This window comes from Dipteris shenzhenensis, chromosome 2 (assembly GCF_047967505.1).
Source record: "Dipteris shenzhenensis isolate YYH24624 ecotype China chromosome 2, Dip_SZ_1.0, whole genome shotgun sequence".
In the NCBI taxonomy this organism is placed as follows: Eukaryota; Viridiplantae; Streptophyta; class Polypodiopsida; order Gleicheniales; family Dipteridaceae; genus Dipteris; species Dipteris shenzhenensis.
In genome coordinates this window covers 7,362,664-7,478,591 of record NC_141597.1, presented here as the reverse complement: position 1 = coordinate 7,478,591, position 115,928 = coordinate 7,362,664, and the positions used below count along the sequence as shown (strand labels likewise).

At 45.0% G+C, this 115,928-nt stretch overlaps 1 protein-coding gene and 1 pseudogene across 1 annotated transcript; one reads left to right on the top strand and one right to left on the bottom strand.

The window, feature by feature from the left end:
• Nucleotides 1-34,070: 34,070 nt before the first annotated feature.
• Nucleotides 34,071-113,220, bottom strand: LOC147904290 (uncharacterized). The gene is made up of 14 exons (XM_087385230.1): nt 112,981-113,220; nt 112,416-112,862; nt 102,554-102,848; nt 102,312-102,436; nt 82,700-82,879; nt 82,340-82,588; nt 81,885-82,137; nt 81,649-81,753; nt 81,454-81,526; nt 68,968-69,217; nt 68,323-68,879; nt 67,704-67,812; nt 67,399-67,593; nt 34,071-35,288 (listed from the first exon to the last, which is right to left on the bottom strand). Exons 1-14 carry the CDS (start codon nt 113,218-113,220, stop codon nt 35,025-35,027), a joined length of 3,342 nt encoding a protein of 1,113 aa, XP_087241356.1. The 3' UTR covers nt 34,071-35,024.
• On the top strand, nt 73,580-75,367 carry LOC147904291 (uncharacterized; annotated as a pseudogene).
• Nucleotides 113,221-115,928: the final 2,708 nt, after the last annotated feature.

Genomic DNA, 115,928 nt, shown 5'->3' with positions numbered 1-115,928 from the left:
AACCTACTGCTTTAAGGTTAATGCAGCGACTTTGAAGTGGTTGCGTTAGAACTTAGGAGTCGTTGCTATAAATGACCTGCCGCATTAATCACCCGTTGTGTTATCCTTGGTTGCAACCTAAATAATATTCTGTCATGAAATATTATCCTTTGATCTTTCATCTCATGTGGCATCTAACTGTCGATTTGGAAACTTATTTGCATTGAGAACTACTTGCATCAAAAGAGAGAAATGTTGTAAGAATTCTAGCTATAGCAACATCGATAATATTAGAGTCCAAGAGAATCGACTAAGTACTTTATTATATCGAATAAATAATCATTGGGACCGTGTTGATAACATAGGACATCATCAATTGAGTGCTGGTTTTCAACACTAGGTGCGAGATCTGGGTCTGTAGTTGCAGTGAGAATTACAACTTCATCATCAGATTGAGTTGTCGTTTCAACATTTGGCTCAAAGTGACAAGGGTGTATAGAACTATCATCATACAAGATGCGTAATGGGATCGATACATTTTCATTGCTACATTGCATACATATCTTTTCGGTTGCAGATGACCACACTTGAATTGGTCTTTGAAGAAACTTTGAAAGCCATGCAATGATAAATCTATCTCCCCAAATACCACCGCGTGATATTGGAATGCTCATTCGTGTAAGGTATTTGTTGTGCATTTTAACTCCATGTTGTTCACGTATGAAGCTCAAATCCAAATATGTATTGAGATAGTTTATTGCATGCTGGTCATTGTTGTGCAAGTTCGAAACAGAATTCCAAAGCAAATAGGACTAGCGCTCTGTCTCTAATGAAACATTTAATGAAAGAGAACGGACACATTCATTGAATGATGCTCAAATCCCATGTGCCATCTGAGCAAACCCTTCTGGGAATATCACAAAGCAAATAGGACTAGCGCACACTTACTAATGAAACATTTAATGAAAAAGAATAGGTGGAATGCATAGAAGCAGAGTACAATGAAAACATTCCGCAACTCAATGACAAAGTCTTTGCTAAGCACGCCCTCTTCTCCTTCTCCTTCTATTCCTTCTGCTTCTTATTGAAGCTTTAAACAAAACACACACATTCTCTCTCTCTCTCTCTCTCTCTCTCTCTCTCTCTCTTATAAACTAACACTACCTCTCCCACACTCAGTGACAAGAAAATGCTTCCAAGCTGCTTTATGCTTAAGCTTTAAGACCCACACTCAGTGTCTCTCTCTCTCTCTCTCTCTCATGCTCAATGATCATAGTATACTTCCAATTTCCCTCCTTCCATAGTCTCTTCATGATGCGCCTTCTTTGATTGCTCTTCTCCTAAGTCTCCTCCCAACAGCCAGCAAATTAGCTCGAAGCTGCCCCTAAAGTCTTTAGGCGGTCATCGGGCCAATCTTGCTAGTGAAAAGAAGCCCCGTGTTCCCAAAAAATAGTGTAATACCAACAAGATGAAGACCTCATGCAGCTTGCACATAAAACGACTATGGCCCTACAAAATGACATCTTCTCTCCAGGTGCCCTATCAGATCGCCGCTCCGGTTCCTCTTCCAAATTTCCCCAACCTTGCTCTACCCGTAGTGTGGTAGCGCCTCTACCTTCAATCACCCCACAAGACATTCTTGTCTTGCCAGGCAATAAAAATGCCCCTCCTCCACCACCGTGGCATAGAGGGTAAATGTGAGTGCTTCCTCCCTCTGCTATCTCGTGGTCTGTCCTTCTCCAAGTCCAAGTGAGCCTCCCGAAAGAGCGCCAGAACCAACTGCCAGAGGGTCATCACCGCCTCCTCCCTATTGATCCCAATAGATGGAGAGGAAAGAAAAGGAGTAGTAAGCATGCTTTGCCAACTTGGAAAAGCTGCAAATAAACAGCTTGTAGCAAGAACTACATATTTTTTGCACATATGAAGAGATGGATTGAGATAACTTCAATCGGTTCCTTGCAAATGTGCTAAACATACTTGGTGTTAATGCTGATGTAGTCGAATGGATTGGTGTGAAAACTATATGCCCACATGAAACAAAAATCAGAAATCAAAAATCATGAGCCTCATGGTCATGCTCTTAGACTTTGACTCGTAGCAATGCAGAGTGTTGTATAGACGACGTGGTACATAGGTTTATTTTTTGTCTTGGGTCGGTATCGATAGTTACACTTCAATGCCAAAATTTGGGTCCAACCTTTGAAAGAGGGGGGATGTTCTAAGAAACGCTAAGCCCCTAAAGTCTTTAGGCAGTGAGTGGGCCAGTCTTGTTAGTGAAAAGAAGCCTCGTGTTCCCAAAAAATAGTGTAATACCAGCAAGATGAAGACCTCATGTAGCTCGCACATAAAACGACTATGGCCCTACGAAATGACTTCGTCTCTCAGGTCCAAGTCTTATTAGTGAGAAGAAGCCTCATGTTCCCCAAAAAACCGTGTAATACCAGCAGGATGGAGACCTCATGTAGCTCGCACATGCTAAGTGCAGAGATAATCTCCTTCGTGCACATCGTTTATTAAAGCTGCCCATGCATTGTGTGCATCTTCTCAGTAGGTAGTGATGAGCTTTGCAACTAGAGTACAACCAATGGCATTCTTTCCAAGGAATACCATGCTACACGTAGCTGAGTTGCCGAGGAAGTCGATTGATCGAAGGTTTTCTTCGGTGTCAAGCTCGATGTGTGAATCAAGGAGGTGATCCATTGTGGCCATGGATGATCAACGCTTGAAGAGATGAAGAAATTAGCGATGTTGATTACTGCCACCTAAGATCTAATTAGCATCAGTGCCTGTGGTTCTTTACAGTGCTGGGAAATCACGATTATATGGGAGATGCTCTTTCTCAACTCAACAATGAGATTGTAAAACATGACCCTCGATGGATTTGTAGGCGAGATGCTCTTCCAGGATCGGAAAGGACCTCCGAAGTTGCAGTTCAGGGGAGGCCACTAGCGCATCAAATCAAAGACCATGGATATCACGAAGAGAGTTCAATCAGATGGGCGGTGTGCCAAACATTCACCAAATCTTTGGCGCTTTCAGGTCTGTATATATAGATCGACCTAGAGATGCAAGTGAAGGAAATCTAACTTCAAGATTGTGGCAATTCAAAGCCAAATTAACTCGATCGCAAACTAAAAGCAATGAATATGGTAGCTTGTGAATCACCGTAGCAATAACTACATCAATGGAGAACTAATGCGAGCTATGGCCAAGTAATGCGATGAAGCAGAGCTAAAGTAGGCTTGGGATGGATGAATCGCGTATAAGCAAGAATTGCGATAGCTTATACGGGGGTGTTATAGGATGATGAACAAATACCTTGAAGAAAGCGCTGATGACAGTTCCATGACTCTAACAGCGGAGGATGAGATGTGAGGGAAGATCATATCTGTATTAGCCCATAGCTATCATCATTGATTCTTTAATGAGCCGAGCTTCTGCAAAGAAAGATCGGGAGCTTTCGAATTCCATGACCACTCGAGTCTCGCACTCTCCCACTGAGAGCCCAACCACAGAGCCATAAGACTAAGAGGAGAGCTCCTTCTGGTCGTATCTGTTGGAAAGCTGAAAGGAAAGCAAAGAGTGGACACAAACTCAGAATACTTGCATTACTTGCATTATGGAATGAAGAAGAGTGAGGTCCTTAAGTAGGCACCTCATACATGCTCACTGACATCACTGATGACTTCAGAGCTCCACAATCATCTCCTCAATCTGCTCCTAGATTCTCTCAATCATCCTATGTGGCTCTTCCATCACCTAACTGTGCTTGTGGGCACCTAACTGTGCCTCTAGCACTCACACATAGAAACATAAGGTGTGCCTAAGGCATACACCTTGAGATATCCCAACAAACCCCCCCTCAAGGGAATGCCTCAGGCTATGTCAAGAATACATCTAGTCTCATAGTTTCTCATGCCATCTCATGGTGGTCAAGGATTAATCTATGGCTAGGTTTTCATGCTAGCAAGGGTTCCCTTGGGTGTAAGGTAAACAAAAAGGGATACAAAAAGACCTTCCAATGGTTATCTCCCCTGCATGTACATGCACACAATGTCTGCAGGAGGTACCATGGAGCAAAACATACACATGGCCTACATCATAAGGTGACCAGAGGTGTTTACAAAACACAATAGTTTATTTCATTCATTTTGGAGGACTATCCAAGCTTAGTACCTCGACACAAAAAGAGAGATCTGGAGCATACATAGAGATGATTTAAAATGCATAATCTTCATGGGATGCCTCATCTTGTGGAGGCAAAATATCCATGTCAAGGCAAGGTCTTACCACATGGGCAATGTCTAGTGCCTTATAAGATGGTACTATGATAGAACAAGTGGATCTGAAAATCATATCCTTCAAGAGAACAATTATCTTGTCATCTCCATAGTTGTGTAGAGAAGCATATCTTAGGTATCTGACCTTCATCTTTTTCTTATACTTGGAGTCAAATAAAAGTGCCATGAGAGGGTAGATCTCTGGCTTTGTAGTTGCTTCCTTTTTGGCAACCATTGTTTTGGCAATCTTCAACAAGGAAGTCAGGTTGACATTTTCATCCTTTGTAGCATAACAAGACATTGCTTTATGTTTTGGCTTTTCACATATTTTGCATAAGCAAGCCATGAGAGGGTCTAACCCAGGTATTGGGCAGTGTCTTCTCTCTTACAAGGCTTAGAATAACAACTGAAATGCTTTAAAATATAAGCATTTAATGTAGCAAAGTCTTGTGACCAAATTTCAAACAATGATGCTTCTTGTTACATGCTTCATAGAAGTGGCTAAAATGAATACTTTCCAATCAAAACCAGGTCTAGCAATTCAAAACAAAACTGAAGCCACACTTGTACTAAAGTTATTGAAAGTTTCAAAAAAACCAGAAATGCTAGAGTAGCATTTTATGTAGCATCATCTTCAAAAACTTGTCCAAAACTGTCAAAACTAAAAGGCTGAACTTCAAGGGCTTGTAGCTCACTCTTCAAAGCAAGGAAAAGAGGGCTTTCTAAAGCAAAAGAAAGCTCATATACCAGAGAGAGTCCAGCACAGAGGTTGGACGAAATGGTGCGCACTTTTGCCCGGGAGAGTTGCTATAGGCTGAAACTAAGTTTTGACGATTTCTCCCTCGTTACTGAACCAAATGACCTGAAAAATGGCTCAAAATCTTCATCTTGAGGTCGCCCATCTACTCCTAAGAGGGCTCAGGCAATGGTAGAGCAGGCAGGGAGTATTGAGCAACAGAAGAAATTCGCTATTTGGAGAATGGCAGCCACCACAGACGTTTTTTCTTCAATTGCTTGTAGGTGGAAGTTCGCCCATACTAGAGGAGTTTCCAGCTCAGAGGGTTTGGGCAATGGTCGTTTGTAGGTGGAGAACCAAGCTCTCAAAGATTTTGGAAAGAAAGAGGAAAATGGAGAAGAAGAAGATGAAGAAGAAGATGATGATGTGGCAGAAATGGGCTCAAGGGGGATCAAAGGGCTCTGATACCATGTTGGAAAGCTAAAAGGAAAGTAAAGAGTGGACACAAACTCAGAATACTTGCATTACTTGCATTATGGAATGAAGAAGAGTGAGGTCCTTAAGTAGGCACCTCATACATGCTCACTGACATCACTGATGACTTCAAAGCTCCACAATCATCTCCTCAATCTGCTCCTCGATTCTCTCAATCATCCTATGTGGCTCTTCCACCACCTAACTATGCTTGTGGGCACCTAACTGTGCCTTTAGCACTCACACATAGAAACATAAGGTGTGCCTAAGGCATACACCTTGAGATATCCCAACAGTATCCTTGCCTAGAATATGACTTACTTCCCAGGAGCACCGCCGCTTCTCTGTTCACCTCCAAAGTGAGAGCCTCATATTGAGGACTTACATAGTGTATAACGACATGATCATAACTGAACTCCTACTCTATATCTTAGCAGGAGATGGAGTCGAATCAATGCATGAATGTGATGGATGTTCATCACTGGAATCAAACTATGTTGATGTCAATGGGAGTGCCTCCTGCTGAGGCATATCATCAAAATATACCTCATGCTAAGGGCTTACCGTTGAATGTGCACAATCAGAAACTATGGGCTGATGTCACCATGCTAACATGTAGAAATTGTGTGTCCAATCTCTCGAGACCAATGATGCTCGCATCTGCATTATAAACTAGTACTTACCCTGTGGCAATGAATGGTAGAAGTAGGTTCTCTTTCCACTCACGGATCTCATCCGAAGTCATGACGAGTGTATTATCAACTTCATGCTGGAGGCAGCCTGGTGCCCAGTGCAAGAGGCTTACCCGTATTATGGCGAGAGTGTCTACCCATGAGAACACTATGTGAGCTGCCGCTAGGGGCTTATGCTAAACAATCAAAACCAAGTCATGGTGGAAGAATTACGTGTGTGCCAAAGATCAAGCCTGTAATGAATGAATGACAACTGTGTGTTGGGAGTAGCCAAGAGGCTGTACAAGGCTGATGGATATGTGTAGGGAGCAAATGCCATAAAATAGTCAACAAATATGACTGTACATGGGTGGCATGTGTGTGCAATAAGAATGCCAATCCTGAATGATAACTCTGCCAATAGTCACAAAATGTGATAAACTACTAAATGTCAAGAGATTGAGCTGGTGTCAGATGTGTGAATGTGTACAACTGATGATAGACCCATTGGGACTGATACCGATGGGAACTAATTGGGTGATATGGCAATGGCTTACTTGGCTTGGTGGAGTTTAATCTCCTCTATGGCTATGCTCGTCTACAACTAGACTACAAGTCAAAGCATAAAATGCACCAAATGAATTAAATCTTGATTCATTTTTAAGTGATGGGTGGCTTCAATGGATCAAGAGGTGGTTTTGATTATGAGGATTGGATGATGTTTACCTATACATAAGCTAGAATGTAGATTATGAGGTACTTAACACGTAGAGCATGATCTGTCGATCATTTTTTCTTTTTGGATCACCTCAAAATTCCTTCTGGATCAAAAGTTATGGCCATTTGAAATTTGTGCCAAAACTTTGAGGGCAAAATGATGATGTGGCATGTGCTGATGTGGCAGTGAGAGGTCACATGCAGATTTAAAAAATGTGCCTGTGTGGCACAGTGTGCTAAGAAGACACATGCAGATAAGGTGCCACGTGGCACAAGCTGTTGTAGGAGCTTTTTGGCCGTGTATATTGAGGCTGGATCGCCGGTTTGGAGCTAGCTACCAGGTGGCTGAGCATCGTTGCTTTGCCTTCGTCGTGTTCTGTGTTTGTGGCTGCGCGCTTCCATCGAGGGTAAGTTGTTGTCTGCGTTGCGTGGAGCTTTGCTTGCCACTGCAGTTGTAGATGCATTGTATTGGAGCGTCTACATTTGCTGCTTGTTGGGTTGTAGCGCTGGGGCTGGCCGTGTCACTGCTTGTATCCAGTGCATCTTACTTGCAGATAGTTGAGGCTGTCGGCTATTGTGAGCCTCTTGTGAAGCAGCTGGAGATTCCGTTGGTCAGCTGGCCGAAGGGCTTGTTAGTCGTTGTGGATGGCGCTATCCCTCGCTTGTTGCATTTCTTCTCAATGTAGGCATCGCGTATGCGAATTGAGCCCGTCTCTTCTGACACGAGGCAACCAAACAGGGTAGTAACCTGCACATATACAAGCTCGCCTATCTTGGATAAGTCGAGCATGCGGCTTATAGATATGAAAATCGGCAAGCCGAGGTCGTTTGTTGAAGAGGTGCTCTATAAAGTAGACACCAGCAAGGCCTGTTGTATACATACATTTGACTGCAGGAATGAAGAATCTGGTCAATAAATTTCTAAATACGCCCCTGAGTTGTTGCGCGGTCTGATGGAGCGACTGTTGCTGCAGCCTTTGATAGTCGTTGTAGCTTGTCTCGTTGCAGCTCTTGCTTGTGTCGCCAGGGTCGAGATGGTCGCTGCAGGTGCTGGGAATTCAAAGAAATCGTCCGGTTCGTATGGACTTCTGAGGACGATTTCTTTGGACAAAACCTAACCAAAGGAAAACTATTATAAAATGAACCTCCAAACCCCTGAAAGAACATCTAAGATTGAACCTCTCTCATCGGTAAACACATATAGAGCAAAACGGTCATATCTCAAGCTCTATGAGGCGGAACTGAACGGAGAGGAGCATGTGCTCTTCAAGAAGAGTTAGAGTATAAATGAAGATGCCTCATGAACAAGGGCTTGCACCTTGATGGAACAAGGGCTTACATTCTCTAACAGAAGATCTCACAATGCTTGGAGATGGAGATGAGGATGCCTCGTAGGGAGAGTTTAGTGCCTTAACAAGATGCAAGGCCTTATCAATCATCAAGGGAGTAGGGGCACCATTAGCTCTGGTACCATCATAAACATGAATATATACATGAGAACCCCTTAGGGTTAGGGCTAGCATTTGCCCCTAATGCCCTTAAGGTATGGTGCAATTTACACCATCCTCAATGCTAGGAGTATATCTCCACCTCACTCAAGTTAGCCTATCAAGAGATTTTTGACTGTGGATCCCTTCCACTTTCCTTGAGCAAAGGTTGGATCTGTCTGATTCCGAAGGGAGGTGATAGGACCGATATTCGTTAGTGGAGGCCGTTCGCCCTTCTTGACAGGGCATACAAGATCTTGGCCAAGGTCTTTAGCTTGCGTCTGAGACCCCATTTACAAGACATCATTCATGAGACGCAGACCAATTTTGTCTAGGAGTGTAGCATATTGAATAATATCTTCACTTTCTAGAGGCAATGGGCTGGTCTAGGATAGAGTCTCAGCCTCTAGCCATTCTTCTTCTTGACTTTGAGAAGGCATATGATAGGTGGAGTGGTCCTTCTTAGAGGGTACAATGCAGAGATTCGGCTTCTTGGAGAGATGGATCAAAGTGGTTTCAACTCTGTATGTGGGTACCTCTAGCCAAGTGATTATTGGGGGCCACACTAGAGAGGCCTTTCCTCTTTCCCATTCAGTGTGGCAAGGCTGTCCTTTGACTCCGTACTATTCCTCTTTGTAGCGGAGGCCCTACGGTAGTTGCTGCATTCCCAGGCACTTGGCCTTTCAAGGATGAGGCTTCCGATCTGAAAGGAGGAGGAGCTCCTAGACTCTAAGTTTGCAGATGACACAACCCTCTATGTGGACGGCTTAGCATCCACTCTAAAGAGCATCAGAGGAGCCATGTCCATTTAGTTCAAGCTTTTGAAGCTCACATAAATTGGACCAAATCTTTTGGTTTCTTCACAGGTTTTAAGGAGATCTAGGAGGTTCAAGATGGGGAGCTGATTTTGGCTTTCGATGGATCCCAAGAGGGGAAACAGCAAGGTACCTGGGTTGCCAGGTTGACATAGACATCTCAATAGAGCAACGATTTAGCCCAGTCCTAGAGAGTGTTTGGCGTAAGCTATTGTATTGGAGCTCCACCAAACTCTCACTTGTAGATCGGGCGCTAGTGGTTAACTAGGTACTTATTGCCATAGCATTGCCTCCTACTGGTGCTTCCACTGAGGCTACATGAGGCAACTATCGTGCTTGGTGGGGAACCTTCTATGGTTAGGATCATATGAAATGCGCAACACTAGAGTTAGGGTGACCTGGTAGACTATGATTTTGCTGCAGGCGTAGGGTGGATTGGGAATTATTGATCCGGAGATGCATAGCAGAGGCCTTTTGGGCAAGCTGATAGGGAGAGGCCTCACTCTAGGAGCAAAACCCTAAAAGCTCCTCTTTTAGGGTGGCCTTCTTGGAAACACTCTAGGCACTAGAGGCCCATGGTGGCAACAATCCCTCAATCTCCACCATCTAGAACCTACTCCTTAGAGATGAGCGAGGGCTAGTCTACGGGCCTCCACATCTTTGGGAAGCTGCCTCCACACCCCAAAGGAACTAGCTGGTCCACTATCCCACTTTGCCCATCCGATGCGATTTCGATGACCGAGCATGCGCCCTTCCAAATCCCTAACCTTTGGGTGCCATATGAGCAACTTTCTCTCAAACTCCTCCCTACATGATGGCCTAGCCCAAATGAGTCCACCTGCCAATCTCTGCCATACTCTGCAAATACTCCTCATCAATGGAGAACCCTTCCCTATCACAGGAGCCTCGGAGAAGATCCACCTATAGGATGAGGCGGCGATCCTGCACTCACGGTGGGTAGATTATGGAGTCCATGGATTGTTGGGGCCTCAACCCCAACATGGGAAAAGCCCTTATATGACCCTCAAAACTGCAAGACAAAGAGAGACATGAGAGAAGAATGAATAATAAGTGCTTGATTCCATTGCAAGTAACGGAAGGGCATATATACGAGGCTCATACCCCTTCGTGGCCCAAACCCTCGCCCCTTGTCACCATGTTGGGGCCTCAGTCCCAATACGGAAAAAGCCCTTATATGACCCTAAAACTACAAGATAGAGAGAGACATGAGAGAATAATGAATAATGTGCTTGATTCCATTGCATGTAACAGAAGGGCATATATTAGAGGCTCATACCCTTCGTGGCTCAAACCGACATCCCTTGGCACCACCGCCCATACATGGACCCCCCACTTCTAGTCAAGTCAGTTCTCATGGGCAGGGGTACCTCTCAAAATACACTTCTTTCATGAGTCTCTTGGATTTTTCCAGTCTCGATTTTATAGTGTGGGACTTGGAGGCTCGGTGCAAGCTGAGTCAGAGATGGAGGAGGCAGACTTGGAGGCTCTGGAGTGGTAGAGGGTCAGGATAGTGGGCTACTTGTTCAAGACTCAGTACGTTAACCCCACCATAGTCTTATCGACCCCGGAGGGATCAGTGTGGCGTTTATGGATTTGGTAGGGCAGACCCTTATGTGACATTCAGTGGGATCCACAAGAGTGGTTTTGGCCAACTCGCATAGGACATTCGGTAGAGGAGGTCTCCTTCTTTTCCTACACGACCCATATAGGGTGTCTTCTACATCTTGAGGCAACAGCATGGTCCCCCTCCAAGGAACGCCACTGGCTAGAGCAGCATGTCCTGAGAGAGGTGATTTCCCACTTCTAGCCTTGCCTTTGGACAAGCTTGCACCCGTGCAAGATCTCATATTTCTTCTGGCTAGTGGCTCACGGTGATCTTCCCATTGGCCCATGGCTGGAGCAGATGTGGGTGGATGGCATACATGCATTGGCTGTGTGGACAGAGTTCTAGAGATGATTCCCCATTGCCTATGGGGTTGCCCGATCGCACAACGGATTTGGTTGGCATCCCTCAGGATTGTGGCTTGCACATAGAGGATGAGTAGGAACTTCACTTGGGGGATGGCAACCAGGCTCACAGAAGGAGGACACGCCTTCGTGATCGACCCTATCTCACTGGCATACATGATACATGGACAACATATCTTCCCAAGTTTAGGTTCATGATGCACTCCAGCCTTCCCATTCATGACCACCACCAATACCGAAAGACAGTGTATGCGAGACAGTATCAAGCATTACTACTTGGAACATTTGGGTCGCTTAGTGCAGTCGGGTGATGGGAGGCCAGCAGGTTTCTTCAATAGCTACCCTAGTTGCCATCTGGTAGATATCATCTTCAATTTTCATGCCATTTGGGAGCGCAATTGTTAACAGATTGGTTAACAATGTGCCACCACTGGTTAGTGATGCCATTTGATTGGATAGTGGAAAGTCCATAGAGCTAGGATTGTGCCTGGCAGTCAAATAGGTCCAAGATGGTTGTAAAAGGATGAGGAAAGAGACTGATGTAAAGATATTAGGGTTGGCCCTCCTTTCAAAAGGTGGCATGTATAAAAGGCCAAATGGTGGACTTTGGTGTTCACTTGTTGGTTGCACACATTGGAATACAAGCGCTCCTCCTCCTCTTTGGAGTTGTCTCTTGTTTTCTCATAGTGCCTTTCGTGAATGCCATGTCTTCTTTTCTTCTTCCCTTCTTCTTCTCCTCTTCCTCCTCTCCCTTCTCCACTCCCCCCTCCTCTCGCTCTTCTTCTCCCTACGGATTCACAATTGCAACAAGCCGGGACTCAAGCCGAGACTCGCTAGAGGATGGCATTTACGTGCATTGCTCTCAACCCAGAGTAGCTTGGAGGGGTACTCCCTTGGCGTTCCTACAAGATCCCCACAACACATCAGTCATCACTGGAGACTACACGTTTTGGCACCACTCTTGGGGAGTTTTGAAGTGCGCTTTTGCATAGCATTTTCTTCTCCCATTACCCACCCATTGCCCATTGCTGAGTATTGTAGAGGGAAAAAAATTGTGTATAGGAAGGTGTGAGTGAAAGAGAGGTGTTGAAAGTCATGAAGTGATTTTGGTGTTTTTTAGTGTTCAAAGTTTGTAGAAAGGTAGATCGGGTGCTTACTAAGGTGTGTATGAAACTAGCCCTCTAGAAAGCATAAGGGCTTTATGAATATTTTATAGTTCCCTGGTTGAATAATGTAGTGGCTATCGTATGATCTTTCAAAAAAATAGATCCTTTGTAGGAATGTTCTTTGATGACATCATAGCATTCACTAAGGATGAAAAGTAGTGAGAGCATTTGAGAATCATGTTGAGCTATTGAAGAAACACTGGATGTTTGAACTATTTAAGAAACTATAGTTGTTTGAGCTACTGACGAAACACTAGCTTTTCCTTTCAGAGATACAATTTTAGGGGTACTTTGTCTTCAAAGAAGAGGTCAAAACTGATCCTAGTAAGTTAAAGGTGATCATTCATGGTGTTATGCTCATATTATAGGAGGCTTATACATCATTTCACTCATAAAGCACTCCTTGGCATGACTTCATTAAGAAAAGAAAAGATTTTACATGGAGAGATTGAGAAAAGTTAGTTTTTGAGCAATTAAAGAATGCTATAATGTTGTCCCCCTATGCTTCATTGATCTTTATTATAGAATACATCAATATAGCATGATTCCTAGTCTAACTCTACCTCCTCATTCAAGGAACAACATCCTCAACACTCTCACTTGTAATGCCATCTCTCATGAAAGTTATATTAATCTCCTTTGTGCAAGGACTTTGCAAAGAAGTAGGTATGTTTTGAGATATAATGTCTTATGTTCTCATGCATCAATTTCTAGACAGCTCAAACAAATGCTAGCGTCGCTAAAAGACTCAAAATGGCCAAAATACATGCATAAATTCAAAACTCCATAGATGGTTTCAGCACTATCATTGGAAAGGGCAGGTCTAGAACTATGTACAAGGCATGATTCAAGGATTTTCTAGTTGCTACAATTTAAAGGACATACAAAATCTTGAGGTGGCTGGAGAGGGAATTGCAACTACTTCACCGTCATCTTTCACACTAAGGGGTTTCTGCCCCATGAGGTGCACTAGATTTTCCTTGGCGTATGTGCAATTAGGAGACTTTTGTATGGTGGCTTAGAGGCTTCTGTTCTACAAGTTTACAGAGAAAGGCATCTTGAAAGATTATTTGCAAGTAAATAAATTTCAAGGCATTGTTATCTGTAGAAAGATACGGATAGAAAATTGTTGTTTTGCTAATCCCATTCTATAGTTCATGGTTGGACAAGGATATAAAGAGGATACAAATCACCATATGCTTTGATTGAGCGCTTTGCTTTTGAGATATCCATCCTCTCAAGGCCTATGATGTTGGGCGATATTTGAAAACATATTTTCATGTAATCCTCCTTGATGGCACCAAATTTCCTCCCTTCAATGTTTCTTGCAATGTTGAGGGAATATTTGAACGACTTTTGGAAGACTTTGTGATATCAAGTTGAGCAATGTCCTTCTCAAAAAAAGATGGAAAGAAATTTGTAGCCACCTTTCCCATATTTTGGTCTAGAATGTTTCTATTCATGATAATCTAAAAGAATTATGCAAGGTTTGTAATTTTGGTTTTACACCCCACATGTACCATTCAAGTATGAAAAAGTCAACACACATGAATAGGACCCCGAGCAACATCATTTTCAAAGAATTATTAAAGAAACAAGCTCAAAACATGCATGAATTATTCCCATGCTAATTGTAGTTTCCATAATTTCTTTGATGGATTAAGGAGGCTTTTGGGATCTCAAGTAGACATTGAACAGTGTTATGGCATGCAATAATTGGAGCTAGTCATGACTGGTAGATCACTTTACAAGACAACAAGAATCTAGTTGCATGGGCCCATCCATATTTTGGCATCAAATTCTAGGCTTGCATTGATAGTATATCTAGACCTTGGAAGAAAACTATGACCCCAAAGAGTTGAAGAGTTTGGATAATCTAGTGAAAATGTGAATACCAAGCCTTACTGATTTGACACCACTCTTGTAACATCTACTTCTAATGCATTGTAATAGAAAACACAAGATAATGCTTCAATTTCAAGGCTACTAGAAGCTCCAAATTCCCTGCATCCTTGACATGTCCTGGATTCAAGATCCTATCAATGTATCTATCCCATTTGTCAAACTCATCATCACATTTTCCCCCCCAGAAAAAGGTAAATTCCATTAATGCTTGAGAACACCATGTAAACAGCTTCCAAAAGGAGTTGTTGATGAAATAACAAAGAAAAAACAAGTTGCTATGTATAATAAGGCCACCTTTTTTTGAATCTCATAGCTCATCACTTAGATAGATTCCAAAATAGGAGCTAGCAACCAAGATGGAAGTTTATGCATCTAGCGAATACTCCTCAAGGGAAGGCTGTAGAAGACTCATGCCAGCCATGCCTAGCAAAAGCACTCTCACCTTTCGAGAGTCGCTCTCAAACTTGGAGTACACTGTGTAGTCTCCAGTGGTATCACGTGTCATGGGGATCTTGTAGGAATGCTGATGGAGTACTCCTCCAAGCTACTCTAAGATGAGAGCAATGCATGCAAATACAGTCCACTAGTGTCACTCTAGCGAGTCCTGGAATATTGTTAACAAATTGGTTAACATGCCCCCCTTATTGTTTTTTATCAAGCTCTTTGGATCCTGCGAAAGGCATGGCTGCTGTCCAGAGCGTTGTCTATGAAGATCATCTTTGGTGTGCACCCGTGTGAACTTTTGCCATTTGTAGTGCTTCATATGTCTTCAATGGATCCTGAGTTAGTCAAGAGAGCGAGCGGGTAAAAGTGAGCAAGAATTTATTAAAGCGCTTGGAAAGTCAAGCATGCAAATAAAAATCTTAGTGTCCCATAAAATAATTGTTTGAAATAGAAAATATTCAAAAGGGGGATTATGTGTCATTTCTTGAAATTGAGTAGTGCAAAGTTAAGGACTATTTTAAAATGACCCCATTTGGGTTTGGAAATTACCCGTGGGGTCATTTATAAACATGTAACATAGCACTTTAGCGCACTGAGGGGTATTTTTTTAATGGGATTATTTACATGCCGTTTATGTGCATGAGGGATTTTTTAAAATAGCAACTTAACGTAATTGATATATGTAGATTTATGAAGGGATGTCACAATTTTAAGATTCAAGCAGTAAACATGTACAGGGGTTTAACCAATTACACGAGAAAATGTAAAAATGAAAGAATAGGGGTGATTTTTAACACATTCTTCCTTACACATGCTTTATGGATTTATGAAGGGTGACCTCCGAGCACAATTAAAAGGTAGAGGATGTTCAATTTGGCTTTTTTTTTTGCCAAAATAGATAGTGTCTTCTTGCTCCCTACTATGGGAAACCTGCTTTCAATTTGGTGTGCAAAATTGGACAAAATTTCATAAATTTCATATTCTGATGAATGCAAATTTTTAGATGGTGCAAAAAGGAATGATATGCATCTAAAACAAACCTTATCATTTGATTTGATATGAAGCATTATGCCATTTGGATATGATAATCAAAAGATGTAGGGATGTCAAAAACTCACTTTTTGAGCTAAACAACCAAATTTTGACAACTTGCAAAGATACAGGGATGTGAAAATGTCATCTTTTGGGCCAAAATAGGGAGCGCATTAATGAGCTTCTAGTTTTGGCCCAAAAGATGAAATTTTTACATCCCCATATCTTTTGATTTACAAGTCCACCAAATGGTGTCATGTCACATATCAAATCAAATGGCAAGGCATGACTTAGATGATTATCATGCCTTTTTGCACCATCTAGTAAAATTTCATGCACCAAAATATGAATTTGTGGTGGTCAATTTGTTGCACTGGTTGGATTAGTGGGATATAAGAGTGAATAATTGGGGAGGGATGTCTTTTCTGTAACAAAGAAACATGAGTTTTGTTCCAAGAGTGAATAGATTTTAAAAAGCTAAGCATTTACATATGCATGGAATGTAGACTAATCCATTCAAGGAGTCCTTGGAAGCGCCCCACTTGTGTGGAAGGCTACATTGATTACCTCAGTTACTATGGCGGAAAGAGAGAACTTGATTGCACTAGGGTTTGTCTTTGATACTAATGATGACTTGGCAATTAAACATACCAACTCTCTTATGGGTGATGTGAAATTAGTGTTAGTGGCTTTAAAGTTATATGCATATTTAACCTTCTAACCTTGAGAAAACATATGGACATTTGAATAAAGTATATATTTTTTGCTACTCAAATAGAGGATCTATAAAAATTTTATTGTTTTGTATCGCTTGCTTTTTTTGGCTCGCTCGTTTTTTGTCGCTCGCGTTTTGGTAACCCTCATGGATCCTTTGTCATGGAATTATTAGTCGGAGGATGGATATTCATCTGGTGGCACCAAATTCCACTGTAATTGGCATCGCATGACATGAGTTATTGCAAGGCTAGACGTTGTATGGATGGATCGGCGGGCTGAGTACTTATGACCTTTCAAAGGAAGAAAAAGAAAAAGAAGAATCTAAGGTGTAAGTTGGTAGGAAGAATGTGTTAGTAGGGGTCGATGTAAGATCCTAGTGGTGTTAGTGTTAGCAGACTAAGTAAAGTGCATTCTCATGCTCTTCCTTAAGTCCCATATTTGATTTGTGTGGGACTTCTATTGGATTCTCATTAGACTATGTCTTTGACTTGCCATGTTTGTAAGTCTAAAGTTTTGTGTGACGTTTTTACTTGCTTCTCTATTTTAAAGTTCTTTCAAAATCCATTTTATGGATTATATTTCATTGAGGGATTTGTTTGGAAGTATTTGAGCCCAATAATATTGTGGCACCATTTGGAGATTTATTTGCCTGTCATCAAATCAAGAGGAGTCTGATAATACACCATACAAACTCCTAAAATGAGGACTATCGCTAAAGAGGTGTATAACATTTGGGTATTAGGAAAGTCCTCTAAATTAAAACTGATATTACATTGGGAGGCTCAAATGGATAAGTGGGTACTAGTGTTAAGCGTTAAAAAAAAGAAGAATAAGAAGAAATAAAAAGAGGAGGGAGAGTTAGGGTTAGCTAATGAAGGGTGGGGTTAGTAAATGAAAGTAAAAATAAATCTTTGAGGATCACAAGAAACTCATCCAAACCCCTTTTTATGGCATTAGATTCACCCTGCAATCAAAATCATCCTATAGAGCTTTTGGTGTAGGATCACTTGTTCTTTCGTATGTGGAGAAGTGCCTTTGGATACCGGAGGTTGAGTGTCTTTAACTATCCCTAGGCCTTGATGAAATTATTAGGGTCGTGTACCCTTTGTTGGTGAAGATCTTCTTTCCATGATAGCAACATTTTGTTAAGGTCTTTGGTATCTTCTATTGTAGCAAGTTCTTGTGGATCTACTCCATTTTTAGGAGTAAGTTCTTGTGGATCAACTACTATGGAGTTGGACTGAATGTCGTAATGAAGGAGTGATTTTGTATTTCCTCATGGGAAAACCCATCAAGGCCTTGAACTATCGTTGCCTTGCCCTTTTTGGACCATGCAATAGGTTCTATGTTACTATTTGCTTTTTAGGAGTAGGTTCTTGTGTAGCTACTGCCAGTGAATGCTTCGTTGTTGGTGTTATAGACTAAAAACATTTAGGTCTCTCCTCTGATTTTTGTGTCTCTAGAGAGGTAAATTTGACCATGATACAAGCACGAGAATGTGGGCTGTTGTGTTGATGATGCTTAGGGATCTACATTGCCGTTGTAAGATCCTTGAGCTTGCAACAGTTCCTACCTGATCCTATTTTTCTAGTGCCTTTGTTAATTACATCCTCTAGCCTTGTTCAACTTTCATTCTCTCACCATAATAAAGTGATATATGTCCTTTGAAGTTGGAGTGTAGTGTCTCAAAGATCTTCTATTTTTGTTGAGTCCAAGTTGCTTCTAAGAAAGTTGCCAATGAAAATAATTCATCATTATCATTGGAAGGTTCTTTTGTAACTTTCATTGTCTTTGGCATGGTTGGTGTGACATGTGTAGTTGTCACAAAGCTTGATGTTGGATTTTTAATTAAGAAAGTTTCTTTTGTAACTCCCAAAGTAGATTCCATTCTTTTCATGGCAGGTTCTTGTGTTACTCTCTCTTTTTTGGAGATAGGTTCTTATGTAGTTGCCATTTGCCTTGAAGATGATGCAGTGAATTAAATGGATTTTGGATAGACTAGTGATTGAGTAGGCTCTTGTGTGAGTCTCTCTCTTTTTGAGACAGGTTCTTGTGTAACTACCTAATATGAGGTATAGGATGATCTTTGTGTGTGATCCTCCTTTATTGGTGTTTTTCCCTTGTCCTTGCAAAAGCAGGCTCTTGTGGTTCTACTCTCCAATCTTTGCCTTGATTTTTCATAGTTGGTAGGCTTGTTGATGTACCCAAATATAAATGTTTCCAAGGTAATATCCATGGGCTTGTAGTAACCATGTGGGAACCCAACAGTATTGTACCTTCCTTGTTGGATGGGGTTGTTTTGTTCTTCGATGCCAAGGTTTGTTGTTTACATACTGGGGTGGCTTTTGATGTTGAGGTTTTGTCAGAACCCAAATATATGATTCACCTTCAAAGCACTCTTAGGCCTCTACTAGATTTCTTCAGACCCACACTTGCTTAGTTGCTCTTCTTCTTCATTTTCTGTGTAGGTAAGATGCTTGCCGAGGTTGAGAAGTGGAAGTGGATGTTGATGTTGATGCTTGAATGCTAAGCCGGTTGGTAGTTCTTGGCACGCATCTTGATGGGTTGATTCGTCACCAAATAACCCTTTGTGTCTTAGATCCAGCTTCTACCAAGAATTGTGGCTTCCGTTAAGGTAGTGGTAGAAGAATTGTGGCTTTTGTTAAGGTAGCTGCAAGAGTTACAAAAAAATTGCAAGGCACAACATGATTGTCCATGGAAACATTCAGCATTAAAGAAACACTTACCTTAATTGAGGTACCTCCTATGGATTGAATTTCAAATCATAGACTTCAAGGAGTACTTGGCCGAGATGTCCCACAAGATGATGTTGTTGCTTGCTTGACCATTTGCCAAGGCCAATATCTAGCATGCTAAATTTGTCGATGTCAGCTCTACCCAAAGTTGAGATGGGGTTATATCTAAGTCCTTAGTATCAATGGAATTATCAATTGCAGGTTCAACTTGATTAGGTAGTACCACTGTTATAGTGTTAAAAGGTGTAATAGTAGTAGAGTTATCATTGTGAAGGTGCATAAATTGAGTTCCTTTAGTAATTGGTGGATCTATTGTGGCAGCCAATCTATGTATCTAATTTCAAACTCTGGTAAAGGAGCACACCCAGAGTCTTCATGACTCTTTGTATTGTCCTCTTCCTTATAAGCATTGAATACATTTACTGATGATGTCGACCTATTCGTGGGTCATATTCCACTAATAGATTCCCCAATATGGGGTGAGCCGTCCAAGTTTGGAGATCCACCCTCATGACTTGCTCATCTTTACGTAGATCTATTCTATGTGAGCTCCAGTCATGGACCAACATTAGGAAAAAAGGGAGCTCATTTTGGGGCCTTTTAGAAGAGAGAGAAAATAGGCTCTCAACCAATCAGGAGTGGGCCAACGTAACGTTGAAAATTCAACAAAAGAAGATGAAAATAAGAAAAAGAAATAGTACTATATGTTCGTAGAAGCATGTCACATTAATGAGGTGATCTAATTTGAATCTTTTAAAAATTTATTTTTTGTACAGAATTTGGTGACTCTGACACCGCAGACGCGTCCGGAACGGCCCAAAACCCCAAAAACAGCACTGGAAACGCTAGAATCGGACATCCGGAGGCCCGGAAACGGCCAAAAAAGGCCGAAAAGTGGGATTTGCAGCAAAACGCGATCTGGCACCGAGTCTTGAAGATCCGCCTGATGTTGAAGACAATGAGATCCTTCTGATCCCAAAGCAGATTATCTTCCATAACTTCCCGCTGCACCGTGTAATTTAACAGAAACATCTTTACTCCATAGACCATGGTGAGACCTTCCTTTCAGTGGTAGTGTAGTTAACCTTGGCCTCGTTTAGTTACCACTAATTATTACCCATGGCATATAATATAAAATATTACAAATTGTGGCACATGGCCATTACACAGACTCGGTGCCAGATCGCGTTTTGCTGCAAATCCCACTTTTCGGCCTTTTTTGGCCGTTTCCGGGCCTCCGGATGTCCGATTCCAGTTGAAAGGTGCCAGATCGCGTTTTGCTGCAAATCCCACTTTTCGGCCTTTTTTGGCCGTTTCCGGGCCTCCGGATGTCTGATTCTAGCGTTTCCAGTGCCGTTTTTGGGATTTTGGGCCGTTCCGGACGCGTCTGCGGTGTCAGAGTCACCAAATTCTGCACAGAAAAGTGTTGCTCTTATATGAACATTGAATGTAAAGCATGTGAAAGAATATATTTATTCCTTTTCACACTGACATTTCTCACGCAAGTATCCATATTTTCTTGCTTTTGTAGAGAGAGAAAAGAGAAAATAGTGAATTTCTTACAGGGCCCCAAAATGAGCTCCCTTTTTTCCTAATGTCCTACAGTTTGCATGAAAGGTCTACCCAGTATGATGTCATAGCCATTGTTGGGAAAGTCCATTACAACAAACCACACTCAGTAGGTCAGACCAAAGGTCTTAATCTTGATATCCCTTAGAACTCCTATTAGTTGGTCTATTTCACCACCATCAGCCAATTTGACTACAAGGTTTGTGCTATCCCTTTTAGGTCATCCCCACTTGACCCATCATTGCTTTTAGTGACTATGCTTACACCAGCTCCTCCATTTTAAGGGGTCCAAGCTTGGCATTATACTGTAATGCCAACATACCTTTTTCTAAATGTTTAGTCACAATATGCCTATCATGCCATGCTTTCCTCTTGCACTAAATCACCTGCTATGACCAGGTTGCTTGGAGGCATAGTTCATCGAGGTGGCTTAGCTGATGCAATCATCCCCTGATTGCATCTAAGTGATGTTCAATTTCCACTCAAAGACTAGGAATAATAAATTCCAAGGGAACTACAACTTCCAATCCATAAGCCATACAGAAATGTGTGAGATTAACTGTGACCTTATAAACCCAAAGCACAGCATGAAGTTTAGCATCTCAATCACTCTTATGAGATTACACTACCTTATTAATATTAATCTGAGTGTCTCATTGGTTGATTCAGCTTCAGCATTACCGCGAGCATAATAAGCGGTTGAAACTGTATGCATAATCTTGAATTCGCCCTTCAGCACAACTGCATAACTTCATTTAGAAAATGTGAGCCTTGATCACTGTTGACAAGTTGTATGGGGCATCCATATCTGCAAATAATATTTTCACTAACAAACTTGGCAGTAGAGGGACCCGAGTGAGCTTCGTGTAAAACTATAGCTCGCTCACGTGGCAGAACCCATGGATGGAGAACATCATCATCACACTAATGGTAGAGATGTCCACCAATTAAAGTTAATTTCCAAGCCATAAAGGCTAATTGCATGTGCTTGTCTCATGGCATACTCTTTGGAAATGTGCCATTAGATAAACAATCCATCAACTCAGCATACTCTTGCTCATAATAATCAATTTGAAAGAGCTCAACATCTAGAATTTTAGTAATGACTCCTTGAGTATCTTCCGGTGGAGATAGTCTAGACAAATAGGTAGCTCCTACATGAGTCTTTCCCAACTTATGAATAATCTTAAAATGGAACTCTTGTAAAAGAAGGATTCAATGCATAAGGCATCCCTGAATGACAATCTTGCTAGTCAAGGCTATCTTGTACGAAGTTAGCCATGACTCCATAATCATATGTGGCTCTCTTTGAATCAATGCATTCCACATGACAATGTCCTCCATATGACCATAATGCATTGTACTTTTTGTACTACAAAAGAAAATCATTAAAACAATAAGGATGCATTTTATAGCTATTGTGTTACAGGAGCATGACTATTGATTCAAAGAAAATGGTTTTTCATGTTTGCTATTTTATGAAGTTGTTTGGGGAAGTACTATGTTGTGTGAGTCATCCCAAATGAACTCTCTTGCCTTTTCTCTTGAGGGGAAGTAGGTTCCCTTGGACTTTCCTTGGCCTCTTGTGTGCCTTGGGCATCATTGAGGGGAAAGCTAGCCAATTGTGCTAGTTGTATAAGTGGTGCTACTTAGTGGTACTTGCCTTTGCTCCTTTGTGGTTGATTTTGACATCATCTCCTTTCCTATTGAGTCTTGTTCAATTGGCCTTGGTGCGTAGTTGATTGGATCACTAGGTCTACTTATTCCATCATCAATTTGTGTTTGAGAACACATAAGTGTGCTTCTAGCTTGCAATGAGCTTGCCCACATGCACATGCTTGGAGCTAGGACAGTGAGTTGTTGTAGAGATTGTTTCCCCAATCTACCATGTGGAGGTCCTTGTAATGCCCTCGAGATGTTTTCTGTGCTTTTTTTCAAATTGATATACTCATATAAAAATTCAAAGAATGGCTTCCTTTAGTTGAAGTAGCCCAACTACAAGTAGGAATCTCCCCTTTGAGTTGTCGAGATTGGCTCGTGTAAGGGAGTTTGAAGACCTTCTCAATAAGGTTCTTGTTGATCACCACCTCCTTCCTATCAACAATGATTGATGAGCCCTATAATCGTAGCTGATTATAATCATCTTTTCTTCTATGGTGCTAAAATATTCTTCCCATGGGAGCTGCACAAACTTCTACAACTGAATTTTGTTGAGGAGATGCTAGCTCTTTAGCATCCAATCTATCAAGTGTGGTGGCCCTACCAGAGATGCTAGCTGTCATGGTCTCTTTTTGAGTTAGACATAGCCCTGCAAGCACTTTTCAAGCTTAAATTAGGTCCAACAAAACATGATTTGAATCAAACTCACATAGGCCCCACTCTTAGACTATGTGGTGTGAACGTATGCTAACTTTTAAGCATCGTGAAAGCTTTTCACCCTCTATCGTTTCACTTCAAACTTTTCATCTTTTTGTGTGAGTTTTAAAATAAAAGTACAAATTTAATAATAGGAAAAGGTTAAGCATACCCCGACAAGCGCTTCCAAGCTTAAACTAGGTCACACTTTCCCCTCCAGCTAGGAGGTTTCCCCCCCTAGGGTTAGGGTATCATTGTAAAAGACATATATTCTCTTTTAGTCTTTCTTGACGACACACAATTCACCAATATAGTGTGTTTCCTTTGTGTGTTTTCAATATTTGGTATCATAGCATAAGTTCTTGACCTTCCTACTATGATGTGTTCGATCCTGACCTTGGTGCTACGTGTATAATCCCATGGTTGGCCATCCCCAAGGGGGATTACCTTAAGAGTGTTTGCTTGCATAGCATATGTTCATGTGCCTCTGTAGATGAGGGGCAAATTGTGATCACATAGCAAAATGCATATTTGTTGGCTGTAGCAATGACAGTTAAGGGTTATGATCTTTACAATCCTCACACTTGAGGAATTTTGCCAGGTCTTTGCCGAAAACTCAGATTAGCCCATGACTGCGTTTGAAAGATAGCTTTCTACAGGCTCACAAGAAGTGTTTTGGTCTGCTCCTACTGCCAATAGATAGCACAGCATGCTGAAAAACAGCATTTATAGCTTGCACAACAGACTTTAGATACTCCATGTCATGGTCATGAGATGTGGAAGATATTGTCAAAGAGAGACCACAGCTATACAAGAAGCCATTCTATGGATAGGCACAAGGCAAAGCTTAGTTGCTAAAAGGCTATCCTCAACAAACGATGGATTATGTTGAAAATTTTGCCCCCCACTTCCAAGATGACCGCTATTAGGTGCATTGTCTCATTGGCTACTCATCATGGCTTTAAAATATATTAGTTGGACATTAAAACAGCCTTTCTTGAAATGGGGACTTGCATGAGGAAATCTATGTGAGTCAACCTATTGATGTCAGGAAAATGAAGTATGCAAGCTGTAGAAGGCACTTTATGGGCTCAAACAAGATCCACGGGCTTGGTATGAGAAGATTCATACTTTGTCCCACCAAGGGTCTAAATAACAGTTCAATTGAAGGGGAATGGTTGATAGTCATTTTATGTGGATGGCATGCTGCTCATAGGCACCAATAAGGACAAAATTACAGAATTCAAGACTGAACTTGAGGCCTCATTGGAGATGTTAGATTTGGGGCTGTTGCATTATTACTTGGGAATTCAATTCTTGCAGTCAGAAGAGGGCGTCATCATGAAACAATCCAAGTATATACATGCTATTACACAGTTTCAGAATGCAAAATCGTAAGCCAATTTCAACTCCAGTTGAACCTGGTCTTAAGCTGTCAATGTATGACAACAGTGAGCCTTTTGAATCCACTCTATACAACCAGGCTGTTGACTAGCTCATTTACCTATGCAACACACATCCTAACATTCACAGGTGATTAGACATATCACAGCTCGGAGGCCACTCACTGGAATTCAGTTAAACACATTTTCAGATATTTACAGCATCTAGATCTATGATGGTAGACAACCCACCAGCGGAAACTGCTTCTTTCTAGGCAGCTCATACACATCTTGGTTGAGCAAGAAACAACCCACCGTGGCCACCTCTTTATGTGAGGATGAGTACATGGAAGCCTTAACAACTGCAATTGAGTGTGTATGGCTCAGAGGATTAATGGCAGATCTTCATGGGGCTTTGCAGCCATCCACTACTATTCTCGCTAGTAGTTAAGAGTGTTAGGAGACATCAGCCACCCACCTTCAAGGAACCTCACTCCACCAACTCTATTAAGTCTAGGAGAAAGTGGGCATTTGGAATAGATACATTGATACACGTGCATTCTTGAGAGTCTGAATCATTGAACCTGCTTGGGTTACCCACTCAGAGAGGAAAATATCTTCCCAAGCAAATCATATTTGTGGCCAATCCTCCCCCGCAACAAGCAGCATTGAATTCCTCAAGGCTTTGTGTGTTGATACAAGTCACAAATCTCCTCTAAGGAAGCCCCACCTTGCCTCTAACAATACCCACAAATGTTTCCACTTTACCAGATCTATTGTGCAACACCCAGCTTCTGCACAAGTTCAGCATCGCAAGTAATCCCCCCTCAGCCTAGATGACGTTGGACCAACAGATTGAATCCTCTAGGGTGAAATCCTCTCTCAAGCCACCCTTAACCTTCGATGACAGCTTGCTGAAGAATACACCCCAGCTCTAAAAGACTTTGAGCTAGGTCTGAGCCTTTGACCTTGAAATAGAATCTTCTCTTCCAGCCTCCAAATTTCCATCGACCAGGTCCTCATCCCTATGGCCTGGTAAAAAAACCACCTAATACAGGATCCGTGTCCGAGAACATTTTGATGACCCACCTAGTACGCAGGGCTAGTGTATTTGCAATTACAACAATCAAAGTAGGCATTGAACGAGTATCACGCAATGCCACAACGTCAATTACTTAGAAAAGGATTCATATAACTCCCCTTTCAACAAATAGAGCTTGTAATGAGGGATGCTTTATTTTCCTTACAGTATTAAGGATTACGATTGGCTAGCATGTGGAGCTGCCTTCATATTCCAAAGACAATGCGATGGAGAAGAACTCTTGTACTTTCATTAAAGGGAACTTATAAAAGAATTTATACAACTCATCTGTCTCTCCTTTCTGCAATAGGTGTCTCTCTCACCTCAAGCCTAAGGCTGTTCTAAGATGGCCCCTCTAGAATATTTCATGTTCCACTAAAAGCCATCTGCACCCGTAAGGCTAAGAAGAGCTCTTCGTTATCCAAGATCTCTCCATTCTAACTACCCAATTGTTGATCCTCCCCACCCCAATTTAACTATCTACACCTTTACGACTGCTCCGAATAGGCTGTCCACCCTTCGCTTACCATAGGTTAACTTGATTTGCCTCTTCCTTGACCTCTGACCAAACTGGTATAGGTCTTCGGTTCCCCGTGGCCCATCCCTGTGGATAGCAAGAATTCATAAAGGCAAAAGAGTGAGAGATCACAGACTTTAAGGCCAACCTAGGAGTCCCCTCACACACAACAAAAGCTAAGTGTTCCACATCATATGAATGAATACATGTACATAACAGCACTGCTGGAGCTGAGTTAAGCTGCAAGCGCCATGGTTAGGAAAGATTCCCTTGTATTTATGCAAATGCCATGTTCTCAATGTATAACCCTCTCGAGGACATGGCTTATCTTTAAACTCTTGGGATTAATGATGGGGAAAAAAGTGACCTCAGTCACATTTGGTCAGATATAGAAACCCTAATATGTTGATAGTGATTCCTTTGGCTTGTGACTAATTTTCACCAGAGTATCCTCTAAATTGTACGTTGTGAGTAAAATTTCGAACTGAAAACGAGAACGATTTCTTGATGAGATGCTCGCACACCCTTTCTAAGAGGAAGTCGCATTTGACTACCAACCCACTTGCTTTATCCACATGGACACAATGGCATGATGAGATGGCTCGGATGACAAGGAAGAAATTGGTCTAGCTTCAAATTCTTAACAAAAAGAAAAGCAGCAAATGAAAGAAGACAAAGTCCAAACACCTCTCAATTGTGGTACCTTAGAGCACACCTCTGCTTACTTATTCAACAAGATGGTGAATGATAATGGCGGGGATGATACTAAAGATTCCAAGAAGATGAATCAAAGACTTTGGAGGCCATGAGTACATCTTCAGATCACGTTGACTTTGAAAGCCATCACGACATGTATTTGGAGACCACTTGCTTTATCCACATGGAAACAATGGCATGATGAGATGGCTCGGATGGCAAGGAAGAAATTGGTCTGGCTTCACAAAAACAAAAGCAGAAAATGAAAGGAGACAAAGTCCAAACACCTCACAATTTTGGTACCCATCAAGGAATTTGGAGGCCATGAGTTCATTTTCATACGCTACTAGATAATGCTGACTTTGAAAGCCATCACAACACGTATTTGGAGACCACCAAGCTGTGCTAACTTCCGAGGTGATAAGTACACACAGACTCAGCTAGGAACATGAAGTCCATGGTGATCAACAAGGGCATGACATCAGAGGCCAGTAAGTCCATCCAAGATTTGGAAGCCCAACGTCATTGGACTTGGGAACTGTCATGTATGATGTGCACGGATTCGTATCTGAGGTGTAATGGGGTACACAAGACTAGCTCAGGTAGCCTAGGGAGGCTTAGGGCTAGGCAGGCTTGATTCTCGGGTTGAGTGGCAAGGGTACGAACTAGATAGGGGTCTCCACAATTTTTGATGCATTGGGTCCGAGTCTATATAAGGGGCCCAGAGGTTCAATTCTCAGTGAGCCGATGGGAGCAAGTCTCGTTCCCAGGTGCTAGGTCTGATCCTGGATTGAGTCGCGGACGCGCGCCTGCATCTTAGCATAGCCCAAGGCCCAGTAGCAGATCCAAGGCCTCTAGGCGCCACCTGGTGGTATGGGACACCAAGCTGGTCGGGATCTTGGTTGGGAGTTCGTGCCAATAGCTCAGCTCGTGGCTCAGAGGGGGCATCTCTTTATTTAGGATCGCATCCCGTAGATGTCATGGTTGGGTGGTGAGCAGCATGATCAGATTCCTCACGTCTGGTGTGTTCTTGTGTTTTCTTGCAGATCAGAGATTTCAGGAATGCTGGGGTCGTGTCAGTTGGTATCAGAGCCAACTCCTGAGGTAGGAATCTCTGTTACGAGTAAATTTGAACGTGATTTTCTCCAGGTATGCCTCAAATTCGAAATTCATGTACATGTCCTGCAAGTGCTTGGTTGGTTCATCGTTTGAAGGTTGTGGTTGCCTGGATTGGGAAAGAAGGAAGGAGAGAGAGTGAATTCGTTGCTAGATGTGAAGGACTATGAGAGAGACGGTGTAGTTAGGAGGGAGCGGTGAGGATCTTGGGGTCAGAGGAGAGGTGCAAGAGGAGCTGCTGGCAAGCGTAGGGCTTAGGCGAAACCCAAGGGATCTCGTGTATGGACTGGCTGTGTAGAGATCGTGATGGTGCTAGGAAAGGGAGTGCGGAGAGGTGCGCAGTAGGCTGGAGCAGGGTCACGATAGGGCCGAGCTGTTGGGGGGGGGGGGGGCATGAAAGCTAAAAAAAGCACCACCCCTCCAAGTTAGGAGGGTGGGCTTTCTTAGAAAGCTGAGCTTTCTAAAAGCTTGGGCCACCCACCTTATAGCCTGGCAAAACCACAGCCTTGTCCTAGTTCGTGACTGCGCATATGTGAAGACCTCTCCACGCCCCTCTCACGGATTGCGTCATCTGGTACGGATTGCTATAGACGACCGTACGGCACAACCACAGGATCGGGGGGAACAGGGTTCCGTGATTCATCAGTTTGGCTGATCGTCAGCTTCGTCTCAACCTCCCTTCTCCTCAGCCAGCTTTGCTCTTCCTTCGCTATCTCCTACTCTAAGCTTCCACTCCGTTTCAGTCTCCTGGCTCTGAGCCCACCTGTTGTTTCTCTTCTCTAGTCTACTCTCTTCATCAGATCCAATTTCAGTTATGGCTGATTCAATAGACCCCGGGCTCGCTATGGGTGATCAAGATATGAACTACCACGCAGAGGATGACCAGGGCCTCTACGATGATTTGATTATGAAGACTACCTTCAGTGAATTCACCACTGCTCTTGATGAAAAGTTTGAGCAGGTTAATGTGAATCAAACGGGGTTGACACAGCAACTCCAAGGGATTTACACTTCAATCTCGCTTTTGACTAGCATTGTTTAACCGCTCACGCATGTGGATGCTTTGGCTTTAGTGTTGGGTCCTAATATCACTCCAGATCCTTATCCCGGAGATCATAAATCTAGAACCAAGGAGGTGGTTGACACTTGGTTGCAAAAGTGGCAAGTACACTTCCAGTTTCACCCTTACCCCGATGAAAAGAAGATGCAATTGACAGTAGGGTATATGGCAGCAGGGTATATGCCAGTAGCTTAACTCGTGGCTCGGAGGGGACATCTCCTGATTCGGGCTCGCATCCCATAGACGTCATGGTTGGGTGGTGAGCAGCCTGCTTAGATTCCTCACGTTTGGTGTGTTCTTGTGTTTGCTTGCAGATCAACCCAGCCGATTTCTTGGAATGACGCATTGAACAAGCCTTTTGAAACCTTGAAGCTAACTATCAAGGAGGCTCCTGTTCTTCACATCTACAAGATTATCTGAATATGGGCTATCTTCGCCCAAGTAAATCACCATGGGGTGCACCTATCCTCTTAAGAAAGAAGAAAGATGGTTCGTGGAGAATGTGTGTAGATTATAAACGATTGAATAAAGTGACAATTAAGAATCGATACCCTCTTCCTCGTTTCAATGACTTGATAGACTGTTTGGATGGAGCGAAGTACTTCACTAAGATTGATTTGCGTACGAGTTATCACCAATTCCGTATCTATGCTCTACACATAGATAGAACCGCATTCCGAGCTAGGTATGGCTACTACGAGTTTCTCGTATTACTTTTGGTTAGACCAATGCTCGTGCTACCTTCCAACAAATGATGAACGATTTGTTCCGAGATTATTTCAGCAAATTCGTTGTCGTGTTCTTAGATGACATCTTGGTATATAGCCGTCACATTGTACACCTCCGGATTGTCTTAGTTATTCTAAGATAGCATAAGCTCTATGCCAAGATGAGTAAATGTGACTTCTTTATGAAGGAGATCATTTACTTAGTACACAAGATTTCTTCTGAAGGTATTAGCATTGATCTTGATCGTATCCAGAAGGTTTTGGAATGGCCCATCCCTCAGACAATGAAACAACTTCGTTCTTTCCTAGGATTTACGGTTTTTCTACTGAAGTCTGTGCGTGATTATTCGAACATCACGGCACCCTTGACCAACATATTGAAAGGTCGTGGACGTAGATCTACCCAGTCGATTTCTTAGAATGATGCATTGAACAAGCATTTTGAAACCTTGAAGCTAACTATCAAGGAAGCCCCTGTTCTTGCATTGCCTGATCCTACCCGGCCTTATGTTTTAGAGGCCGATGCGAGTGATTTTGCGATTAGGGCAGCTTTATTTCAAGAGGACAGACCTGTAACTTTTGAGAGTAAAAAGCTAGACGACACCCAATATCGTTGGCCCATACTCGAAAAAGAACTATATGCACTTGTGTATGCTCTAAAAGTTTGGAGACACTACTTGTATGGTTCGAAGTTTCTTGTATTGACAGATCATCACTCAATCAAGTAGGTGTATGATGGTGAATTGAGGGGACGAAAGGCTAGATGGGCAGAGTTATTGCAAGACTTTGATTTTGAAATACGTTATCGAAAGGGTTCGATGAATAGTGTGGCGGATGCCTTAAGTCGAAGTTTGTAAATGCTATGTCATTTACGAAAATATCCTCATATCTATTTGAATCCTCGAGGGGGCTTTGCACAACAACTGATAGTCATTTCAGTTCTTATTGGCAGAAGGTCTAGGTGGGAGCTCCATGGTTGACAAGGACTCGGGGATTGTGCCACCTACAATATAGGCGGAGGGAGGTCAGTGGATGATTAAGAATGGCTTGCTGTTCCAGAATGGAAAGATCTGTGTGCTAGATGTTTCGGATCTTCGATACAAGATTCTTTGGGAGTGTCATGATGCTCCTAGTGCTGGACATCCAGGTATACATCAGACTTTGTCTTTTGTGAAACATACCTTTTATTAGCCTAAGATGCGTACATTTATTGAAAACTATGTGGTGGGTTTCCGGGTTTGTCAGGTTACTAAGGCAAAACACCTTAGAAGCGCAGGTTTCTTATAGCCATTGCAGATCCCGAGTAATAAATGGGAAAGTATTTCCATGGATTTCATTACCGGTTTGCTTAGAATGCACAAGGGTCATGACTCCATTTGGGTCATAGTTGACCATTTGACAAAGATGGCTAGATTCTTACCTACTAGATCGACCATATCAGCTGTTTAGTTGACTCACGAGTTTGTGGACCAATTGTTTAAGCTATATGGTTTGCCTTCCGACATAGTCGGTGACAGGGACAGATTTTATGCTAATAGACATCGTTCACCCAAAGAGTACTCTAAAGGGATGATGGTATATTTACATATTCCCAAGGAATCCAAGAGCCTAAGTACCGAAATTATCCCCCAGATACTATGGTCCCTTCAAGATTATTAAAAGAATTGGACCAGTTACATATAAACTAGAATTGCCTCCTGATGTTAAAGTACATCCAGTGTTTCATGTCAGTAGACTGAAAGAGTTGCTAGGTGCGGATGATCAACTTGTTTCTCCACAAGAAATAGTAGAAGTTACAGATTTAACTTTTATTCCACACGAACCTGAGAGTATTCTTGAATTTCGTGAAAGACAGATTCGTGATAGAACTATCATGGAATACAAGATCAAGTGGAAGGATCGTGTTGAGGAGGATGCAACATAGGGGACATTACCTAACCTCTAGAGGACATTCCCGGGTTTTTTAGCGAACTCAGGAGTGAGTTCTTAGAGAAGGGGAAGTATGTCATGTGCATGGATTGGTATCTGACGTGTATTGGGGTACACAAGACTAGCTCAGATAGCTTGGGGAGGCTTAGGGCTAGGCAGGCTTGATTCTCGGGTTGAGTGGCAAGGGTACGAACCACAGATAGGGGTCTCCGTAATTTTTGGCGCATTGGGTCCGAGTCTATATAAGGGGCCCAGAGGTTCAGTTCTCAGTGAGCTAATGGGAGCAATTCTCGTTCCCAAGTGCTAGGTATGATCTTGGATTTAGGCGCGGACGCGCGCCTACATCTTAGTGCAGCCCAAGGCCTAGCAGCAGATCCGAGGCCTCTAGGCGCCACTTGGTGGTATGGGACACCAGGCTGGTCGGAATCTTGGTTGGGAGTTTGTGCCAGTAGCTCAGCTCGTGGCTCGAAGGGGTGGCTCAGAGGGGACATCTCCTGATTCGGGATCACATCACGTAGATTTCATGGTTGGGTGGTGAGCAGCCTGCTCAGATTCCTCACGTTTGGTGTGTTCTTGTGTTTGCTTGCAGATCAGAGGCTTCAAGAGTGCTAGGGTCGTGTTAGGAACCCATCATGGAGCCCCACAAAGTCCAAGTGCATCAATTGATGAAGTCTTGATAACAAGAGAATGTGACAACTACCAAATTAGACGTCCTGATTCCAATAAGAGAAATCTTCAATGCTTGAGAGAGAGACTGAGTGCGTCAAGGTAGAGGGAAGAAAGGAGAGGAAATTTTCACAAGAGTTAGTAAGACGGGGAATAGGAGTGACAAGAGAAGAGGCTATAATTGCAGGCTTTCTTGGTGTATTTGGGGACTTTCCCAAGGAGTGATGTCTATACAGTGTGGAGTGATGTCTATGCCCTTGTTTGTTCTGCTTGGACGTTTTCCTACACATCACATGTGGTTGCACCACAATAACATGCAAGTAGGTGAATGCAACAAGGAAGATGCAGGTAGGGAACTTGTCACTCTAGTGGCTATTGGACTCCTAGGAATACTTTCATAAGAGTATTATCCCCTGTCCTAGAGATGTCCTAGACAGACTTCAAACAATTTTGTGAAGAAGTGGTGGGGGACTTGGCAACCAAATACATTTTATACAGATGCTGGTCAAGTATTGAAATTTAGCTTTAGAAATTGACGAGTGGCAAAGGTGGTGACCAAATCTAGAAGTTTCATGGGTTCTCTAGACAAGACATTGAGCGTGAACTTGGTTGGTCATCGTTAGACTCAAGGGCAAAACAGTAAGAATAGATCACACTAGAGAATATGTCAACTATGGATATATATTGTTAAGAACATACGGGAGGATGGGCTGATGTCATATTATTGCCCACAAAATTGGGGAGGTACACCCCAATGGTGGAGAATTTGCCCACATTTCCAATAAGCATAGCACAAGCTGTCACAATTGTGATGTAAGCTGAGAGAACTGGCATCAATCCCTACATATATCCTGCATGAAAGGCAGTGAACTTCAGCCTGTGTGTAAAACACAATTTTTTGAATATATAAGCGCAATTGTCTTCTCTAGTTCATGATCTTGACTGTGTACTAACTCCATTACCATCTGCAATGATAGCTAACTTCTTCTGGGCTGCACTATTGTTGTCCATTTTTCTCTTTCAGGTCTTAAGACTGCATTCCTATTGTTAACTAAATGCTTCAGCCTGCAGTTCTACACTACTGTGCTGGCATGCTGAGTGATTAAACTGCAGACTTGCATCTTTTAGCTTCTTACTTTTTTCCCTTTTTTTCTGTTACTATATTTGTCAGCTGGCCATTCATACCCATGCACTCCAACTCTTGGTAATCTAGCTACATCCAATGAATTTTTTTTCTATGAGCTTTCTCACCCTGTGGTACCGTTTCTATTGAGAAGGAAACGACTGTTAATTCTCCCTGCCTGCAGATAGCTCAATTTATGATCTACTAAAGAACTTGTACAAAAGAAGAGATGCTAATACTATTGCAGCAAGTCACATATTTGAACACAGAAAAATATAATAATGGAAAATGATTCCACTAAACATGGATACAGTGCTAAATCATAAACCTGAGATAGAAATGACAGCTTTCAGGGAAAATTGTGTAAAAATATACATAACTCTTCATTCAAAATTCGAGGATAGTAAACATGGGAGGGGAAATCCGTTATCAAGTGAGAATTTCCAAAGCTCATTACCAAAGTATAAGACTCATTCTATATCAAGCATTCAAGCTAAGAATTCACAACCCCCCACATGAAGAATTACATGACCTTTCTTTATGGAAAGAAAAATCTCCCACTTCTTACAAAGAGGTCTCATATATTATGGATTATTATTGTAAAAGAATTTGAGAGATAAATCCTGAAGCACCACATACATGCAGCTCATATCAGAGAAATAGTTTTCTTTTATCATGTATGGATTTTCTGACAAGTAGGCAGATAAATTGCATTCATCAATTCAAATTTCTAGAACTCCCTGTACTTGAAGGGAGACGACTCAAGGAGCATAAACACCATACACTGTTGCAGTGCCACCGGTTGGGTAATATTTTACATCACAACAGAATAATCTAAAGAAGTTTGTGCGATACATTTTCTGAGGCGGCCTTGCTAAAGCCATCAGTCTTCATTCACTCATGAAGCTCAGATAATATTCACGCTTCAGCGTGCTAAGGCAGTAAGAAATATTCAAGCTTTGATCCACTGTGCATCTGTTTGTGCCTTCCCTTCTCAGTCCAACCATCAACTCCTTTGCTAGCACTTGCACAGTAAATCCTGCCAATGGTTCTGGTGCCATGAAACACATGACAACTTCATCCTTCAGCTCTCAAAAATATTTCCCTGAATTATTACTGTTTCATGTTCATGAGCATGTATACTTTTGTCAAAAAAATATCACCAAAAGAATAGTAGATTACCAACGCCTCATACAAACACCATCTGTTACATCAACAATACTGTGGTGTAGCATTGCCCAAGGGTGCTGCATTGGGTTAGAAGTAAGACCATGGTCATTGTTTAGTGGCTTTAGGGTGCTCCTAAGGCCTAGTAGTGCCTAGTTAGGACAGCTAGCTCAGTTAGTACGAGTCCTAGGTCATAAGTGCACACTGTGTCCTGAGTGGACAAGGTGACCATTCTGCTTAGGGGTGCTATCTGGTACTCCTATAGGTTCAAGTCGTGTCCACCCTGGAGAACTGCCGTGGTTGGGTGGTGAGGTGATCCTGACATGCTATAGTCTAATCAGATCCCTACACGTGTGTAGGTCCTCTAGAGGATGGCAATAGTTCTGGAGGGTTGGCTGTATATGTGGTTTCTCATTTCCATCCAGACCGGAAAGCTTTCAAGTTGCATCTTCTTTAAAAGTAAGTTATCATGATGCCGTAGGTATTCTGAAAGAAGGATACCCACTATGCAATCCTGTTGCCATATTCTGCAATAATTCTCGCAGCTTTTTGGCATTTAAAGGCTTGCTGATGTAAAAATCCATGCCAGCAGCAATACAGCGATCCCCATCTCCTGACATTGCATGGGCAGTCATGGCCACGATTGGTGTTCTGTGACCTTTAGCAGAATCTTTCTCTAGTTCTCTTATCTTGGCTGTTGCTTCTAGCCCATCACAAATGGGCATTTGAACCTGAAAAGCACAAACTGACGACGTTTAGCTTTTGAACACATTGACCAGTAAAACAAAACCTCTCATTCGCTTCAAAAGCCATCATTTTTCCATATCATCATGTATAAGAAAACTAGTAGAGGTTAGCACAACCAATTGGAGATGTAACATTGGAATAGCTGAAAAGACCTCTACATTATAGTTAAGTTGAAAATCACAAACTGAAACCAACCATCCAAGATCCACACTATTCAGCCCTCCCTATTATAGCTTGTTTAACCATACGCCACATAGTGATCCCAACAGTTCAATTACACATACATAAATCTAGAATGCTGACCATACAACTCTTTTCTCTCCTTTCTTGTTACACCTTGGGATCCCTTCCCTCCCTCCCTTTCCTTACCTTCCCTCCTGTCCCGTCCCTTCCCTCCCCTCCCCTTCCCTCCTCTCCCTTCCATTCCGTTTCCCTTCCTTCCCCTCCCTCTCCCTTCCATTCCACTCCCCTCCCCCTCCACTCCCCTCTCCTCCCTCCCTTCCCTTCTGTTCTGCTCCCCTCCCTTCCGTTCCTCTTGTCTCCTCTCCTCCCCTCCCCTTACCCTCTCCTCCTTCCCTCTCCGCGGCGGAGGCAGACTCAACCCCCTTACCCTACCCTCTCCTCCCTCCCCTCCCCTACCTTCTTCCACACTCCCCCCCTCCCCCCACCTTCCCTACCTGCCTCCCGCACCTCCCTCCGGCCACACAGTGCACCCCCTCCCCTCCCTCCCCTGCGGCTACTACCGGAGCCCCTCCCTGCCCCTACCCTCCCCTTCCTCCCCCTTCCCTCCCTCCCTCCCCCGTGGCTGCGCCCTCCCCCCCAAAAGAGTTTTAATAAAATTTCTTTCTTTTTACTCTCACCTCTTCTCTTTTTTTGGACTTATCATTCCGTTCTAGCACCTTCTTCTTTCCTTAATCAAGCAGGCAATTCCTTTCTCTCACAATCCTCTTTTCTTTCTCTCTTTTACTACTTTCTTTTTATTCATATAATCCCTTTTCACACACTCCCTTTCTCCGTTCCTAGCAATGAGTGATTTGGCACAACAACATGCACAATTGCTCATTGTGAAGTAAATTGTGGCATCAAAGGCTTAGACACCTGAATTTTCCAATCTCTCTAGTTCACGTAAAAGAGCAATCTGGTTCATGGCTAACCCAGGATCAAGAGATGGGAGTTCTATGAAGGATTTGTACATGGTGAGCAACACAAAGAACCAAGGCACATGGCCTACTAGACTTGGTTCACACTAGTGTTACAAGATATCTCCTAGACGCACCATCATTCGGAAGAAGTAAATATCTTGTTGCTTTCATTGATGACTACACTAGGAAAGTGTTTATCTACTTTAAAAACAAGAGATCCAAAACCTTTGAAATATTCAAAGCCTTCAAAGAAATGGCAGAAGCTCAAGCACGAAGAAACCTTGAACGGAATGACAATGGTAGAGAATAGCTCAAATGTTGAAGAAGTGATAATGGTAGAGAATACCTAGAAGATTTGTAGAGTTCTACAAGGGCAATGGCACCTTGAGACAGACTATATAGTAGACATTCCAAAATAGTGAGTGGGCACAAGAATGGGTGGCTGATATATGTATTTGTTCCTTCTTCACTCCCTTGGGTTTTGACAACGTGCTGAAGTTCCTTTCACCTTTCTTTGCACTCCACACAGCCTTTTCTGTAGGTGGCAGCAACCTTCTTTCCGTATTTTCTGGTGGTGCCTTCCATGGCAGTCATGGCGCCTTCTTGTGTACTCACAGTGGCTTCCAATGCATCACACTTAGAGCAGAGATACATCATCTCACACAAGTGGTGTGCATATTGGAGAAGAAGCTGTTGCTCGAGCTCCAACTCTCGAGCTCCAACTTTTCTTGGTCACACTAAGCCAAAGTACTGGAGGAACTGGAACATGCCTCCTGTGAGAGGGAGAGAGTGTTTTTGAGCTGAACCCTGTCAGTCTTTTGCTGCAGGTCTGTATTCTGTCTACAATGAAGCTTTGTCATGCTTGTGATCTACTAGTTCTATTGCCAAAGCTGTTTTTTCTTGGGATGTCTTTGTCGTGCTTGCCTTGCTCCTGTTTCAGCACAGACCTTTGTTTCTCGATGCTGCCCTCTCTTCCTAAAACCAGTCCTGTTGATTTTGCATATTTTGTCTCATGTCAAGGACCCGTTTCTCTACCTCCTTGATGCAAGTAAGTTTGGGGTAATTGATGACCGGTGGATGAAAATAATGCAATGGCTAACTGACTGGAACTATCATCATGGAGATGACCCACCAAATGCAGAGAGTGCTTCACCCGCGCATACCTGTCCCAAAACCGAAGGCGACGTAAAACCAGACGGATGGTGAAAGACAGCTATCACCACTCTTAAACGACGGGATTTATGCTCTCAAAAGCTCTCCCTCACTCCCTCTCTCTAAAGATGCACTAGGGCCCAGGACAAATCGTCGGGCTGGACCCCCCCGAAGGTCTTTATTTATCCAAGAAAATCCGTTACAGAAGTTCAGCGTAGAGCTATCTCGTAAATCTCCACCTTACAAAACGTGAATAATCCCTTTTCTTACAAGAGCTTCAAGCTCCATTCAAATTGGCAACATGCCACTTGTCTAAAATCTAGACTAAATCCTATTACATGCCACTAAGGGCCATTCTAGAGTCTTCAAAGCTCTCGGTCACACGAACCGCCTCCTAGATGCTTGTCAGGCTCCCATTACGCTTAGGAAAAATAATCCTTCCTAGTACCTGCAACAATTAATTAAAGCGCACCACCATGGTACCCATTAATTGTTAGCGCTTTGCATGCAAATAACACACTGTGGACTAATCCTAGTCACGGTGGGCGTCCCCATTGAACACATGTGCACATCTAAACAAATATATATATACAAATAAATATATATATATTCTCTGGTTGACCGGAGTCAACACTCTTGATTATGATTAAAGACCTTTGACCAAAGGTCAAGGCGCCTTAATTATAGCCAAGTCTCTCCAACCGAAGTTGGCACATCTTGGTTAACCGGGGTTAACCCTCTTGGCGCATGCCAAGTCTTGTTGACCGAAGTCAACACTCTCTGACCGCAGTCAGGTTTACTTGACTAGAGTCAAGTATCTTTGACCGTAGTCAATCCTTTGACCATTAAAATAACTCTTTGAGCATAATTAACACATATAAAACTCTTTAATTATGATCAAATAAATGGTCAACTGTACTTTGACTTAGGATATTTACATTGTGGTGACATCCCCTCGGCTTCTATTCAGTTGACCTCAACTGAAAAGCTTCCCTGTAAACATCCAAAAGCTGTGGATAATCGGATAACATATCTTTGTCCATCCATAATGCCGTATAATTCTTGAATTTTACAAGATACCTGTAAAACTCCTTACCCTGAGGGCCTTTACGTACGATATGGTACACAATTTGCTCTGGCTGAAGGACTTCCTCCAGCTCATCCACTTCTGGTGGATCTTCTGATACTGGTTCTGTAGGCTCTGGTCCTTGAAATTTCTTTAGAAGACTCACATGGAATGCATTGTGAATCCTCCAATGCTCTGGCAATGCTAATCTGTATGCAACCTCATTTATTCTTTCTGTAACCCTGAAAGGGCCATAGTATCTAGGAGATAACTTTGCATACACTTTTTGTTTGCCTTTAAACTTGCGGAGCCTAGCTTTTTCAAACCTCAAAAGTACCCAGTCCCCTTCCTTGAGATCTAACTGTCTCCTATGCTTATCTGCAGCTCTTTTATGTTTCTCTTGAGACCTTTCAATTGCTGTCCAGACTTGGCTGTAAGCTGTCTGGAGGTCTCTGACAAACTGATCAGCTGCAAATATTTCATCTTTAGTCCTCAATATAGGTGGCAAAATCACGTTCCCATATATGACTTCAAAAGGGGCTTTCCCTGTAGAGCTATGTACTGTATTACTGTAAGCAAACTCTACTAACAGTAGGTACTTTTCCCAGTCTGAACTTTGGTCACCCACGTAGCATTTCAGCATATCCAAAATGGTAGAATTTGCTACTTCACTTTGACCATCTGTCTGGGGATGGAAAGAAGAAGAAAGATTCAGATTCGTCCCCATGTTATCAAATAAAGCTCTCCAGAATAGACTGGTCATTCTGGGATCTCGATCACTAACAATGGACTTAGGCATACCATGATGTTTAAAAATTTGTGCCATGAACAGCTTAGCCATATGATCTGCCTTTATGGTTTTGCGAACAGGAATGAAATGAGCTTGCTTGCTGAATCTATCTATGATAGTCCGAATCCCATCATTCCCTGACTTTGATCTCGGCAAATCAAAAATAAAGTCCATTGTAATACTTTCCCATGGTGCCTGAGGCACGGGAAGAGGCATAAGTAGGCCAGGTGCCTTCCGTCTATCATACTTCATTTTCTGACACATAAGGCATTCAGTAACAAACTGATGTATATCTTTCCGCATTCCTGGCCAAAAGAAATACCTCTCTAGTGCTAGAGTTGTTGCTGTAATTCCTCTATGTCCAGCATAGGGAGGTGCATGGCATTCCCCCAAAATCTTTTTCCTCATCTCCTGGGTGATGCATAGGCAATCATCTTTCATTAAATACCCATCTTTCAGGGAATAGTGACAAGTGGATTGCCCCTCTTGCATTTGCTGTAAAATTTCACCAAAATCAGAATCATGAGCATATTGTTCCCTCATGCCTTCCAGGTCCTGATGATAAGCAATAGTTACATTATTGACCTGGGGTCTTCGGGACAAGGCATCTGCCACTCTGTTCCGAATTCCTGGAGTATGGACAATTTGAAAATGATACATTGACAGCATGTTTGCCCATTTCATATGCTTCTCGGAAAGCTTGGTCTGAGTCAAAAAGTATCTCAGACTTTGGTTATCTATTTTGACAGTAAAATCTGCACCCAAAAGATAGTGTTTCCATGTATGGATGGCATGAATTACAGCCAATAACTCTTTCTCATAGATTCCTAAATATCTTTCCGCATCCCGAAGTCGCCTGCTTTCATAGGCTACTACATGACCATTCTGATGCAATGCAGCCCCAACACATTCTCCACAAGCATCGCAATCCACATCAAAAGACTGATAAAGATCCGGGACTACCAGAATAGGCTCTGTAGTCAACTTCTCCTTGAGTGTATTGAATGCTTTCTTCTGTGATAATCCCCATGTGAAGGCTGCATTTTTCTTAGTGAGGTCATGTAATGGAGCTGCGATATCAGCAAAATGTCTGATAAACCTTCTGTAGTAAGAACACAGGCCTAAGAAGCTTCGAACTTCATGCACAGTTTTCAGCTCTGGCCATTCCTGAATGGCACGGATTTTCGCTGGATCCATTTGTATCCCATTCTTGGATATTATATGCCCCAGATAGTGGATTTCTTCCAAGAAGAACTCACTTTTCTTGCTGTTTGCATAAAATAGAGCTGATGATTTCTCAGATCTTGAAACACTATAGCAAGATGTTCTCTGTGGTCTTCCTCTATCTTAGAAAAAACTAAGATATCATCAAAGAAAGTACCCGTAAAATGCCGGTACTTCCGGAAGATGCGATCCATCATTCTATTGAATGTGGCTGGAGCATTTGTCAACCCAAAAGGCATCACTAAGTATTCATACAACCCGAATGTAGTGCGGAATGCTGTCTTGTGCACATCCTGAGGCTGTATCCTCACTTGGTGGTAGCCACTCTTTAAGTCTATCCTGCTGAAAACTGAAGCTCCATTTAACTGATCCAGGACATCATCAATACGCGGAATAGGGAATCTATTCTTGATGGTCATTTTGTTCAGTGCGCGATAATCGACGCACATACGGAATGAACCATCTTTCTTCTGTACTAACAGTCTGTACTAACAGAGTACAGGGGAACAAAAAGGAGACGAGCTGAGCTGAATCAACCCTTTGGACAGCAAGTCCTGTACCTGAGCCATAATCTCCTCTCTTTGAGTCGCACTGACTCTATAAGGGGGTCTGTTTGGTGGCTCACTACCAGGAATTAACTCTATCTGATGATCTTCTGGTCTCTCTGGGGGTAACTCCCCTGGCAACTTCACTTCCTTGCGGTGAAACCAAGGCATCCCCAAAACTACATCATAATGTTTCAGTGGAGAAATGAAGAAGTCTTCCTGATCCACATAACTCTGAACATGAAGACGGAGCTTCCCTATCAAGGGAGTAACTGGCACAGGATTTCCACAAAACATTTGATCGGCATCCAAAGCCCTGCCTAACTCTTCCGTCTTTATTCCCAGCCTCAGGGCTAGATCCTCTGATATGAAATTATCAGTAGCCCCTGGATCAAATAAAAATAGCGCTTGCTGGTCTCTAACTTTGCCCCATGATAGCAGCAATTCTCGTTCTTCTGGGTTCAAAGTATGACCCAGTATATCAGGAATTCCCCCCGCCATTGGCTTTTGCGGTCCTCGTGGCTTCTCTGCCTCTTTTCCCTTCAATGTTGCAGGCTTTTCTGGGCACTGGGCAGCCACATGCCCCTCTTTACCACACCTGAAGCATTTCCCATCTCTATGGAATTCCGCTATCTGTTCAGGGGTGAATAGAGATTTGCCCTTATAAGTCTTTGAAAACTGAGTACCCCTCGGCTTCTGAGGCTGAACCCTTTCTTTTCAGCCTTGGGGTATTCTTTCTTTTCTGATTTTGGAAAATCAGTTTTCTTTTTATCAGCACGTCCTGCATGCAAGGATGGCACTGTAGATGGATCTTGTAGCGGCACAAGACTCGCTACTGAAGCTGAATGCATAAGATCTTGAATATTCTTTGCCCCCAAAGCATTCACTACTGCCTGAATTCTTGGAGTGAGACCTGCTCTGTACTTCCTCATTTGGGTGCCTTTGGAGATCTTTTTGAAAGGTGCAACCTGCAAATAAGCATCCCAAAACTTTTGGTTGTACCCATCCACTGTATCTCCTGCATCCATGTGCAAGCTGTCCCAGTCTTGAAGAACATGGTCTCTAAACTGTTTAGGCATAAACTGTTGGTAGAAGGCTTTCTTGAAGTCCTTCCACTTCCTTGGGGCTGACCCATCTGTGGTCTGTGCACTCCACCATGCACTAGCCGTTGCTGTCAAGTGTAAACTGACCATTCTTAACTTGGAGGATTCTGAAAATTTTTCTGTACCGAATGCAGCATCAAACTGTCTGATAAACTGCAATGCTTTGTCTGTATGACCATACTATCCATTGTAGGTCATAAACTTGACAGATTTTCCTCCCTCTTTAAATTCCTTGGTCTCTTTGGAAGACTTTCTCTTCCTAGACTTCTCGTGTTTCCTTCTTTTCCTGGATGGTTTATCTGATAAGGAAGAAGAAGACACAGAAGTCGAACTCGAGGTAGACGGTGATGGACTAGGAGATCGGTGATGATGCCTCGATCTCTTTTTACTATGGGACCGTCTCCTATGAGATCTATGAGATCTCTCTCTCTCAGGCTGTACACGAGAGTGTGCCTCTGGCATTGGCACGTCATATACTGGATTAGGCATAGCTTCTTCTTGAAACAAATGCTGAGCCCTGGGATCCCTTTTGAGATTTTCCAGCTCTTGTATACGAGTGCGTACCATCTGTTCAAATTCTTGTTAAGTTTGCGGCACATTTCTCTGTCCTGGATGCACATCCCTATCTTGTGAATCCCACTGGATAGGTGATTGATCCATATTCTGAGATCTGCAGATTTCTCACACCGTGCAGGTAACTGATGCACACTACCTTTGCTTTTCCAACAGAAAAAGTACCTCAACAAGAGGTGTTTTGCATTCACAATCTATGCCAGTACTGGCTATCAGTTCAAGGCATATACCCACACAGTTACCAAAGCATCAACAACTATATTGCCCTTTTTTGGCTGCTGCAGATGGCTTCAAAAGGCATCTGTTTTTCCCTCTTTTTACTGCTCAAAGGCATGCATACTCTTTTTCTGCAAATCTCTGATTCCTCTGTTTTTCTGCTGTTTTCTGACAGTAGAGATCTACTTTCTCTGTTTTCTTTGCTTTCTCTGTTTTTCTGCTGCTTCTCTTACAGTAAAAGTCTGACAAGCAGGTGAAAATTGCTAGCAGAAACAGTCTCTGCAACTGTTCCTTTTTTTTTTTTAAAGAACAGTAACCAGATAGAGTAACTGGCTAGTTACTCTAACCAGACTGACTGGTTCTGGTCTGGTTAGTTTGCAACTGGGCCAACTGGACTGGTCACAATCTGGTTGCAGTGACCAGACTGGTCTGGTTGGGTCAACTAACTGGACCTCTAACCAGTCCACTACCAAGGTTGAGTTAGATTAACCCCTGGTTAGCCATGTCAGCATCCATGTCACCTGTCAGAATGCCAGGTCATCTCACACGTGCATGCCACGTCAGCAATTGCGCTGTCTGCCACGTGTACTGCCACATCAGCTGCTGAGCTGTCTGCCACGTGTCAGTGCCACATCATCAACCCCACCGCTCCATCCGCCACATCAGCGCCTGCACGTGCGGACGCCACGTCACCTGTGTGCCACGTGTCTGCCTAGGTGGCACCCTGGCCACGTCAGCAACAGCCAAAGGTTTCAAACCTTGGCTATGCAGTGGTCGTCGCGCGTCGCGCCTTCTGGAGATTCTGTAACGGGACCTTGTACGTGCGCCTAACCATCAGGCCTCCACCTTCGATTTCTTCAAGCAACGAACGATGAAAACACCCGTTCGGTGCAGGCATCTCTCAAGCATAACTTTGAGCGTCAAAACCACTGGTCCTTCGTTATCTCCCGCGAACCTGGCTGGCCTTACATGAGCACAGCTTACGCATCCTTTCCCGAGGCAATAGGTAGCTTGATACCCGTCGATGATCTCCCGTAAGATTACGTGAATCCCGTCAATAGCCGAACTAAGGAAATCATTTCTGATCACTTTGCGCCACAAATTTGCCCTCTTACGCTGACCTTCAGCCCTTCATCCAACGACCCATATTACCAAGCTCTTCCCTGGCGGGATCGTCACAGCCTGAAAAAACTGTGAACCTTTGCTCTGATACCAATAAAACCAGACGGATGGTGAAAGACAGCTATCACCACTCTTAAACGACGGGATTTATGCTCTCAAAAGCTCTCCCTCACTCCCTCTCTCTGAAGATGCACTAGGGCCCAGGACAAATCGTCGGGCTGGACCCCCCCGAAGGTCTTTATTTATCCAAGAAAATCCGTTACAGAAGTTCAGCGTAGAGCTATCTCGTAAATCTCCACCTTACAAAACGTGAATAATCCCTTTTCTTACAAGAGCTTCAAGCTCCATTCAAATTGGCAACATGCCACTTGTCTAAAATCTAGACTAAATCCTATTACATGCCACTAAGGGCCATTCTGGAGTCTTCAAAGCTCTCGGTCACACGAACCGTCTCCTAGATGCTTGTCAGGCTCCCATTACGCTTAGGAAAAATAATCCTTCCTAGTACCTGCAACAATTAATTAAAGCGCACCACCATGGTACCCATTAATTGTTAGCGCTTTGCATGCAAATAACACACTGTGGACTAATCCTAGTCACGGTGGGCGTCCCCACTGAACACATGTGCACATCTAAACAAATATATATATACAAATAAATATATATATATTCTCTAGTTGACCGGAGTCAACACTCTTGATTATAATTAAAGAGCTTTGACCAAAGGTCAAGGCGCCTTAATTATAGCCAAGTCTCTCCAACCGAAGTTGGCACATCTTGGTTAACCGGGGTTAACCCTCTTGGCGCATGCCAAGTCTTGTTGACCGAAGTCAACACTCTCTGACCGCAGTCAGGTTTACTTGACTAGAGTCAAGTATCTTTGACCGTAGTCAATCCTTTGACCATTAAAATAACTCTTTGACCATAATTAACACATATAAAACTCTTTAATTATGATCAAATAAATGGTCAACTGTACTTTGACTTAGGATATTTACATTGTGGTGACACGACGAGCATTTTGGACCACCTGTCCCAAGACACTGAATGCTGCCATCTCTTCCCTCTCCTCCTTATCATCCTATGCATGGCCCAAATACCTCCACCATCATTTGCTAACCGCAAGGAGATAGCAAGATCCAACATAGACACATCTTCCTCATATGGCACCTACAGGACGTGGGTTATGACCAGGAGATCATTTGGGCTGTCATGGCAATTTACGAGAGAGTTTCTGGCAGAGTTCGGGCAGGATCCGGGTGGACAGACGAGATCATGAGTACCATCGGGGTCAAACAAGGGTGTCCTTTGTCGCCTACCTTGTTTGGCCTCTACATTGACGAGCTTGAGACAGTGATGCAGACACAGGGGTGTGTAGGTTGCTCTCTGGCGGGTACGCTGATCCAGATTTTGCTCTATGCAGATGACGTGGCTCTCTTATCTTCCTCAGCAGAGGGGCTTCAGAGACACCTAGTTCACATTTGCGGGGTCATCTGTTGAGATAGTTCCATCATACACTTATCTTGGGCTTATCTTCTCCGGACCGAGCTTCACTATGAGACCCGCGATGCAGGCACATGCTCGACCACCTTGAGGGCCAACAGACAATCTCTATCACTAGAGAGGATCTGCTGGGGGGGGAAGGATGTGACGCCAAAAATTGATATTTTTAATTTGGCATTGGTATTGTTTTTCTCTATGTTTGTTGATAAGAGTTTGAGTATTAAGTGATAGCCTAGCGGCTCTCACTTATTTCTATTTTCTAAGATATTGTATGGGATTGAGAGGATGAGTGGAATGGATCATTGTAAATACCATAGGTATGAATTATAAATACCTTGATATGGGGTGAGAGTTATAGGTGTATGGGATATTATGGATTTTTTAGAAAATAGGAAGAGTGAGTCATATAAAGAGGTGGGATCATGTCCATGTGTTTCAATAATATAAGAGAGGCCACATGCCAAGTGTGTGGAAGGCATGTGGAGGAGTGTGCAGTCAAGAAGAATCCTTTTAGAATTCCCATGTGGAATAAGGAGGATGTGGGCATATGAAAAAGAGAGGTTCTCGATGGGCTCCATGTGGGCTTGAGTAGAGGGTATGCCTCATTGGCCAGGCTAGAGAGGCAGTGCTTCCGCTCACACTTTCAGGATCCACGCACCAAGGGGTTGCTTTTTGACTCCTTGGCTCGCCCAGCGGGGATGTACGGCAACCCTTGTTGGGGGCCACTAGATGTTGCATTTTAGGTCATCACATATCTGTATCGAGTTAGGGAATATGGGGATTATACCTCGGGGCGTAGCAGGCTACCATGGATAGCTCTATTCTCTTCTATGGCACTTGCAGCAGGAGGAGATTAGAGGTGCTGGTATGCACGTACAGAGAGATGGTTTGAGCAACTGGAGCTCCACATGGATAGACTACCTCCCTTTCAGTATAGCATGGATGCTCCGTTCTCTCCCCTCTTATCACACGAGGTCAACCAGGTTATCCGTGACGATCTACTACAGCTACACACTTTTTGGACCTGGTTGGAACCGAGTGAACTCCCAATGAAGCTTAGCTTTTACAGAGATCACTTCTTACATATCACAACGGAGGGTTTCATTGACCCACCAGGATACACACAAATTCACCTATCACTCGATGAGGATCTCTCTTGGGCAATTCCGGGTCTCTTCACACAGACTTCGCATCGAGAGTGGCAGAGCAGAGCGACTACCCAAGGAGCGGCGCATATGCACACTATGTGACATACAGGAGGTTGAGACAGAGGAGCATTTCATCTTCAGGAGTCCTGTGTACTATGAGATCCGAGGACGTTTCCACTGCCTCTTCAGGGATAGTTATGGGATTGTAGCCCGTTTCCTCTCCTACCCAGACCAGCGGTGTTTGGCAGGTTTCATTCATGAGGCACTTAGACACCGCGAGAGGATACTCCAAGCACGGAGACAGGAGCAGACCTCTTCCTCGGTTGATCCCTCTCAGAGCTCTATCACGGAGTTCTTTCAGCTAGATCACATGGACCCAATGAGACGAGGCCTCGACATGACCGTGACCCGGAGCCCGTGACCCGATAGCTCAGACAGAGGGTCGACATACAGATCACACTTGGAGACATCCCCTCCTTGTTTAGAGTCGGAGCCCGACCGATGGGGGTCACAGTAGCCCTGGTTAGACGCAGAGCTACGACCAGGAGACGTGCCAGGACCGCACCTCTGAGTGGCCGACAGCACTCTATTGCCGACTTCATGCCTCCACTGCCTCATCCATCCTGATATCTTGCTGTTGCTGGGGATGATGATGATATTGATGATGATGCTGAGATTGATATATAGTCGACCATCGACATGACTATGTTGTACTTAGGACTTAGTACTGCCATTCTGCATTTTTTGGTATGGACGCTCGTTTAGTAGCTCCACTACCACAGCTTGTTGTATCAGGATTTTCACAATCTCATAGACCCATCGCTCTTCCGAAGTCTTTAATAAACTTTCTTTCTTTCTTTCTGTTGTGCACATGATGGGTGGTGAAGGAAAAGGAAACAAGGGAGATCCTGTAGAAACAAGTGTGATGGGATCAAGAGAGGGGTGAAAGGAGTGGTGGTGACAAGAGAGGGGGTGGAAGGAGTTGGAGACGGAAGTGACACTGGGAGGGAGGGAATGTGTCCGCCTAATGCTGGAGTAGATGGGGAATTGCAAGTGGACTGGACATTTGTAGAGATAGAAGTTGAGAATGGAATAAAGATAGAAGCTGATATATAAATATAAATATATATATATATATATATATATATAGAGAGAGAGAGAGAGAGAGAGAGAGCATAAATGTTCAGATGTGGGCTCCGAAACAACACCAGAGATTCCCGTTGCCCTCCCACTCCCTTCTATTGTCCTTCCCGCCTCCCCCCCTCCACCTCCTCCTCCCCGCCTTCTCCAACTCCTCCTCCCCGCCTTCTCCACCCCCTCCTCCCCGCCATCCCCCACCGCCTCCCTGCCTCTTTTCTATCTCCCTCCCCGCCTTCTCCCTCCTTCCTTCAGCCCGTCTTCTTCCGCCCCCCCCACCTCATCTATGTCTCCTTATATATATATATATATATATATATATACATATATATACATATATATATATATATATAGAGAGAGAGAGAGAGAGAGAGAGCATAAATGTTCAGATGTGGTCTCCGAAACAACACCAGAGATTCCCGTTGCCCTCCCACTCCCTTCTATTGTCCTTCCCGCCTCCCCCCCTCCACCTCCTCCTCCCCGCCTTCTCCAACTCCTCCTCCCCGCCTTCTCCACCCCCTCCTCCCCGCCATCCCCCACCGCCTCCCTGCCTCTTTTCTATCTCCCTCCCCGCCTTCTCCCTCCTTCCTTCAGCCCGTCTTCTTCCGCCCCCCCCCCCCCCCCCCACCTCATCTCTGTCTCCTCCTTCACCATCTCTCCGCCTCATCCCGCCCCCCCCTCTTCGCCTCCTTCCCTACGGTTTTTTCCCTCTTCTTCCTTTGCAACGGGAGCTTTTGTGCTTGTTCGGAGAGAAAATCTTGGTGGTGACCCTTGGTCTGGCCAGAGGGGCTCTATGGCAGCACCACCTCGAATCCCACAGCTAATAAGGTCCTTCTTTCTCCAACCAACAAGCAACAGGTACATCAAGCAGTTCAATCCCACCACGACAAGGCGATCATGAGCAGAATTGTGGACCTCACACCCACAAGGAGACAGGTGCGAGAGTGGTGGATCCAAGCGAGCTTGGCACTAGAGGGCAACCACACTCAGGAGGTCACCATCTACAGAAGAAGCGTCTTCCTCATCCAGTTGAGCTCCCCCACTACTGCCTTGGCATTGTAGAGCAGAACCCCATCCTCCTTCACCCGCACCTAGTGTACCTCTTCCCTTGGTACCATGGCTTTACAGTGGAGGACATGGACACGACACACCATGTTTCCCGTTTTCCGGTTACGCCCCACTTCTCGGGGCTCCCAAAGGAATATAGAGCCATCCTCCCCTCCATTGGTCAAGCGTTTAGCACTGTGCTGGAGTCCCTGCCAGATTCAGCCGCATCAGTGGTAGCAGATAACGGGGTCCCCAAGATCAGACTAGTCGTTGATCCTCCTTAAGACCCTTGAGGGGGATACACTTCGTCAGTGAGTGGAGATTTTTGGGTTACCACGCCCGTGTCTTCATTTGCAAGCAGATGGGTCATCTAGCTAGAGATTGCCCTCGTGGCCAAGATCGGGCTCCTCCCCCCAACCCCCGCAGAGCAGGTAGAGTCAGCAGGCTAGGGCCCACCACCATAGAGCAGGCAGAGTCAACAGGCCAGGTCCCACCACCCCTCCAAACAGGAGCAGCACGAGTCTTAGACCCCCTCGCTGACACCTTCAGAAGGGCACTGGACCCAGGTTAAAAAGCAAAAGAAACCAAGAAAACTAGCTCGAAAGCGCCGAAGGCAGCGGGCTAGACACAAGGAGAGAGAGAGAGAGAGAGTAGTTCGGGAGGTACTTGCGGAAGGAGCAGCAGCAGGAGCCCATACATGGAGAAACCCCCCCCCCCCAGGCAGCAAGGGCCACTGCTCAGCCAGTTGATCATCTCGTGAAGGAGGTCCATCCAACTTCCGCATTCACCCTTGCATCAGCAGCAAGCCCCAGGAGCTCCTGATGCTACGATGGCAGAAGCTACCCCGAGGTTAGCCTGACAAATGTTCAAGAGGAGTGGATTCAGAGCCTCGACGAGCCTGATCAGCAAGGTGGGCCTGTGGTCTCCCCTACTCCCCCTCGCCCCCCTCCCCCCGTAGATCCTCTCCCTCTCCTCTCCCTCCCCTTCCTCTTGAGCTCCCCGCACCCCCTCCTCCCCCCCTCGCCTCTCCTGCTATGGTCATCCTCACCACCCGTCACCCTCCCTCCGCCTCCCGCCCTTCGCCCCCCCCCCCTTCCCCAACATAGCATCAAATACCACTAGGGACCACTTCTCCAACCCTGTGGAGGCGAACTGGAATCTCCAAATTGGGTGTGTCTAAGATCCCACGACGCTGATCAAATTCCCTTTTTGGGGCTGTAAGATCACAAGCGTTACCTCCAAGGGTAGAGGGTAAGAGTCCCGAATCTCTAGATAGTTCCAGGGCCCCAATCTCCAAAAGTATCGCGGCAAGGGACGCCCAGGCTGAAGTTTGGGAGCTGCTGACCGGAGGACGAGCCCCTTCCCTCTGGCTCCCCCCCCGAATGGCGAGATGGGATGAGATGTTGCGACGAGGAAGCGGAAGGGGGCACTGTCTTACCGTTGCCCAATGGCAGGGGAGTTGAGGCACGTCCTAAGGAGGGGGGGGGAGGCTAAAGAACTTGCTGAGGAGATTTCATGCATGACGGACGAGTGGATGGGGCCACAGGGACTGGACCTTTGGCACGCCCATGGTGCTAAGGTCAATTTTCAGCTATGCTTCACGCGGGAGAAGCCGATGTGTGGTTTGGCAGTAGGGTTATCAGATTGCCGCTTGAGGCAAAGATTGGTCAGGCATCCTACTGGCCACCCCAGTCGTGTGCTGATTTGTTCGATGTGGAAGTCTCCTTCATGATGAAGTGGGCATGGAAGATTGGCATTGAGCCGGTGTCCACCCTAGTACGCCGACATACAGACACGGACTACTTGCCCTCCAAACCCCCGACAAAGTCACAAAAGGCAGTCTTTCTGAAACCTGCACCCACCCATAGGAGAGCCTTGTTTTCTACATCCCCGTCCTCATGAGCTGGACCATAGTGAGTTGGGACGTGCATGGGCTCCATGACCATGCTTGTACTCAACCGCCACAGTACCTGATCCTTCGGTAAGAGCTACAGAGGGCAGTGGTAGGGCAGGCAGTGGACATACTTTTGATTTAGGAGCATATGTTCTTAGCATCAGACATTAGACGGAGACACCATCTCCTTTTGGAGAGAGGCCCGAAGGTGTGGTCCCATGCCGTGGGACGCAGTGGAGGGGTCTGCATCTCGGTCTCACAAACAATGGCTCCAGAGGTCTATGATCAAGACGAGCTTATCCCAAAACGAGCAATTTGGATGGGAGTGAGGATGGGAGAGTCCAGAATCGGGATCCTGAATGTGTATGCCCCAGTGTGTAGACAACATCGTCTGGCCTTTTGGAGGAGGCTGACAGAGTGTCTTCTGGATGTTGACTCTTGGATTGTTGGAGACTTCAACAACCTGGAGTTTGGGGAGGACAAGCAGGGAGGTGCCTCATTCTCTAAGATGCCAGTAGCAGAGCGGAGCACCTAGGACCAATTAATTTTCATGATCAGTCGCAGAGACCCATGGCAAGAGCCAGAGTTCAGCAGGATACCTAAAAGCCTCCTCTTCTCTTTCGGCCAAAGGAGACATGATGGGCTACTTCAGAGGCTGGACCGTTTCTACGTTGGGGATTGGGCACTGCATAGAGGCGGCTCTACCGAGATTATGGCAGGCACCACGATGTCAGACCACTCTCTAGCAGTACTCCACCTAGAGCAGCCCCGCCAAGGTCTTCCCCAGAAGGAGGTCCGCATTCCAGAGGACCTCCTATAGGATGAGGAGATTCAACAAGTTATGGCAGAGATTTGGCAGCAGTTAGAGTCAGCACCTTGTGAGGACTGGGCTTCATGGGTGGTTGATGTGATCCAGAGGAGCAGTGAGGAGTTGCAAGCTCAGCCCTTAGACAAAGGAGGGCTCTTCAGGAGCACGAGCGGGCACTATGGAGAGACCTCACCTCCATAGAGAGGCTCAAGGAGCAGAACCCAGCATCCCAGTGGCTTAGTGGCAGATTTGAGAGCACGCGCCTAGAGCTTCAGGACACAGAGTTCGATGGGCTGAGTTCTCCTATCACTCCTCTCGGGCCCGGTGGGTACAACAGGGGGACATGATGACAAAGCAGTTCTTTCATACCACTAGAGCACTGACCAGGAGGTCAACCGGCTCATTCGAGCGGATCTGCTCCAGCTCCACACCTGGCGGACATGGTTTCTTCACTCCGAGCTTCCTGTGAAGCTCGACTTCTACCGCCGACACTGCCTCCAGATCTCACAGGAGGGCTTCATCACACCTCCGGGTTACACACAGCTTCATCTACCACATGCGCTTCGGATCTCCCTCGGTCAGTTTAGGGTTATTATGCCATTCGAGGCCGGTACCACTGCCTCTTTCGCGACGGATTCGGCCCCCTCCCACACATGCTGCAGTTCTCGGATCAGCGATGCCTAGCCGCTTTCTTACATGAGATGACTCGCCACTGAGATACCTCTCTCCGAGCATGGCAACACGTGCAGCACACACAGCGTGAGGACACTCAGCGGCCCATCACTGATTTCTTCCAGTCACAGGATACCTCTCCTCAGTCTAGCCGACGACACGGATGTGAGCGAGAGCCAGAGCCACGACAGCTGCGCCAGCGGACAGACTCACACATCCGGGTCCATGACATCTCATCCACTGGGGTTACCGTTGCCCTCATCCACAGGGCCACCCGCCACCCCCGACGACCGAGCTCGACTAGGCCGCGTGACGTCAGAGGCCAATCATCTATCGCAGGGTTTTTTTCGGCCTCCCATTTGACAGCCCCTCTATGATTGGTCTTTGACGATCACCACCTGCACGCTCATTGTATCAGTTTTCTTTAGTCTCATAGACCTTCACGGTCTCCCGAAGACTTTAATAAACTTTCTTTCTTTCTTTCTTCTTTTTCTCTCGCTTGGTCCGCCAGGCTGTCCCCTCGCTCCCTTTCTCTTCTTGTTTGTGGCAGAGGCTTTGGGATACTACCTGAGATCACAAGTGGTGGGCCTCACAGGTAGACTCTGTGTTTGCAAATGACACGGCCTTGTACGTAGAGGGCACCACAGCGAGCTTGGATAGAGTCAGGAGATCCCTGGCTATCTACTGTGAGGCCTCGGGTGCGAGGATCAACTGGACAAAATCCATAGATTTCTTCATAGGCTTTGAGGAGACATAGGCTTTGAGGAGACACAAGAGATTTGAGAGTGGGGGGGGGGACTTTGGCTTCCACTAGATACCACGAGGCCACACAGCGAGATACCTCGGATGCTAGGTGGGTATTGATATTATAGCAGAGTAGCAGATTGTCCCGATCCTCGAGAGAGTGCGACACAAGCTTCTTTGCTAGAGCTCGGCCAAACTTGCCCTAGCGGTCCGTGCCTTAGTGGCAAACCGGGTCCTTGCCATGGCCTGGTATATCACCTCCTGGTAGTGCTTCCACAGAGGGTACATTGGGCAGCTCCAATGGTTGGTTCAAAACTTCCTTTGGGCATGCTCGGACGGCACACAGAATACTAGAGCCCGAGTCACTTGGCAGACAGTGATCATGCCGCAGACATTGGGAGGCTTGGGTATCATTGATCTGGAGATGCAGAGCAGAGCCCTCTTGGGCAAGTTGGTGGTACACGGCCTCACCTCGGGCGCAGAGCCTTGGAAGCTCCTCTCCTAGCAAGAGCTTCTCAGGAACACCCCACGTACTCGGGGGCAATGGCAGCATTCACACAGATGGATCTTCTTAGAGGCCCCCCTCACGGGGAAGGAGTCCTTGATGAGGAGCTTCCATAGGGTCTGGCAGAGATTGGCAAGGGGCCTCATTCGTCCTCAGCCCCGTTGCAGAGAAAAGTTAGAGCATCAGCCCCTCGTCTGGCACCCGAAGATCAAGGATCAAGATGGGCATATGCTCGGGCAGCGGACTCACATTGGTTGCACACAGTGGGACAGTGAACCACCGGCCGGCTCGTTTGGCAAATGGAGCAGATTGCCCATGAAGGAAGAGGTGAGGCTTGGCGTCTTAGCGCGTTTGCGAGGGGCAGGGCAGCGGATGAGGAAGATTGACCTAGCCATCTTTGAGTCCTAGTGGGAGGGACTCCGCATGTGGATGGACAGTAGATGGTTGGGTCAGTTCTCTCGGACTAGGGCCCCCTTGAGAATGATAATGAGTGAGGCAGCACATTCTCCTTCGGAGGATAGCATTTGGGAGGGGTAGTAGCTAGTATCACGGCGTGCGACCCCCTGACCTGTTGTCTGTATGATTCCGTGCGGCGCGTCAACTATCGCCCCTCCCAAAAATAAAAAATAAAAAAATATGTTCGTACAATTCCGTACAGCTGTCCGTACTGCGCGTTAGAACCTGTCCATACAATTGTATGGATTTCCATACTGTCTGTACAGGTGTACGGATTTCCGTATAGTTTTTTTATTTTCATACTTTTTCGTACTTCGGCATCCGTACAATTCTGTACCGTCCGGAGCAAACATTGTAGCAGATCTGCAATTTTTTGGTGACATTTGGGGCTTTTGCATTCGGGCTACGATTCTGCAGGCAAATTGCAGATTTGCAGAGAATTTGGGGCTTTCTTGAATTTGCCTCATTTTTAGCTCAGTTTTGCTATACAAATTGGGGCTTTTGGGTCTATTGCAGGCAGATTGCACCATACTTTCAGATTATTATTTTTTTCCAAGAAAGAGACTTCTATTAAGTAAGAGAAAAAACCCGCAAGAGCAAGCTCAAAGCGGAATACATCATGAAATCATGAGGATAAATAAAAAACCCGCTCAGAGTGAGGTGGAAAACAACCAAGGTTGAGGCTGAAAGTGCCACCTCAACCCTGTAGTAGTCTCAGAGAAGAAAGGAGAATCCTTCCATTCCCTGAAGAAAGAAGCCCTCCTAGCTGAGGCTGCACGGGAGTCTCCCTGCATACCCGTCCATACGGCCATCAAAGTATGTACCATACTTTCAGATTTGAAGTGAATTTGGCAAGAAATTGCCGGCCATTTGATCACATTTGCAAATTACAGCTTATTTTGGGGCTTTCTCAGATTTGGACAGCAAGTCCTATTTTTTGTAGTTCCAAGCCTTGAGGCTATCTTTTGGGTCACTTTGTCAGTGCTTTTTGACTTGTCCCATTTGCAATGGCTAGCAACAATCATGATTTATTTGGCATTCTTCGTGAAGATGATAAGTTGGATGGCATCAACTATCCGATGTGGTCTTCTCTCATAAAACACATTCTTGTTGCAAGGCATTTTTGGAACATTGTTTCTGGGGTTGATATGAGGCCAGCCAATGCTACAGTGGCTGCCCCTACTGCTGGTCCCTCTGCAAAAGGTACTCCTCCTGATGCTTTATCCTCTAGCACCCCTGTTGCTGCTCCTCCAACTCAAGAACAAACAAGATGGGATGCAAGAGATGCAAATGCACATTCTTGTATTGCTTTATCATGCACAAGAATCATTATTCCACACATCCGGTCATGCAGGACAGCAAAGGATGCTTGGGACAAATTGGCTTCTCTTTATCAGATTCGCAACGAGGCACATGTTGCATATTTAAGAAGGCAATTGCAGGAAGTCAGCATGAATGAAGGTGACTCTATGGATGCATACTTGACAAAGGTCAAGGACCTCATGGAACAACTTGCCAATATTGATGAGGTGGTGCCAAATTCTCAGCTTGTCAGTACCACATTGAATGGGCTGCTAGATACATATCAAGGGTTTGCTACAACCCTTTGACTAGTGGCCATGGGTAATCCACACCACTACTCCTTTGATCAGCTAGTCACTTTGCTTTTGCAGGAAGAGTAAAGTCGTGCTAATAGGCAAGCTACTATTCCTGATCATGCATTTGCTTCACAGCAGACAGGAAAAGGCAAGACTTCCAAGCCTATGGGCAAGCCTAAATATGCGCCTAACTGTGGAATTCCTCCAATGCATCTCAAAATACAGCAGAAGTCAAAGAAGAAAAGATGCAACTATTGTCGCAAGCCAAGGCATGAAATTGCAGAATGCAGGAAGCGCATTGCTTCGAAGAAAAAGAAAGCAGGATTGACAGTCAATGCCTCACATGCAATTGAATCCCACGAGCCAACAGATGTCTCACATGCACATGCTCTCCAGGATGATTGGGCATGGGCTGTCCATTGCTCCTTTGATCCCTCCAAAGTTGATGCATTCTTTACTGCTAATGATGCTCAGTCTTGGTATTTTGATAGTGGTGCTTCCAAGCACGTCACATCTTGCAGAAAGTTGTTTCATTCCTTAGCTAATGCACCTCGAGAGGGGGCTGTCACAAGTGCTAATAATGCTTCCTATGCTGTAAAAGGAAATGGAGATGTGTAGCTCACATCCATTTCAAGCCATCCTGTCAATTTGACAAATGTTCTTTTTGTGCCTAGAATTGAAGTCAACTTGATTTCAATTTCAGCAATTGCCACTTCAGGTTTCAAAGTGATATTTGATGGATATAGATGCTTAGTATATGATCTTCGTGGATGACAATGCCATAGTTCTCACTGGCACTTTGCAAAAGGGGATTTATCACCTTGATCATCGCTCAGCTGCACTTTCTATTGAAGCATTTGCTATTTCGGATTCACAGCTTGCTGAAACTCATCTTTGGCATGAGAGAATCGGTCATCTCAATTATAGAGCTCTTGCAAACTTACATTCACAGGGCATGGCAAATGATGTAGCTCAAACTCACACAGTTTCCAAACATGTGTGTGAGGGTTGTCTTTTGGGTAAGATGCATCAGTTTCCTTTTCAAAAGAATTGTCCAAAATTCTCACAAAGGAAATTGCAGCTAGTGCACAGTGATGTCTGTGGCACAATGAGGACAAATGCCATTGGGGGGTACAAATATTTCATGACTCTAATTGATGACTTCACAAGATATTGCTAGGTATATGCTTTAAAAGACAAATCTGAAGTGTTCTCATCCTTTCAGAGGTGGCTGAATATGGTTGAGAATGAATCAGGATGCAAGCTTGTTCCCTCAACACAGATAGGGGGGGAGAGTATATGTTGAAGGAGTTTGATGCATTTTTGCTAGGTTGCAGGAAACGTCCAAAAATGTATGGAAACGCCATTTCCATACATTTCCCAGTACATGGCGTTTCCGAAACGTGGAAGCGCTTGGGAAACGCCTGCATGCAAGGAGCCTTGGGAAAAATCGGATTTGTGGGCCATTCAGCGTACGTGGTTGGTTGCTGGCGACGAATGGAGATATCCAAATCTCTCTGACGGATTGGTGTCGACAAAGCTTCTTCTGATTGCAATAGCTTCCACAAATCCTTTGACGAGATTGCTTGGCGCAATCCCCTTCCTCACAGTCCTTGTGACTTGCATGCACCCACGTATGACAAAGAAAGGGGCGCAACTTGCATGCAGGCCCTTATTATCCCAATCCTGCGTTGATAGCGACGTGCTATGTATTGCATTGAGCACTGGCCAAGCCTTTGTTCGTTTCCATGGACACCCGTTCTGGCGATGCAAGATCGTTGACGCAAGACAGTCGACGTTGTGCTCATGGTCAGCGATTAATTTGAAGTCTTTCACTTTCCGTGACAGTTTGACGATTTCACATTTTGACAATGGCTTCTGGTTGGTGCGCTATGCAGGTGCAGGGTCGTTGTAGTGCATATCTATTTCTCTCTCAAGATCCTTCCGCTCCCTCTACTCTTATCTCTCTGTCTATCAAGAGCCTTCCACTCCCTCTATTCTCTAGTAGTCTTCTCAAGCCATTATTTCCTCCTGCTCCATGAATGACGGCACCGACGACGATCAATGGCAGTGCTTTGGTATGCATTGCATGCCAAGAGAAGTAATCTTTTCTCGGTGGACCTGCCCGCTCAATATCTCTTCTGCTCTCTCCCTTGACGATGCAATTCGTCGAAGGGCACTACAGTGCAAGTGCATAGACTTCATTTGCACACCTGAGTGGTATTGTCCCTTTTACCAATGACTAGAAGTTGCCTGCCAGGGGAAGAATAGAAGGAGAAGAAGGCGAGACCTCTCTGGACCCTCATGTGTCTCGGTGTAGAATATCATCTCCCTGTCGGTGGAGGTCTCTGAGAAGCCCCCCAGATCTAACCATAGGGTGCCATTGCCATTCCAAACTGCTATCTTCAATCCGTGCTGCCCCCTTACCCCCTGACCCCGACATCATCATGTGCTGTCCCTACCTCTCTCTCCTCCTCTTTCAGTCCTCTCTCGGATTATGACTTTCCCATATTTATGTCCTCTCTCGGATTATGACTTTCCCATCTCAATAGACAGCCCATTTTCCTTCTTCTTCGGCTGCCACTACATGTACCATTCCCTCTCTTCGATGCTCTTGCTGCTGCAAGAGCATGAGATCATTTTCCAGATATGTCCTGGTTCCCTTCAACGTGGCTCTCATGCTCATGAAAGTGGATCTATCCATGGACGTCCTGAATTTAATTATCAATGGCCTTCTAGATGCCCTACTCGCCATGCAGCCTCAAAGGTGAGGCTGACCCCCATCTTGGCCATGAGTGCCTTTGCATCCACCATCGGGACACCCATTACTAGGCCTCTTACCAATACATTTAGGGCTTTGCTGCTCCATCTTTTTTCCTCCTCTAAGGCATCGAAGATGAAAACCTTCTTCTAGGCTCATGCACCTTTCTTTCCCAAAGAGCAGGTCAAATCCCTTCAAGCACAAGAGGAAAAGAAAACAAACAAAGCCCTCAAAGAACTCAAATCAGTAAATGAGACATTTAGGAAGGAGATGGCTGCCATTCAAGCCAATATGCAGGGTAAACATGCCAAGTTCAAACAGCAAATAATTGAGGGAAAGGAGAAGATTCTAGAATGGAAAGAAGTAATTGTATTCAGCTCTTCATTTAAAGGTAGTTGGTTCCCACTATGTACATGCTCCCAATGCTTCATTATCTGCAATTTGTGCCTCTAGTTCCTTGAGGAGAGAAGCATGGTGGCTGGGTTTTGTCCTCTATTATTGGATCCATGTCCTCTTGCATTTGGGTTAGCTGATTCTTCCACTTATTCACATCTCCTCTTTCCACTTGTTCAGGTCCTTTTGCATACGATTCCTTAGTTTATGCATGATCTCATCTCCCTTGTTTTCCCCAATCCTCTTCTGTAGTAGTGACTCAATGTTTGCATCTTGCATTTTGAAAATGTACTTAATTGCATATATACATGCTTTGGCATTTGCATCATCAACCTTCTGTGTGTTTGCCCCAATGACCTTGTACTTGTGTTGCTTCTCACGTCATGTGTTCTTGTCTAGTGAGCTTTCAAGCTTCGAATCCAACACCTTTTGTTACTATTGAGTGTGGAAAAACTATGTTGCATCTGAGTACATATCATTTACATGTGCGGGTTCTTGCAGTCCAATCTAGAGGGCACCTCTTTTCTGGGATGATTTTGATGCACCTTCTTCCTTGCAGGTCCCTGAAGAATTCGAGGTGTTCCAAGGCAAGGCCCCTTGGGGACAACTCCAGGAGGTGCAATTGATTGTAGTTGTTGCTACAGCCCCCCAAGTGGGTGTGGTGTCCACAGCAGCCCCTTCTAGGGAATGAGGTGCTGCCTTGGTGCGCAGGGCTGCCCACCCGACTGGGTCTGGTAACAATGCACTGCAAGGGTAGCCCCTTGGGGGGCCTAATCACAATCGCGATGCAAGGGACAGATGCAATGGCACAGCAAGAACAGCCCACGAATGGGTTGTAGGGGTTGTAGGGGGATCGTGATAGCAGTAGTAGCCCACCAATGGGCTGTAGGGGGGTCACAATAGTAGCAAAGTGGCGCCGCGGGTGAGTTGAAAGGGGGGGGGGGGGAGAGAGAACATGATCATGCCATAGACTTAGAGTCAAGGGCTTCTCCTCCATGTAGAGCCCCTTATAGGATGAACTAGATAGAAATAGAGGAGGTAGAAAACAAATTGAGGATCTATTGAAAAAAGGCCTAATTCAACCAAGCAATTTGGAGCACCTGTATTATTAGTAAAAAAGAAGGATGGATCTTAGCGTATGTGTATAGATTACCGAGCTTTAAATAAACTTACAATTAAGAGCTGCTACCGAGATTTTTATTTTTATTTTTGCAAAAAGAGACTTCTATTAAAGAAAAACCGTTAGAGCAAGCTCCATACGGGATACATCATGCAATGCACGAAAAGCTCAAGAGCCAAAAAGAAAGGATTGAGGCTGATAGTGCCATCTCAATCCAGTAGAAACCTCCGAGAAAAAGGGAGAACCCCTCCAAACTCGAAGAAATATAGTCCTTCTAGAAGAGGCTACCCGTGAAGGGCCCTGCATGCTAGCCCATATGGCTATCAAAGTGTGAACCGTGTCAGTCCAAATACCCATGAACACCTGTGATGGGTGTATCTGAGTGCCATCCAAGGCCTCAGTACATCTGGCTCTCCAAATGTGCCAAGAGGAAATGCTAGCCAAAATCTCCCAAGAGGTGTCCACTGAAGCATGAGAAGCTCTGAAGGGAGTAAGTGGTACATCCTGAAGAGAGCAGGGCTCTATCACCTGCCGGTGGACCGAGAGTGCCCAAGAAGAAGGCTCACCCTCATAAAACACCTGGGGCCCGGTAAGGGATAACCATACGACCGAGCCCTAAGTCATGAAGAAAGGGGAAGTATGAAAGATGCTGAGTATCCGAGCAACCCCTTTCCAAACAGTCCTCGCCTGACTGCAGTCCCAAAGGCAATGTCGCACTGACTCCTCTGCAGAATGACATCGAGGACAAGTGGGATCAGCCCCAAATCGTGATCTCCACAGGTTCACTGCAGTCCCTCCATGAATAGAAAGCCAAAAGAAAAGAGTGATCTTTCTATTTCTGAGGGATTTCCAGAGCCTCCTCTACGCAAATCTGCGGTGATGAAGAAGCTTTCCCAATGGGGGGCTCTGGAGGGAATCCAACCCCTACTGTTCAGCTGAAATCTCCTGGCATTACCAACCGTGAAACGAAAGAAGGGAATCCCCCTCTCTCGGTGCCCATGATCTATCCACTCCCACTCTCCTGGGTCCCACTGCAAGCACCTGATAGGTGCACCTCCATATAACCACAACCTCCAGGATCCCAAGGCCAAGAGCAGAGGGTCGGGGTCTAAGTACCACTGCAAGCCCGCTCCATGGTCCACAAAACCAGTAATCCTGACAGGCTGAAAGGCAACCTCAAGAAGAATGCCATCCTTGGATGTAGAGAGTAAACCTCCATCCCCAACGTCAAAGACCAGTGCGTCTTCCCCGAGACCTCGGAGAGCGATCACCTGTAAAGGAACTGATGTCCTCGAAAAAGCCCCCATCCAAGTGGTGGAAGTAATAGGCAACTCAACTGTCCATTCCACCGGGATGGCTGCACCTATCTGCTGAATCCTGCGTGCTACCCCTCTGAGGTGACTCACGGACTGCAGTCTCTGATCCTCAGGTAGCCTGATAAAAGCTTTCCAAGTGCCTACTGTGTAGGCGGGGCCTCTCTCCCATTTAGACCACTGCATGTAATGGGAAGTGCCCAGTGGTCTAGCATGCTCGTCAAGAATACTATCATTCCAAATGATCGGCTGCCTATCAATCTCTTCGACGGTAGAAGGTGGAATCCTTCGAAGAGTGTTCCTGAAGCTCCCCCAAGCTTTCAGGATGGCAGTCATGAGAGGAGAGGCAGGAGATCTGAGAGGGGCGGAAGTGAAAATCCAGTGAGGGCTGTCCACCCAATCATCTCCCAAGGTTGGTGTGCAAGCCTGAATGTGTCCAAAAAAGAAATCCTTCCAAGGTTCCTACCTAGGCATGAGTCCCCTCACCACCACCTTATAAAGCAATGCCCTGCACTGCAAGTCCGGGTCAATGACATTAAAGCCCCCTTCACATGTAGGGAGAATAATGGTCTCCCAGGCCACCCTTGGTGCAACATCTGCTGTGCCATCAAGTCCACTCCATAAAAAATTCCTGACTGGTCTAATGAGCTGAGTGATGCAATCCCTAGACCGGCACCAGCAAGAACACACAAACCAGGAGGTGGCCAAGAGAACCTGGTTCACTACCACAACTCTAGATGCAAGGTCGAGTTTGGCAGAGCTCCAGAAAAGGAGCTTTTTCCTTATACTTTCTAGTACTGGGGCAAACTGCTGCGCTGGAGAGATGTCCAATCCTACCTGGCATCCCAAATACCTGATAGGAACACCCCTCTGAATCCAGGAAAAGCCAATGTCAACTCCCCAGCCTGGAGTGTCCTCATCACTGATCCAAAAGCCAAAGGATTTATGCCAGTTAATGTGTGCCCCTGCAGCTGAGCAAAAAATATCCAAGGCTGTCCGGAAAGAATCAAGTGACTGCGAAGAGGCCTCAATAAAAATAGCAGTGTCATCAGCCAACTCACAGTCAAGAAGCTCCTGCTCCTGTCTCAAGGGCAATCTCAGCCCAAAAAGCTCAGCCTGAGATCTAAGGAAGATACTCATAGCTTCTGCCACAAAAAGAAAGAGGAAGGGGGCTAAAGGGCATCCCTGACGAACTGATCTGGAAATCTGAAACTTGTCACCCCTTACCCCTCCAATCAAAACCTGGCTGTGGGCTGATCTGTAAAGGGAGGCCACCCCTCTAATCCAAGCATCTGAAAATCCAAACCGTAGAACAGTGCCCTCAAGAAAACCCCAATCTACTCTATCGTAGGCTTTCTCGAAGTCCAAGAGTAGAACTGCTAGCCTCTGCCCACTCTGCATAGCCCACTCTGTGGCTTCCCAAAAGGAAAAGATATTATCAAAAATGCTCCTGCCATGCACAAAGCCTGTCTGAGTATCATGGATGAGGTCTGGAAGAAGGGGCTGTAATCGGATGCTGATCGCCTTGGCAAGGATTTTGTAAAGAGTGCCCAAAAGAGTGATGGGTCTCCAATGGGATACAAAATTCCTGTTGCCACCTTTCGGGATAAGGTAAATGAGTCCCTCGGTCAGTGAGTCAGGCATCTCACCAGAGTCCCAAATGCCCTGCAGGGCTGAAGTAATATGATCGCCTATCATATCCCAAAAGGCTATAAAAAAAGGAGTAAGACCATCGGAACCAGGGCATTTGCCCTTATGAAGGGCAGAGAGAGCAGTCTTGAATTCTGTGTTGGTAAAGCGTGCATCAAGTGGGCATAACATCTCTGGGGTGACCAACACAGGTAAACTCTGCCAAACTTCATCTCTAGCCACACCTCTGGCCTGTGAGTTCGGATCTGCGGAAAGTAGGGAGGCATAGAAAGCTGTCGCTAAGTGCATGACGGTCTCCGGATGGGACTGCAAAACGCCGTCAGAGTCAATAAGCTGCCTCACACTCTCTCTACTATGTTTGGGACTAAGTGTAGAGAAAAAGTGTTTATTGACTCTCCCTCCCATCTGTATCCAAAAGGACTCTCGTGCATGGAAGGCATATCTGCTCTCTGATCAAGCAAGGTCAGCAAGTGAGCCCTTGCCGCAGCAAGGCGCTCCTGTATCCAAGCATCTGATGGTCGTTTCTGCTCCTCCCTCTGTAAGGCTGCCAACTGCCGGCGAATATCGATCTCTCGCCTGAGTACCTCACCTCGCCGAGCACTAGCAACGGAGTGACAAAAGTCGCTGATACTGGCAAATACTATGGCCACATGTGAAGGACCGGCCCACCCCCCTGCATATGAGAAACCTAGATCTCCAACACTACCTCTGTGAGAGTCTCATCCGTATATAAGGCGTCGAGGATCCTGATACTGTGAGACCGTCCTCTAAGATGAGGCTCTGAGATGGACAAAATTACCGGAAAATGGTTTGAAGTGGAAATACCGGAAGCAATGCAAACTGTCCCCCCTCTATCAAGTGCCCAGTCACCCACATAGAATCTGTCAATCCGAGCATGGATAGGCATCTGCACCCTATGGTTCAACCAGGAAAACAAAAGTGACTGAGACTGAATAAGAAATGCATCATCTGACCAAACATCTATGCCACTGAACCTGAACAAGAAGGCATCCCAGGCTGCTCTCTCAAGGGAGTGGATACCACCTTCTCTGCCCCCTTTCTTATTAGAAGGTACCTCAACCATGTTGAAGTCACCTCCAATAATCCACGAATCCGCAATGTCAGCCCACGAGAGCAACTCTTTCCAAAACAAAACACGGTCCCCTCTGTTGTTCGGAGCATAGAGGTTGAGGAAACCAACCTTACATCCGTCAATCAAACGTAAAACCCACTGGGCCCTGGAGGGGGTTATGGTACCGTGTCCAATGACCAGAGGGAGAATAGAATCTGAAACTGAAATGCATGTACCTCCTCTGGTTCCCAAGGCAGAAAGCCAAAAAGTCCGGCCTGAGAGCAACTTACCTAACTTGGAGCAATCTTTGACATCCAGTTTGTGTTCCAGAAGAAAAAGAATGTCTAGGGAACCACCTGAAACACCTGGATGGAGCTGATTCCTGATCAGCTGTCTGCGACGGCGATGAGGGATGCCGCCTAATCCCTGTATATTCCAACTGGCAGCTCGGGGGAAAGGAGGGGGCAGCGAGGAGGGAAGGGAGGGGGCAGCGAGGAGGGAGCAGGAGGAGCAGCAGGAGGAGCAGGGAGAGGAGCAGCAGCAGGGAGGAGGAGCAGCAGGAGGGAAGGGAGGGGGCAGCGAGGAGGGGAGCAGGAGGAGCAGCAGGAGGAGCGGGGAGAGGAGGAGCAGCAGGAGGAGCAGGGAGAGGAGGGGAGCAGGAGGAGCGGGGAGCAGCAGCGAGCGTTCGTGGATTCTATCTCTTATGCTGCTACCGAGCTTTGAATAAACTTAAGATTAAAAATTGGTATATGATTCCAAGAGTGGATGATTTATTGGATGTGCTTAAAGGTGCTAAAGTTTTTAGTAAGTTGGATTTAAAATATGGTTATTATCAACTCTAGCTGAAAGCTGGAGATGAGTTTTTGGCTATGCCTTTTGACCTAACTAACGCTCCAGCCACTTTAAGTAGGCTGATGAGAAGGGTTTTGCGACCCTACTTGAAGGTTTGTCATAGTCTTCTTTGACAACATTCTAGTTTTCAACCAAAATGAGGAGGAATGTAAGGATCACCTCGCTAAGGTGATGGAGCTCCTGAGGAAGGATCAATTGTTCCTAAATACTTAGAAAAGTGACTTCTTCAAGATGGAGATAGAATATTTGGGACAAATTGTGTCTGCTGAGGGAATTCGGGTTGACCCTAAAAAGGTCAAGGCCATAATTGAATGGCCAATATCCAAAAATATACATGAGTTGAGATCGTTCCTAGGGATGTGTAGTTATTACTGTAGATTCATCAAGAATTTTTCATGCCTTGCTTCTCTACTACCAGATTTGTTAAAGGAGCATTACTTGTATGAGTGGGGAAAGGTTCACCAAGTAGCTTTTGAAGAGCTTAAGAGAACATTGATCACTATACCAGTGTTAACACTCCCTGACATGGACAAAGAGTTTTTTGTTGTATGTACGGATGCGAGTGGTACCTTGATTCGGGCAACGTTGATGCAAGGAGAGCATCCCATTGCTTATGAGAGTAGAAAGCTTTAAGGGGCCGAGTTGAAATATATCACATATGAGAAGGAGATAAAGGCAGTAGTTCATGCTTTGAAGTTAGGGAAGCACTATCTATATGGTCTTGCTTTCAAGATTAAGACTAACCATCAAAGTATTAAGCACTTAATTTCTCAACCCATTGTCTCTTCAAGACAAATCAAATGGGCTGAACAATTCAATCCTTTGAACAACCAAATATTGAATACAGCTAAGGACGGAGAATTTAGTAGCCGATACTTTGAGTAAACGGCCCCAAGTTAATCACATTTCTGTGGTTAAGGAGAAATGACTAGGAGCAATGGTTAAGCTTATCCTTCTAATGAGGACTTTGCTGAAAGTTATGGGTGGATCAGCATAATGAGATTGGCAAGTTAGAGGCCCATTCCATCATGGATGGATACCTATTGTTGGAGCGTGTACCATATGTGTACCCAAACATTTCGGCATCTAGTCATGGGTGAGTTACATGCGAGTCCACATTGCAGACATAGAGGCATTAGAGGGACCATTGATAATATTGAGAGGTACTTCCATTCACCTCCACTTCGCAAGGGAGTTTCAGCCTTTGTTAAACAATGTGATGTATGTCAACACATTAAATCTGACACAAGTAAGACTGCTGGTCTTTTGCAGCCTTTACCTTTTCCCTCTAAAAGGTGGGAACATATTACAATGAGTTTTGTGTTAGGAATCCCCATGGTTGGTCAGTTTGAGCAGCTTTTCAAAGTTATAGATAGGCTGAGTTAACAGGCCCATTTTATTCCCTCTGTAAAAGAGTTGACTGCTCAGCAAGGTTATTGATTAGGGAAATCTTAGGGTTGCATGGGTTACCAAAATCTATTGTCTCCGATACCAATGGCCGTTTCATTAGCAACTTCATATTTTCCACAGATACTCGCAGATTATAAGAGGCGATGCAATTGCAGAAGTAAAAAGAGAAAGTGTACGAACGAGAAAGAGTCAATAGATAATCCAGAAGAGAACTTCCGCTCATTCAAGTAGAAGGGAGTGTCATGACAAGATGAATGATTATTTAGTTAATTAATAGTCATTAGAACATTATTATATTAGGCGCCAATTTGATGGCGCGGTATATGTTTGCATTTATGATCGATCAAGCAGTGTAAATGGTACCACTAATCTATGTAACATTGGCCAATGATTATTGATAAAGTGCACACACGTTTCAAGGTCCTAGAGGCAATAGGAAAGGGAAGGGTGCATTGAGTGCGTTAAATGGTAGGTGCATGGGTCATAGGCTAAGGGTAGGTCTAAATGGGAAGAGGGACCTTGAGTGATCTCAAGGGACATTAATGAAAGGGTATCCCCTTTCATTGTGATTGCACGTAGCATTCTTTCTACCATCTTGCATTCATCAGCCACCTCCCTCTCTCTCTCTCTCTCTCTCTCTCTCTCTCTCTCACCTTGCACATAGGTCAAACAGAAACAAGTACTCTCACGAGGACACTCTTCCCCCATTGGAGGTCCCAATCAGAGATGAATTTCTGCATGCATTGCACTCATTTGCATCCTTGTAAGTTTGTTCCTCCACACTGATCAAACCACATGATAACATAACTTGTTCTAAGGCAATGGAAAATAAGAGTCCAAGATAAACTCGTCATGTACATGCACCTATTTCTTCAGAAACAATGCTTCAGCAACCCACTCATACACAGGCTTGAGATGTTCTTGCAACAATTGATGTGCCGTTGCTTAGTAGCACATGCCTTTTACATCAACATGAATGCTTTGAATCTCACACAGCATACATATAGGCCGTTTAGAAGATCTTCATTGCTGTAAAACATCACTCATGTAAGGTGAAAAATTCAGTTAAGAAACTTACATCCATCAAAATCAGGTCAAATGATTCTTTCGAGCACAGTTCCACAGCTTCTGCTCCATTCTGGGCCAGGGCAGTTGTATGTCCCCATTTGTGCAACAATATCATTGCTAAACGCTGATTTACAAGATTGTCCTCTGCAACCAAGATCCGCAAGCTCTTACTAGGGTTTTCTGAACTTACCTTTGGAATTGCACCCTGACAATGAAATAAAATAAACAGTTAAAAGCCTCTCCAAAATGCACACACTACAGCATTTAAGAGAGCATGACTATCAGTAAACAAGAAGCCTTCGATAGTATACATACCTCTGAAACAACTGGACGTTCACCACATACTGCTGTCTGTAATCCTCTAAAAAGCAAGGAACGCTTAACAGGCTTTGGTGTGTGGATGCTTATGCCAAGCTCTTTGCACCTAGAAAACAGCAGAAATGCCGGTAATATTCTGTGGTTCTCTGCAGGTAAGCACAGAAGAAGAGAATCCATAATTGGATTGAAAATATTAAAAGAGATGATTCTAGAATGGCAATGCATCTAACCTTCATGCTGAGACTGTTAAAACCACTATGTTCATCCTCAGAAACCAGGGGAAACAAAAGTGTGTTGGCACAGACAATGGAACCATGTGAATACGTGATTAAGGACTTTTCTAAGCAATAATGAAAATGTGTGCAAAAAAGTGGATCGCATTTAAGCAAAACTGGGAAGACAGAGCAAGCAAAGAGGAAGAGCCAAAATACAAGCACTCTTTGAGTAAACACAGTTTGTGACCAAGTTAGAGATATTTGAGCAAGAGTCTCCAGAAAATATTACCACAGATTTAGCAGTGTACCAATTGATGCTACATTCACAAGGGCTACCAAAATTAAAAGTATCCAGCATCCAGATTGAGAAGGTTGAAAAAGGGAAAGACTCAAGGTAATACCTGATCACATCAGACTGACTTGATGTCAGAACAATAATGGAAGAAGAAATAATCTCTGTGGAATGTTGTCTGCTGACCTTTGGTGCAAGATGATGAGCAACCATTTGGTATTCTGGAATTTTTGGACTCCGTTGTTGGATTATCCAATCACCAACTCGAGTCTGATCAGGATGCATTGGCTCCTTGTTTGAAGAATTGAATGAATTCTGTTCAGATTCAACATGGATGCTAGACTCTACGGACTGTTGTATAGTAGCAGGAACTTCTAGATCCATGCCAGCTTCCAATATATTTTTTAATCGGGAGTCTTGATGTTTTGTTTCTACATCTACAGTAGTACATGTCCCAGAATTGTCTCTTTCACCTGGTAGAGTTGAGAAATTCCCAAGGAAATGCGGTCGGTCACGAAGAAAATAAACCAACTTGCAAGCCTCAGTTCCATTTAGCCACATGTCTAGTAATACCACTTTGTACTTCCTATCAGACTCAGCTGCCTTCTGGAGGGCAGATTCGGCAGCTTCCACACTGCTCACACCATCTGCTGACATCCCCCAGTTCTGAAAAATAGAAATCCAATCCTAAGTCTAATGTCTTATCAGAAATCCAACCAAAAGAGAGACTATCACAACGCTTACATATCATCACCTTCAACAAGTCCACCAAAATTCTTTGGCTCGTCTCATTGTCATCCACAACAAGGGCAGAAACATCTTTGAACACATCAGAACTTGAATTGACTGGTGGATCACAGGCTGGGGGAAGATGAAAGCAGGCTGAGAACCAGAAAGTGCTCCCATGACCGTCAACACCATCACTTTCGACCCACATTTTACCGCCCATTGCTGCAGCAAGTTTTGACGATATTACCAGACCTAAACCCGTTCCTCCATACAATCTGCATGAAACTCAAATCTGGACTTAAGGCAGCTCCACATTGATCAGAAATTACAATATCGCTCATATGGCATAAGCCTTTGATAAGTTCATCTACCTTTATGTGCATGCAGCCATCATAGATGAAAAGATTTAAAAAGCTTTCACAATGGTCATCAGTGTGTATACATATGTCTAGATGAATCCAAGAACATGCCCAAACTCATCCTCCAAAAACACGACACAGTGTGCAGTTTCAATCTCATGATAGATGTTGGAGAAATCATAGCCAAAGAGTGTGTTAGTGTGTTGTACTAGGAGATCAAGTAGTGGTTAGTGTGAGTACCACGTGTCACCATGGGACTTATCCCATATGCACTTGGTACTTGAGTGTGTGTGTCTAGCCTATAAAGGCTTGTACTTCACTTGTCTCATTGATGATGATGAATGAATCAAAGCCTTTCATCGTGTCTACATTTGAGTATCATTTTCTCTCTCCCTAGACTATCTCCCTCTCTCTCTCTTTCTCTCTCTCTCTCTCTCTCTCTCTCTCTCTCTCACACACACACACACACACCATGTTTCCTACATGGTATCAAAGCAGGTCATCCCTGCCCTAACTCGCCCTGCCACGCCATCATATTCTTCAAGCTCTAACCCTAATTCTGCTCGGCTCTTTCTTGTGCAGCCGCCTCTAGCTGTCTCTTCCTCTCAGCTCATTTCGCCTCTATTCTACCTCCTCCATAGCCAATCACCTTCTTCCTTCAGCTGTTTACACCCGTTGGATGTGATTTCATGTCTGATGAATCTTTTAGAGATCAAAATGGATTTTGTTCGAGACTGCACTCTCTCATGAGTTGGGTACAAGGTCTTTCTTGAGGCTACATGTCACCAGTTGAAATTATTAGATTCCTGGATCTGGATACAAAATCTTTGTATTCATTGGCACATCAGAACTGATGGAAAATGAGTTGCTTGCCCATGCAGAAACCACTGAAAAGATTGAGCAGCTGCAGCAAGAACTCAAGTCCATGACAAAGGAAAAACAAGGGATGCAGCACTCCTCGGATGAATCCATACAGTTCCACAATTACACCAAAGTAGGAATCAAAGATATTACTACTTCTTAGAGAGGCATGTAGGAAAAATAGCAAGAACTCAAGTCCATGACAAAGGAAAAACAAGGGATGCAGTACTCCTCGGATGAATCCATGCAGTCCCACAATTACACCAAAGTAGGAAGCAAAGATATTACTACTACTTTTTTTTTTCCGCAAAAAGTAGTGCTAGTTATATTGCTTGAAAACGAGAGTACAAGAAGGCCAAAAGGCCAGCGGGCTGTAATCACAAAACGGATACAGCCCGTGGTAACAAAATAATTACAAGACTCTCAGGGCATAATCATCTGAGTTATGACAAACAGCCACGGTGGGGGGGAGTAATGCCACTGAAGACTCTGAGCAGAGTGCTGGAAGAACAGCTCTTGATGGTCCCAGTCGCGAAGGAAGCGCCGTCGCTTCTCCTTCCCTGCCCAGGACTCCCCCTGAATCTGATCCCACTGACCCTTGAGCGTGTGAATGATCGTGCTCCAGATGTCCGCTAGGGTCTGGGTAGCAGAAGAAGCCTGATCTCCTAAGGCCTGCGCGCATCTGGAAGTCCAGATATGCCAGCCTACAATACTCCCTATGATCTCCCAAACTGGGTGCCGAGTCATCGCTCCTGCATCTGTCTCTGTCAGATGCCAAGGGAAGCTTTCCATGTATGCCCAGGTGGCCTGCGTGATGAAGAAAACTGGATCCTGCTGAGAGCACTCATAAGCCAAGTGATGTCCCATCTCGGTGCTGCACCAGCAAACGGCTCCCCAGGTGACCGGTCCTAGCTCGGGTGCAACCCTCGCTAAGATCCCCATGACTCCCTTCCACACTATCTAAGCATGCGAACAGCTCCAAAGGCAGTGCTTTAGGGACGACTCCTCCTGAAAACACATCTAGCAGTGCCCCTCCTGCCCCATCTGCCTCAGCCATCTCCCAACTGGTAGCCCCTTGTGGACCACCATCCAAAGAAAGTAAGAGATCTTCCTCGGCCGCCAACTTGCCAAAGAGTCTTCCAGAATGTACGAAGAAAGACCAGAGATATCCCTTGGGCATACCAACTATGTGCCTGGGTGGGTAGCCTGCGCTGGAGAGCCCCCAGAGCACGCCTACTGGTACGCGCGCTGTATGAGAAGAAGGGGGTAGGGTTCTCTGAGGTCTCCAGTGGTGGCCAGTGCCACTCCCTTGGGTCCCACTCCACCTCTATCAAGAAGCGGCCCTCCCAAATCTAGAGTCTCCAGTCCTCGTCCTGAACAATCAGGGGGTCTATATGCCACGCTTTCCCTTGCAGCCCTATGATGCGAAGGCGTTGCCAGGGAAGCTGGGGGTCGATCACGGCCTCTCTGCTCTGGAGACGGCTACCATCGGCGACGGAGAAGAAGTGAATCGAAGAGTCCGAGAAAAGGCCTGCAACCACCAAAGGAATGCCGCGGGGAGTGAACTACCCTAGCCACCTCTCATCTCCTGGGAGGAGCTGTCTGGTGATCATGGGAATCCTCCAACCTGCAGGAATGGCAGCATCGATCTCCGCTCGTCGAGCCTGGGTCCCACGTGCCGTACCTACTGCTGCTGCCAGCTCGCTTGGGCCCAACTGGCTATAGACGTCCCTCCAAACCCAGAGCGAGCGCGCAGGCCCACGCGCCCAGAGCGCGCATGGGATATGGGATCTCTCTCCAAGCTGGCGACCTGTATCATCTGTCACCTGGCTGCTCCAGATCAGGGGCTGTCTGTCTATCTCCTCTCGGTAGTTGGGGGGAACCTGAGAGAGGCTGTACCGCAACTTACTCCAGACCGAGACGAGGCCGCGGAGGAAGGGGGAGCGGGGCTGAGTCAACGGGGCTGAAGTGAAAATCCACCGGATAGATGGCTGCCAATCACCCCCTCTCTGGGGGATACACGCGCTGAGACCATGCTGAAGCAAGAGCTTCCACGTCTCCCTCCTGGGGTCAGACCCCTGGGGTCAGACCGCGGATGACTAACTTGCCAAGTAATGCCTGACTTTGCAGTTCTGGATCTATGATGCCAAGACCGCCCTCTGTCTGGGGGAGAATGACCGTCTGCCAGGCGACCCGGGCTCTGGTGGTGCCGGAACCATCTGAGCCAAACCACAGAAAGTTCCGCACCAGTCTCCTCAGCTAGGCTACGCACGATCTCGAGAAACACCAGCAACCAATCGAAGGTTCCCAGTAGGTGTGGGAGCGTCCTGTGAGGACCTTCCCACACTTACTGGTCTGAGAAGCCGAAAGCTTGTGTTCCTGCAATAGGAGCACATCTACCCTTCCCACCAAAGCTGGCTGGAGCTCCTGTCTGAGCACCATCTTCCTGGGGCCGCGGGTTCCTGATGAGTGGAACCCGTTGATGTTCCAAGAGATAATGCGTATACTCATGAAGAGGAGAGATGGGCCACAAACAGCTGTCTGCTTGCGGTCGATGTCGAGGTGGTCGGAAAATGATATTACTACTTCTTAGAGAGGCATGTAGGAAAAATTGGATATGGAAAAGAGCACTTGGAGGAAGCCACACAATGGAATCAAAAGGTTTACTTCGATAGACCACACCCCAAGGCATTTCCATAGTGGCACCACAAACAAACAAGAGAGTGTGCTCAGTCCAAGCAAATGACAAGAATGTGCTGTAAGAAATGGAGACCATTATATCACAAAAATGGAAGACTTATGGAGTCACAATCTCACCACAGACAGACAACAGAGCATGCATGTTCAAGCAAATCACAAGAACTTACTATGACAAATCTGGTAAACGCCTTCTTCTCCTTCTATTCTTCCCCTAGCAGGCAGCTTCTAGTCATTGGTAAAAGGGACAATACCACTCAGGTGTGCAAATGAAGTCTATGCACTTCCACTTTAGTGCCCTTCGACGGATTGCATCGTTGAGGGAGAGAGCAGAAGAGATATTGAGCGGGCAGGTGCACTGAGAAAGATTACTTCTCTTGGCACGCAATGCATACAAAAGCATTGCCATTGATCGTTGTTGGTGCCGTCATTCATGGAGTAGGAGGAAATATCCTTGTAGTAGATAATATTTCATTGAAATTTTCATGTCATGCAAGCTTGTGACCGTTTAAGTCTTTGTTCTTGTGGCATAACCCCTCTCAACTGTCTCCATTCTTTTCAGTTTGTTCAAGATGCCACGCTCTACACAAGACCTTGAGCCGCTTTGGAAGCATGCTGAAGAAAAGGGTACCTATGCCAAAGGAGGTAGCAAGAAAAGTGGTCGTCCTCTTTTTGTCGATTGCAATGTTGTGGATCTTACTCTCGTGTGCGTGCCCATCTTCTAGGAATAAAGAACGTTGGTGTTCAAGTTTGCAGGAAGGTGCCAGCAGATGAGAAGGCAGCCATGGCACGTGAAGATCATGAATCTTCTAGCAAGAAGCACAAGGGTACTGTTGGTTCCAGTTTGAGTGTAGGCCCGAAGATTTTATCTCAGTCAACCATGCCAACTGTATACAACAACGCTTCAAGGGAGGAGGTTGATGGCGCTGTGGCACGTTGCTTCTATGTTAATGGATTACCATTTTCTCTTGCACGGTCTCCATATTTCGCCAACTGTATCAACAACAATTCAAGGGAGGAGGTTGATGACGCTGTGGCACGTTGCTTCTATGCCAATGGATTACCATTTTCTCTTGCACGGTCTCCATATTTCACAAACATGGTAAGTGCAGTTGCTTCATTTGGAAGGGGATATAAACCTCCAAACTATGAGAAGCTCCGTACCTCTCTTTTGGAGAAGGAGAGAGCAAGAGTGTCAAGGAGCCTATCCACTATTAAATCTACTTGGCCGTACTATGGATGCTCCATTGTTTCTGATGGCTGGACACACACTGCAAAGAGGCCTCTTCTCAACATTGTGGTTTGCAGTGCACGAGGAATTGAATTCAAGAAATCCATAGATACTAGTGGAGAGGCAAAGACTGGAGAATACATTGCAGCAGCATTAAAAGAGACTATATTGGAGGTGGGCCCTGAACATGTAGTTCAGATTGTTACTGATAATGCCTCAAATTGCAAGCTAGCTGGTCATCTTGTGGAGCAAGAGTTCAAACAAATCTTCTGGACCCCATGTGCTGCCCATTGTTTGAACTTGTTGCTGAAGGATCTTTCAGCCCTGGCGTGGATGGAGTTGGAAATTAGTCATGGCAAGGAGGTGCAGCAATTCATCTCCAATCATGAGGCACCAAGAGCCATGCTGTCCAAATTTTCAAAACTGAAGTTGCTGAAGCCAAGTGATACAAGATTTGCAACAAACTTCATCATGCTCCAGCGCTTGGTAAAGGTAAAAGCGTCCTTGAAGCAAATGGTTGTTAGCCAAGATTGGGATGATTGGAGAGGTCGCAATGATGAAGCCCTTCGGATTCAAAACACCATACTGTCAACCTCATTTTGGGATGAAGTGCAGAAGTATGTGAGAGTGTGTTGCCCCATCGTGCTCATGTTACGATTGGTGGACAAGGATGATGCATGTCTTGGTGTGATTTATGAAGGTATTGATCAAATGCTTGAGAATATAAAAGAGGTCCCAGCTAGAGAAAGCAATGGAGACATTATGTATGAAGAAATAACAGAAATTGCAGAAGTGAGATGGGATACGCGTCATTCTCCTCTCCATGCAACAGCCTTTCTTCTAAATCCAAAATGGTTCTGCAAGAATCCACAACAAGATGGTGAAGTGATGAGAGATTGGAGGCAGACTTTGGATAGAGTGGGGAAGGATGCTGCAGACAAAACTTTGATGAAGGATCAATTGTAGATAGAGAGTGTCTTTCTCCCGTTGCTTGGTGGGAAAACTATGGTTCAGATACCCCTCAATTGCAGAAGTTGGTGATCAGGCTCCTCTCACAAGTATCGAGTTCCTCTGCAGCAGAGCGGAATCGGTCCACCTATGGATTCATCCATTCTGTGAAACGCAATCGGCTTGCTCATAAAATGGCTGAGGATCTTGTGTATGTGCACAGCAACCTTAGGCTTCGTTCTAGAAGTGATCCATCATATAAGTCCGACCCTTCTCAGAAGTGGGATGTTCATGAGGGGGAAGAGGATGATGGCACACTTTCCATGTAATCTTTCAACTTGTAATGTCTATGTGCAATGAGCACATTTTATTTATATGCTGAAATTAATGACATTTAGCTTGTGTACATGCATGTGCTCGCTGTAAACTTAAAGTACTTGCATGTGTTGGCTGTAAATTACTAATTGCTTGTCATCTACTTGCTGTAGCAATTAAAATGTTAATAGATGGAACAAGTCATCTAGCTTTGCTCAGCCTACCCTTGCCCCTTCATCACTCAGTTTTCACTTGTCTTTACTCACCCTACCCCTAAAGTTTCCTACTGATTCAATCAACATTTTAGAAACGTTTCAAGCGCATGACGTTTCCTGCATGGAAACGTTTCGTGCAACCTTGCCTAAAACATGTGCACATCTCGAACACCAAATATGCTGCAAAGTAATGCTTATAAAAGCAAGAAGATATGCAGACCCAAGATGGAACTCCTCGTTGTTGTTTAAGATTTGGAGATCTATAGGCAATATTTATGATGCGAGATTCATCGCATGGACCAATCACGCTTCATTGAAGTATATTTGCAGCCAATTTGACCTTTGAGATCAGAATGGGTCGATAAGTGAACTTGTGCAAAAGTTTGACTTTGAAATTTGTTATCAAAAGAGATCTTCCAATAGGGTTGACGATGCTTTTAGCAAGATTCCGAAAATAAATGCAATTTCCGTTATGGAGATATCTCTGTCTTTCTTAAAGGACTCTACAAAAACAACCATTAATCTACAAGATTTTAACATTGGTTATCCACCCAATAGGTTGGTAACATTGGAACCCCGACTTTGCAGCAAAGAGAGCAAGATAGTGCAGCAATATTTCATTTTAAACTGGACTACTATTTAGAAATGGCAAGGTATGTGTGCCCAAGAATTAAAGATGTTCAGTGTCATATATTAGATGAATGTCAACTTTGTTATGTCCACGTCTGGACATAATGTGTCTAGTGTTAAGGAGGTTGGGTTACTAAATTCATGTAACCTAACCTTGGGATAGTTATAGTCAGCGTACTCTTAGGCTTAAGAGACCTAAGACACCCTATACCTATATAAGTGTGAACCTTAGCTCATTTGGGGCATTCTTGGGAGAGCATGAATAGATTCAGCAAGCGATCCTCACTTGTTGGGGTAAACAAGTTACATCTCGTGTTGAGAATGGTACAAATTGCACCATAGAGATAAGGTTCATGGGACAAACCCTAACCTTCAGGTAAGGGGTGAACATGTATACATTCTTTGGAATCAACCTCGTCTGTAGTTAGTCATCTCTTCTGGACATATACTCTAATGCTTTAAGTTTTTCCTTTTTTTGAGTAGTATGTGCGTGTGTGAGCACTGTGATTATGCAGAGGAATTGTGTACAATGAGTACAACATACATCTTGTACATTAACTTAAGCTCTAGATCATCCTTCGCCTTTGAGAACAGAATTCAAAAAGAAAAAACTCCTCCATGATCAAAGATAGGTCATTCAGTCAGTGACTACGTGCTGCAGATGGTTGCGAATCGCGATAAAGCTGAACATGTCACAAGTCAAAAGGTGATGTAAAGATGATTGGGATAGTTGTAATAAAGTTATTGAAAGGCTTAACAAACAAGGGTATCACCAAAACAAGGTAAGTGGCAGCACTGCATACAATATGCAGCAGTAGAATAAGCTCTGTCAAATAATGGGAGATAACAAAAACTGCATAATTTCCTTCTCGATGGAGGGACCTAGGGGCTGCATAACATCAAGAGCTGAAGGAGCAAGTATGGTACTTGCATGTAAGAGACTTTGTTTTGCGGTGATATCCCATAAACTTGAAAAGGTATGATAGTAGAAGGATGTGGCAAGTTAAGTTGGGAAGGCTTGAGGAGCTTGAATATTTTGAATGATCAACTAATGTGAGCTGAAGGCAATCTACAATAGGAGTTCCTGAACATCTGTCGGCATCTCTAGCACACGCCACAGACCCAACTTCTGCAGATCACGCCTTCCACACACTCCATATGGAAAATTGCCACATGGCAAATCAAAGACCACTTAGATAAGGTCACTTATAAGTGACATGTGGTAGACAGACCACTTCATCATCATCACACACGGCAGTGCCACATCATCATTTCCACGTAAGCAATTCAATCAACAGCCAGCACAACACTACCACCTAAGCAGCTTGACACCTCATCTACCACCTCAACATTGATATTGAAAATATTATAATATTAAAGGTAGTGGCCAATGTATTAAGTAGTTAGGAGGGTTAGGGGCACTTTTTCCTTGTAAGGTTTTTCCTCCTAACCATAGTTAGTGGAAAATTTTAGGTTCGAGTGAGTTTTAACTCACGCCAAGAGTTTTAGGATTTTGTCATGTTGACAGCCCCTTGTACTTTCAAGGCAAGTTCAATTCAAGAGAGCCCAGCTTGGGAGAGGAATGATGTCGTGGGAAACCACCTCAAACAGCTTCAGTCAAGCTTTTCAGCAACCACCTCATCTTCTCTGTTGTACGGACATATGTGCCTCTTGATGCACATTAGGAGTACTTCTGCAGTCCTAGAGGTTTTGTTGCTGCTTCGGAGGTGCTGCTGCAGATTTTGAGGCATTTTGCATTTGTCCTGGTGCTGAAATCTTTGCAATTCTTGTTCTCTAGCCTTTGCTACAACTTTGACTTGTTTACGGAGGTAATTTCAAAATTCATAGGCTATTTTTGACCCGTTTTTAAGGTTTCAAAGCTGCTACAGCTGTTGACAGGCTGTCTACAGCATCAATAACCCTTGCACCATCCAGGCGAGCCAACCAGTAGCATTTTTGGAGGTTTCTTGCACTATGTGCGCATGTATGGAACTGTCCATACGGTCGCAGCTACTATCTGTAGTACAGCTGCACATTTTCAGGAGCCTATCTGCTGTGGGGGACATTTCTACAGTTTTTTTGCAGTTTTCAGGGTGTGTGCAGACATTTGGAACTATTCAGAACAGCTGCAACCTGTTGCAAGCTCATTCTGAAGCAGCTGCTATCTTGTTGAGGTCCCACTAGCTGTACAACAGATTTATTTGCCAGCAGCTGTCATTTGGATGCCTTTGAAGCCGCTTTCTTCAAGAAATATTTTGCAAATAGTACACTTTTTAGGGCAGATTTGGTTCTTCCTTGGTGTTGTTCTAAAGCTGCCTGACAGAGGTCACAAACTCTGTTTTTGTTCTGTCTTTCAAGCTTCATTTGGAGCAGACTTTTCTCGTATCTTTGCTATCTAGTTCAAAGAAGCACAGCATTGTTCTTGGACTGGTCAAACAGTCCATCTTTTTTTTTTAATTGATACAACCAAGCTGCATTTGCCTAGCCAGGTATTGGCTTCTCGAACAACCTTCTTTTGTTGGTGCAGTATAATTCACAGCACGTGAACTTTTGGGACTGTTTTGCATTCACCCTTGAAGATGGATCAGGATCAAAATAAAAATCCGCAAGGTGTTTTTGGAGTTTCGGCCCAAGGGGATAAATCGGATGGCACAATTATTTCCACAATTATTCCTTGTGGAGTTTTATGGTAAAGAACCTATTGGCTGGCTATATTACAGGTGAAGATGCATGTCCAAGAGATGCAATTACTGCTCATGGAATACCTCAGCAAGGACGTAATCCATGTGATAGGCAGCAAGCTCGGGTGAGACCAGCTGTACCAATTACACCTACTACCCCTACTCAGCATCAGAGAAGATGGGAGGCCCAACCCTTGTCACTTATTGACTTGTTTGTTAAGAGGTCCATATCCCTTCATCAAAGACTTCGAAGCAAGATTGGGATGCCTTAGGTAATATGGATAAGGTAAGGGATTAGGCTAGGGTCTCTTTACTTGAAAAGAGAGCTTGACAGTGTCAGAGTGCAAAAGGGGGACTCAATGTAAGATTATTTAACTAAGATCTAGGATCTTAGAGAGCAGTTGTTGAACATTGATGAAGTTATACTTGATAGTCAGCTTGTATCTACAACTCTAGATTCTTTGCCAGATTCTTACTTCTCTTTTCGTACTTCACTGAATTTGTCTATGAGTGGTAGTAAAGTTCCCCTTACTTCTTTTAGAAACTTGTGGTAGTGAAGTTCCCCTTATTTCTTTCAGAAACTTGTGGCATTGTTATTGTTGGAATATGAAGCCAAAGTGAGTCAAAAATGAGTGTACTAGGTGTCTAGGGGGTGTTTTATAGTCTAGTGAGTCCTAGACATGCCACGTGTCATATTGGGAATTATCCCATATACACTATGGCTTTCTAGAGTCTAGTGTCACACTATATAGTGTTGTACTTGTCTTGAGTCTTTTGACATCAGTCAACATCAAGCTATCTACATGTGAGTATTGGTTATCATTGCCTAGTACTTGTTCTTTCATTTTCTTTCCATTTTGCCTTTCCATTATGCTTTCCATATTTCCATTCCGTTTCTAGTTAGCTTGGCATTCTCCTACCGCCATGTCTCTTCATATGGTATCAGAGCCATGTTCCTAGCCCTGCTCTCTCTTTCCCTTTCCCTTTCCCTTCCAAGAGGTTGAGGTGAGGGAGGCCAATGAAGCTACTCTAACTCCTCCTCCTTGGAAGGCTGCCCTCTTCTCTCCTTCCTTGAGCTCTCTTCTCCATGCCATGATCTGCCACCTCTCTTCTCCTTCCTTCAGCTACATCTTTCTGTGACTTGCGGACGATGTGTGCATTAGGGGTATGCTTCAACAAACATTGTGAATTAAGACTAGTCCTTTTCGGTATTGACCCTCCTGGCCACATGGCAGCCTGCCACTAGCCAGGCCTATCCAACTTGGTTCCAGCCTGCTTCCAGGCCCTTGACCTGGTCCATTCTGCACTCCATTCAGTCGCCTATCTGCCCTTGGCATCCCTCTAGCTGCACCTTTTCCAGCCCTTCTACTTCTTCTCTAGCTCCATATAGTCCTCTTCAGGCTCCTGCGCTCAAAAGAGCCGGTGAGAGGGGGCATCCTTGCTTCACCCTGATCGTGCCCTCAACCCAACCAGATAGACCTCCTAAGGCGCGGACTCTCCCTCTAACAGACTTGTATAGGCACATCACCCCCCAAATCATAATCTCTAGAATCTGCATCTCCTGTAGCCTTCTAATCACAATAAATCTGTGCTTTCATGCTCCAATTATACGAAATTGGCCAACTGCTTCATATCAGATATCATATAAGTGCAACCTCCTAATTCCGAAAATGAAATGCAACTACCAAGAACTATCAATGGAAATGTACATTTCTGGTGGTGAAACATCAAAATGTAGAACATCTGCATTGATTAAGCCAATACTCTTCCAATAGGATGGGGACTGCATAACCCATCCTAAATCTCAGCATAGCACCAGAATTTTAATAAACATCCCTGGATCCCATCACCATCATATCAGCTGCTTATAGTGAATCCCTTCGCTATATTTCCAAGTGGGGTGTTTTTCCTTTTTTGGAGGGGGGGGACTAATGCAATAGAAAATTTTTGCCTGTATACATCTGGGAAACCACATTACTGCAAAACCTATGGCCACACATGCAAATGTGGAGAGTAAAAGAGATATTCAGCCCTAAACGCTGGCATTGAGACGAAACAGTGATCATCATGGGGGCATGGTCGTAGACCACTTTGAAAGGTACATTGGAGGACTCAGGCATAATCGCCAGCAATCATAGAAAAATCTGTCAGGTCAAAATCCAGCTAGTCTACTATCTAAGGTTGGCAGCCATTGTCGCTCTAAAATTTCATGAATTGTTGCAAGAATACCAGAACTTCTCATACGCATTCAAAACCATGTCTCTAAAGAATGCTTCATCAAAAATGAAATATGCAGGTTGACTCAGCTGACATCTGCAAAAACATGGCACATCACTAAGTGGCAAGCATGCTCCAAAGGTTATCCCTATCTTTAGTGAAATGAGGCAAGGGAGTGCATTTTGCACATACAAGATTAATAATATGGATAGACAATGAAGTCCGACTCCTTTCCGTATATAATCTACTTTTCAGATGACTGCGGGGATTTTTAACAGATCCTTGGCAGACTTTAATCTGAACATGGACATTCACACCATTAATTGGTTTATTGAATCATCTACTAAGACATATTACCTTTGTGTTGAAGAATCTACTTGTGAAAAAGCTTGAAAGAGCAGCAATTGCTTGCTCTGAGGTATACCCAATCCTGTAAAGGTCACATTAAATTGTGTTAGAGGAGGTCCAATCCAACGTTAAGTGATTTGTCACATTACGAATCAATCAGATGTCTCATGATTTAAAATTTAATAGCTGAGAATTTATATGTACCGGTATCTTTAACTGCAAAAAGAAGGTGAACGGAATCCACATTTTCACTTTGAACCGACACAGAAACAGCCACCTCTCCTCTCTTTGTAAACTTAATACCGTTGCCTGCCACCATGAACTCACTGTCAACTAGATAATTCATGGACCAAAGAAAATTGATTCAAAATTTTTAAGAACCCTATGATTCTGAAAACTGCAAAGACCACAAAAAATCATTGGCTGAAACCAAATCTCACCAATCAAGTTCACAAATATCTGAAGCAACCTCCCTGGATCCCCAATAATCTGCTCAGGAACATCTGCATCGAAACTACAACAAAGTTCCAAGCCACTTTTACGGGCACGTGCTGCTAGCACTGATACAGCATGCTCTAGCTGGTCGAACAATGAAAATTGAATAATCTCCATCTCCAGTTTTCCTGCTTCTATCTTGCTGAAGTCTAATATGTCTGTAATGAGTCGTAACAGATGTTGTGCTGCAAAGTGCACCTAAACCAAAAATAACTCGATTTAAGGAGAACCCAATTGGCATCCCCAGTTTGGGAAGATTTATAATTTGGGAGGAATTAAGTTTGGGAAGTGCACCTAAACCAAAAATTAACTGAAATGAAGGAGAACCAACTGGCATCCTCAGCTTGGGAAGATTTATATTTTGGGAAATAAAGTAAAAGTTTTGAGATAAACCACGTACATAATCAAGATGCTCTTGTTGCTCTGAGGTTATCTGCGTGTCAAGGCAGAGTTCTGTAAAATTTATGATTGCATTCAAAGGGGTGCGAATTTCATGCGACATGTTAGCAAGGAATTCAGACTTTGATCTGTTTGCTGCTATGGCAACATCTTTGGCTTTCTCCAGCTCCAGTTCTATTCTCCTTCGCTCTTCAATTTCTTTTGCAAGGATGTCATTGGATTGAGCCAGATCCAATGTTCTTTCCTTGACCTGAAGGGGAATTCTCACATGAAAAACATGAAATTATGCAGCAAGAAGTTTTCATACATTTGCTCCTGTCATCTGCAAATAAGCTAATCTGAAGATAAGCATAGCTACAACCTTGAGCTCAAGTATCAAATGATGACTAGCAATTTGATGTGCCATGCTATTGAACGCCTCCTTCAAGTCAGCTATCTCATCACGAAGGAAAACTTTTCCCGTTTTTACCCTTGTTCTCATATCACCGTCACCAAGAGCTTCTGCAGCTTTTCCAAGTTCAACAATTGGTGAGGTAAAAATCTGAACACAAGAAAACAGATTCTTGTCAGCAACCAAACAATATTATTGACAATAATCTATTCTAATTTTTGGTATATTTAAAGTAAAGTATCATTCTTGTTAATACTAATTACAAATACAGAACATAACCCCTGCCGTGGTTGCAAAAGTCTTGGCTGAATTCTTATCTATGGAGCGAAAGAGATAAAAAGCCAGGCTTTCCTTTGTTTCATATCCCGTGACTATGAGAGTCAAAGCAACCTAAGGAAGCATAAAATGAAAGGACTTAGTTAGTGAAAAGCCAACATGGAGGAGTGGGGGGTGGACTGTGCAATTTTATCCTGTGGAGAAAAGAGAATCTTATATCCAGATCCACAACAAGTCCTTAGAGCCATTTCTGCCTTGGAGTCACCACACTATTGATCCAATATCTCTTTAATGGAAAAATGATATGAGACCATATGGCAAGTAACATGTCATAGACGATAGATTACGATGTGTCAATTTATGTCAAACCTTTTCCTTTGTGCGCATGGGAATAATCATGCCTGATCTTTAATTTTGTGTTGTAGCTATTCGCTATCAAAACATATTACAATCATACCTGGCCTTTTCCATCATTTACCCCATGTCCTTTGTGTTGTTTTCCCTAGTGTGCTGGCTATGCCAAACCAGTTGATCTTGCATGTAACTTGCCAAGATCTGATACCATTCTTCAAGTCATTTTAATGACTTGTGACTTGCCAAGGACTAGATCTGGACCCTAGACTTTAACTATTATTGTTGACAATTGCCAAAATCACCTTGTATGTGTCACCAAGTTGTAAATACTCCAAGTCAAAGTTCCAATTGACCATTTATTTGATCAGAATTATAGATTTCTCCATTTATTTAAGTATGGTCAAAGAGTTATTTTCTAATTGGTCAAAGTATTGACTTCGGTCAAAGTTACCTAACCCTAGTTAAGTAAGACTAACCTTGGTTAGGGAGACTGGGCTCATGCCAAGAGGGTTAACTATATTTAACCAACGTATTTACAATCAGAGAGTGTTGGTTTCGACCGACAAGACTTGGCTTTAGCCAAGGAGGGTTGACTTTGGTCAACCAAGTTATTCCCAACTCCGGTCTGAGAGTCTTGGCTTTAATTCACGCGCCTTGACCCTTAGTCAGCGCTTCTTAATTACGGTCAAGAGGGTTGACCTCGATCAACCAGAGTATTCTCTATGTTATGTGTGCACATGTGCTTAGTGGGGATGCCCACAATGACTAGAAATAGCCTAGAGTCTTATTTACGAAAGTGCTAACATTTAATGGGCGCCATGGTGGTATGTTTCATTAAAGGGCTGCAGATACCAAGAGGGGTAAATGCCCTATATTTAAGGGAGGCTAAGGCTGCTTAGCACGAGGAGTCTACAACACCATGTGACCAAGGACTACAAAGATTCTAGAGCTGCCCTATGTGGCATATAATTACGATAGTAGTCTAGGAATTTGACAAAGTGGCAAGTTGCCAAAAAGAATGAGCCATGGGCTCTCGTAAAGAACTGTATTCATGTATGTTTTGGATGTTCAGCAACGAGCTGAGAAATCATTGCACTCACAATTTTCATTTGAAATAAAGACCTTACCAGGGGGGTCCACCCTTGGTTTTGGGCCCTCGTGTGTTTGCAGAGAGAGGCAAAGAGAGAGAGAGAGAGAGAGAGAGCGTTGAATGTTCACGTGGCCTTAAACCATGTTTGTTGGAGAGAGATTCAAACGACGAACGATTGTATTGGAGAGAGATTCAAACGACGATCGGTATCATTGGTATCAGAGCGCGGTTCAACCTCTTTTTCAAGAGGTGACAATTCTGGATCGTGGAAAAAATTGGTAGTGTCTTTTAATCATGGGATAATGCTAAGGGATGGAACACCATGATTTTTGCTAAGCTCTATGAAGGGCGACTTGGGTGTGCGCTCCAGGTGTTGGCAATAGCCAGGGAATAATTCACTAGTATGGTGTGCTGACGAGAGGAGCATACGGCGCCAACACATATTTCTAACTACGGGCCAAAAGGCGAACGTTTGTGTTGCCGCTATCATGCATTAAAACAATGGGCGTATGTGCAAGGCTGCATAAGCCTAGCTATTCCCTGCCAGGCCGACCAGGTATCCGGGAGTTGATGGAAAACCCAAGTGGTAACCAGAAATTGAACGGGCGAAAGGATTTTGACGACGAATTTTGGGATGCTCGAATAATTTTTGACACCAGCAATTATACTAGGTTAAGCTAACCAGATCAACGATACCCAGATCACCTAACCAAACTCTAGTCAAGTTAGCGAGGCAATCAGCTAATGTGGCAACCAGTTCAGTCTGTTGGCATGGCAGTGTAGCGCTGACGTGGCGACCACATATAGACATATGGCAAAGCAGACAGTAGAGTGCTGACATGGCAGTGACATGTGGCAAAGCGGACAGTAGAGTGCTGATGTGGTAGTGCAAGTACAGAGCTAACACGTGGCAGAGGCACTATCATGTGGCAAAGTTGGGCAGCTAACCAGAAGAGCAAACTAGCCTGGTTAGTCTACCGAGACTACAGCGAGTCCGTTACACTTTTTTTCAACAAAAAAAAGACAGCTTTTACTTGTCAGTATTTGCCAATCTGTTAGTAATTACCTGTCAGAAAACAGCAGAACATCAATGAAATTGCAGTGGAATAAAGAGAAAATATGCATGCCTTTGAACCGAGGAAAGGAAGCTAGATGCAATTTTTGACGCTTTTGCTTTACCCAGAAAGGGGCAACATAGCACACATGCCTTGTAGTGACAGCCAGTTGCTCGCACAAATCTGGAATAACCTGTGGATGCAATATATCTCTTGTTGAGGGGATTTCCAGCTTGGACAAAAAGGATTGTGTGCATCATTATCATCCTGTCAAGTGTAAGTTGACCATGTGCAGTTTGGAGGACTCAAAAAAAATTTCTTGTACCAAACGCTTTATCAAACTACCTGATAAATTGCATGGCCTTCTCTGTATGACCATACTGGTCATTAAATGTGGCAAACCTAACAGACTTCCCACCTTCTTTGAATTCTTTTAGTCTTTGCTTTCTTAGCTACATGCTTTCCCTTGGATGACTTCTCCTTCTTATGCTTAGGCTCTCATGACCCAGATGAAGAATACGAAGATGAAGATGAAGAGGTGGAACTGGAAGAAGAGGAAGAAGAACTTGAAGAGCTGTGGTGATGTCTGGCCTTTTTCTTCCTAGAATGTGAACTCTCTTCTTGGCTACCTCCTTTTCTCTTTTTGTTGTCCTCATAATAACGAGGCTTCTTACTCTTCTTGAATGCATCATCTGAAGGAAGAATAAGAGCTATACTCAGGGATATCTTCTTGCCAAAGTCGTACTAGGTTGGTCCAGAGGGAGCTTTCTCAGTCCTTTCCTTTGCAAAAGGTTGTACCAATCAGCAAAATAAAGGATCCCTTCTTGCCTCTACTAGCTGAGCAAGCACAGTTCTCTGTAAAAACTCTCCTTGTTAGATTGCATGCCCTCTTCCTGCCTAACCTGGTTAGTATTGGAGTCCCCTCATGGGGCGAATGAGCATGGTCTTGCAAAGCCATCTCTGCAACTTGGCCTGAGTTTTGTCAACCTCACACAAAAGGGTTACCCTTGTGGGTTCTCGTTTGGCCACGTCAACCCATCTAGATGTCTCCTCAATAACAAATTGCTTGCTCGCTCGCAATTTGTGCCTCGACAACCGGGGTACTCCCTGGAATTGTGTATGGTTGTGACCTCTTGCTGGAGCAACGAGATATCCTGTCTGAGTCCCTGAATGAGACCAGCCTGCTCCCGTATGGCGCGAGCCTGTTCCTGTATGATGCAGCTCTGCTCCTAGTTGAAGCAGACCTGCTCCTGTGCAAAGCGTGTCAGCTCCATCTCGTGCTCACGGATACTGTGTACCTCCATGAGCAATGTCTCCCAGGCCTCTGGTGTGTCAGCCCGCCCGTGTCCTAGCTGAAACTAGAATGGCTGTGACATGAAAGTATGGGGATAAGTCCGAAAGCTAGGCGGTGATGACTGGGTGAGCTAGGTGAGGTACGGAGATGACAACGGAATGGATGAGGTCGTCCCAATGGGATGGGGGAGCGTGGGCTGACTGAGAGGGAGCAGGGAGAGAAAAGTTGAGGCGTAATGCTAAGCAGTGTATGACACTTGCGAAGTAGGTGTATGACACTTGAGAGAGCTGTAACAAGAGAGGAAGTGAAGGAAGCAACCGACATCATGGGTATGAGTATGTCACTGATAGTGGCTGTAACAGAAGAGGAAGGGAAGGAAGCGACCGACGTCATGGTATGAGTATGTCAATGATAGTGGCTGTAGCTGGGGATATAGAGGCTGTAGCTGAAACTAGTGCTGAAGTGGAAGTTGAAGTCAAAAGTGAGGATGTAGAGGGAGCTGACACTGGAACTGAGACTGAGACTGAAGCAGGGGCTGAAGTCGAAGTAGAGAGAGGGAGCTGAGACTGAAGAGGTGGATGTCGATGAGGAAGATGACGATACCACCGAAGTGGATGATGTGGCGTTCTTCGTTATTATTGATTTCCTGTCCACTCCACGCATGTATTCACGTCCTCTATGCTCGGTTGCTTTGGAATCATGTCCTCTTTCTTATCTCTCCCTTTGTCTTTGTAATTACCTCGCTCTCCTTTCCCCATGTTTTTTTTTTGGGCACTAATTCCAGACTTTTTCTTTTTGCAGGTACGTGGAGCGGTACCATCTAGGGGCTGTGGTCCCTCATGAGGGCCCGCTGACCCCTAAAACGATATCATTTTGACAGCACTAGCCTGTTAGAGTAGTGTAGAGTGGGCTGTAGCAGTGGTAGGAGTAGCTGGCCAGCCTAGGGACTGCAACGAGGTCAGCAAGGCCGTCGATGGCAGCAAATGGCGAACGATGAAGACCAAGGCTCAGGCGTGGGGCAGTCGGGACTTGGACAAGGGCAGACGGAGATGGATGCCCAAGAGGGAATGGAGGGGAAGGCGGAAGGAGCAGACGGAGGTGGAGAGCAGCGCGGTGGAAGAGCAGTGGAGATGGAGAGAGAGAGCAGCAGGGTGGAGAGCAGCGGGCGGAGGAGCTACAGGCAGGAGAGCGGAGAGGAGATGGGCTGGGCGAGGAGTTGCAGATGGGCGGAGCTGCAAGCAGGGAGGGAGAGGTACGGGCAGAGCAGCGAGCAAGGAGGGAGAGAGAGCATAAACATATTATGGTCTACACCCAAAGAGGAATGCTCCAAAGAGAGAGAGAGAAGTAGAAGTAGAATTTTATTATCGTCCTCGGGGGGCCAAAAAATGACCCATGGGACCTAATCCTCAGTACAAAAATCTCCTCCACTGTGGAGGGGTCAAGAATTTTCAAGTTCTTGACGGTACAAAAAAAGACCAGTGACAAAAGATCCCAACGCTGTCGGAGAGGCAGTGGAGAGAACTGACGAGATCTGAGTGGTGTCTGCCAGTATCTGCTGATAGTCGTCTCTGATGTGTGCATATTGGGGGCAGTGTAAGGCTATATGTGCCTCTGTCTCTACTGTCTGCGAATCACAGAATCTACAAACTCTGACATGTCGCGGCAGATTTAGCCAAGCTCCTATCTCTATTGCCAAGGTATCTAACCGTGTGCGGAATCTGGCAATATTCCTGCGATAGAGAAGAGGTATGGGAGTACTGATGTATGGCTGAGCAGGGGCATCTGGTGTCATGAAAGATGACCAGCATAAAGGATTTATTTGATCTTGATAGTATTCTAGCTTTGTCCTCTTTTCTGCTGTCAACCATTGGGTTTGTAGAGTGCATGGCAGGGACAACTGGAATTCTTGCATTTTGACCTTTTCAAGGGGCGTAGTCAGGTATGATTCCACTTTCCATATGCTGAACCATTTCCTTATATCTGTCCCCCATCCTGTGCAGATGATCTTGCTTTTATGATTCTTCTGAAGTTTCATACTAGCAGTCCATGCTCTATGTGGCAATCTTTCTTTTGGCATTTGTTGTACTTCCACTAGGTACTGCATCATAGAGAGAGAGAGCGAGAGAGAGAGAGCCGAATCTTCATGAAAGCTTAAACCATGCTTGCTGGAGAGAGATTCAAATGACGAACGGTTGTATTGGAGAGAGATTCAAACGGCGATCGATATCTTTCAATGTATGTCTTGTCTTTTGAAGCACGATTTATGCGTCTTTCCTTTGAAATGTTGTTTTGTGTATCACGCTTGTTTCTTGCTAGCTGGGCTGGGCTTCAAATTGCACTCTGCTACAGCATTGACTTTTCTACAATTGATTGCAGTATGTCTACTTTCAATCTGCCTTTGAATAAAAATATTCCCATGCTGATAGGATTGCCGAGTTGCTGAAAAAATCTATGGACCATGCACTTCAAATTTGTTATCATCAGTGTCAAATTAGTTCCCAAATCAGTCTGTCAGGGATGCCCCCTAGCCCCCTTTTTATTCCTTTTTGTGGTTGAGGCTATGAGCTATTACATTAGAGCTCAAGCTGGGATCGTAGGGCTCAGGCTTCCTCTGAGGCAGGAGGATGAGCTCTTAGACAGTGAGTTGGCAGATGACACGGCTGTTTTTTTGAGACTCCAAGTGACCTGCCATGGTGGTCATCCAAAAATCGAGCCATTCCACATGACTGGCTGCCTTTGAATCTTTTCACGAGAGGTGGGTGGAACTCTGCGAAGTGTGTTTCTGAAGCAGCCCCAAGCTTTCAGAATAGCAGCCATGAGAGGGGAAGGGGGAGATTTTGAGATGGGCTGAAGTAAAGATCCATATGCTGCTGTCCAACCTATCTCCCCCATGAGAAGAGGTACAAGACTGAATGATGCATGAGAAAAAATCCTTCTAGGGCTCCTGTCCAAGCATCAATCCACGTACTACAAACTTGCAGAGCAAAGCCATACACTGCAAGTTTGGGTCAATAATATTGAGACCCCCTTCTCCTGTGGGGAGAATGAGGGTCTCCCAAGCCACCCTGGCTACAACATCTGAGGTGCCATCTAAACCGCTCCATAGGAAGTTCTTGATAGGTCTCATGAGCTGAGCGATACAACCTCTAGATCTACACCAACATGAGCAAACAAAGCAGGCAATGGCCAATAATACCTGGTTCACAACCACAACTCTGGATGCAAGGTCAAGCTGAACTCCAAAAGATGAGTTTCCTCCTGATACTCTCCAACACGGGAGCGAACTGCTGTGCCGGAGAGATGCCCAACCCAACCTGGCATCCCAAATATCTGACGGAGACTCCCCTCTGAATCCAAGTGAACCCTATGTCAATCCCCCAGACTGGAGTGTCCTCATCACTGATCCAAAAGCCATTGTATTTGTTCCAATTAATGTGTGCACCTGCCGCAATGCAAAACAAATCCAATGCCATCCTGAATGAATTCAATGTCTGTGGAGTGGCATCCAAAATTAAATGTAGTAGTCTAGATGGGAGAGGGGACCTGCTTCTATTGTATGCGCTTGGCAGGCCTTTATGAGACTTCCAGAGGATCAGAGACTTTTAGGAGTTGGCCACCTCAGAGGGAGTGCACTCAGGATACAGCAGATACAGGTAGCCATTCCGCCAGAGTGGATTTACACAGATGACTTGCTGCTCACAAAGTCCACTTGGTGGGGAGCGTTTTCAGGGACGGGCATTCCGTTACAGATTATTGCACTGCAGGATGCACATGAGGATACCCTTGTCTTTGATGTTCAGTCGAGAGGCAAACTTATCAGATCTTCTGATGATATTCTTTTGGAGGTTGCATTTCAGCCTGTCAGGATTGCAGGTTTCATGGAGTGGGGCAGGGACTCACAGTGGTATCTTGACCCTGATCATATTCTCCTTGCGCTGGGGTCTGGGAGACTCTGGCTGTATGGTGGTTCCCCTATTAGGTTCTTGCAGTGGGACCTAGGGGAGTGGGAATGGATTGATGAGGGGCACCGAGAGAAGAGCTTCCCCTTCTTTTGCTACACTTAGAAATGCCCGGAGGTTTCAGCTCAGTAGTAGAGATTGGAGGCCCTCCAGAGCGCCACATTGGGATAGTTTTCAGGTTTTCGCAGTTGTGCGGAAGATCTGGAAATCCCTCAGGAATAGAAAGATCACTCTATTCTTTTGGCTTTCTATTCATGGAGGGATTGCAATGAACCTGTGGAGATCCAGATTTGGGGCTAACCCTACTTGTCCTCATTGTCATTGGACAGTTGAGTCAGTACAACATTGCCTTTAGGAGTGCAGATAGGCGAGGATGATCTGGAAAGGTGTTGCCAGGATTTTCAGCATCTTTCATACAGCACCTTTCTATATGACCTGGGGTTCAGTGGCTTGGTTATCTCTTACTGGCCCTCAAGTGTTTTTCGAGGGACATGATCCAGATCCAACTCTCATTGTACGGCGACACGCAGTGGAATCTTGTTCCCTCCAGCATGTTTCCTTCACTCCTTTCAGAGCTGCTCATGCCTCAGTAGACACGTCTTGGGAGATTTTGGCTAGCATTGCAACTTGGCATATTTGGAGAGCCAGGTGTACAGAGAGGATGGAGGGTATCCAGATTCACCCTTCCCAGGCTATGGCCAGTATTTGGACCGACACAGTACACACTTTGATGGCCATTTAGGCGAGCATGCACGGATCCTCCAAATCAGCCATTGCCAGGAGAGTTACTTTTTTCAAAGTTTGCAGAGGATCTCCCTTCTTCTCAGAGTCTTCCTCAGGGTTGAGATGGCATTTTCAGCCTCCGCCCTGGTTCTTCTTTAGCTCATTTTGAGCTGTTTTTTCCTCATGCATTGCATGATGTACTCCCGCATTTGAGCTTGCTCTCGCGGTTTTCTTTCATACTTAATGAAGTACTTTTCTTGAAAAAAAAAACAAAACAACATCACATGAAGGATATCCTTTAAACTTCAGTAGGATATATATTCATTTTGCTTTTTTTTAAACCTTTTTCTGTAGGATGAATAATCTGTTATAGAGCAACAATCTTTATGTTGAGTAGACATAAGAAGCCTCTTTAGCCTTCCACAAACATTTATAGTCCTCCCCCCCCCTCCCCCCTCTCTCTCTCTCAAGGAGGGGAAATGGGCCGTGGTCCGAGATGGTAGGTTGTTGACTGGCACCCGTCGGGCTCCCACCCGTACCCCCTAGGGGGACGGGGCCTATGAGACTCAGGTTTTCGAGACCCTAGACTGCACCATTTGGAACTGTAATGGCACCTTATGGTCAGACCCAGGAAACTTCTCGGAGTCTTATACAGGACGAGACATAGTCTTTTACACGGAGACACACCAGAGCCCAGAGCGTCCACTACCGATAGTCAGTGGCTACACATGGGAGTCAGCCTTCAGGGATGAGACGAGGGATACAGGTTGAGTCCAAGGATCAGGCGGGGTCACACTACTGTACAGGTCTTCCCTCGCTGGAGCCATCTCCATTGAGAGGAAGGACGCACACTCTCGATTCATGTGGATCCGGATCCGACACACAGACACCCGTGACCTTTTCATAGCAATATGCTACTTCCCGCCAGACACATCCCACTTCGCCAGAGTGGCACGAGAAGAGGGTGAGACATCTCCATATGCACCCTTACATCAGGATATCCCAGACCTTTCAGCCCGCGGGGAAGTTCTCCTTGTTGGGGACTTCAACGCCAGGACGAGTACGCGACAGGCACCACTCCTAGACTTCCGAGACGACTCTATCATGCTTCCAGACATGGACCTAGATGGAGCAGGTATGACTAGGACCTCATCGGACCGACACGGGCCTGTTACACCATATGGACATGCGCTCCTTGATTTGGGCAGGATGCATGATCTCATCATCTACAACGGGCTCAACCTATGGCCCTCCTCAGGTGGTTTTACTTGCTTCCCACACAGGGGGGGCACTAGTGTAGTAGATTACATCATGGGATCCCCTACCTTCACTTCATGTATCACCGACTTCACCGTAGCACCACTCCCTCCAGGAGCCGATCACACATACCTATTCTTCACTATCGCCACCCCATGCTTAGCCACACCACACACACCACATAGGAAGCATGACACCTACCACGACATACACTTTGATCACAGCCTATCACCGGCTACTCTGGACGCCTAAACAGGCTCCTAACCTACATCGATCACATACCACTCATAGAGGACCGTGCTGCCCTGATTAGTCACACACTCCACGAGGCTGCCCTCCAAATCTTTCCCCACACCACACGGTCCACTAGACCACCACCTCTTGGTTCTGTACCCTGCAACAATTGGTACGATGCGGAGTGCAAGGCTTATCGCCGACAGCTCCGACTTGAAACCAGATGTCACCTCCCGAACACACCAGACACGGTATGCAAGTACCGACATCTCGTACGTCGGAAGAAGCAAGCTTTTCTCCCTGCCTTGTGGATGGGTGAGATAGTGTTAATGGTCCAAGTGTGTGGAAATCCCAAACAAACCGCTTCATTAAAAAGCTTTGCTAAGATCGGGGCTAGGAGGTTAATCCCATATGCAATGAACTCAGTGCATAGTCCCTCATGATCCTTCGCTCGGCCATTATGAAGTTTCATTACAACATCCTTTACCCCTCCTCTAGTGAAGAGGGTGCAGGATGTGGCACGAGGCATGTGTGAGAGGCTAGGGACTGGCTGATTTGGGATGTCATAAAGTGTGCGTGCATAATCAAACCAGATCTAGGTGTCAGTGAGTGGCGGAGGGGACCGTCCTTCTAGAAATCTCCGCCAGAAGTCCTTAGAGTTGTTACTAAACAAAATGTTCAGTAGCTCCTCCTCGTTTCGACGAACGAAGTCTAGTTTCTTCCTTCGTACCAGTCTACGGTATTCACGTAGCGTATCTGGTGCGCTCGGAAGACTGTTTTTGGTTTCGAATCTGAGTTGACGGCGTAAGGCCTTACACTCATCATCGTACCAACTATTACAGGGTACGGTTCCAGGGGTGGTGGGCGGGTGGAGCGGGTGGTTTGGGGAAAGGTGTGAATGGCAGCCTCGTGTAGTGAGTGGGTGACAAGGGCAGCACGATCCTCTAAAAGGGGTATGAAGTCAATATAAGCGAGAAGTATGTACAGACGGCCAGAGTAAGAAGGTGAGTGATCCCGATCAAAGCGTATATTGTGGTTGATGGAGTAAGCACTGAGTGGGGTGGAAGGTGCTGTGCGAAGGGAGGTGGAGATGCGAAAGAAGAGGTATGTGTGATCAGCCCCTAGGGGGAGAGGTGCTACAGTGAAGTCAGTAATGCGAGATGTGAAGACAGGGGATCCCATGATGTAATCAACAACACTGGAGCCCCCCCCATGTGGAAAGCATGTGAAACCACCTGAAGCGGGCCATCTGTCAAGACCATTATAGATAATGAGATCATGTATTCTGCCCAGGTCTAATAGGGCCTGCCCATAGGATGAGAGTGGACCTCGCCTGTCAGCCGAAACCCGTAGCATACCTGCCTCCTCAAGGTCAACATCTGCCAGTAGAGTGGAATCATCTCTGAAATCAAGAAGTGGTACCTGACGGGTCCTTGTCCTCGCGTTGAAGTCCCCCACTAGAAGGACTTCTCCACGGCTAGAAAAGTCAACGATGGACTGATAAAGGGCAGCAAATGGGGATGTCTCATCATCACCTCGAATATCTCTCGCAAAGTGGGAGGTCTCCGGGGGGAAGTAGCAAACTGCGACAAACAGATCCTGGCTATCCATGTGTCGTATCCGGATCCAAAGAAATCTGAAATGTGTATCTCTCTGCTCTACTGAAATGATCCCCCGAAGTGTGGATCTGAAAAGGACTACAACTCCACCTGAACCTCGAACTCCTTCTGTACCCCTCGTCTCATCTTTGTAGGCAGACTCCCATGTATATCCGCTGACTATTGGGAGAAGGCGCTCTGGACTCTGATGTGTCTCTGTATAGAAGACTATGTCGTGGCCTGTATAGGATTCTGAGAAGTTCCCTGGTTCTGACCATAAGGTACCATTACAGTTCCAAATGGTGCAGGACAGGGTCTCGGATATCTGAGTCTCATAGGCCCCGCTTCCCTATGTAGGGGAGGGGGCAGGTGTCCTACGGGGGCCTGTAAGAAGTCGTCCCTCTCGTACCACTGCCCACTTCCCCTCCTTTCGAGCCTGATCCCGCTGCTGTAGCAAAGAGCGCCTCTCCTCAACTTGTAGAGGTGTGAGGTCCTCATCCATAGAGATCGCTGGGCTGATCTCGAAGGACTGACCTGTGTCGTAGAGCTGAAAGTCGTGCCTGAGTGTCATGAAATCGTATGATCAGGGGTTGCTCTCGGTTGGGATCTCTCCCCACCCGCCATGCCCTCTCTATCCTGTGCTCAGCACACCCAGGGTAGCGGTCACGAACTCAGTCGCATCTACCATCGGTGTAGCCTCAGTGCGTGGGATCCCACGTACTCTGATGTTGAGAGCCTTACTGGCTCTCTGCTGCTGCTCCATGAGGGTAGCCGAAACGGTGACTCTTGCGGGTTCCCGTTTGGCCACGTCAACCCATCTGGAAGTCTCCTTAATAGCAGATTTCATGCTCGCAATCTGTGCCTCGACCACCGGGGTACTCCCTGGGACAGTGTGTATGGTTGTGACCTCCTGTCGGAGCTGCATGATATCTTGTCTGAGTCCCTGAATAAGACCCGCCTGCTCCCGAATGGCCCTAGCTTGCTCCTGTATGATGCAGCTCTGCTCCTGGTTGAAGCAGACCTGCTCCCGCGCGAAGCGAGCCAGCTCCATCTCACGCTCACGAAAACTATGTATCTCCCTGAGTAGGGTCTCACGGGCCTCTGGTGTGTCAGTCCACCCATGTCCATGCTGAAACTGTGGTGACTGTGGCATGAAAGAGTGGGACTGAGTCCGAAAACTGGACGGTGGCTGAGTGAGGAACGGAGATGACAGTGGAATGGGTGAGGCAGTCCCAACGGGGTGTGGGAGGATGGGCTGACTGAGAGGGAGAGGGGAGAGTGAAGCGTAATGCGGCACAGTGTATGACACCTCGGAAGTAGGTGTCATAAGCTGTGTGAGAGCTGTAACAGGAGAAGAGAAAAAGGGAACAACAACCGGCGCCATGGGCATGAGTATGTCACTAATCGTAGATGTAGATGGAGCTGAGACTAGAACTAGAGCTGGGCCTGAAGCGGGGACTGAGGTCGAAGTAGAGATAGAGATAGAGGGAGCTGAGGTTGGAGCTGAAAACGAAACTGACACTGTAGCGGGAGTTGAGGTTGAGGTTGAGGTTGAGGTAGAGATAGATGCTGAAGAAGCTGAGGCGGGTCCTAACTTTGCCTTGCTGTTTACCCTGAGTCCACTTCGGTTGTAACGTGTGTTCACATCCTCCAAATTCAGTTGTGTCGTTTGCTTTTTTTTGTTGTTGTTATTTTCGTCTTTCTTGGCTTTGTCCCCCATTCTCTTGGGGTGCGGGTGTAGATCTTAGTGTTAATGTTCAGCCGGGAGCGGGAGCACTAGTTCCCCCCCCATAATGGGAGGCACGTCTAGTGCGAGGTGGTGGAGAGGTAGTGCGGAAGCCTGAAGTGGAGAGGCAGCCAAGAGGTGGAGAAGGAGGAGAGGCTAAGATGGCAAGGGTTTATTTTATTTTATTATTATTATTATTTTAAAAGGTGGTTGTGGTTTCCCTTGTTTTTTTTTCCCCCCACGGAAAAGAGACCCAAAAAAAAAAAAAAAGGGAGGAGGGAGGGAGGGAGGTGGGTAGTGGCTGAGTGAAGGGGTAGCGCGGAGCGAAAGGGAGGGGGGGGGGGGGGGGGGGGGGGGGGGGGGGTGCGGTTAGCTGCAGCAGCGCCCAGGGAGGGCTGATTGGGGGGTAGCAGGGGGGGGGGGGGTAGCGGAGGGCTGAGCGGGGGGGTAGCAGAGGGTAGCGGGGGCTTAGCGGGGAGGCTGAGCGAGGGTGGCGGAGGGGTAGCGGAGGGCTGAGCGGGGGGGGGGGGGGGGGGTAGCAGAGGTAGTGGAGGGCTGAGCGGGGGGGCTGAGTGGGGGGTAGCAGAGGGCTGAGCAAGGGTAGCGGGGGGTAGCGGGAGGGCTGAGCGAGGGTAGCGGAGGGTAGTGGAGGGCTGAGCGGGGGGCTAGAGCTAGAGCGGGGGGGCTGAGCAGAGGGGTAGCGGGGGGGCTGAGCGGGGGGTAGAGGAGGGGCTGGGGCTGCCCGAACGGGAGGAGCAGCAGCTAGGTTATGGTAGCAAGAGACTCAGGTAAATGGGCTGTCTACAAGGATGGAAAAGTGATTATCACAGAGAGAGCAGACGTGAGAAAGGGAAGGAAGAGAAGAAGGAGAAATAGACAGCACATGATGGTGTCAGACCCAGGAGAAGAGAGCACAAGAAGGTTTGAAAATGGCGGTTTGGAACTGCAATGGCACCCTCTGGTCCGACCTAGGAGGTGTCCTAGAGACATACACTGACAGGGACATAGTTTTCTATACTGAGACACACAAGAGCCCAGAGAGAGGGCTGCCCACCATGACAAGATACACATGGGAGTCTGCCCATAAGAGGGAATTGAGGAGGGATAGTGGAGTACGAGGCTCTGGGGGTCTCTGTCCTCTTCAAATCACCTCTCAGGCCACTCCTTTCAGTGGTTAGGAAAGAGGAACGGCACATGTGGATTAGAGTTCAGCTACCAGAGGCACGACCGATCTTCATTGCGGTGTGCTACTTTCCTCCGGATACATCATCCTATGCACATGAGGTTGCCATAGAAGGGAACAGCCTGTATGAGAGTATACATGATGATATCACAGAGTTCTCTAGACAGGGTGACACCCTCCTCCTTGGTGACTTCAATGCACAGAAGGGAACAACCCGTATGAGAGTATACATGATGTATTCCACATGATGAGATTAACCGTATCATACGGTTAGACCTTCTTCAGCTCCACACATCTCGGGCTTGGGGGGGTATCAGGAGTTTCCCACCAAGACCTTGTTCTATCATGACCACTTTCTAAGGATATCGGAGCATGGAGGCCCCAGTACCTCGAGGATAGGAGAGTCTCACATGCCTTGCGGATTGCTATCAGACAGATACGAGTCTCGTCCCACCAGTTGTAGATTGAGGCTGGGAGAGCGACTGACATACCTAGAGAGTAGCGGATTTGTAGACTACGCACGATGGGGGAGGTCGAGACAGAGGAGCATTTTCTATGTGTCTGTCCGGCCTACTATGAGATCCGAGGGCGATACCACTGTCTCTTTTAAGAGGGGCTCGACTTCGGTCCACTCACACGACTGATATATTTCCTCGACCAGGTTTGCATTGGGCTCTACCAGATCAAGATGCGGAGACACAGAGATTCCCTTGAGCGGCAGGCCAAAGATCAGCTACAGTTGATGCCTCAGGACACCGAGCTATGATTTTTACGCATCCGAGCCAGCACCAGATGAGATCGAGGGGGTGAAGCTCGAGGAGACGAGAGCACTATGGATCAACAATGAGACCCATCACCAAGATGTGGCTGGACGAGAGACACGGAGACCACACACGACACGTAGGGCGACCAAAGCACGCAGGATTGAGATCCGACCTATCTCAGCCCTCCTCAGAGGGGACCGCCAGAGACGAGGCATTACTCTCGATGTAGCCCATCAGATACAGAGATCCAGGAGAGAGCGCCTCCCGCCATCGCAGGAGACAGCCTGGCAGACACAGATACGTGAGCTCTTTGCATCACATCAGAGGGCCATTAGGGAGCCAGGCTATATAGAGCCTGCAGATGTACTTGGAGCTCTTGCTTTGAGCAGCATTTGATTGCTCTTTTTCCTACTATATTTTCTATATTTTGTACTAGCTTTTTGCATTTTTAGCACTTAGCACTTGGCAAGGGCCTTAGTGAGCTCTTTACTTCAGCCCACAGTGGCTTGTATGGTTTACAAATATTTTGTATCTTGTCTCATAGACCCGCGAGGTCTCCTTAGTACACCTTTCCTTTCTTTCTTTCTTTCTCTCTCTTTCTCTCTCTCTCTCTCTCTCTCTCTTTTCGAGAACCACCAGGTTACCTGAATATATGGAACCTGAGCATGTACTAAGGGTGCTAGCTAGCTAGCTAGCTCTCAGCACTTGATACTCTTATGTTATTTTGCTACTCTGGTATTTTGATTCACTAGTTTAGCACTTTATCTTAGATCAGAATCTACAATTTATTCATGCCTATATAACGACAACAAATTCGAAACATCATATCTAGTGCAACCACATCAAAATGAGACATGCATGTACATCTCTAAAAATCCACCATAGATTGATAGGTCTAATGCTTTAGCTAATCCACCATAGGTTGATAGGTCTAATAACCTTAGCTAACCCAAGAGAGGCCATCACACCCAAAACCAGGAGAACAAGAAACACATGCGTGCGTGCGCGCACACACACACACATACAAATGTGTGTGTGTCTCTGTGTGCGCACGTGCCAAGGCCTTTGTCTTGAATTTTTTGCTTTTATTTTGGTTTCTAGCCTAATGATAGCCAACCACACGGTTATGAACCATAAATTCTACCATACATAAAATTATGGCCCAAGTCACAGCCTCTCATCACAATTATGTATGCTCTTAGCTCTTAGAGAAATTCCCTATAAGGAATCCCGGCCATGCCATTCCAAAAGCGAGAGAATGTGTTTCAAGTCCATTTACATGTTGGATACCAATGGTGGACAGCCTTTGATCTTACCATCAATACAACCCAAAAGAAAATCCCAGTGAGTGGGCTGCCAATATCCAAAGGCAGGGGTGGTGAGTTGTGAGAGCAAATGGCGCATCATGGCAGCCCAAGGCTGAGAACCCTGCATAAATTGCAGCATCATTTTTCCCTTATAAGCAAGAATATGTACATGGATGTTAAGAATATTGAGACCCCCATGCATCTTTGGTGAGCAGAGATGCTGAACCGAAAGCAATCTCAAACTTTTTTTGCCATGTTTGAAGCACCAGAAGGTTTTCATAACAATAGACACGAAAGAAGTAAGATCTCCTTTGCTGAACATAAAAAAGGCAAGTAAAATTGAATATATGCCATCAAAATGGCAAAGCCTGACAGGCAATGGCCAAGTGGCTAACTTCCAGTATTCAAGCTTTTTCTTTAGCTTTGCAAGTATCCAATTAGACTGTTGGTGACGAGTAATTATCGAACCTAACCAGTTGAATAGGTTGGGCAATTTCCCCCGGCCATAAAAGAGAATGCCATCCTTTGGAGTGCAAAGGAACCAACTTAGATTTCTAAAAATTGACATGAAGACCTGCGACCAAACCATATAAGGATAAGGCATGTATCATGGAGGATGGATCATGTTTAGTATTCCGAGGAGTAAAAAATGAATTATCAGCATAAGCCATAGTGTTGCTTCCACGAATCTCCAATCCATGCAGTATGTCGGTCGCCACCAAATGATCCATGTATTGAAGCATGGGATGCGTGGCAATGGCATATAAAAGAGCACTAAGTGGACAACCCTGACAAACTGAACAAGGAAGAGTCCATGCTTCAGAAATATCCCCAGAGAGTATGCAGGCAGCTTTATTGTCACTGTAGAGCCAAAAAATAACATGCTGCGATTTCTGACCAAAACCCAATGCATGCATAGTTTGTGACATAAAATCTCATTGGATTGTGTCAAATGCCTTGGCAATGCCAACCTGCAGTAATAAAACATCCTGCTCTATGTATTTGGCATATTCTATTCCAACATAAGCATTCGCAATGTTATCTGTGATATGCCGGCGGGGAACAAACCCATATTGTGTAGGATAAAGGCCATCGTGTAGATACCCCTTTAATGCGATCAACCACCATTTTAGTGATGATAGGCCTCCAATCAGCCAAGGATTCACATATTTGCTTCTCCGAAAGAAGTTTTAAAATCCTTTTTTTCCAGGACTCCGGCATGTGCTGATTTTCCCAAGCAGAATTGATCATGCGCAGCAAAGTTGATTTCAGGATATCCCAGTATGCAAGAAAGAATTTAACAGTAAGACCATCACATCTTGGAGATTTCCATCTGCCACACGATTTCTTCGCATCAAATAATTCTGTTTCAATGAAGGGACTTTCTAGCACGCACACACTTTTTTTTTTTTTTTTTTTTTTTTTGGGTAAAATCCATTGTATTTATATTCTCATAAATTTACAATATGGGAAGTCTCCCACACACTAGCAAAGAACTCCGAAAGAGAGCCCGATAGAAGAACTCAAAAACAAGTAGAGAACACTTCAAGGCTAGTAGCATCCAAATCCCTTGCAGCAAAACTGTCATGTAAGGATTGCTTGAGGGACATTCTAGCACGCACACACACACACACACACACACACACACAAACAGGCCCTTGTCCCGAATTTGGTTTCTAGCCTAATGATAGCCGCCGACAAGGTTATGAACAATAAAATCTACCATACATCCACGTACAGACCAAGTCACAGCCCCTCATCACATTTACGTATCAGCTCATCAAGACAGTTCTTAGATCAGAATCTACAATTTATTCATGCCTATATAATGACAGCAAATTCAAAACATCATACCTAGTGCAACCACATCAAAATGAGAAACGTGCATGTAGATCCCCAAACAGTATTGGTTCATCAAGACAGTTCTTAGATCAGAATCTACAATTTATTCATGCCTATATAACGACAACAAATTCGAAACATCATATCTAGTTCTTAGATCAGAATCTACAATTTATTCATGCCTATATAACGACAACAAATTCGAAACATCATATCTAGTGCATCCACATCAAAATGAGAGACATGCATGTACATATCTAAAAATCCACCATAGGTTGATAGTTCTAATACCTTAGCTAACCCAAGAGAGGACATCACACCCAAAACAAGGAGAACAAGAAACACACGCGTGCGCCCGCGCGCGCACACACACACACATATGCAAATGTGTGTGTGTCTCTGTGTGTGCGCGCGCGCCAAGGCCTTTGTCTTGAATTTTTTGCTTTTATTTTGGTTTCTAGCCTAATGATAGCCAACCACAAGGTTATGAACCATATCATACATCCAATTATGGACCAAGTCACAGCCTCTCATCACATTTATGTATTGGTTCATCAAAACAGTTCTTAGATCAGAATCCACAGAAATTATTCAAACCTTTATGCCCGATACATAACGACAGCCAATTCAAAGTATCATGTACAAACAAAACACATATCTATTGCAACCAAATCAAATGAGAGACATGAATGTAGATCTATAAAGTCTAGTATGAAAAAATCAACGTAGGTTGAGAGGTGTAATACCTTAGCTAACCCAAGAGAATGCCATCACACCCAATTTCCAAAACGACAGCCAATTCAAAATATCATGTACAAACAGTTAACAAATCTATTGCAACCACATCAAAATAAGAGACATCCATGTAGATCTTAAAAGTTTAGCATGAAAAAATCACCATAGGTTGATAGATGTAATACCTTAGCTAACCCAAGAGAAGCCATCACACCCAAAACGAGGAGAACAACAATTGTGACGACTATCACAATGCGTACATTACGGACAGGTGCATATGCCTCATGCACTTCAACCTTTGCCAACAGACCTACAGAAAGGCATCAACAAAGACAGGGGTCAGGTGCAAAACAGCTCAAGCCCACATGCACATAGCTTAATATTCCCAATGAGCATAAAGAGCAATGCATGCATGTTGGATACAAACCCCACTGTAAAAACCCAACAGGTCTATATGCTGCAATGACCTTGATGCCTCGATAATCCTTTTCTGTCAATACTCCAGACTCTCCATTTATAGCCCGTTCCATGGCACCATGATTGAGAAGTAGACTTACATTTGGATTCTCCAATGGTGGGAATAAGGAATAAACTTCATTCAAGTTTTCTGGCACACCTATCAGTAATTCACCAGTTTTTTGAAGCCCGGTTCTATCATAAACCAAGTTTTCTAGTTTGGTGGCATTCACCTGAGTCATCAGCACGCCAATCACCCTTTGCTTCTGCACGTCAAGCACAAAAATAAAGAGTAAGCAGATGAACCTTATATTCCAAAAATAAATAAAGGGAAAATGATACGATAAAGTTACCCAATCAACCTTACCTGTCCCTGGGCCATGGCATGAAACAAAAGCAGCAGCAAGAGGAAGGGTTTAGGTGTGGGAAAAATGATGGGAAGGGAAAGGGCTTGAATGTCGAAAGAATGTTAAGTCCCAAAAAAAGCTTAAATGAATCATACATCTTGAGTAAGAAAAAAAACCATGACAAAATCACAAGGAAAACTATTAACCATATATTTCAAAATGCTGATAGTGGACACTAAATACTATGCAAATTAAATTCTGTAAGCAGATAGCATTGAGAAATTTGCACATTCCATTTTGCCATATTATCAGCTAGGTAAAATGTAAGCAACTGTTTTTCTTAGATGGTCCACTGAAGGTTATTTATAGCAGACTGATAGGAACTGCTTGAACAGTCCACATATTGACAACTCCATCAAGAGGTCAGTTGACCATGACCTCAGGCCTGAACGATCATTGACACCAGATTGCTGTAACCCAAAGAAGATGCAGAAAAGAAATCGCTTTCAATCATGTCATTCCATACGAGACGACATTTTTTACACATCATGAGGTGGATTTCAAGCACCTCCAAGCAAACAGTGTTAATATACGTATTTGTAAGTTCACATCCAGAAACAAACAATCTGAACATCTATATGCCCACACCTGAGTGTGTGTGTGTAAAAACCCGGGCATCTCTACGGCAATCATTTTAAATGCACAGGATCTAAATATCCTGCCTTCTTGTCATATAAATGCACAGGATCTAGAATACCCTGCCTTCTTGTCATATAATGATATCTTTTGATGCTTGTAACTGGCTGTCCCTTTCTAGGGACTGTTTTGAGTAATATAATGACAAATGGATTTCACCCCCAAAAAAAAGTGTGAACATACAAAAGGTGATGATAAAAACTCACTTCTTCTTCTACCATTAAGCTGTTCATCACTACACGACCTAGTAAGGTACAGGAAACAATGACCAACTTTTGTCATGTACATTATGCTATGGGGAGAGCATGGGCACCGGAGAGAGAGAAAGAAAGAAAGTTTATTAAATTCTACGAAAGACCCATGGGTCTATGAGACTGATAAAAGCTTGGTACAAACAAGCAGAAGGGTGGAGCTACTAAGCGAGCATCATCACCCATGCTGAATGCTACAAATACATAGTCATATAGCATCGGTGGAGAGAGAGAGAGGGAGAGAGAGAGAGCATAAAAGTGTCAACGTGCACAAGAGGCTAAATATGGCATATGGGACAAACAATACACCATTACAATAGTGCTAAAACTTGATTTGCGCTGTGAAAGCAGCCCCATTCCTTACTGCTGGGTGGCATGTGTGCTAGAAAACTATGTGACCATAGGATTTCTATAACCATGCTGTAGAAGCAAATGGACAATGGTGTGATAACCATCCTGAAGCATGTGTTGGTTATTAATCTCAACCGAGTCTTGACTGCAGCTCATGAGCAAAAAGCTGTCTAGTAGAGGCACATGGAGGATCAGCAAGAGGACGCTTTTTAGGTGAAATCACAGGTGGAAAAATATTGCAAGCAGGCAGGTGGTGGCCCACAGTCCTAAAAGATGCTCATAACTATGCAAAATCTTGTTTACCACCATGCCAAAGAGATGATAGGCCACTGAATGATGACAGGATGCAACATCAGCCCATCCTAGCATTAGAAACTTTTCAAAAGTGGGGGGCTAGACTTTGTCGTCCCTATCAAACCAGCAACAAAATATACAGGTAATCATACATACTTGGTGCAACTGATTATTGCACAAAATGGGTGGAAGCAGTAGCCCTCAAAGATAATAAAGCTAGAACTGTTGCATATTTTCTATATCATAATATCATTACAAGATTTGGTGTACCTATTGAGATAGTATCAAACAGAGGAACACACTTCATCAACAAAACAATCAGGAAAATGACAAAGCTCCACATGTGTATATGTGGAGGTAAAAGAACAGGCAAACAGAGCTGCCAATGCCCAGATTCTACACACAAGGGGGCTTTCAAAGGCCTGGTATGCCGGAGATGTGTGCTCAAAAGGAAAGATCAATCTCGTCAAGGAGAAAAACCCCTAGATTGATTAAGATTCAGATGCTATACTTGGTATCCTTCCAAAGAGGGAACAAGCATGAGTAATATGACAAGGCAGCAAGAGGCAAAGTTCTCAAGCAAACCTACCAGCTGAAAGGTACCAAGACGAGGATCTCACCTTGACTCGGCTCAAGGCAAAAGCTATAGCATTGGCTAAAGCAAAGGATGCTCCAAAGGAAGGAAAATGGGCTGTCTATAGAGACGGAAAGGCAGAATTCAACCTAGATCCAAAGACTCTCAGCCTTAAACTGATGTAAATGAGAGCCGTCTATCTCTATACTATATTATAATTAGCCTATAATAATTTTGGAGACGCTCTATGCACTCCCTTGACTCTGAAACTCAAATGTAATAGTTACTCTTTTTCATCGTGCTTGTCTCATAGGCCCGTCAGGCCTCTTGAAGACATTAATATATCTTTCTTTCTTTCTCCCTTCGCATGTCATTTCCAAACTTGAAAATTTGATTTCGCATGAGGTCAAATCAAAGCTCAACAAACTTGTGGATTCAGCACTTAAGGAGGAGAAATCTAGGGAGAAACTTGCACTTAATGTGCGGATTGGGGGTTGCTGAGAACATTGGTGAAATGAGGATTTACAAGTTCCTTTACTGTTTGAACAATGCCTTGATAATATAGCAAACGTCATGCCCATACTCACTTGGGACACTACAGTAGTTGATGTATTCCAACGCACACCACAAAATCATGCCATCATCACATTCAAGACATGAGAGGATAGACTTAAAATTTTTCGACAAAAGCCAAAGCCTTGAAAGGCACCAAGATATGTATGGCAGAGGATCTTACCCATCAACAGCTTAAGGTGAAGGCTGATAAACTTCAAAAAGTATGCGAAGCTCGAAAGAATGGCAAGTGGGCAGTATATCATGAAGGTGTTGCTCTCAATCAAAATTTCAAATTGGCCATCGACATAGATGTGAAGACATTCAATCTATAATTGATGTAATTACATAAGTCTTCTAAGACATTAGGGTGGACTCTCAGTTCTGAATTGACATTTTGGTTTTGATGTACTCTTTAGTCTCATAGACCTTTCGGTCTTCTAGAGACTATAGTATTGACTATGGTGACATTGATGATCATGACATGGACTATGTCCTACACAATTCTCTGGCATAGGTTAGAGTGACAATGGCACTTGTCATATGATGAGATACCTTACAGAGACCACAAAGGAGGAGAGAGAACTCCAATCGGACCAATCAGGCTAAGCGCCTAGTGGCGCTTTATTATTGATTTCCTTCTTCGACGACTCCAGCTTTCACCAGAGCCAAAGCCATTGTCTGTCAAGATTATCTCTTCTATCGTTAGCCGACCACTAAAATTGGTTCCTCAGATAGAATATATAGATTCCGTCTGACGGAAAAAGAGAGAGAGAAAGAAAGAAGAAAGAAAGAAAGTTTATTAAAGTCTTCGGAAGACCAATGGGTCTGTGAGACTATGAAAAAACTTAGGACAAACGAGCTGTGGTGGAGCTACTAAAACGAGCATCCACATCAATGTAAATGTAAAAATGCAGAATGTCAGTACTAAATCCTAAGTACAACATAGTCAAGGCGGTAGTCGACTATCTCAACATCAGGACAGATGAGGTAATGGGGGCATGAAATCGGCGATAGAGTGTTGTCGGCCACTTAAAGGTGCAGCCCTGGCATGTCTTCTGGTCATAGCTCTGCGTCTAACTAGCGCTACTGTGACCCCCATCGGGCGAGACCCGACTCTAAACAATGAGGGGATGGATGTCCCCAAGTGTGATCTGTGTGTCAACCCTCACTATGAGCTGTCGGGTCACAGGCTCTGGGTCACAGTCATGTCGAGGCCTCGTCCTGTGGGTGTCCATGTGATCTGGCTGGAAAAACTCAGTGATAGAGCTCTGAGAGGGATCAGCCAAGGAAAAAGTCTGCTCCTGTCTCCGTGCTCGAAGTATCCTCTCGCGATGTCTGAGTGCCTCATGAACGAAACCTGCCAAACAACGCTGGTTTGGGTAGGAGATGAATCGGGCCAAAATCCCAAAGCTATCCCTGAAGAGGCAATAGAATCGTTCGCGGATCTCATAGTAAACAAGACACCTGAAGATGAAGTGCTCCTCTGTCTCAACCTCCTGCATGTCACACAAAGTGCATATGCGCCTCTCCCTGGGTAGTCGCTCTGCTCTGCCGCTCTCGATACGAATTCTATGTGAAGAGACTAGGAACTGCCCAAGAGAGATCCTCAGTGAGTGGGGTAAGTAAATATGCATGTACCCTAGTGGGTCAATGAAACCCTCCGCTGTGATATGTAAGAAGTGATCTCTATAGAAGCCCATCTTCATTGGAAGATCACTCGGGCCCAACCAGGTCCGGAATGTGTGTAGCTGTAATAGATCCTCACGAATAACTTGGTTGATCTCGTGTGATAGGAGGGGAGAAAACGGAGAATCCATGCTGTACTGGAAAGGAGGTAGTCTGTGCATGTGGAGCGAGCCCCAGTCCCTCAAACCATCTCTCTGTGCATGCATACCAGCACCTGTGGTCCCCTCCTGCTGCTTTAAGTGCCAAAGGAGAGGACAGTGCTAGCCATGGTAGCCTGCTACGTCTAGAGGTGTAATCCCCATACTCCCTGACTTGGTACAGATACGTGATGACCTGAAATGCTAGCATCTAGCTGTAATGGGGGTGACCCAAACTCCGCCCGAATGATCTGGTGAGGAACGGATGGCTAACCACGGATCATCCATGATAACATGAGAACGTGTACCCGTTCCACCCTGGCCTACTCTGTATCCGACGAGTCTGGCCCCCCAGCATGGACTGCCATACATACCCGCTGGACGGACCAAGGATATACCTTTGTAAGACTAGAATAAGTCTAATCATACAAATTTAAATTTTTTGGTGTTCTAAAATCTACACAGAAAATAAAAGAGAATATGAAAGAGAAGAAAAAAGAGGTAAACAAAAACTTTTATGAAAAACAAAAGGAAGACAAAAAGAACAAAAAGAGGTAAACTTTTATGGACGGACCAAGGAGTCAAAAAGCAACCCTTTAGTCCGTGGATCTTGAAAGTGAGAGCGGAAGCAGTGCCTCTGTAGTCTGGCCAATGAAGCATGTCCTCTGCTCAAGCGTGCCTGCATTGCGGGTCTCATAGTGAAGATGGAAAAGACAACCCCAAGATAAGTGTATGATGAAACTACCTCAACAGGTGACCCATCAAATGCGAACTGCTCCTGGCGCATGACGGCTCGAGATGTATTAAAGATCATAACCTTGGTATTACCTAGGTTGATCTTCAAATCATGAGACTCACAAAAGGATTGTAGTGCGTCAAGGTGTCTCTAGAGCCCCTCTGTTGAGGAAGACAAAAGAGCTACGCCATCTGTGTAAAGCAATATCCGGATCAGTGTGCCCGCAAGAGAGCAACCTACCCCCCCCCGGTGCCTGCATCACTGTCTCAAGCTCGTCAATGTAGAGGCCAAACAAGGTAGGTGATAACGGACACCCTTATTTGACCCCGATAGTGCTCATGATCTTGTCTGTCTACCCAGATCCTGCCCGGACTCTGCCTGAAACTCTCTCATAAAGTGCCATGACAGCCCAAATGATCTCCTGGTCATAACCCAAATCCTGTAGGCGCCGTATGAGGTGGGCTCTCGAGACCGTGTCAAATGCCTTGTGGAAATCCACAAAGCAACAGTAAACCCTCTGCTTCCGTGCCCTCACCTCCTCGATGATACATCTGAGCGTGAGAATGTGGTCCATGGTCCCATGATCACACCGGAATCCGGCCTGTCCTGTTGCTCTAAGTCCTCGACACTCCGAAATCTGCTGACCTCGGAATCAAGTACTGATGCATAAATCTTGGACATGACATTTCCAATCATAATGGTCCTGTAGTTCTCCGGGCTCATGGGATCCCCTGCCTTGTGAATGGGTGAGATAGTGTTAATGGTCCAGGTGCGTGGAAACCCCAAACAAACAGCTTCATTAAATAGCTTTGCTAAGATCGGGGCTAGGAGGTTAAAACTCAGTGCATAGTCCCTCATGATCCTTCACTCGACCATAATGAAGTTTCACTACGGCATCCTTTACCCCCCCCCTAGTGAAGAGAGTGCAGAATGTGGGACGTGGCATATGTGAGAGGTTAGGGACTGGCTAATTTGGGATATCATAGAGTGTGTGTGCATAATCAAACCACATCTTTTTTGCGATTTAAAACGTTTCAAACGTTTTTTGCTATCCATGAGGTCTTTGAAAGCTACCCATGGGTAGGGCATCCAAGATGAAGTCCTCATCTTCAACTAGGTGTGGGCATGGCACATGCCATCACAAAAAATCTTGCCTTCAACACCATTGGGTATAATTTGAACATTTTTCCAAAACTGAGAGCCATTCTTTCCACTCATTAGGATTCTTGGTTTCTCCTTTGAACCTATGGTCCATCAAAATATTTTGTGTCTACTGCACACTTGTCCAACCACGCCGTTGACCTCAAATGGTCGGCCCATGTAACCATGATGCGACGTCAATATTCCACTCAACCCCACAAACCATGTGCGTATTGGGCATATGTCGTTCTTCTACATAAATCTATCCAGGCTGCATTTGAGGTGGTCTAAACTCTATGTAGTGCCTCCTCTCTGATTAACGTCGAGACCAACTCCTCTCATAGGCATTGTGCTGAAAGAGAGTTGAAAAATAAATGTTGAATAGGCTCTCCCAAAAGCATCCACACAAGGTTAGGATATGCCAAATGGCGCAGTGAACACAGGCCTCTATCCCCTACACGTCACCCATTGGAAGTGTCACTGGTGGGAGTCTCTAGCCGAAGTTCCCCATGGGCAAAGATCATAGTGGGCTGCTCAATAATAAGCTTCCCAAAGATGGAAGGCTCTGGATGGTTTTGTAATACAGATTATAGCTGTTGCCCACCTTTCATCCCGTGTTGGATTGCAGGAAAATCTCCATGCGTAAGTGTACCGTGGCGCTTTACCGGCAAGCATGCAGCAAAGCTGATTGCCTTTGTCATGATCCTCAAATTATGTTGTGGCAAGTTCATCTCATCCCAAACAGTAACCTTAACTTGGTCTCCTTCAATAGCACTTCCATGTGCATCTTTATCTTTGCTGCTGTGCACCAATATACTCATGGGAACAAAAAACTATTTAGACCAGTATGGTTGTGCAAGGGCTGCTCGCCATCAGCATTTTCAAAAGTATCGTCACAGCCATATTCCTTTTCCTATCCATCGTTTTAATACTTTTGGCTGTCATTGGCATGTTCTCTACCATGAACTCGCACTGTTAGCCTCTTTCCTGGATCCCCTAAACATGCGGCCTAAGATACACTAAATAGGTATCCTTACCATCCCCATCATTTAGGTGCATAAGAGAAAGCATGGGCTGCTTGCCCATCTCCTGCATTGCAAGGTGCACAACCTCTCACAAATTTGTTGGCCGATTTGCCGGCCCATCTGCTCCAATGGCTTGGCTTGACCTTGGGTCATGCTCTGGAGCATCACCATCCAAGAATCCATGATTTAGCCCTTGTGCTATCAAGCATATGCATTGCAAAACTAGGAGGTATTTTTGTAGTACAATTTGCTCTGATTCCAAATCAAACACAGCTCGAGTAGGATCTCTCATTGTAAACCTAACTGCAAGACAACTAGTAGCCAAGATCTCTTGAAAGCTAGTGCATCACCGCCCAACCATACACCTTGCTAGGATCACTCCCAAGCTAGAGGTCAGTCAAACCCGGGCACGTCCTCTCCCAAGTAAGACTTCGTCTCAAGAGTGTTGTAAGATAGTCACCACCATCAAAGGGCAACTCTCCAAGCTGATGCTCTTGAGGAGCCCCAGTCCCAAGATGCCCCCCTAGCAGCCAAAAAGAAACATGGTCTGGTACATCAGCAGCCAACCATACATCCTTGCTAGGATCACCCCCGGGCATGTGCTCTGCCAAGTAAGACTTCGTCTCCCATACCACACCCCCACCCCGCATGGGTGTCTTAGGGAGTCACCAGCATCAAAAGGTCAATCCCAAGGTTCCCCCTAATGAGCCTAAGCTCTCACACCTCGTGTGTTCTAAGTGCCTTTACAATAGAACTGCCCTTACTGTACCAAGGGTACCACATGTCCAAACTTTCCCAAGGTTAGAATCTATGCCTCTAGCCACATGCCTCCATCACTAGCAACATTAATGTCCAAAATGATATAACATCATGTTTGCAGCATTATCATTTGGAACATCATAGCATCCAATGGTCCTACTAGTGAAACTCACTCCTTGCTTTAGGGACGATCTGTGTTCAGTGTTTAAATCTTCCTTCAGATGTTCTTATGTTGGCTCCAAGGATCATTAAATGTCCAGACTGGAGAAGAACCATGTACTGTAATTGATATCCCAGATCATAAAAGCGACAGCTCTAGAATCAATCCACCCATGGTGCGAGCAGCTTTGCAGCATTGATACGGATGGGAGGGTGGCAATAGGAGTTGGTTACTGGCTATCCTGATAGCTGCTCTTGCTCATGGCAATCTGCTTAGCACCATACTCAGAACATTAATTGAATACTAATAGAGCCTGCTGCTAGATGGCCTTACTCATGCACCTGGCATGGTACTTCTGCGGGTAGCAAAAGATTCGCATATGTGCTTGCTTAACGGAAAGAAAGAGCGTCGAAACATAAAAGACACTGCACAAACCCCCCACCCCACTGCACCCACGAGATTTTGTATTCTTTATTGCTGAAATCAATGGACATGTTTAACATCATAGAGGGCCGATAGGCTGCCAAGTTTGCTCTAAAGCTTGATGAACTGCTGGCTTGCTGCTGCTTTGGAGGGCTTTGCTGCTTGCTTTGTTGATGATGAAACAATGTAGATATGCCCTTTTATAAGGCCCCTCCTGATAGTTGGTCATAATGACTGACAGGTTGGCCAATCCTGGCCGACTCTGCCACACAGCATCGCTTCCATGTGGCACCCACATGCCCCCATATTCCTGCTCCTGCTGCAGCCCCATGGCTGCAAGGTGTGTGCGCTTCAAGCACATGATGCCCTGCTCCATATTTGGTCTGGATGCTCCAAGAGATGCTGCCCTAACTGAATACGGACAGCTAGCATGCAGGAGAATGCCTGTGATTCAAATACATCTCACTTGTGAGGGTGTATTCACTTGGGCGCTCACCTGAGCTAGCTGCCCGCATTCGCTTCCCTCAGGAAGATCACCTGATGCTTGTCACCATAGGCCACGGGTAGTTGGCCCCTAATAGTTGGGCATTTGTGTATGGGGGTGTGGGTGAAAAAAAAAGTGCGCTAAAAAATACGTCCCTAAAATTTAGATGCCTACGCCTTGTTCAGTGATAATGTCTTATACTTGCGAGAATGTACCAGATAGATGGCCTTGAAAACAGTGTATATCCACCCGCCGCTAGGAACACGCATAGGACGAGCAAGCTTCAAACCATCGGAAGGGACGGAATCGAAAACAGTACTCTGCAGGGATTTCTCAAACAAAGACTCGTCAGTCGCCAAGCTCAACTGGCCTTCACTGTCATATATTGCAGCGCTCGTAAAATCTGTGATTACTTCAACAGCAGATTTCAGATCAAATTCCGCCAAACTTTTGTTGACCATGCTATGGTTTATCAAAAAGTTGTTGATTATGAGTCGGGTTGCTATCAACTCGGCTTTGTCCGTTTCACTAAGTAAGTAGTCTTTCAACTGTTGCTCTCTTAAGGTAGAGACGGTGACAAGGCCGCGTTCTATTTCCTTCACGAGTTGATCGTGAGCCTTTAACCATAGCACTAGAGCAGGAGCTCCAGCGGTAAGCACAACCTGCATGCGCCCACACACGCCACAAGACGTGACTAAGTTGCATGGAGCAAATGGATTGAGACATTTTATTACAATAGAGCGAGATTTTGATTTCAAACGGCACCTAAGCTGCGCTTACCAATAAGCCAACGAAAATGGTGAGTTTGAGACATATGGAGGCCTTCAGACTTCTTGCAGCCCTCCTTCTCACACCAGCTTCTAGTGCTCTTTCCTCGCCTTCATAGGTTAGCGCTTTAAATACAGACCTGTCAATTGACATCCGTCGGTCTAATTCGGAAAGAGCTATTTCAGAAGATTGCGCACCGAGAAACGCATCGCTTCCGCCCCTATTGTGCCTACGGCTGAAGCAACCGGACATTGTCTTGTGGTAGACGGGATTAAAATTCAGTGGACGTGGGCGAAGCGATGACTACCATCGTTGCGCGTATACACAGCACTCCAAATCCACAGCTTCAACAGACAGGAAGGCACGTCTGAATAGCTTGATACAAATTTCTCAGAATGCAATAGCGAATGTATGGCCACAGAAGTTTATGGATCTCTGAGTCAACGCCCGTCGTCTAGGACTCTAAGTGTGCTGCTTGCATCAAGGCTTCTGTCTCCTTCTGTTCTTACTTTTCTGAGCCATTCCCACGCGTTCACGGCAGCCAGAACCGAAGGATGCACTTACACAATCGTGTGCACGAAGTCGCTTCGCGAAGAGATTACATTGGCACTTCACATCGAAGCTCACGCGGTAAGATTCTCTTTCTCCGCATTCGTTATCCACCGTTGTCTTTTCCACTGTTTGTCATCCAACGGCTCGCGGCTTCCCCAATTAAGAGCTGCGGGAGAGGGCCTGAGGCGATCAATTCCAGCGGCGTCGATGCGAGGAGCTCCAGGGGCGGCGAAAAGGCAAAGGTGGGGCGGGCAGAGACGGCAGCAATGAGAGGCGGGGGCAGTGAAGAAGAGGAAGGCAATGGAAGGATGTGAAAGCAGGAATGCACGAGGAGGAGGAGGAGGAAAAGCAAATTAAGGGAAGAGGAATGCAAGGAAAAGATTGAAAGTGGTGGCGAGGAGATTGAAGGTTTGCACAGAGAAGGCTGGCTATGGCGGATGAGCAAAAAACACAGAGCTTCAAAACAACAAAAAGATGAAGATGACTTATTTACTTAGCTATTGAAGAAGACGGAAATTTATTTATTTATTATTATTTTTCATTCGAAAACTTCCTTTTAAATTTTCGTTTAAATCCACGGGGTGCCTATGGGGTCCTCCACGTGGATCCTTGCGGGGACCTCTGTACGTCCACGTGGAACCTCCGCAGGCTGTTACGCGTCCACGTGGGCTCCTCGTTGTGGGTGCACCGGCTGGGGCCGGTGCCACGGGTAGCCGCGACTCGTGAGCGTGGACCCACTGGCTATTCCCGGTTGCAACCGGTCACCTCACCCAACAAAAAGTTTGCTTTGTACGTTTGCACAGCCTGTCTCTCGTTCCCCTTTCGCCCCTCACGAGTTTCCTCCACCCTCCTCGCAACCCCCATCTTATTGCCCCTCCACCAGTGCTCAGAGACATAGGTTTTGTAGTGTAATTTTCCTCGCTCGATTGACTGCCCCGGGTCTCACTTCGAGATTGCCTTTCATTTTGAGGAATGGAATCTACCTTCTTATTGACCTTGAGACTCCTTTTGTTGAGCCAACGATTGCTTAATTCGGGTCCGGATTCAAGGTTGCCTTTAATTTTGCAGGGTAGAATTTACTTGCTTTCGTTTAAACCCCCGTTTACTGATCTTGTGACTCCTTTTGTTGAGCCACATTAGAACCTTCATGATTTTTGGGAAATTTTAAAATCACATCCCAGTTAAGCTTTACGATTGCCCTTAATATATATTAAGGTCTCTAAAAATCGAGCAATTCCTTCCACTCCTCTCATGGCCATATCATGATGCCTTCTTTGATTTCCACTCCTCTTGTGGCCATTTCACAACTACTTTCATGGCCATCATACTAACCAAAGCTTCCACTTTCTTCTCCTCCATCTCCACCAACAACACCAACTGGATGTTGGACAGCAATACAACTTCTATCATAATGTCAAGGTTATGCATGTGGACAAATCTCTAGTTGGCCAGTTAGCTCATCAACCTTTTCCTAATTCAAGGGTAAGGGTACAAGAGAGTGACTCTTAAAAAGGGTAAGTGCCAAGAATGGGGGTGGCATTGGATTGATTTAAAAAAGAAGTTTTCTAAAGCCACTACCTCATTTTGCCTCTCTAATGAGATCTCTAAAAGGGTCAATTTTTGAATCAACACAGGAGCAAACCTATGAGGTTTCTAAACAATAAATTAAAGGTTTCTTGAACTTTAAGAAAAACTAATTGAAGTTTAATCTTATCATGCCTTATTCATTGAAGAGATTGAAATTTGTACTAGAGTCTAATGATGATAAGGAACTCATTGAAAGAGGAGAATGGTTCTCCTTGGGACATTTCACTTAACTCTTGCAAGATGATCTTCCAAAAGTAGTTGAATTGATATAAAACACATAAGTTTTAGAGTGAAAAGTTTATTGGAGTGTGGGGGAGCCCAATGGATAAATAGCCACAAAGTAGACAAAAAGTACTTTGCCAAGATGAAATTACCCTCTTTGACTAGAAAGTTGATAGGGGTGTGGCGGAGCCTTATGGACAAATAAGTACAAAGGAGAATCTTTCTTTCATGAAATTTAGCTAAAAGGCAATAGTGAATTTATGGTCCCACTTTTGCAACCATCGCTACAAAGAAGTACAACTGAGTTGGAAAATTTATTCAATAAGTCCACCGGCTAGAGCTACTTGTGGAGCCCAATAACAGCCTTCCACAACAATAAGTAAGGAAAGCAACTCATGATATGATTCTCATGACATTGATTCTAACAACCTTTACATTAAATGAAGAAGTCTGAACTCGAGGCTGTACAAAGCACAAAAAATTTAGAAAGTAGCTTTCAACAAAAGTAGCTTCTATTATGATTAAAGATGGAAGCTTAGAGCCATGGACATGCATCAAAAACTGTGTACCTAGCTACAACATTGTTGGTTTTCTCCTCA

Coding starts and splice junctions, on each gene's coding strand:
- LOC147904290 (XM_087385230.1), bottom strand. CDS start 113,220: ATGTCCGGTTGCTTCAGCCGTAGGCACAATAGGGGCGGAAGCGATGCG. Junction 112,863..112,980: donor CCATTTTCGTTGGCTTATTG/GTAAGCGCAGCT, acceptor GGGCGCATGCAG/GTTGTGCTTACCGCTGGAGC. Junction 82,589..82,699: donor ATTTGATACTTGAGCTCAAG/GTTGTAGCTATG, acceptor ATTCCCCTTCAG/GTCAAGGAAAGAACATTGGA.